The 144179-nt window shown below is 41.6% G+C and overlaps 1 long non-coding RNA gene across 2 annotated transcripts; it reads left to right on the forward strand.

Moving 5' to 3' along the window:
• The first annotated feature begins 15205 nt into the window (after positions 1 to 15205).
• Positions 15206 to 79828, forward strand: LOC118925449 (uncharacterized). 2 transcript variants are annotated; one of them, XR_008998414.1, is made up of 4 exons: positions 15206 to 15259; positions 19160 to 19261; positions 19920 to 20009; positions 79385 to 79828. It is a non-coding gene; the product is annotated as an uncharacterized LOC118925449 (long non-coding RNA). The 2 variants fall into 2 exon arrangements; XR_005030059.2 differs by lacking the exon at positions 15206 to 15259 and having other exon boundaries at positions 18999 to 19261.
• Positions 79829 to 144179: the final 64351 nt, after the last annotated feature.

Here is a 144179-nt window from a genome sequence, read left to right on the forward strand (position 1 = left end):
CAGGGAACCACCTTTTTCCCCAAGAGTTTCAGCAAAATCCTAGGTTGCATCTCATTGATTTGGCTTGGATCTTGTGGCCATCTCAGAGAAGTAAACATTCTGTCCAAGGGAATGGAACTTTGGCCTGGTCCAAGTCATGTTCCTACCTCTACAACTGAGGTGTAGCTTTAGCCACAGAGGAACTACTTGAATGAAGAATGGGCAGGAGTGTCCCCAAAGGAAAACCAGAGTGCTATTCCTAAGAGAAGGGAGGTGAATGCTAGCTAGACTCAACGCCGTGGCCTTGTGGTCTGCCTTCTGGAGCGCAAGGCTCCTGGACCTCCTCACTTCACACACTGGCTTCTTAGAGTCTGATGTGGCTCATAGAGGAGGGGACCATGTTTTTTCTCTGAGAGGGTAAATTTGGAGAATGGCTGGCAGTCCAGGTAGCCCTGAATCAACACCAATGACAGTGTAAAAACATTTATTTACTACCTTCTTTGTGTGGCCTGTGGTACTCAGAATGAGTCCTACATAAAGATAGAAAAGGAGATATTGCTGATGGTCATGAACTTACCTAGTGAGAGATATTACATTGTACCTTGTTCTAGAGTCTCATAATACTTTCTTTGTTTCTACATACAAGTGATTATAAGAAGAGATGAATTAATTCCAGATAAGGCTTGCTGGAGGAGATATGTTTGAGCTGGATCTTAACAGACAGGTAGAGTTTATTTATTTATTTATTTATTTTTAAAGATAAGATTACATTTTAATACCCAAGAAGTTAAGACGTTAGAAATTCTTGACTTATTCTTTTTTTTTTTTTTCTGGATAATTATTTTTTATTGAAGGGTAGTTGACACACAGTATTACATTAGTTTCAGGTGTACAACACAGTGATTCAACATTTATATACATGATAATTCTAGGTACCAGCTATCACCATACCAAGTTGTTACAATATTTTGACTATATTCCTCATGCTATACATTACATCCTGGTTACTTATTTATTTTACAATTGAAAGTATGTATATATATATATATTTTTTTGTTTGTTTGTTTGTTTTGTTTTTTTTTTGTTTTTTGTTTTTTTTGTGAGGGCATCTCTCATATTTATTGATCAAATGGTTGTTAACAACAATAAAATTCTGTATAGGGGGGTCAATGGTCAATGCACAATCATTAATCCACCCCAAGCCTAATTTTCATCAGTCTCCAATCTTCTGAAGCATAACAAACAAGTTCTTACATGGAGTACAAATTCTTACATAGTGAATAAGTTACATGGTGAACATTACAGGGGCAGTCATCACAGAAACTTTCGGTTTTGCTCATGCATTATGAACTATAAACAGTCAGTTCAAATATGAATACTCATTTGATTTTTATACTTGATTTATATGTGGATACCACATTTCTCTCTTTATTATTATTATTTTTAATAAAATGCTGAAGTGGTAGGTAGATACGAGATAAAGGTAGAAAACATAGTTTAGTGTTGTAAGAGAGCAAATGTAGATGATCAGGTGTGTGCCTGTAGACTATGTGTTAATCCAAGCTAGACAAGGGCAATAAAACATCCATGTATGCAGAAGATTTCTCTCAGAACAGGGGGGGTGAGGTTCTAAGTCTCACCTCTGTTGATCCCCAATTTCTCACCTGATGGCCCCCCTGCGACTGTGCCTGTCTTAGGTTGTTCCTCCCTTGAGGAATCTTACCCGTCTCTGGCTAACCAGTCATCTTCCGGGGCCATACAGGGAAAGGTGAAGTTGGTAAGTGAGAGGGAAGCCTTATTGTTTGAAAAGGTTAGCTTTTTACTTCTTTGCATATTTATGCCCTGTGGCTTCTATGCCCAGCATTTGTCTTGAGGTATCTTTAACACTTGGAAGAATTATGATACTCGGTAAATTCGATATGTGGCATGAATTCTATTTAAGGGTTGTAATTAGGTAGGAAGAAGAAAAGCTATAGAAGTAGCAGGTGGAAAGAAAACATAGGAAGATTGATTATTTCTTTGGCATATCTTCTTGTAGAGTAACTTCAGCATGTATAGGTTTTAAACTACTAATTAAATTGTGCACACACATTAACATAATAGGAGTATAGTTACATAACCAAAGCATACCTGTAATTACCAGCCATCTCCAGTGAAACCAAGAAAACCAGTTATGCACCTTAGGCATTTGTGAAACTTATCAAAGATATGGTGGATATTGTCCAACTGAGCTTGAACAGTCTGAGAGAATTCAGATAAATTAAAACAACCCATTCCTGGGGACTGTTCACATCCCATATGTTCTTTTAACAGTAAATAGTCTGTAGTTGTAAGATTTTGGAGTGCTACAATTTGCACTTCTCCTAATTCTTGGTTGAGTTCCAACAGTATAGATCCAGTCAAATTTGTTGTTTTACTGTATGCACAGGCCAGCTTAGATATCTCCTTCTTCATTCCCATGGCAAGTCCAGGAATTGGTGGGATGAGTGCATCTACACCTGTAGCAGTGCGTGGATCTTTGTTGGGGTTTTTTTGATGATCATCTTCTGGCATGAGTCTTCCCGAGAGTGCTGATGTTGGAAGTTCTTTTTCATATCATATCTTAGTTCATTTTTGGGGTAGCCAAATTAGGCTTTGATCCTCTGTATAAACACAAACAGACCCTTTGCCTACACTTTTATATGCCCTTTATATCATTGTGTAGAACTCATTGGAGGTCACCACACAGGAACTGCTTTTTTTTTTTTATCATTAATCTACACTTACATGACAAATACTTTGTTTACTAGGCTCACCCTTTACAGTCCCTTTACAGTCTCTGTCCATCAGCATAGCAAAATGTTGTAGAAGCACTACTTGTCTTCTCTATGTTGTACAGCCCTCCCCTTTCTCCCACCCACCCCATGCATGCTAATCTTAATACCCCCCCTTTTCTCCCCCCCCTTATCCCTCCCTACCCACCCATCCTCCCCAGTCTCTTTCCATTTGGTACCTGTTAGTCCATTCTTGAGTTCTGTGATTCTGCTGCTGTTTTGTTCCTTCAGTTTTTCCTTTGTTCTTATACTCCACAGATGAGTGAGATCATTTGGTATTTCTCTTTCTCTGCTTGGCTTGTTTCACTGAGCATAATACCCTCCAGCTCCATCCATGTTGCTGCAAATGGTAGGATTTGCCCTTTTCTTATGGCTGAGTAGTATTCCATTGTGTATATGTACCACATCTTCTTTATCCATTCATCTATCGATGGACATTTAGGTTGCTTCCAATTCTTGGCTATTGTAAATAGTGCTGTGATAAACATAGGGGTGCATTGGTCTTTCTCATACTTGATTGCTGCATTCTTAGGGTAAATTCCTAGGAGTGCAATTCCTGGGTCAAATGGTATGTCTGTTTTGAGCATTTTGATGTACCTCCATACTGCTTTCCACAATGGTTGAACTAATTTACATTCCCACCAGCAGTGTAGGAGGGTTCCCCTTTCTCCACAGCCTTGCCAACATTTGTTGTTGTTTGTCTTTTGGATGGCAGCCATCCTTACTGGTGTGAGGTGATACCTCATTGTAGTTTTAATTTGCATTTCTCTGATAATTAGCGATGTGGAGCATCTTTTCATGTGTCTGTTGGCCATCTGTATTTCTTTTTTGGAGAACCGTCTGTTCAGTTCCTCTGCCCATTTTTTAATTGGTTATTTGTTTTTTGTTTGTTGAGGCGTGTGAGCTCTTTATATATTCTGGACATCAAGCCTTTATCGGATGTGTCATTTTCAAATATATTCTCCCATACTGTAGGGTTCCTTTTTGTTCTATTGATGGTGTCTTTTGCTGTACAGAAGCTTTTCAGCTTAATATAGTCCCACTTGTTCATTTTTGCTGTTGTTTTCCTTGCCCGGGGAGATATGTTCAAGAAGAGGTCACTCATGTTTATGTCTAAGAGGTTTTTGCCTAGGTTTTTTTCCAAGAGTTTAATGGTTTTGTGACTTACATTCAGGTCTTTGATCCATTTTGAGTTTACTTTTGTATATGGGGTTAGACAATGGTCCAGTTTCACTCTCCTACATGTAGCTGTCCAGTTTTGCCAGCACCATCTGTTGAAGAGACTGTCATTTCGCCATTGTGTGTCCATGGCTCCTTTATCAAATATTAATTGGCCATATATGTCTGGGTTAATGTCTGGATTGTCTAGTCTGTTCCATTGGTCTGTGGCACAGGTTGAGTTTAGACAGGCAGATATGGAGGAAAAGAAAAATTCTAAATAGGGGAACTAGAAGGAGCAAACCTTTTGATTTTAGGTTGCTGCCAGTCTGCACTGGACGGCATCACCTTTCAAGTTGCATCTTAATATGGGCCTTTGACTTCATTCAGGGCCAAACAGACATTAAGGAATCTAAGGAAAATGAATAAGATTTGATATTCTCTGAGCTGGTAACTTGGCATTCCTTCAAATGCTGTTTACAGTTACAGAGTAGAATCAGTGATAGGGGATGGGGGAGTTGGAGAAAAGGGACCCCAGGTGGAGACTTTTAGCCCCTATTTTATTTTCCTTGGCAATTCTACTCTGGCCCCAAACTTGCATCCTTTGCCCCTAGGTGCCTTAGTATAACTTCTGAGCACTTTCAGTACTCTTTTTGAGGTGAGTTCTGATAAATTCTATTTTCTCACATGGCCAGGATATTTTATTTCCCTGGTGACATTCAGTGGGATGGCTTGCATCTTCCTACCAAATCTGTCACTATTCCAAAGTGCAGAAGATTGGGAAATGTTTGCCCCTTCAGTCCATTACTGCCGAAGTGTGCTATTCAGAAAGATCTGAGCATGTGTCACTGGCTCATTGAAGCAAAGACCACACAGAGTGTGAGGTTTTCTCCTGGAGTGACCATCAAAGGCTGCACTAGGGGTTGGGAGCATGAGCTGTGCTACCAGTCGGAGGAGACTCCTGGATCCTCCATTTAATCTACACTGGGTGGCCCTGGAAATTCAGAACAATAACTGAGAGGCCATTGCTTACCTGGTGGCCCTTGTCTGATGGCCATCTTCAAGGGTGGACAGCCCTTTGGTAGTAGGACAGGTATTTAGAATGTGAACCCACAGCTCTTTTTATTACAGACTGTACCAATACCCAGCCCAAAGATCTTCCTCACCCATGCCTCCTGTCAACATTCACCTCAGCAGGATTTTCTGACATGAGAAATTTTGTCAGACCCTGAATTAAATTTTGCTTATAAAAGTGTGATTGCTTTGGGTTTCTGTCTTTGAGGTGTTTTTATTTATTTTTTAAAGACAGCTCTCCCTGTACTCCAGGGAGGATCCCCTAATGAAAGAAGCTGGGATATATGGCTTTAGAAAATGATGGTAATAGACAAAATATGATCTAGAAAAATAAATAATCAGTCTGACCCATTGTAGGGTCAAGTTACCCATTGGAATACCCAATTAAACTAGGCAAGTAAAAAAAAAAACCAATATAATGGAATAATAGGTCGAATGTTATTGTATTACATTCCTGTCTCCAGGATAAATTGGAAAGTGGGTTATATTCTCTATTAAGGAGGAGATGGGCCAAACTTCACTTCATTTTAGGGTTCAACCATCTTTAAGTTAGTCTTTGTGGACAAACTTGAGGTCCCCTCACCCCCAGTTCTTTCCTCCCATGTGTTGGTGCCTCTGCCCTTACCTCCTGCCATCATTACTCCTCTTATGCTGGGTTATCTTCCCCCAGAATGAGTTTGTCCTTCATGTCTATCAGCCACTGGGAGCCAAAACAATAGCTCAGCCTAAAAATTATCTTTTATATGTTCTCATTCTCCACATCTCTCTTGAAAGGCACTCTCTTCTTGATGTATTAAAAAAGATTCCTCTTAGAGGAAACATAAATGCTGAAAAGTGGAAGAAGTCAGTCTGAAATGGCTACAAATTATATGATTCCAACTACATGACATTCTGGAAAAGGTAAAAAACTATACAGATAGTAAAAAGATCAGTGGATTGGGGGTTGGGGAGGAAAGAGATGTCTAAGTGGAACAAAGGGAATTTTTAGGACAGTGAAACTATTCTGTATACCATCATAATTATGAATATATAATGTTATGCATTTGTCAAAACCTATAGAACTGTAATGCAAAGAGCATGTAAAATGTAAACTGTGATCTTTAGCTAATCGTAATATATTAATATTGGCAAATGTACCACATTCATGCAGAGATGTTAAAAATAAGGGACACTTGTTGGAGGGGGGAGTATGTAAGAAAACTATACTTCCTGCTCAATATTCCAATAAATTTAAAACTTCTCTAAAAAATTCATTAATTAAAAAAAGAAGGGTCCTTTTATGTTAAGTATTTTTTTTTCCTATTTCTCCTAACTCTGAGTTTCTCTTCTGGAATGTTGGAGTTGACAGTGACTTAGATTTGCTGCAAGTCAAATTTAGATCTCCAAATACTACTGCATCCTCAGCATTTCAAATTACTTCATAACAAAACACAAATTTATGTTTCTGTGCTAATCATAAATTGGTTTATGTTCATTCAAACTATGAAGCTGAGTCTTGGTCAAACTTGAAGTTAACAAGATGTTCTTGCTCCTTTCCGTTCTGTCCTGCTGGATCATAATGTCTTGGTTCTTCTTGTCCCTGTGCCTTCTCATTAACTTAAACACTGTCCATAAGGAATTTATGCAAGGTGATGGCAAACAGGGACCTTGCACGGAACTTTACAAGGGTCCTTTTCTCTTGGCCTCGTTGGGAAGCACTTCATCTCCTCCCTCTTGACCATTCTCAGATGATTCATAAGAGCCACCTTGGGAATCTACTGGGTTTGACTTCATTATCTTAAAAACCCTGGTCACACATATCTGGGTGATCCCTGAAGACTCTCCAGATATTTATTTAATGAGAACAGCAAACCCAAACAGAGAGCTTTGTGGTTACAAAAAGAATTTTAAACAAAGTCCTTGAGTAGTGTTCAACCCCTCTCTTCTATAAACAGGCCCTCTCTGTCATCACTTTGGCTATTCCACAGGGGCCAGAATTATCCGTCTTGAGACATTGAAATCACAGGGTGCTGCTCTTCCTCAAGGCAGAGGGAGTGGCTCCAGACCTCGGGGAAGGAGACTCACAGGCACATCATTTTACAGGCCTTTCTAAGGAGCCAGGCTATTGTCAATATTTCCACTTTCATCACTAAACGTAGGCTTCTGAGCTGAGGAATAGAGAAGGAAGACTGTTCCGGGGCACTACAATGTGTCGGGCACCAGGTTATACATTTTATACAAGTCGGTCCATTTAACCCTTCGAGATGGATACTAGGATTCTTCAGTTTATAGATGAGGAAACTGTTGGGAGGGGAGAGAAAGTAACACATCTGTGGTGAGGCGGCTCACCTCTCGGGTGGCACTATCCAATGGTAATATAACCAAGACACAAATGTGAGCCACACGTGATTCTAAATTTTCTGGAAGCCGTATTTTTTTGAAAAATAAAGAAGCAGGTGAAATTAACTTTAATAATACACTTTATTTAACCCAATACATCCAAAATATCACTTCAACATATAATTAATATAAAATATTAATGAGATATTTTCCCCTTTTTTGGTTGTATAAAGGTTTCAGAATCTCTTCCCATTGCTTCTCCAACCCTGGGGATGGCAGTGGACTTCCTGCGCTGCTGATTTCTGACTACTCTTTTGTCCTCTTCCCTCCATCGTGTGTACAATCAACTCCTCGTATTAAATCCCCACTGTTTACAATACCTGGGTAGCTTCTGTTTCCTGTTACACCACACCCTGTTACAGTGGATTATAGCACCCTGCTTTGTTTTTTCTCCATAGCTCCTTTCACAATTTATAATTATTTACTTGTTTACATGCTTATTAACATTTCACTATTTCCCACATCCAACTGTGATTCCCATGAGAAGGGATTCTAGAATGTGGTCACCATCATATCCTCAATGTCTTCAGAATCCCAGGTACTCAATAATAATTTATTAAAAGAATAAATAAATCTAGTGCCTGAGTTTTTAAATCTTGGATCCATGAATCACTTAGGGGACCTATGAATGACCTTCAAGAGATAAATGAATCTTTGAAATTGAATACAAATATTTGTATGAATTTGTGTGTGTTGTGTTTTCCCCATCATTGGCAAGAGTCCATAACTTTTATTAGAGTTTCAGCATACAAAAACAGCTAAGAGACAGTGTATCTAATAGGGGAGAAATTCACATGTAAAATTGTTATTAGAATTTTATAATATTGACAAAAATACATGGAAGCACAGAAGAAGAATGAATCCCTTTTTCCATTTGTACAAGCCAAAAATTTAGGAGTCACTGCTGACATCTCATTTTCTCTTATTCTTCACATCCAATCTATCAGCAATTATATCCATTGGCTCTACCTCAAAACACATCCAGAATTCAACCTCTGCCATCATCACCCTGGTCCAAGCCACCACTGTCTCTTTCCTGGATGAATGAACAAGGACTCACATCTCACTGCTTCAGCTCTTCCCCGTAAATGGTCTATTTTCAACACAGCAGTTCAAAGTCCAACAGGAGTCAGATCATGTCATTAATTTGCTCAAAATGCTCAGTGAGTGAATTAAATCCAAAGGTCTCTGAAAGTCCTCTGTGATCTGACTTCTCTGTCTCTCCTCATTTCCTATCTTTCTTCTCCACAGTCCAACCAACCTGCCTCATTGCTGTTTCTTCTCCTACCACAGGGACTTTGCTCTGGCTGCTTCTTTTGCTGCAATGTTCTTCTCCCATACGACTTCTTTGTTCCTTCATCTCTTTAAAGACCCTGTCCATGCAACAAATAACTCCCTGCTCCCCCTTCTCTTTATGCTGATCATCCTGCTTTATTTTTATCTATAACATGATTGCCATCTATTTATTTACTTACTTATTAATTATCTATCTCTTCCACTAGACATGAGATTCAAGAGGGAAAGGACTTTGTTTAATTCAATCCTGGAACAAGGTAGGTTCTCAGTACATGTTTGTTGAATGACTGTGATGGCAGTGACACTTAGAGAACCTTGAAAGATGAGTGGGACTTGGAGGGGCAAAGAAAGATGAGTGACAGTGAGGGAGAAAGGTAAGTGACAGCATCTCTCAGGGGTTGGTGGGGATAGTCTTTTCCTCTTGAGTGTGTTTTAGTTTTGGGATTTTATATTCATCCATCACCCACTCCCTTCCCCAAAGGTCTGTCCTGGATAAGTCCATAGCTGGACAGAGATTTTGCCTCACACACAGAATTGGCTCCACCATTTTTTTCTCATCCATAGATATAAGTGGAAGAGTTCAACTACTGGTTTAAGGAAGTCAGACTAGAGAATTTAGTTAGCTCTTGTTGTTCAGGGTGAATTCTGGATATATCTGATTGGTTGATGAATAATGTAACAGGTGATTGGGTTGGAGGGCAAGAATTGATGGTGGAAACAGAGCAAGATTTAAAGGATGTATATATGGAGAGAGAGAGTAAAAAAAGCATAGCAAAACCTTACTGAGCAGTTGAGGAGTTCCAGGTCATCCTATAGCTCTTTTCCAGCCTCTCTCATCTGTCATTCTGAAATGCTGGTGAGATTGGCTTCAAGGAACACTGTCAACTTTTGTTTTTGGAGACCGCAGGGTAAATATTACAGATCTGGAACTGCTGGCTCACAATTTCAAAGCCTTGAATAAAGTTGCTGGAGATTTGGAAGCCACCTGGCAGGACATTTAACTTTTGCAATTTGGGGTATTTTTTTCCTTCTCATTCCTTAATTCCTACCTTCCCCCCATCCTCCTTAACACCAAATGAGCTATTTGGATGCCACAGATGCAATTTTGACCTGGGTACCAGCCAAGGTCACAAGGCTCAGCGTATAAGAAGTGAATGCCAGCTGGATTTCAGACAGAATTTCCAAGGCCACAGAGGCAGAGGGAGGAGGCTTGGGCTTCCTGATTCTGGATTTTCTCCTCTCTTCTGCACACAGACAGACATGCACACAAAACGCCCTTTTTATTTTTAATTTCCTGCTTCTAGAAAGAATGGTATGACAACTTTCTATCCCTTTTCTACCTGAATTCAGTCTTCCTCTCTTTGTCCCCCTCCCCACAGATGCACTGACTCTATGCATGAAAGGATAAAAGCTGAGACTAGTCAGTAGGGAGTCAAAGAAACAAAAATAATAGACCAGAAGGTCCCCCAAGTTTAACAAGCATTTTTGAAATTGAAATCTATACTCTACAGGGGAGTAAAGAGAATAAAAAACTGTGAGGAGATAATCCAAACAAATATGTGATTATAATTATCAGGAATTATATAAACATGGCTCTGACTCATGAGTTTGCTAATTATTGTCACTGTTTGCAGTGTTAAAACTAAGTTCAAGACTTTCCTCTCCACTACTATTTATAACAATAAATTATATCTATCTACCTACCTCTCTATATCTATATAAATAGATCTAGTCTATTTCTAAATGGCTCAATGGTTGCCTTCTGTGGTCAGTGTACGTTCTTTATGCACGCATCCGAGCGTTACTATGCATACCCATAGTCAGTCTTAATTTCTGCCCTCCAAATGCTTAAAATCAGGCATGTTCTTTATGCTGATCATTGTACCACAGTCCTCTGAAACATCATCCTAGGAAAAATCTTCTAATGTGAAAAACTAAAACAAAAGCAAAAAATAAACTTAAGATATACATCCGAATTAGTGTAATGGAGTCCCTCAAGTTTCACTGAGAACACTGTTTGACCTAGAGTGACTGGTCTGTATACCTTGGCCCCTTTAGAATTCTGAAACAGTCTATATTTGAGCAGTGGATTTATAAATGTGTATCATTCACTCACCAAGCATTTTTTTTTTGAGCATCTGCTATGTATCAGGAATGGGGCCAGACTCCAAAGATACACAATTCATAGTTTCACGAGGATTCTGGCAACAGCAATCTGACACGATGGGAGTGCGATGCAGCTAGTAGGCATTGGCTACAGTGGGGTCTGCCAGGAAGTGTACCTGACTCCAAGATGCTCCCTGGGGAAGGGGGTCTGGAGGAGGTGATGGAGTTTTGAAAGATTAGCAGGAGTCATCCAGGTGGAGGCGGTGGGGTGGGAGGTCCGAGAGAGCATGTTCAGAGTGGTAGTGTAGAGGCACAGTCTCCCTGGAAGGCCTTGGGCCACTGAGATGGTGTGTGCCTGCTGTCGCCAGGGCGAGGGTGTGGGAACATTCAAGGCAAGCAAGTCTGGAGAGATACTGAGTGAGAAACAAGATTTAAAGGATTAAAAGAAAACCAGGTATATTGCAATGTAGAGGTCAAGTTTACATTTCTGAAAGATCTTTTCTTTAATTCCAGCCTGTCATCATCCAAGAACTGGGTTCATGTTTTACCAGCTATGACTACATCTCCTGAGGAAATGACTTTTTAAATTAGCTTCTGGAGAATAATAAGCACCAATTAAAAGCAGAACCCAGATCCAATAGAACTATTGAGTATAACATATCATAATTTTCAAAGATATAGCCAGTGTTGTCACAGTCAGATATCTAAAGGTTCATTAGAGTTGGTAAGCTCAAGAATTGGCAGGTTTTTAAAACCATTGGTGATACAGGCTGAGAGATGGTGGTCTCCAGGCTCTTTGAGACAAACCCTGGAAGGGAAGGTCATCTTTGGTTCTGCCCCTTGCTGGGTACACTGGATGGAAGAAGAAGTAGAAGAAACCCCTTTCAGCATGACCTCAGTGGGAGGCCATGTGTCCTGGCTGGGAATGGAGAACTTGGTTTGGACCCAGGCTGGAGGTTTGGCTGGGGCCTAAATGGAGGCCTCTAAAGTTGAAGGGTGGAATCCCAGCTCCTCTCCTTACTAGCTGGGTTTCCTTCTCTGTGCCCATCTCCCCATCTGCAGAATAAGGGTGCTTACCACAACCTACTGCTTGGGGCTGTGTGAGCATTAAATGTCAGTTAGTGTGTGTCCAACACTTAGACCCATGCCTGTACCGAGAATGCTTCCTGTACGTGTCAGCTATCAGCTATTGTTGTGCTCTGTTTCTCCCATCAGAAATTAAGTGAAGCCCCTGGCCCATGGTTAAATGCAGCAAACATTCGTTTCCTTTCTCATTCAATGTTAAGAAAATAGATATAGGGTGAGAGGTATGATGGAAAGGATATGGTCCAGGAGGCAGAGGTTGGCCCAGATGACCAACTGGTAACCCACTCAGTTCTGAAATGTGGCTCTCTAAGCAGAGCCCGGGGCTTGTCCATGGTGTGCAAGAGCAGTATTACTGCTCTTGTTAAGAAAATAGATATAGGGTGAGAGGTATGATGGAAAGGATATGGTCCAGGAGGCAGAGGTTGGCCCAGATGACCAACTGGTAACCCACTCAGTTCTGAAATGTGGCTCTCTAAGCAGAGCCCGGGGCTTGTCCATGGTGTGCAAGAGCAGTATTACTGCTCTGCTGAGCCCCCTGCCCTACTGAGAGGGGACATACAGGCAAAACTCTGCCTCCAGGAACACTGCATCTTTCCCAAGCCCAGAGAAGTGCTCAACACCCCTGTTTTCCCTCGGCCTTGGATTTTCACCTTCAGTCCAAATGTATTTGTACGGTTCTCTGGGCCTGAATGAGGCTAGAGGGATTCCACGTAATCCCAGTGCTGGTTTCCTTTGAGTTGAAGCGCAGAGGCACATGCACACAGGCACACACACGCTCGTACTGCGTTCTCACCAGGGTCCCAGGAGGGGAAAAGTCCACTTTGGTACGTGCCAGGTTTGGGCTTTGAGGAGCCCAGAGATTTCTCTATTAGTACAATGGCCTGACTTAGCAGGTGTGTCTCAGGCCAGTGGCAGGTCGGCAGGCCAACTGAAAGCTCGTCTTAAACAACCACCCCAAAGCTTAAGCCCAAACACCATGGCTACACTCCTGGAACAAAGTCTGTTTTCTTAGAATATCTGGTTACAGCATTTTAAAAATGAGCAAGCTCATTATCAATAGTGTTTCTGAGAACCCAGAATTCTTTTAGAAACTGTTAGCTCTCCAGGGCTGGCAGGAGCTGCAAAGCAGACACATTCTCCGGCCTGCCAACCCCTCCCTTGGGCAACACCCAGCCAAACCCAACAGCCCAGCTTAGCGCAAATGAACACCAGGACTCAATTCCTACCAAGGAGCTGGGGTCCTGGGTGACCGAAGTGGGGAGTGGACTCTCCTCCCCCAGAAGTCTTAACGGGTGGGAGAGACTTTTGTACTAGCATTGAGTGGGCATCACATTACTAGCGAGAACATTGGATTAGAACATGGGTTTTGTTTCTCAACTTGAGCACATACTAGTTGTGTAGTCTTCAACAAAGTATTGACCTTTTCCAAGATTCAGTTTCTTCATCTGTGAAACAGTGACAATTATTGTGAGGATCAAATGATATAACACATAATTGGTAAACTAGAAAGCCTTCAACATTTGAAAGGAATTACCTTATTCCTTTTAATATGATCTTTCCTTGTTTCATATATACATGTGTATGTATGTGCACACATGGAGCTTTCTTATCCATCTTCAGCTTGATTATAAACTCTTCAGAGTTTTGGAGACAGAAATTAATTTTAATAGTTTGAAATTAAAATATTGCTCTTGCTTCAATGTTGGGCACAGAGTGGGCATAAAATAAATGCGTGAGGGAAAGATTAAGTTGTGTTGCTTATCATCTCCGATTTAAGAAGGTAAGAAATTGTGTACTGAGTTTTTAAAAAATTCCAAACATCTTTATCTATCTGTCTGTGTCTATGTGAGTTTTTTCATCTGCAAAGTACAAGGATCTCCTTCCAGAAGGCTGTTCCCAAGGGTTCCTTGTGTTTGAGGCAGCTCAGTGGTTTGCACAGAGGCTGGACTCTTCACTGAGAGATTCCATTCAAAAGTCCTGCTCCTTACTAATGGTGACTTTAGGCATATTACCTAATCTCTCTGAGGTTCAGATATGACATTGGTAAATTGGGTCAATGTCTCCTTCTCACTGGGTTGCAGTGAGGATATGATGAGAAAACAGATGCAAAGCATCTATCATCATCATGCCTGGCCCTTACTACCCATTCAGTCCAGGTTGGACATTCTACCAACATGACAAATGGGGGGGAGGAGTAAACAGAGTGATGGACAGATGCCAGGGATGACACATACAGCAGGAGTCCCAGGGTTAAGAGGGAATGCCCTTTGAAGGCCCTTCTAAGAATACAGCCCAGACTTATGCTGAGAGAAGCCTAAGGGTACAAAGAGAATGGAATTGAGAGTTTTGAGACTACGCATATATTCCCATTCCAGTGAGAAACCTATGCTCACTCAAGATGGATCTCTAAGGAAATCAATGGGCTTCTCCAAGGAAACAACTGAGGCAGGTTAGGAATGAGATAAGAAACAGGAAATAGAGCCTGAACCTCTGCTTTTTCTCTATTCTTCCCCTGGGTGATATCACCAAGCCTAAGGGCGTTAAACACCATCTATGTGCTAACAATTGCCAAATTTGTATCTCCACCTTGGACGTGTCTCCCAAACTTAAAGCTTTTAAATTCTGTTGTCTACTCTATATTTTTCCTCATATATCTATTTTATATTTGTATACATATATATATATATATATGTATCAACTCTAAAAATGCAAAACACAGTTTTTGGACTTCCCTCTTCCCTTCCTGTATAACTTTCTCTGAACATCCCTTGGATGTCATAATGGATTCCATGTATAATTATGAAATATTTTTAAAGAAAACATTAATACTGTAACATTAAGTTCCAGGGACTGTGCTAAATCTGGGGAAAATAGAATAAAATACAGGATAGTCCCTGCCCTCAAAGGCTCACTAAGTAGTAGGGGGTACATTGCCCTGAAAGTATTTGTTCATAAATCTCGATGTTGTAATATGTGCTGCAGAACAGAAAAGGCAGAGAGATGTGCTAACAGAGTGACACTGAGGAGATGACACTTTTAGCTGCTCCTTGAAGAATAAAGAAGATGTTCCTCTTTTGGTGGGTCTTGTAGTGTTACAGCTCTCAGTTCAGTCCTCTTGACCTATTTGAGAGCATTATTACACATACCTACTCCATAGATCAGCTTTGGTCATAGACTTGCATTTGCCAAATGGAATGTGAGCAGAAATGTTGTGGCTATGTTGGAGCAAAAGCCTTAAAAGGAATCACCAGGTTCAGATGCTTTTTTCCTTCTTTGCAAGAATAGTATGTTCCAGGGAGGGATTTCTCCTTCAGCTTGGATCTTAGAATGAAGAAGATCCATGGAAAAGAGCTGCAGCCAGGGTGAAGGTCAGTGAGAAATGAAACTTTGTTGTTGTAAGCCAACAAGATGTTCAGGCAGTTTATTGCTGCAGCATAAATGACTAAAGTTGAGTCATAAAAACATTGGTACCAGAACTGGAGTGCAACAGAAAACCAACCATGTGTGCCACTGGCTTTCAGGTTAAGTGTTATATAGCTAGGAAGCTTCTTGGTGACTCATGTTATTCAGTGGAGAAACATTTGGTGAAACTGTTGCTTACGATATCTTTATTTATGTATCTACGTATCTATATCTATATCTATCTATTCTGTGTGATAAACCACTCCAAGTCTCAGGGGTATACAAAAGTAAGCATTTATTTCGTGTTCCTGTGCCTGCAAGTTGCAAGCTGTCTGGGGTTCAGCTGATCTAAAGTGGGCTTGGCTGGGCTTGGCTGGGCTTGGTGCAAGCTGTGTGTTGATTTCGTCTACCCCATGTGTTTCTCCAGCTCCTTGGAGTAATCAGGCATGTTCTTCTTGGGATGAAAGGTAGAAACAAAGAGATATCGTCCTCCCATGTTGTGGGTAGGAGAGGTAATAGATAATTTGCTTAACCATGATGTAATTGACCATAATATCTAATGAATTTGTGGTTTTAGGTGAATAAGTGGGAAAGAGCACAGAAATTATAGTCATGTGTGCTGTTTTATTTATGGCCAAACAGTGGATGCCTGCCTTGGGCAAGTCAAAATTTCTCTAAATCTCAGTTTCCCTATTTGAAAATAGTGGAAAACAAACCAGTATTTTTTACAAGAAATGGAATTTCTAGCTAGCTCAAATAAAAGTAGTGATGAGTGTTTCTCATCAGAAACATTTTGTGGATTCCAAAGGAAACTCAACTCAACCAGGACTTAGGACAGCCTGAGAGACCTTCTGCACCCTGTAGACATTCAGTGGTTTGTTCTGCCATTGGTGTGTCTCAGATGAACTCCATGTATCTGTTTCTCTTCCACTGCATTTCAGTTATGTGTGTATTTGTGTACAGACATATGTGTATTGCAATTCTATGCACTCTCAAGTTTTTGCATGATAAAGGAACAGAATTCATTTTGTTCCTTGGAGGGAGAAGAAAACAGAGATAAAAAGAGAGCTGTTCACACTCAAGTTTTTAGTAGAGTTGACTAAAAATAAGATGTTTGGCATGAGAATATTTTTCCCTAAAAATTTGTCAAGCAGTGGCATTTCAAGTTTAGGGTGGTACGAGGCAAAACAGCAGTAGTACGTAACTGGAATTGGGCCAGAGCAGGGGATTGTGAATGCACAAATCCTGAGAAAATAACATGTTATGTGGGAGCTTTGGTTTGGGGGGAGTTTGAATCAAGGCTCCCTAAATCTGACTAGCGCCACCGAGACCATGGCAACCAGAGCCCCTCTTCTGGGCCCTGCACCTCAGCAGCCCCTTTTTAGCTCTTCTTCAGCTGTGTTGCTTGCTTTGGAGTAAGGAGTTTGTGGAGTCTGGGATACGCAAGTCAGGAACCCGTGCCCTTCTGGATCCATGGGGCCCTGCAATCCCCTGTCAGGTGGTCCCCAGGTGGCTTCCTAGGACCACAAAGGCCCATTGCCTATGTGCCTCTGGAGAGTGGGTCACCCCAACACTGTGTGTACTTCTGGGTTGAGGGACTGTCTGTGGAACTTTGTTTGCAAGGATGTGGATGGAAGCTGGGTTTTGGACTCTAGGATGTCTACATTCATACATGTGAGCCCCTCCTGGTACCGAGTGGAGTCTAGGATGGGAAGAGAAAGGGCTTGCGCCAGGAATCTCCACTGGTAGTCTTACCCCAGGCCCTGCAAATCTGAGAGACAGGCTTATCTCTGCAGGATAGGGAGGCCCCAGCTGACATCGCATGCAGTATAATTTGAGGGCATTGCAAAGCCCTGCCTTTAAGACATGGTATTCTTTGGGAAAGCCTGCCCTAAGAATGAACCACAAACCTCCTCCCTAACTGGTATAATAATAATGAGGCAGCAAGAAAAATCCAGCTACAACTTCCATTTTCAAAAGCTCATTATGCATTATGATCTTGTAAGAAAAATATTCTGTATGTGGCCATCTGCAAAATGAAATAGGCAAGACTTGGTTCTCACACAAGGCACTAATTTCTCCATTTGGAATGCTAGCAATGTTCTCTACTTGGAAAGTTTATAGAGCTTATATCCTGCCTGTTTGCCTTTAATAAAGAAATGTTGAATATTTTAAAATAAACTTGCTTTAATGGGCCAGAAATATATTCCTCCAAGTCTTTTGCATCTTTAAATATCCTGAGGGCTATAGAATCCCCGGAGTTGGACTGAATGCCACGTCAGGGTATGCTCACCTTGCTGGGGTTTGGGTTTCTCTCTGGTTTATGGGGCCACAGCTGGTGTGGGATAAGATCCCAGGTGTCTCTGCTCATTTATTTGTGTGCATTGTGTACATTCTTCCTGCTGCTGGACCGAGTAAACTGAGTGCTTTCTGGCTTCTGTGCTTGCTTTTCTTTGCCTGAAGAAACTTAAACTTCCTGCCATGTGTCCACCGTTCACACAGCACTCTTAAATGCAAAATGGTGTTTAAAACTTCAATCGCCACCATTCCTCCTCTTTCTCCAGGAGTCCTCTCCTGGCCTGCAGAGAGGAAAGGATACTGCACTTGGAGCCAGGTGGCTGGGAGGCAAGTCCAAGGCCCTTCATTTAGTAATTAATAATGTTGGGCAAGACAATTAGAAACTCTCTGATTAGAAAGAAGCCAGGCATTCATTTATTCCTTCAAAAAAATACTTACCCAGGGTTCCCATGTGTTAACATTAGAGGCTCCAATGAAACAAAGATAAAGCACCCAGGGAAACAGAGTGAGCAATTACCTTGTGACTTCAGGAACTAAAGCATAAGTGCTACCTGCCTTGTCTCCCTCCCCGACGAGCTGTGAGGGTCACCTGTGGACATCTTCTAACCTTACTCTATAGACAGAAGTGATCAATTGTGGAATAGGAGAGTGCAGCCAAAAGGCTTTATTTCAGTTTTACACATGAGGGTGTGTGATAACTGTCTGAGTAGAGCCTGTTTACTTTATTTTTTGTAATATTGCCCATAGCTTCCTTTAAAAATATATGCAGGACTGCACTGAGGTTACAGTGAATTTCAATAAAGTTTGTTGTAATGATTTGAAAATGGGATCCCCCTGGGGTATTGCACAACTGGTCTTGGGACCTCAGTCTTGGCATCAGTAGATGGTTTTTCACATTCAGAGAAGAGGAAAACAACAGGAGGTCTCCAGTCTAATAACAAAGATCACTGTGCACTGGTGGGGCGATCAGGTCAAGAGTTAAAGTCAGAATAATCTGAATACAAATCATAACATAGAAAAAGGAAATTTTCCAACTCCTTGAGCCACTGTTTGGCGTTACAGATTTCTGCTTTCTCTCAGCAGAAAGGTATTAAGACTATATGTAAAGATAAGTAGTCTGGTTGGAGCAAGATAGGAAAACAAAAGGCAAAGAGCAAGTCAGTGGGGCCCCTGGTGGACTGCTGTGTTTCCACCCACACTAAAGAATACTTGGAACCGTAGGAGGTTCAGATCCTGCTCACCCCTTTGTTTGCTCATTTATTCAACAAATATTTATTAAGTGCCTGCTGTGGGCTGGGACTTCAGAAGGAAGCAAAGTCTGGCAGAGTCCCTACCTTCATGCGTGCTTGGAAAGGACACTGACATTAGTCAAATAATCACACCAACCCATTGGCACTTGTGGTGGTGCTGGTTGCTGAAAGGTGAAGGACGCAGTGCAGAGGGAGGCAATACTAAGCGGCCTGACCTTGTAATGGAGACGCAGGAGACGCTCCTGAGACGTGACGCTGCTCTCTGTTTCTACCACCACACCACCTCTGTCTTTTCTGCCCTTCTCTCCCATCTTGCAGGGACCTTGTGACTGCACTGGGCCCACCTGGATAACCCAGGATAATCTTTCCATCTCAAAGTCCTTAATGGAATCACATTAGCAAAACTCCTTTGGAAAGAAGGTAAGGCAACATAGTCACAGTTTTTTGGGATCAGGATGTGGGAGCTAGATCTTTGGGGAGTCATTAGTCTGCCCACAGCACCAGAGCATCTGGACTTAAACCTGAGGGGACACTGGAGAGTAAGTGATATATGGAAAGACATTTGCAGCTTTAAGTAACTAGAGATCAGAGCTTAACCGCATCAGGCGCAGCCAAAGAAAGTGGCTGGAAGGGAGGCTCTCAGCAGGGGTGGTGCTAAGTATGTGAGATGCAGAGCCCAGAACTTAAGGCCTGAATGAAATGTTTATGGTATACAAGGCTGGTCCACTCTAAAGGCAAATAAAATTCTTGATAATCCAAGGGATTTGCGAATTGTACGTGGGTCCTGGCACTATGCCTTGCCGTGTTGTACAAAGCAGGGCTGTCTGTGACAATCCCGGTGTTACTTCTCTAAATGCATTACCCTTGCTCTTAGAAGGAGTCTGGTTTCCTGCTCTTTTGGATATTCTAAGTATGCTCTATTTATTAGCATCGCCATCCATTCCCCCTCCACACCTCTTCTCAGAAGAATCTATAGTTTAATCACATTGAATGTGTCCCTAGTCAAATTTTTCCATTTCTACTTTTTCCAGTATGTTTTTTATGGTAATATTTTTTCTTCCCTCCTCACCTTCCTTAGGCATAAACCATAACACCTCCCCTCCGCCCAACTCTGGTGTGGGACACTTACTAGGAAAACTCAAGAGGCTTTTAGCAACAGAAATCAAAGGTGAGTGAAGAGAAGTGATTGCACACCACACTTTCTGTGCCTGTTAGGCTTTAAGGACAGCTGCTGTTGGTAGTGCTCTGCAGATGCCGACCGAAGGCCACCTTTCTTCCCACTCTGTTACCCACTGAGAGCTCAAGTCCTCCTAGTTCCTTGCAGAATACCTTCCTAAGGGGTCAGGGTTAGGAGAAGTAGGGGATTCCATTAACGGACTAGGGCTTCTCCCAGAAGTCTTCCCAAATCAAACAGAACCATTGCAATTCAAAGGATGAAGTATTCAAGCCATCATTGTTAGGATCTTCCTGAATTCACTGCGGAACCAGAGGACGAATTATTTTTTTCTAAAAGCTCCTTTCCTCTTCTCTCTTCCTTTGGAGCTTCCGTAACACTAGCATTAAACTGATGTATTCTTTGGGAGGAAGGCAAGATGGGGAAGTCTGAATATGGGCTAAGATCCTCTGAGTGTCTGCCTTCTCACCTGTAAAGACTGAGCTTAGATCTTGGCAGAAGTTGAGGTTTCTTCTCTTTGCCACTCCTTTGCAGGATATGGGGGAGAGACACCTTCCATTCTCTTGACCTAGAAGAGGCAGATAATCACATCCTATCTCAGGAGCGATGGTGTGTGATAATGCAGGCAAAGTGTTTATAAGATGCCTGGCATCCACTAAGCTTTTAATAAATGTACACCAAAAGGCAGGATGATGATGAAGATCATTCCTCAGTTGTTCTAACCTTCCCTTATGGTTGGGTTCTCAAGCTTTAAAAAGGCAGGGACACTTGAACTCTCAGTCCTTTTTCCCAGCTTTGGTCTATTGATAAATAAAGTTTGAGACACTTTCCTTGCCCCCTACTTAATACTCATATGCAGAACATTTTTCTCGAGTTTAGCTTCAGATCTTTGTTCCTCATGCCTTGGCTGGTCTGTCCATTATCATCTCTAAGTGACTAGCTGCTGTGGGGTTGTAGCTTGTAAATCATGATACTCTGAGGAGTACCAGAGAGCCAGAGCTTCCGATTCTTCAGATCCTACTACATTCCTCCCAGAGCACTGCTCTCAAAATGTGAGCTATTAAACACAGCGAGCAGTTCTGGCTTAAATCATCGGGTCACACATTTCCCTTCTCCTCAAAGGATGGACCTTTCAGGTTGGGTTGTAAAGATGATCTGCTACATGTTCTCTTGCCCCGCCCCCACCCAAATAACTAAGGTGAGACAGACCAGTGTCTCAGAATTTCCTGAAGGCCTCTTCACAACCCTTCTATTCTTTCATGACTTGCCCTCAAAGAGCCCTTTCCCATCTCCCTCAGAGGGTCTAAATGCTCATTTACAAGACTCAAAGAGGGAAGGAAGAAAAAGAAAACCAAGAGGATGGTTCATTGCTCAATGCAGCCCCTGACAACGGATCCCCCAGCTTCCCTCTTTTTGGCCTATAAACTGCTCTGTAAAAATTAAAAAGAGTGAATTTACAGGGCCTGAGAGGTGCCAGGAGGTGAAGACCCATCTCCAACCAATGGGTAAGGCATATTGATGAAGCAGGAATATGAGGCCTTGCCAAATTCTGGCCAATAAAATACCTTCCCTGCCTTTCCAGATCCTTGATCTTCTCTCTCCCGTGCAAAAGTAAGTGGGGACAGGAATGAAGGAGAAAGGTCAACAGAAAAGCAACACAACCAAACAAAATGCCAAGCAAGCCCTGGACCCTGGCATTTGGGTCCCAGTGGCCTCCCTCTTGGGCCCTTCATTCCTCTGTGGATTCCTTGGCCGTCCTGTCTGCTTGAATGCTTCCTGGTTTCCCAAGAATTCACACCCAAACTCATTCACTCATTTGCCCATAGACAGTGAATGCACCAGGGTCTAGCTGGATGCTGTGTGCTCCAGTCTCCTGACCCCCTGCCCAATTCTCTTCCCAATGGATCATGACAACTTGATTCCCACTGAATGCATGAAATTGGCAAAACCATGCATTTCCTCCCTTGCCTAACCTTTCTTCCTTTTGTTAAGATAATGGGATGGAGAAAAAAGCACAGATAATAGATGTCTTCAGTTTGGAATAAGCGTAGTGATCATGGGTCTTGGATGAGGTCTCTACAAGTATTCTACAAATACTCCCCAAATACCCTGAGCTGCTCCCCCAGACCCATTTAACCTACAATGCAGTGTAAGGGGCTTAGCCAGGGTGCCATACTCAGAGGGGATGTGAATGTCTGAGCCTTAGAGAAGTGACACAAAAGGAATAAACCTTTTCACTAATGCCCAGTAAGTCAAAGTTGCTCTACAAATAATATTTATTTCCTGTGTGATGCAGGCTGGAGTTTAGGGGCTATGTATTTTCCTTTTCTTAATTTCTTTCTGGGGCCGCATATGACTTCTTCACCCAAAGTAGTCTTTGGAGGTTCCAGTATATATACCTGGAGTGTATGTGTGTATGAGCCTGTCTTGGGGAGGCTGTCCCGCCTTATTATTGAGGGCAGATGGAGCTTGATGAGGTCAGCTGGGTTTTTGAGAGTTCAGTCAAGGCTCCAACTGGCAGAGAAGAGTCCCATCCTCGAGGCTGCCCAGCCAAGGCCATGCTCTTCTGAAAGCCACTGAGCTGAAGATAAACATGGAGCCTGTAGTAGCTTTTTCACCTGATGTCCTTTATTACATGTTCCACACTTTAAATTCCTTTACTTCACTCCTTTTTTCTTCTGGATCTTTTAGAACAAACAATGAAGTAGGAAAAAAAAAAAAAGGAAACTGTCCTCTTCCTTCCACCCTTCCCATACTTTCTGAGTGACTTACTTCAACTGAAACAATTAATCTTGATCAGGATGGTATGACAGCAGGAAGAAGGCATCCACAGCAAAGCCCTTTGGTGCCAAAGACTTGGGGAGGCGATCAGCTCCTCCCCCTGCGCTGCAGTCGGGGCAATATGGAACTATTTGGTGGTTTTAAAAATAGCATTTTACACATTCAGAGCTCCCTGTATCTGCAGGATGGGCAGCAGGTCAGGGGTTGTGAAATGCTGTGCTAACCACCAAGTGTGAGCAGGCACTTTTAATAGTGTTGGCTGGAATGCAATACAGGCCACGGAGCCCAAAAGATCAACTCCACCTCCTCCGGGGAGATTGAAGCCAAATAATTCCTACTGTTTTCACTGGTGCTTTCCTCCACAAAACTCATAGGTTCCGGGTGTTATGCTTAACCATATCCTCATTTTCTGACAGGTGCAATTACTCATCTCCTTTCCTCTGTCCATCTCCTGTTTTGTTTTTCTCTGCATGGGTCACACTTTCCAATAATCCACAGCTACACCTGGTACCCTAGAAAGGCTGTGGTCCACAGAATGTCCTCCTTGCAGATGGCTGAGCAAGCCCTGGAATGACCGAGGAACCACTTCATCATCTTAAGAAAGTGGTCACATCTTTTAATTGACAATTAACTGATTGAGCCCTCATTAGAAGGAAGACCACCATTACTGTCTTGAGGTCCAAGAACTCCAGGGACATAGTCCAAAGAGCACGGCCCTGCTTCCAGATACAGAGCTGAGAGAGAGTGAGAGGCTGCAGTCGGCCCAGTTACGGATGCATCCCGTGACAGCTCCTTCCCCAGGTGCCCTTGTTAAGATCTGCCCTGGTACAGACTGATGGGGCCCTCTCCACTGCTGTGCCCATTTCCTGTGGACCCAGATATGAGCACAGGCCACAGCAGCTTCAGGGCCACACATGGCAGCAAGGTTCCAGCCACAGTGATCCCTGATGGGAAAAAGTCTGTGTTAGAGGTGGTGAGTTGGTTGTGGTGGTGGTTTGGGGAAAGGGTCAGTAGAGGGGTTTCTAGTTCATTCAGGTAAATCCTGTTCTTAGAGGCCGTGGTCTCCTGCCCCCTTTGTAGACCTCAGCTGGGACATCCTAGTCCTCCTGATGTCCTGGCTTATCCTGTTCAAGCCACTGGAACGGAATAACATCGACTGGGTGGCTTAAACAGCAGACATTTATTTCTTGAAGTCGTGGAGGCTAAGAAGTCTGAGCCCAAGATGTCCAGTGAGGAAGATGTCTCTTCCTGGTTTGTAGATAGTTGTCTTCTCACTGTATCCTCACATGGTGGAGAGTAGGGAGAGAGGAAGCTCCTTGTGTCTCTTTTTATAAAGGCACCAATCCCATTTGTGAGGGCCCCATCCTCATAACATAATGGCCTCCCGAAGGCCCCACCTCCTGATGCCATCACACTGGGGGTTAGGATTTCAGCATAGGAATTTTTCGGAGATATAAATATTCAGTCCATAATATGTTCTAATCAGGTCAGTGTCTTTCCCAGGGGGCTCTCCTTTATGAATTTGCCTTTCTCCTCTGCACCTACTGTGAAAGGTGTGAGGCCATCACCTTTCCCCAAAATAATGGGGAAATAAATATGTCTCACACTCACAAAACTAAGGAAAGTCCAGTTATATTTTCCCTATTATCTGCTCCCCAGTGTCTCTGTCTTCTCTTCCAGATAGAGTCTAACCTCATTATTTCCTACGTTCTGTCTCATTGTATACACTACAGTACTGGGATAAGACAGAAACCATCCTTCGGTTGAATTATGCTCCAGTGTATCCGACAGCCCTTGGTCATATTAACAACTCACTGGCCTGTGAACAGAAGTCATATGTAAGATCATACTCCCTTCCCATCCCTCCATATTAGGTGTGTCAGTTCAGAGTCTTCAGACCCCTACTGACTTGACATTTTCCAGTCTTTGACCATTCATAACACAGACATTTCTTAAGCACCAACACTATGCTAAGCACTCATCTGGGATATTGTAGTAGAGAGGTGGAAAAGTGCCTGTAATAATTAGGTAGTCTAGTAAGCGGGGAAAAGTACACGTGTAAGCAGCTGTGCTATAAAGTAAAAAGTGGTAAGTTTGAGCCCCCTAGAAAACAGAGCCAGATGCAAAAACTGTTGTCCTACTTTTTCAACAGGGAGTGCAAACCTGGGAAAGGAGGGAGGAGGAGAAAAAGGTGTGAGAGAAAAAAACAGTTACAAGGGGCGGGTGGTTACTGCGCTGGGTACCACTTGATAGTAAGTGTAACTGATCAGGTCTTGCAGGTCTGTCTTCCCAGAAGCCTGTGGTCTGCTGGGTCTCAAGAGCGTACATGATAGACTGGGGAAGGAGGTGGGGAAGTTCTTCACTGGCTCTTGTCTCCTGTTAGTTAAAGCTTCACCCGTGGAGGCATGAACTCCCTGTACTTACAGGGTGTGTGTGTGTGTGTGTGTGTGTGTGTGTGTGTGTGTGTGTGTGTGTGCGCGTCATGTGTATCCCTTTGGGTTAAATGCCTCAGTAGAACGGAATATACCAAAATGGAAGGCAAGGGGTTCAGAACAAGGAAATAGAGGCAGTCAGCGGCGTCAGGTTGTGCGCTGAGGATTCAGAGAAGGAATTGTTTCTTAGAAGCAGGATTGGGGACAGGGAGTGGAGGAAAGCGTTCTGGGAAAGGTGGATCTTGGTGGTCGCAGCTGGGTGGGGTTGGCAAGGACAGCATACGGGGTGGGTTTGGGTTGGGTGGGAGACACTGACTGCAGGGACACAGAAGGACGCCACGGAGGCTGAGTGAGGAACAGTACAGGGATGGAACAAGGGAAGGGAAGGGGGGGAGAAGGCTGAGCATTTACATGGGGCCTTAATAGAGCCAGGGTGAGGAGTTTTAACGGGAAGTTTTTGACAATGGGGGCGATTGGTACTGTTGCAATAAATGTTTTAGGAATTTGAGTCACTCTTCTTTATTAATTCTGTTCTGTAGAGTCAGCCACTTGTGTATATGATGATATTTTGAACAAGAATGATATGGACAAGACTTTTGGAATTTCAGAGTTCTATGGAAAATACTTAGTACACTGTCCTATCCATTTGTCAGATGAATACATTGAGACATGAAACATGTGGTAGTTGAGATTTTTACTTTTGCTGGCTCTTGTATGTAGAGCTCAGGGGGGTAGATCTGGCTCAGGCATGGGCTGAAGCTGGATCCCAGATGACGCACTCAGGACCCTGCGCATTCCAGCTCTTGACCATCTACCCTTCTGTCCTGGCTTCAGTCTCATACAAGTGCTTCTCTGGTGGTGACGAGGGTCATTGGTGGCTGTGGGCTTTCATCCTACAAGCTTGGCATATTCCAAAATGGACAGTGAGTCAGGGAATAGAATGTTCCATTAAAAAAAAAAAAAGAGGGATTCTAGCTAGGAAATGTGGAAATGGCAAAACACCAGTTGTCCTCTCCCAGGATCAGAAATGTATTGGCTCATTTGCAATTTGAGTTTGGTTCTAAACTGAGGTATCTCTTGGAGTTGGTGGCAGACAGCACAGAGGTGGAAAACAGCTGTTATTGTGTGTGTGTGTGTGTGTGTGTGTGTGTGTTTTAAAGCTCCCTGGACAAGGTAACTTAGGTTAAGTTCTGACTCACTGAAAGAGGTCCTGTTTGATCCTTTTCAAAAAAAGGGATCATAGCCCATCCTACATACAGCGTTTGGCTTCATCCTGTCTCAGCCTTTCTTCTCCTCGGGAACGGAAGTGGGCCACTTTCCCTCTGCATGTTCCATGATGGGTACCTGGGACTGGAATGTGGTCTTCACCGCCTAGGATTCTGGAAGGGAGCTTAGGCCCTTGTATCAACAGAGTCAACTTAAAAAAAATAATTCTCTTAGAGAATGAAGGAAGGCATCTCGGCATTTTGGGTTTTTGTTTTTTTTCTTTCTCTCCCCTACTTGAATTAATGTGAAGTCAAAACCAGATCTTAGAGAGGAATTGGCTACCGCATAATTTAGACATGTTTGCTTAACATTCCGAAAATAAGTCAGTAAGAATAGGGGTTTTTTTTGGAATTTATCACTGCCTGGCAAATTAGAGCCCAAACACAGCAACTTTGTGCTAAAAAGGCATGAGACCCAGCAAATGGAAATGGCAGTGGCAGGGAGAAAGGAAACCCAAGCAGCCATTCGACTTTCATTAACCAGGATGGTGTGAAGCAGAAATAGAAAACACATAGCAGAAGCAGGGACAAACACAGCGTGCATTCAGACCCCTGCTCTCTCCGGGACTTGGCAACAGCTGACAGGCCAACGTGGCAGGGGAAGGGCATCCCAGCTCTCAGAAACAGTTCTGAGAGATTCTCTCATGCTGCTTTTCTGCATCCTCAGCTGAAGGGTTTTTATCTTTTGGGCTTAATGGAGAGGATCCACCTGGTCAGAAAATAATAAGCTAATGTGAACATATAGGGTCAATAAATGGTGATTTATGAGGACACGGACAGAGCGGTAAGCCTAAGTCCGGAAACCTGGGATGATTTCAGCCTTTGCCATCCTCAATGGGACAAGCCAAGGAGCTTCCCTGAATATAACTTTTCTCCCCTTTTCAAATGGGGAAGGATAATAGTTAGCTCCAATCACAGAATTGTTGTTAGGTAGTATTTCACAGCTGTGGGCATTTAAAAATCCATACGTTATATACAGGCGGCCTCAGGTATAACTCAGGCCCCTTCATAGACATTGGTTCCTTAGAACCAACAACCATTGTCATTAGGCTAGATGCTCCAGTTCTTGGAGGGCAGGGTTATGTGCTTGGATCACCTGCCTATGGCTCAGTATGTAACCTTTGGATTCTTCCTCATTCCAGACCTTAGTAACTGTAAATGCTACTGGCAAAGCTAAGTCCCTGCTTCTTTAAATGTTGGTATCCTAAGCCCCTTCTCTTCACACTCTTCCCTGTATCCCTCATCACCTCAAACATGCATGGTTGAATATTCCTTCCTTCCATAGGTTTATGGCCCAGAATCCATATCTTTTAGCCTAGACTTCTCTTCTGACCCCTGTTATCTACTCAACCCCTTGGATTTCTGGCAGCTCCCTGTCCACACCTGCTCCTTTCTGAGATTGCAGTTGTCTACCTGCTCTTTCCTGCCACAGTGTCTGAGACAGTTTGGGCTGTATAACAGAATACCATAGACTGAGTGGCTTCAGCAACAGACATTCATTTCTCAAAGTTCTAGAAGCTGGAAGTCCATAAGGTGCCAGCAGATTCTGTGTGTGTGGTAGGGACCTCTTTCTGGCTTGCAGACAATCACCTTGTTACTGTAATGGCAAATGGTGGCAAGAGGAAGCTTTGGTGTCTCCTCCCCGTCTGATAAGGGCACTAATCCTATCATGGGGGCCCCACCATTGTTACGGGCTGAGTTCATTCTCCTTGGTTCCTGTCCCTGCGGCAACAAAGAATTGAAAGGCAGAGACACAGTGGAGAAGCAGAGTGAAAGTTTTATTTGAAAGCAGTCCAAGGGAGGAGCGGGCCAGAGCCAAGGCAGACAAAGGCAGGCTGCTTACTGTGAGGCTTCTTTTTATGGGGTTTTTGGCAGGGCAGAGAAGTCCTTGATCAACAGTCTTTGGCCTTTCAGGTCTCGTCTAACTGGTGAAATGGAGACATGGGCTGCACTCTGATGGTTACTGTGCTTGTCTTCTGAGATTTTCTTTATCTGGGAAGTGTTTGGACATCCAAGTAACTCCTGGTCCTTGAAACTTCAATTGATTAACCCTGTGAGACTTCTCTGGCTCTCTGGTTTTTATCTTGTTAACTCTTTGAGTCCCATTTAGGAGGCTTTACTGGCTTTATTCTCCCTCCAACCACTTATGTTTACCTTTCTTCCCAACATTATCATGATTAGCTCCCCAAATCCCCACCTCCTTTGGGATTTTCAGGGGGCACAAACATTCAGCATATAACATGTAGTGAGTGGGTGATTCCATGATCACTCAGGCATCCTTGCCTTCTCTCTCTCCTTAACAATGTACTTTAAATCTACCAAGATCATTCTGGTTTCCACCATCTCTTGAATGTGTCTACTTTTCAGTATTAATCATTGTAAGTCCAGGGAAAGGAAATCCCAGGGCAAAATACCTCTAAAAACCGAAATCAGTCAAAGGGAGAAATAAAGTTTAAAACCCATTTATTGCTTACAAACTGCAGTCTGGCCCATCTCTCTCTCCTGCTCCAGCAGCAGCAAAACCGGCCCTCCCCTCACCTCTCCAGTACAGATAAGCCCTCCTTTGCCCAGGTAATTACCCATTGATATGGAGATGAACTTCTCTCCACCCCTGAGGAATGATGCAAATCCACTAAAGCCATACTTCTCTCTGCCCTTGAGCTCCTGTTGATATGCATATGTACTAAAGCCAGGTGAGATATTCTGGATAAATTACAATTTTGCCCACAATCATCACCACCACCTTTGTTCAGCTTCCTGGGCTATGGCAACGGCCATCAGATTGACCTCCCTACCTCCAGTTTGTCCCCTTCTAATTCCTTCTCTGTGATTTTTAAAGTGCAAATCCTAATGTGTCTCTCTTCTTTTGCACACTCTCCACTGCTTTCCCTTGACCTCAAGATAAACTCTAGATTCCTTAACATTATTTACAAGCCTCCCCTCTCAGCTTAGCCCATCCCTGCCCTCACCACTATTTAGTACCTTACATGCCTTGTGTCTGTGCCTCAGAGATTGGAATCTTCAGACAAGATGAACAATCCCTTCTGTTTCTTGCACCAGGCACTTTAATGTCCTGTAGGAAGTCTGCCTGGATTCTCACTCCTGTTTTAACACCAGAGAAAGAGGAATTTTGTAGTTCCAGAAATTAATATAATATCAGATTCTTTACTTGAGTGTCTTTTCTGCAGAGGGGACACTCTCATCAGTTCTGAACAAAATAAAAGCAAGCTTTAGTGTCATCTCTCACCTCTGGTGGACTCAGTGAAGAGAGAGTGGAAGGTCCCTAGCCCATGGGAAAAGATTTAGAGTTCTAGGCAGAATGCAACCACTCAGAGGGAAGGACCTATGACATTGCAGCACCTGGAGGTCCCCATAGGGTCTTGGTCTTGCCCAGTTGAGGGAAATTCATCAGGTTCACCAGTAGGTCCTATCAGTTGTAACAGCAATGACATAAGCAGCAAATGCATGTCTTCCCCAACAGAAGCAGAAGCCCCACTCAGATGCCAAACTCTTCCAGAGCAGCCAGGATTCATGAGCTAAGTCACCATTTACCAATAACCATGAACATTTTCAAATATTGTATTGCTAAAGCCAATCACATTCTAAGAAGTTCAAAGTTAGTATTTTGGTCACTACCCTTTATGAGTGATACATCATCCTGTTTATAATGGGAGGCTATAGCTTCAATTGATTTCAAGAACCTTCTGGTTATTAAGAGAAAGGGTTATTACAAAGTGGCATTTTCTTGGGATAAAGATCCTGAAAGAAGGATTTTCCTAGGGTTTCCTATGAAGTCATCCTCCTGGGTGGAGTTAAATGCACCTTCCTGGTCTGGGGTCCCATATATCTCCATACTTTTCTCATCATATCTCTTAACTATGTCAAGGTGGCTTATTTAATGATTCTCACTTTCATCAGACCATAAACTCTGTAAAGGTAAGGACTGCAAGCAACTTTTTCAATGCTGTATCTATTGTTCCTGAGACAAAATTTGTGTTTAGTAAATGCTGGATGAAGAAACACCTTCTCTTTGGCTGCTGCTCGGTACACCAGTTGGAATGAGGAAGGAGACCTCTGTGAATGCACTGGCTTCCTTTTGATGGATAGGTCTCCCACCTTTATTTCAAGACAGTGTTCTGTCAGGGAAGCTACCATCTCCCTGGGTTAAGAGCAGCACATAGAAAGAATCTTGTTATTTCACCAGCTGTAAAGAGGTGAGCAGGAAACAGAGAGAGGTGACATTAGAAGCCTGTAAAGGAAGGAGAGCCTCGTGTGTACGGTCTGAGGGGCTGCAAGCAGGGAAGCAGACATGAGATCAGTTTCTCCCATGTCACCTCAGGTTTTGCCAGCAATTAGGCTGATGAAATATGTGCCAAATCCAAACACTTCATGTCCCCGAGGCCTTGGTGGGCTTGATGAATAACCCTCATTGTGAGGCAGGCTAAAGACACTGTCCTGACAGTATAAAAAATGCCTTCTCTCCCTTCATCCATTCTACCCCATCTGAAACCTCCCCCTTCCTTTTGCACAAACTATCAGGAAGACATTAAATAAATCATCCCAGGAAGAGTAGAACTGCAGGAGAGACACCTCATCCATAACCACCTCACCACTCTCTTTGTCAAAAGGAGGGTGAAATGGAACTCTTGTGTCCTTTGGAAATTTCGGTATCTGGGACTCATGTGCTAGGGAAGACTATGTTCCTTCAATTCCCATCTTGGGCAAGATGGATGACCATGCCATGAATGGTAGAGTGTAGGGTTGAAGAAACCATACACTGGCGTTCTCACATGGAACTCCTGAGTACCCCCAAGATGGATCATGGTGTTCAGTGGGTGGGGGCAGGAAAAGGAACCACAGTGAACTAAGGCCCCCCTTAAGATCCCACATGTGGCTCTTGATCCTGACTGCCCGAGTGTGAATCCCACTTGCCCTGCAGCCTAGCTCTGTGACTCTGGGCAAGTTTCTCAATCCCTATAAGCTTTAGATTTTCCTGAAAAATGGAGATAATAATTACACCTAAGTCCAGGGTAATTGAGGATGTTGAATAAGCTGATGCAAGAAAAGGACTAAAATAAGTAATGGCACCTAAAAATTTCTCAATAAAAACAGCTGTTAATAGTGATTCTTGGTAGATTATTTAAAGTGGCATGGGTAAATGAAATAAATATGAAGATGTATTCAGAAATATTGACTTCAAGGAAATTTCCTGATTGTGGCAAGACAACTGAGGGTAAATTCATGGAACACAATTCATTTATCCATGCTATTAGGGAGCTTAGTTGGAAAGCTTTTGAAACCTTGAATCAAATCTACTCCCCACTCCATCCATCTATCATCTATCTATCTATCTATCTATCTATCTATCTATCTATCTATCTATCTATCTATCTATCTATCTATCTATCATCTAATCTATCATCTGTCTATCATCTATATCTATCTATCTATCTATCTATCTATCTATCTATCTATCTATCTATCTATCTATCATCTAATCTATCATCTGTCTATCATCTGTATCTATCTATCTATCTATCTATCTATATCTATCATCTATCTGATTTTTATCTATCTACCTGTCATCTATATCTTTGTATTTATTTAGGTAATAAAACTGAAGTCTAAGAGAACACTGTAAGTAAAACAAGAATCAAAACCTAGAAACTAAGATTTCTGCTCTCTTATGCTGTTTATGCTGATACAGTTTACAGAGAACTTTTGAGTCACATAAGGAGGGTTTTCTACATGTCATTTGCACTCCTTACCCTGAAAAGTGGGCATGATTATTTCCATCCTGAAACTGAGGAACTGGAAGCTTGGATAAGTAAACTGAATTGATCTGAGGGTCATCATAGTGTGAGTCTTTCACCAGCTGAAGAGTTTGGATATATAAGATACCCAAGAAGTCCAAGTAACCTTGTATTCCAGCAAAGGAAGGGAAGGCGAAAGCAGCAAGAGGGAGGGACCTTTGATGGTCTGTCCACTCATGCGCCAAACATATAAGAACATTGCCTAGCACTTAATAGGTGATCCACAGACATTTATTGAAAAATACTAAATGAATAAACAAATGAATATTAATAATAGTAACAAGCTAATTGAATTTTTTTTTTTTACATTTTAAGACTCATAAATAGCATTTACGTTACCAGCTTGCCTCTATTAGCATGTTGTCCTGGTCACATTCTTATTTTAAACATAACATTCATTATTTTAATATTTATAGAAGTAACAAAAATTGATAAGACCCAAAAGGTATAAGAAAAATCACACTCACTCTATATTTCAGCAATAATAATCATTTCAATCTAGAAAATCTCTCCCTCCCGGGACTTCTGTGATCAATACTCACATGATTCTGAAATAAAATTATCCCCAAATTTCTGAGGTCCACTGTCAACCCTGTATTTTTCCTCTCAGAAGATTCATTCATTGTCATGATTTCTACTGTTTCCTGTGTGTGAAGGACCCTTAAATCTCCAGTTTTAGTCCCAAAGCTGTCTCCTCAGTTCTGGTTCATCATTTTGTGTTGACATTTCAGCTTTGATGTCTTTCTTGCAGATCAGAAATGTAAAAAAGTTATCTTCTCTTCTGATATGCTTATTTCAGTTAAAGACCTCACCATCTTCCCAGGCATCCCATCCAGAAACTTCTATCATTGGTAACTTTCTCTCTCCTTGGCTCAGCACACCCAAATTGTTATTAGATCCTGGAAATTATACTTCCTCATTTTAGTCCCTCTGTCCGTTTCTGAGACTAGTACAATCACCTCTATTTTATACACTGTCTTAGATCAACTGTCTTGAACATCAGCTTAATTCACCTCTCTCCATTGCCTAGGGTTTCACATCACCTGAAAAGTATTCGTAGTGCCTTAAGTCTAGCATTCAAAACTCTCAGTATCTGACCTGAACTAGCAAAGTGTTAATCACCTTCAACTTGCCTTCACACTATGGTACCAGCATTTCTGGGTACATCAAGCTTTCAAGACATGCCTACTTCTCTGCCTCTGTGTTTTGCTCATGATTTGCCAGGATGCTTTCCTTTTGCTCTTCTTCTTCCAGCTTTTTCTGAGCTGGGATAGAAAAGGTGGGTACAATTTGCAAATAATGCCTCTATGATGTCTATCAACATAGCCAGGAATGATTTTCTATCCTCTGAGACCCATAAAACACTGTATTTCACAAGGTTCTTGTCATATCCAAAGAAGTATCACCATTATAGAGAAATGTATTATCCATCTACTATTTTGAGTCCTTCAAGATCTATACCTGGTAATGTTGTGGAGGAGCCAAAGGCCAGATATACTTTACATTTGGGGCAGAATATTACTCTTTACCCCATCTTCTCTCCCCCTCATCCCACTTTCCTCTTTCCTAGAGGTGGTCTTTGGCATGCTATAACAGATGTTAACATAGTATTTACCAAGGTTATCCCATGACAGCCAGGGTTGATCAGTCTAAGGAATAGTTGTAATAGCTTGGCACTGTGAGGGCAGGGGGTGCAGGGTGGGGTGGGGGTGGGTGCAGGAACAGGGAGCGCAAAAGGAAATGGAAATTAAGAGATTCTATGGGAAACAAGAACACTTCAAGTGAGGTCGGCTGGCTGCGGTGTCCTCAGTTAACTTCTAACAGTATGTACTGATGGATGTGTTACCCATAGATGGGGGAAATCATCTACTGATAAGATATTTCTGCTAACTAATGAGCTGTAGACTTTGGGCAACCTTCGCAGACTGACTTCCATGCTTGTAGAGATAAAACTGAGAATTTCTTTTCTTTCTTTTTTAGAAAATAATTTGTAATTGTGTTTACCTACAAAGTCACACAAATATTATAGCTCTAAGACATAAAGAATTACTTTTGTCATATATTAAGAAATCCAGAAGTAAGTATACTAGAAATAGGTATAGCAAGACATCCAGAAGCCGGCATACCACGGAGCTGAGATCCATCAGGAATCCAAGCTCTTCCTCTGTTTCAGCTCCTCTATTTTTAGCTTTTGCCCTTCTAGTCGTAGGGTGGGTGTTACATTTCCCAACCCCACATCTGTGTTTTAGACTTGAAAAAGGCTGAGAGCCAAAAAGTTTTACTGGAGGCTTTAACTATTTATTCAGACATACGTTTATACCATATTGGTCAGATTTGTGTCACATGGATTCTTCAGGCTGTAGGTCAACTAAGTAAATCAAGTATGTAGTTATTTAGCATCTTTTACAGAGGAAGGCAAGTGAGAAACTGGTTACTACAGCCTCTGATACTCCTCTACCACTATTATGTTCTTTAGTAACATGCATCTAGATTGTAGTAAAAATTGGGTTCTGGGAAGTGTATGTATGTTTACACACATGCATGCATGCATGTATGTATATATGTATTTGCATACCTGCTGTAGGGCTAAGGGTTTTGCTTGTGAATCTATTGGTTTATGCTATGACAGTCCCATTTCTGTTAACTCTTCTTACATGTTAAAAATAGGGAATTTAAGAACTTGGCTTTAATTAGTCCAACCCTGGATGTCCTAAAAGAGCCACCCCATTCCAGTGAGAGGTTCTAATTGCTGAAGGAACTCACTATTAAGGAATCTGAGCGCCCTGTTGCATGAAACTGAGCACCATTTTTTTTGTATTTTAACAAATATTATTTAGACTTTAATTTCTGTAGTCTTTAAGAATGTTGGTCTTTACTTTCTTTGGATTGTAATGTAAAGGGGGATTTGAAATTTTGAATGCTAATTGCTCCCTGAGAGTTTAATACTGGGAAGCAGTTCAAATTCAAGTTTGAGTCATTCTTATTCTATTGACATCATATTTTGGATTGTACTGCTGTTAACTTCCGATGAATTATATGGGCATCGAGGCCAGTGACAGCTTGAGACGACCTGGGATATAGGCAATGGATTGGAAGCTTAGGGCATTTACTTAATTCATCTCACTCATTTTTAGAGCCCTCCAGAGAAAAGGTTAAACTGCCCTCCATGATCCAAGAAGCCTGTGCAAAGGAGGGGAGGCTGACAGGGGAGAGTGGCCTCAGAAAGGTGGGAGTAGGATGGCTCTGAGCAAACCGAGGGAAGAGTCTGAGGGCTTGCACATGAGTTGCATTACAACCTAATGGTTTAAGGAAACCAAATCTTGAAAGTGTAAGGAACATTCTCCACTCCTCATGTTTTTAAAAAGGAGAAAATATTTCTACTATAGCACTCAGAAAGGAAACACATGGTGCTCTCGCTCCGCTTCTCCACCCTTGGCTTAAGTAATTGTGTGATCGATTTACAGACTTAGAAGCATGCGTCTCCGTCCCCTCGGAGTTTTCTTTTTCATGGTTGGCCTTTGCCCTTTCTTCCCTACTGAGCTCATGAGGGCCAGGGGCCAGGTGTGGCTAGTGACAAGTGGCTTCCTGAGGTTGAACTTTCTCTTTCCTGAGGCTGTGAAAGAGTGAATCTGGGTAAGGGACTTTTCTCTGCAGATGGTCACCTGAGGTCTAGGTCTGAGGATTGAGAAGAATTGAGCAAGTCAGTTGTGATGGAGGATCCAGGCCATAGTTTCCGAAGTAGTTTTATTTGCCATCAGGCTGATATTTTTCTCTCCGCATCACCTGATTCCTGTTGTCTAAGTTTCGGTTGGTTCCAAAGTAAGGTAGGAAAGATGAGACTAATTATCACCTCTAAATCCCCAAGAAATGTTAGCAAGAGAAATGTTTGTTGTGTCAGTAGAAGTTTCCCCTGAAGGATCTGAGCAGCCACACTTCCAGGGTGAAGTCAGTCCTGTCCGGGAAGGGCGGGGTCTCAGAAAAGACCCAGGGGGTCCTTGGGGAAGGATAGAAGGAAGAGTGCTCAGGAGAGATGGAATTTCAGGACGTGCCCTGGGTTGGGGTGTGTACTCTATGGACTGATAAGAAACTCAGTGAAAAAAGCAGAGAAATGTACCACAGACTGGAGATGTTATCTGTGGATGTCTCATAATAACATTTTCTTTCTATAATGTATTGGACCTTTACAACTTCCCAGATGTCGTGGGAATCAGTTAAGGATGCACATATATATCTATATATATGAGATACTAAAGAGACATATATTGAATACATTAAATGAAGGTAAGGATTTCTATTTCATAGAGCTAATGAAAAATCCAGTACACTGGAGGGCTATATTAAGAAAAAAACAAGGCAAAACAAAATTCTATCTCCCCATTCTAAAGACTGTAGGTGGGACTCACATAGCAGGAATATGCAAAGGTGGGAGGGGTACTACTATTAAGAGATGATTAGAAAAGTGAGCCAAAGAAAGAGGGAGAGAGGAAGGGAGGGAAGGAGGGAAGAAGAAAGAAAGGAAGGAAGGAAAGGATACATATGCTCTTTCACAACCTGAGAACTTGGCTTGGGAATTTGTGTATTTCTTCCTCCCAACCGGGCAAAGGAATTACATAGCAGGAATATGCAAAGGTGGGAGGGGTACTACTGTATCAAGCTGTCTTGACACTATCATATTAAATGATACTTTGATAATTAAAGTCTTTGTTGCAACCTGTTTCTTCATCATTTTAAACATCATTTTAAGCCTGAGGACAATACCCTAGAATGACCTTAGGTGAGACTGTGAATACAGAAAAATTCAAAGTATTTCCTTTGTTTTAAATGGAAAATTGTGAGGGTCACAGTTGCCAGGATGAAAGACCGAAAAGAAAAAAAAAAAAATCTAACCAGGAAATGTGAAAGTGAAGATTTTAGCAAATTAACTCACCCTGATGACTCATCCCAGATGTATTAAGTTTTCACATTTTATCGCCTCTTCATTGAAAATACTAAATACCATCTGTCTCCAGCAGATGAGTTAATGTTAGTCTTAAAGCCTTAAAGTTCACATTTCCTAATTCTTTTGTTTGGAAATAAATAACCTTTATGTTGCAGTGGCGTGCTCTTGGGAATGTAATTCCTTTGCCCGGTCGGGAGGAAGAAATACACAAATTCCCAAGCCGAGTTCTCAGGTTGTGAAATATTCTGTGGGAAAAAAAAGATTGGTTCTGTACACAGGCTGCCTCAACTGGATCTGGCCCCAGATTCTTTTTAAGATTATGTTTCTTGCCCTTTTAGCCAAATCTCAACTCTCCACTGAAGTTGAGGCCACATGCAACGCCGGAAAAGGGAAATACCTGTCCGGCTCAGTCATGATCCTTGAAAAGCGCCTTCAAAGGGCAAACAAGGGCCCTTCCATTTATTCCTACCCCCTTTCTTCAGCAACAACATTGTTCTTTTAAGCAGAAAAATGCGTTTGGTTTTTACAAGAAAATTTGGCTTTGCACATTTTGGGTACTTCAGGTAGGAAAAGGGAAAGTAATAAAGAAAAGTCACCAGCAATCTAATGAAAGGGAGAAAAGGCTGGTTCTGCTTTTGGATTCCAGGGGCCCAACAGTAGACATAAAGTTAGATTGTGAATTTTATGGAGTTAAGAACTGGGTCTCATTCTAAGACGACATTCTGCTCCCAGGTTAGTCACTAACTTGCCAGTGAATGTGGGCAGGTGACCTGATGCCTTTGGCCCCAGATTTCCATTTTTTAAGCTATAGGATAGGACCAAGATGGTCCAAGGCAATATATCTAGATCACCGTGATAAAGAATGGTTAAAATAAAAAGGGAATTAATTTATGCTCTGACCCGTGTTTCTTGGTAAGCTGGGTAGGCAGCTGCAGGTCAGTACTCTGAGATCACTTAGTGTTTTACTCTGTTCAGACTCTTCGCACTTAAATTCTTAGCATTACAGGCCTCCCAAATTGGGCCCCAATATACCTTTGCAGTTTCTATTGCACTTCTTTGCTGTGCATGGACTTTGACTTTCCTGCAAATACCTGCTATAGTCCTTCTCTTGCTGTGTTTATGCTGCTCTTTCCACTATACTCTGCCTTCCCCATCTGCTTTCCAAAATCCCACCTCATTCCCTAATCACTGGTGCATTTTTCAGTATATTCTTTATGACATTCCCCTGCTTAACCCTCCCTAACAACTTGGTAAGATTTATCTTCCTGTAATTCAAAGTTTCTTAACCTTAGAACTATTGACATTTTGGACCAATCTTTTTTTGTAGTAGGAGACTGTCCTGCTCAGTGTAGGATGTCAGTAGCATTCCTGGCCTCTACCCACTAGATGCCAGTAACACCCTCCCATCAGACCCCTAAACTGAGACAATTGAAAATGTCTTCAGAGATTGCCGAATACCTCTTGCGGGTGCAAAATCACCCTTCATTGAGAATCACTGTTGTAACCCTTCCTCCTCCTCATGGTACAAATGGGTTCAAAACCAGGCAGAACTGAGTTAGAAAGTTGCTCTAGCATTTCCTACTCTGTGTCTTTTGGGAAGTTACTTAACCTCTCTGTGCCTTAGTTTCTTATTTGAGTTTTGGAATAATTCAGACATGTTTGGGATTATCTGACGATCTTTAGGAGCCTCTAGAAGCTGGTTTGCAGTGGGCCTCAGTAGCCTTTTGAAAGAGAACTGCTTCTCAAGGAAGGAGGTAGAACAAGAAAATACTTACAAACAACAAGAAAATACTTATGTAGGGAACACTGTGCCTCCATCAGTGGTCTTAGCACATTGTAACAATATAGGAATTAATCTGTAACAAAGCAATGGGTAGAAAGTGAGGAGTGATTCTGAGAACATCTTGGTGATTCATATTCAACTGGTATCTCTGTGGCCCCCTGTCATCCATGCCTGGCTGGGTGACATCAAGAAGACTGTAACTAAATGCTAACACAGAATTATTTGTCACACAGTGACACTGTTTAATGAAACACCGTATATTTGTCACACAGTGTCACTAATGTGGCACCCCTCTCCCAGCCCCATGTAAAGAGGACGGAGTTATTCTGCACCTCACCACGTTTCTCAGTATAGTTTAGCACTGGAGGGGTGTGCTCAAGTTGGGGGTGGGTGTCTCAGGAGCAGTAGCACCAGGTGATGCCGGGGTTCTTGTTCACGGAGCCGAAGAATGAACTTCACAAACATTCAAGGTAGGAGAGCAAGGCAGAGGCTTTTATTCAGAGAGAAAGCGAGAGGACAGAGCTCCTGGCTCATGGCCAGGAGGGGACAAGAGAGCCCCCATGGAGGGGCGCTTGTCATGGAGTTTCATAGGCAGTTGAGAGACAAAGGGCTAGGGATGTACACCTGCTAAGTGGTCCCAAAATGTTTACCTTTGAAGAAACACTAAGTTTCTTATTAGTCTTCCTGGTTATTTACAAGAATTTTACTGCTCTGATTTCCTCCCAGGATAACAGCTTCTTGGTCTGGGAGCATGTCACTCAAGACTGCCTGCTTTGCTCCCAAGGTGGGCTGAGTTATTGTCTATTTGTTAAGAAACTTGTTTTTTTAACTAATTGGGTTTTAAGGTGGTACTATCCTGTTTTTTACTATGTTGTTTTGGGCTTGCTTGCTACATTGCCCAAATTGCAACAACTCATTTGTTTAGGGCTGGAGGAAGAAAAGCAGCAGGCCAAAGCAAATCTCACAATGGATTATCTTGCCTTGTTTTTTCCAGAGGCCCCCACCCTACTCTGTCTAAGCCCATGGTCCCTGTCTCACAGGTAGAGCTCTGTCGAGGTTGAGCTCTTCAGTGGCCTCTCATGCTCCTTGGAGCTGTGCAGATGGGGGACAGCAGTGGTGGAGTTCCGGGCCCAGGAGGAAGGGCAACCCTCATGCTTCAGATGGAGCGGTGCCTTCAGATGGAGGGCCTGCACTATGGCCTCCTGAGGGCAGCTGCTCACCTCCTGGAGCAGTGTAACCTGTATCCAAGTCCTTGTGAACACTTCCCTGGGACTCTCCGAACTTTCAGGTGGCTTGGTCAGCAGCAGGGGGTCCTGCATCAGCAGAAGGGACAGCCACTCTGTGAGATAGGAGTTATTACAATTCCTATATCCACAGGTAGTAGGCACTTACCTAGCCCTCTCTGGACTCTAGAAAATTTATAAAACACCTCGTATTGTTAATCTTTTGCCCTTTGTATTGAGACTGGTGGAGTTACTCTGAAGAAGTTTAAACCACCTACCACCTTCACCTGCCATAGGGCCAAGCTTGCCTGGGAGAATTTTTTTCATCGTTTCCATTGGACTGATGTAACTCTAGCAATCATTTTGCCTATCAAGCAAATGGCAAAAGCTATATTTAAAGAAATTTTCATTAAGCATTTCATCCTAAGCAGTGAGGCAAGTGATGTACTCTGATGGCCACAAGTCCTATGGCCTCTGTTTTTCACAGTGTTGGTGACTGGCTTCGGGAAACGTTAATGCAGACTCGGCCATGGGCATTGGCAGAAGCGTTTATTCAAGTAAACCAGCTCAGTGTTCTTCAGTGGCAATGATGTGCCATGTGATTATCATTTGTACAATTCACCAGATGTTTCAGACTTACTGCTTTGGGGTGAAAGGCAGGATTGCACTTCCCAGTGCCCCTCTGATTGGGTAATGCCATGTGACTAATGTTAGCCAATGAGCTGTGAATGTAAGTGATGAGAGTCACATCCATGCTGAAGAATTTCATTGCTGATATGAAACCACTTAGAGCTCTTTTCCCCCCTGTCACAATGACCAGTAATTCTCCAGATGGTGGTTGCTTCATTGAGCTGGATCCTGTAGTAAGGAAGGATGAGACAGAAGCTATGCTGTTTTAGGCCACAGATGCTTGGGGACTCGGGGGCAGAATTGTTACCACAAGCCAGCCTTGCCTTATTGAATGATACTTCCCATGTAGACCTAGATCTAATATTACCTGAGCACCTTCTACGTACCATGTGCTATGTTAAATTTTCAGAGGAGGGAATGAAATGATCAATCCCAGCATTTGCAACATAGCCATCTCTCCCATTCCAATGAAAGCTCTGAAACAGTTTCAAAACACAGAATTCAAAATCCTTTATTTTTACCCTCCCATTTACTTCTAATTTCCACTGACCTCACTGTAGTTGCCCAGGTGTTAGAGAGCCTGGAATATCTTCTGTTCTCACCATGCATCAAGTCTAATTTATGCACAAGCAAGAGAGCTTAAAAGATGACAAAACAAAATGAACAAAATAGCGGTAGACTCATAAACACTGAGGAGACACTGGTGGTTATCATAGGGGAGGGGGAGGGGTTGGGGTGGGTGGGTGGGATAAAGGGGCACAAAAATTCTCAATCATAATATAAGTTGGTCACATACTTATATTGGTAGTGCAGCATGGAGAATATAGCCAATGATTCTGTAACATCTTCCTATGTTGACAGACAGAAACTGCACTAGTGGGGGTGAGGATTTAATGACATGGGTACTGTTGAACCACTGTGTTGTAAACACTTGAAACCAATGATGTAAGATGGCATATCAACTGTACTTCAATAAAAAAATTATTACTAAATCTATCAAAAATAAATAAATAAAGATAGATCTCAGAGTCTATGCAGACCACTGGTCTCAGGAACCTTGTATTCTACCGCTATTTGCATAATGACACCTTGTTGGGACATAGTGATTTTTATTTACTTCAAGTCACTGTCCCATAAATTATCTCATTCAGTGGGCTGGTAGTTTGAGTCTGACTGATTTGGTCTTTGTTACAAAGGGAAAAGACACCTAGCTTGTGGGTGATGTGGAGCTGGAATCCTTCTGGATCTTCTTCCACTTGACCTAGTTCCAAGCCCATGCCACAGTGCAGGATGGTGGGCACTGATTCTAGCTAATACAACCCAGGCCCTGGCAAAGGTCACTATGTCTCAGTATTAGAGGTCACTGGTGATGTACACTCACCCTAAAGACCCTTAACCCTCCTTCTAACCAGGTTGGTAGTCCAAACTCATAAAATTCACGACCCAAAACACAATGTCCATGCTTTCTTCACAAAACTGAAGAGTTCACTTAGGATATTCATAATACTAGAATATTTCCCCCAATTCTGGCCCATGTGTTACAAAAACAATTTCTTTTTCCTTCTTGTGTTCTTCCTTGCTTCCTCACTGTTTCCCCAGTGACCTCTCATCTCTTTCCTTCCCCGCCTCTCTCCTTTGTTCCTGCCCATCCATGTTGTGGGATATAAAGAGTTTTCTGGGCCACAGCATGACTTGGGTTCACAAACACAAGATGAGCCAATCTACCACTTGACACAGATTCCCTTTCACAGAATTTTCGACAGAATTATGTGGCCTTTGTTTACAGTGTTCAGTGCTCCTTAGTTCCCAAAGGAGTCCATTCTAATGACTGAGAGTTTGGGTAATTACCTAGTTTTCCAGTTTTTAATATTAGCAAGACAGGAAAAAATAGACAAGCTGTTCTGTGTGACACTCTCATCTATCCAGTAACTTTGGTATGCCACTTTCCAGGAGTGGATGGGCAGAGTGAATAGCTCATGCATCTCCCCTTCCCAAGCAATGATATTCTCTGATTTTGAGAAACCACCAGGGCTCGGTGTCTGAGACCACTCTTAAGGGCTTTAGTCAGCATTATGAGTTTCAATAAATGAAAGTAAAGTGGGCCCAAATTGAGTGTGGTATGCAAGAGAGGGCAAGTTTCAAAACCCTAAGAGATGAACAGTTGGCAGTTGTGTTCTGAGACTCTCTGCTTCACTCAAGAGACCCCTTTCAGCGACCATGACCTCTGTACACTTCTCCTAGACAGAACCACTCGCTAGCTGGCAAATACCCCTGGCCTCTCATGCATCAGTGCTTTTGCTCATACTATTTCCTTTGCCTACAAGTTTCTAAAACATCTAACTTATCTGCCTGGGCTTCTGCCTCATATTAGAATAATTGATATTCTTGCCTCCACTTTCTACCAATCCCATAGTGATACTAAGTGCTTGTAAACATGAGGGCAAGAACTATTGCCTGACTTTTTTTTGAAACCTTTATCCAGCACCTTGTGCAGTGCCTCAGAATGGGTCCGTAGCACCATAAAAAAGAATCATGCAATGCATGATCTAATTTATTCAAAGGTGAGGTCACTCAGATAGGAATTTCACACAAAGGAAGTAAGTCCAGCCCACCACTCACTGTGACTGAAAACCACAGCCCATAAATCAGCCCTGGCAGGCTGTCCTGCCAAAGAAGAAATGTTTAGACAGAGAGGACAAGCTGTTTGACGGAGGAGGGGGAGGAGAGTGCTAAGGAGGAGGGGCAGGGAGGAAACGACCGTATGAACTTCCTTGAATCTCTTATGCCATTGACCTGCCAATAAATTGGCTTAAAAAACAAAACAAAATTTAACATGCCCAGGCCTAAATCCGATCCTTCCCCCAGACAGGCAGGCACACCAGGCTGCAAGCCCGACCCACACTGTGCCCTCTGGTATGACCTCAGAGGGCAGGGCCGGCAACAGAGTCCTGGTCAGGGGAAACAAAGACCTTTGTGTAAACAGCTCACCTCCATTCTCCAGTGACACTGTTTGACATAGTTTAAAGGTGACATTTACCTGCTTCTGCTGGCTCTGGAGATTGGGAGAAAAGTATGAAGGAAGGGCAAGAATGAGTGAGCACGGTGCTGGTCTGCGGGGTGTTCCCAGGCTGGGCGTGGGGTTGGTGCCATCGAGGACAGCAAGGTGGCTCTGCCAATCCCTGAGAAAGCGCCCCGGAGCCACAGGCAGAGGGGAAGTGGGCAAGAAGCTGTTAACATCCCCGCAGGAGGTTATTTTGCCATTGAAGGAGTTTTGTTTTGTTTCCTTCATGATTGTCTGGTTAACTATTTCCTTGGAAGGGAAGGATGTGTAGAGATGCAGAGTCCAGCCAACTGCACGTGGTAGTGGAAGGAGTGTAAGTACATGTGTGCACGGCCACCACTCCCAACACATGGGCCTTTTGTGTCCAGCTTTGGCGCGACTCATTCTCCTTTGCAGGAAGTTCTAAACCCACACGCAACACATTATGATATTTTATTTCATTGCGTACTGTCTGTAATTACATAATTCACACAATAGCTTAATCTTTTGGGAGTTCAGGATAAACCTTTTTCTCCCTAGATGTTGGGGTCTAGAAGGCTTAAGGTGTGTTCTGGTTCTTTTGTGCCCTATCATGGTTGGCATAGTTCTAGGCACATGGGCACTGCCCAGTGGCTGTCATTGGGCTCAATAAATAGCAATATCAACTCTACTTCAATTTAAAAAAATAAAAGGGAAAATACAGCTTTATTGCCTGACATTAATAAAATTCTATAACTTTCACTACACCATGACATTAAAATTTCTCCTAAGGGCTTATAGCCAAACTGAGAGAGAACATGGGCATCAGCCACTCTCCATGTGACTCTATCCATGTGTGCAAGGGGCAGACAAGGTCGGGCTGTAGGGCAGATGCACCTGAAAGGCTTGGTGGACTGCATTTGTCCAACCCCTAAGTTGGAGGGCCTACATTTAATGGAAGCACAATATTAATACGACCTAACATTTCTGGAGCACTTACGACATGCCAGACGTGTCCTAAACCCTTTACATGTTTTAACTCATTTAATCCACACAACAAACTCTGTAATTGTCCCTGTGTTAGAGATAATAAAGGCTGAGGGAAGTTGAGCAGCTGGCTTTTGAGTGGAGGGCCTGGCTTTGAATCCAGGGAGTCTGAACTCCAACCCATGCTTTTACTCACTGAGCTGTACAAGAGAAATACTTTTTCGAAAGACATGAAAAAAATGGCTTTTGTGTCATCGCAATAGGGGGGTTTCATATGTTTTGCTTTCTAAACTATAAATTTAGGCCAAACATAGTATGAATGTTGGCATCAGCTTGGCATATAAGGCTATTGATCAGCAGTTTGGGTCCATGCACACAGAGAGTACCTTGAAAGGAATATACCGATTAAAGATGAAATGAAGCTAATGTACTACTCTTGGGAAAAGATCAAATGTGTTCACAGTGAGAGAGCAGACTTGACCATAATTAATGAAGTAATAATCACTTTGAGCTTAAGACCTGATTCTTTGATTACAAGTGTTTCCATTTGAAGAGGGCTGGAGGGACCCTTTGACCTGTGGAAAATAATCAGTAAAACTTTCATCTTAGGGTTTCTGTTATGTTTGATCAATGTATCTGTCATTTCCAAAAAGCTTCTGAGGTTTTCATCTTCCTGTCTTTGTGCTTTTTCAATTGATTTTAATCAGAGGCAAGATGCTGATTCAGCTTCTAGTCTGAATTTATTCAGCTGGTGCAAAGATTCAGCGGCAAGGTTGCATTTACATTTTTATCACTGTCTCTTAAACTTGAATAATTTATCGTGTTTTTTCCAGCTCTCTCACCATGTTATAGAACCAGAGTGAAGTTCTTGCTTTTGTAATCAAACTCATCTCGGATGTGTCTGCCATTTCTCATGGGATTCTGACACCCTCTCTGTTCTGTCATGGCATGTTTGGGGGGAAAGTTTTTTTTTTTCCTCTTCACTGATTCTTCTTAGAGATTTCTAACTAAGATGTCAGAGATTTCTTTGTACGCATTCCCTTTCAAAGTGTGCAGATTCTGCAACAAATTAACAGGCTACTAAATTAAAGATTTTGGGGTAGGAATCTAACATGTTGCTTATCAATGCATTTTTTTTTTAAATGAAGAGATAAAAAAATGACAGTAAACTCCAAGGAGAAAATCTTATATAGACTTCTTCATGGGGTTTTCTTTCTTGGGCAACTATACTGTTTAAACATGGAAATATAGTCCTGATACAATCAACAAAACATGTTCATGGAAAAAAATGCTCTCCACCATACCAATAGCTGAGACATACACTTTCATGTTCAGGCATACTAAAGGTGTATTAGACTTGAATGAAATTATTTTACCTTTTTGTCAATTAAGAAATAGGAATGAATAAATACACATCCATGAACACACACAGCCCAAGCCAAGAGATTTTAGTGTATGGCATTAGAAACACATGCATGTTTCAAAAACTGAAAAAATTCACTACTTAATTTATTATTTTATGAAAAAACTCACCTTGGGGTTCATTGAAAGCAAGCTCTTTTGAATACATAGAATGGATGTTGAATTATCAAAACCTAAAGAATTCTTTAATCTCTTTCAAGGACCTGTTTTAGGGCTGAAGCTCATTAGGATTTATGACTCTAAGAATGTGTTAAAATATTCAGTGAAATTTAGCTCATGTGTTTCCTTCCCCATCCTCAGGCCACAGGTTCCCAAGAGGATCTGAGGCCTGTAGCTCATTTGGCTGTAGAGATTACTTCCCAGCTCCAATTACTTTCAAGGTAGGAAATTATCATTCTTTCTGGGAGAGATTAATGAATGACCAACAATGGTAAAATGGTTAATTTAATGTGTCAGGTGGGCTAGGCTATGGTGCCTAGTTTTTAAGTTAAACACCAGTTTAGAAGGGGATGGATGTGATTAATATTTTTTAAAAATTTGTTTTGGTATGAACAACATTGTGGTTACTACATTTCCCCCATTATCAAGTCCTCACCACATACGCCATTACAGTCACTGTCCATCAGTGTAGTAAGATGCTATAGAATCACTACTTGTCTTCTCTGTGCTATACTGCCTTCCCTGTGCACCCCCCCTACATTATGTGTGCTAATCATAATGCCCCTTTTTCCCCTTATCCTTCCCTTCCCACATACCCTCCCCAGTCCCTTTCCCTTTGGTAACTATTAGTCCATTCTTGGGTTCTGTGAGTCTGCTGCTGTTTTGTTCCTTCAGTTTTTCTTTGTTCTTATACTCCACAGATGAGTGAAATCATCTGATACTTGTCTTTCTCTGCCTGGCTTATTTCACTGAGCATAATACCCTCTAGCTCCATCCATGTTGTTGCAAATGGTAGGATTTGTTTTCTTCTTTTGGCTGAATAATATTCCATTGTGTAAACCACATCTTCTTTATCCATTCATCTACTGATGGACACTTAGGTTGCTTCCATTTCTTGTCTATTGTAAATAGGTCTGTGATAAACATAAGGGTGCATATGTCTTTTTCAAACTAGGCTCCTTAGGATAAATTCCTAGGAGTGGAATTCCTGGGTCAAATGGTATTTCTATTTTGAGTTTTTTGAGGAACCTCCATACCACTTTCCACAAAGGTTGAACTAATTTACATTCCCACCAACAGTGTAGGAGGGTTCCCCTTTCTCCACATCCTTGCCAACATTTGTTGTTTGTCTTTGGATGGTGGCCATCCTAACTGGTGTGAGGTGGTATCTCATTGTGGTTTTAATTTGCATTTCTCTGATGATTAGTGATGTGGAGCATCTTTTCATATGCCTGTTGGCCATCTGAATTTCTGATGTGATTAATATTTATATCAGTAGACTTTGAGTAAAGCAGATTACTCTCCACGATGTGGGTGGGCCTCACACAATCAGTTGAAGGCTTTAAGAGCAAAGAGTGAGGTTTCCCAAAGAGGAAGCAATTCTGCCTCAAGACTGCAGAGTAGAAACTCTGCCCAAGTTTCCCTGCCTGCTGACCTGTCTTGTGAAAATTTCACTCAAGATGGCAATATCAACTTCTACCTGAACTTCCAGCCTGCCAGCTCCCCTACAGATTTTATATTTGCCAACTACCATAATTAAGAGAGCAATTCCCTAAAATCTCCCTCCCCTGTCTTCCTCTCTATCTCTCTTCTATTGGTTCTGTTTCTTTGGAGAACCCTTGATTAAATGGCAACAGTCCTCCCTGGGAAAGTGACATTCCTGCCAGGCACTTTCTGTCATTCCTTTTAATGAAAATGGTTAATGCATTTTTTTTTTTATTGAAGGGTAGTTGACACACAGTATTACATTAGTTTCAGGTGTACAACACAGTGATTCAACATTTATATACATGATAATTCTAGGTACCAGCTATCACCATACCAAGTTGTTACAATATTTTGACTATATTCCTTAGGTTAATGCATTTTTTTATTGTCAGATCCAAACTGCAAATTATAGCAGTTGATTCATAGTGGTAAATTGTGAGATTTCTATTGTTTCCTAGGACAAATCTAAATTCCTGACATCCTTATATTCAGCTCACATACCACCTCTTCCATGAAGCCTTCCTGAGAATTCTTCCCCTCACACTTCCAAGGCTGCATTGGCTTCGTTTCTTCTATGTTCCCATAGAACCCTCTGCATATACCTCTTCCTTACTTTATTTGGCATCTTGCATTATAAATTTTTTACATATCTTTTCTCCCACTAATCTGAGCTTTGAGAGGCTGGGACTAGATTTTATGTATCTTTGTATCCTTAGTGGGTAGCATACTATCTGCACAGAGTAGGCACACACAACTTTGCTAAATTCATGAATGGATGCAAGGACAGTTTCATATTAATAATTCCACGTCATCTATAGAAGATTCTCCCTATATCCATAGAGTACATGGAAAGAATATAGGCAGTTGAGGCAGACAGTTCTGTCCTCTGTTCCAGCCCCCTCACCCTCTCACTGTGGGCAGGTCTTTCAAAGTGTTTGGCATTCCTTTCCTAAACTGTAAAACAGAGATGATAGACTATGCCTTTATTGTATTACCATGAGGATTAAATGGTATAAGTCTGCTTTTCCAATAAATAAGAGGTGCCATTTCCCCCCATATCACCAAGCATTCGTTACAACACACTCCAAGTTATGTAAAGTGGAGCCTTCAGAATATACCAGTGGTCTCTGGCTGGTCCTTCAGTTTCCTCAACACCTGCTTCTTGCTAAGAGGAAGGCATGGACATGCTGGGCCCTGACTTAGCTCTGATTATGATAATGTCGCACTCCAACTAAAGATGCCTCCCTGGGGTCTCTTGCTCAATCTAACCTACACAATGTCTGATTTCAGAGCCAGAGGGATTATTTTATGTTTGCTCTCTGAGATCCCCTAAATTGGTGGTTCTCTCAAAGAGGTGATATTGTTCTCAGAGGACATTTGGCAATGTCTGGAGATGTTTTTGATTGCCACAGCTGGGGTAGGTGGAAGGCTATTGTGACCTGTTGGGTATATGCCAGAGATGCTGCTTTACATCCTACAATGCCGAGGACATGCTAGACAACAGAGAACTATCTGGTTCAAAATACCAATAGTGCTGGAGTTGAGAAACCCTATTCTAAGTAATAAAGAATAGACACCTCCCTCTTCATATACATATAAAGGAAGACAAAACAAGACCCAGCTGTATGTCAGAAGAAATCAGAAGAAGGTTCTCCTATGTGTCAATGCTAATAAGTTTCTCCATCTATTTCCCACTTTATTCCCAGACTAGACTACTATTTATTTATTTTCACTGTACACTGTCATTATTCTTTTAAAGTATATATTCATATAAATTATACTGATGGAGGCTGGGCAGCTGCACAAATTTATTAGCATTGGATGGTCATAGAGGATTTAAAAAATGAAATGAGATGCATCAACACACCACATCATCTAGTTTTTTGATGAATGGAGACATTCACCAGAACAGCACATGGATAAGAGCACTGTCTCTTCACTCAGGCTGCCCTTTTGTCATTTGCTTTTCCATGTATAAGCTGTGTGATGTTGCATGAGTAACCTAACCTCTCTGTGGTTTGCTTTTCTCACTATTCAATGAGAATAGCACCTGCCTCATAGATTTGGGATGATAAGTGACATAAAACAAAGAAGTAGTTGTCTTTACCCTGCTCTACAACTTTCTAGGTATGTGATCTAGTAATTTAATCTTTTTAGGCCTGAAGTGCCCCACCTGTAAGAAGCAAATACTTATAAATAGTACTTATTTCATATTATAAGTATTAAATGAGATAACATACAGAAAATGCCTTTTTTACCTCGTGAACTCTTGGTAAACTGCAATAGTTTTTACTGCTTGAACAGTTGCTGTGTGGCACCAAAAAGAAAGATAAAGTATGGTGATTGTTCACTGGGTGAAAGGTATGGATTGTCAAGGATGATTCAGTGACCCTCCATGGATGTCACTGTCTGAACTTACTCTCATTCCTTCCGGGTTCGACACAGCGGGAATAGTCATGTGTAGAAAATGGGGATGCCGTCAGGTGGAAGTAACTTCAATGTGGGCTGTTGAGAAAAGGACCCCTTTTCCTGTTCTATCACATTCTCTTTCCTTTATTCTGATGATACTCTGCAAGTCCAGCTTGGGAGACTGGCTTAGCACCGAGTCAACATGGTGGTCAATTCAGGGAAAAATTTTTTTCAATTAGCAACAGTCACTTCTAAGCTAAACCCCCGGGGCCATGGGCCTGTCACTGAGTGCGGCGGAGGGATATTTCCTTTGGGTTGCTGGGTAAGATCGGAGCTGCATCGCAGGGCAGTCACGGGAACTATTTCTTGCTGGCTGGGGTGAAGAGCAGTAGCCCGTCGATCTGTGTCTGGGCATAGACTTGCCCAAGGACAGTTATAGGCAAATTAAAGAGTAATTCTGTAGATAAATGACATCAGGAGAATATTCCACTTGCTTGGTAACTACTGGCTAATAGGTCCTATTCTGTATCAAGGAAGAAGATGGATAGGATGAGCTATGGAATTTTATTTTTATTAAGGGATTATTACTAATGCTAATAATTATTCACAGAGTCATGCCTTACATTATGTTTGGAATATGTGAAAACTGTGAGATGATGAAAATTATCGGAAAGCATCTAAAGTACTTGTGAGGAAAGGAGATGTTAATAATCGGTTTCATTTCAGAGCCGAATTACTCCCTCCACACCTCATGCAAAAATCTAGAACTCTCAGACAAAATAAATAAACCAAAAGAGACAATAAAGATGACCAGGCAGATTTGGAAAAGTTAATAATAGAACATAGAAATAAAAAACACAGCTGCCACAATCAGATGCTCAATGTATTGGGAAACAACCTAAGAGGTTATTAGACACAAACTAAGAGATCATTATTAAACTGGGAAATTTGTATCTGCAAATTACCCAGAATGCAACACAAAGACAAGAAAAGTAGGACAACCTGTTGAGAGGTAGGAAGACAGAATGAGGGTGTGGTGAGAGAGTGAAGGAGAAAAATAAAAGTATAGAAAAATGAACAAATAAGCAGTAAAAAAATATAAAAAGTTGGTAGAAAAGAATGCAAACATACCAATAATATCAATAATCTGACTGGACTAAACATGTAAAAGACAAAAACTCTAATAACTGAAGTTAAAAGATATGTAATGATACTCTTCAGGAAATTCATCTGAAATGTAAGGAGATGGAATGCCTAAAAGTGAAAGAATGAAAAAAGGAAGAGTAGAAAAAGCCAGCAGAAAAAATACCAAACAAAAGAAAACTTTGGTAACCGCCTGTAACAAAAACTATGGTTACCTTTTGAGAAATAATTATTCAAAAATTTTATGTTATTGAATTTATCAGTATTTCTTTTTTTGTGTGTCTTTTTCTAAACAACTTTATTGAGATATCTCTAATATATAAAAATTGTATATATTTAACATATATATTTAAAAGATTAATACAGTCAAACTAAATAATTTATCCTTCATCTCTACATAGTTACCTTTGTGTGTGTGTGTGTTGAGAAGATTTAAGAACTATCCTCTCAGTAGATTTCAAGTATACAATACAATATTGTTAATTATCATCTCTATGTCATACATTTGTTCTCTAAAAGGTGCCGTGAAAAAAAGTTAAGACTAGCCAAAGACTCGGAGGAGATGATTTGAGAAACATAATAGAATGAATAGAAATTTTCAGCTTGGGGGACACAGTCACAATTGGGAAAAGAAGAAAATCTATTATAATATCCTCTCCAATAATATCCATAAAAATAGCATGTTTTCAATACTTGATATCCTGGTTAACATTCTGCAAATTATTAGAGGTATTATTAGCAATAGAGTTACTACATAATAAAAGGGTTAATTCCATTAGAATTGTCAAATAGCAATTATAAACTTATAAATACCTAATTAACTGCTTAAAATAAAATAAGTCTACAAGGAGAAAAGTACAGATTACTGTTTTCACAAGAAATTTCAACACATATTTCTCAATTATTAATAGGTCAGGAAGTAAAATAATAATAATAATGATTATCACATTAATAAACATAGAATGTTAAAACAATAAGCTTGATTTAAGAACATATAGAGAAGATGTATCCAAAAAAGTAATAATATACATTCACTTGAAGTACAGGTGGAACATTTAAGAAACCTGGCCATATTCCAGGCTGTATATGACAAGAACAGATGTCTAACACATAGATATTGATAGGGTATGTTCTCTAATCAAAGTGAAATTAAGATAGGTATCTATAAGAAAATGATGAATTAAATTACATCCATATATTTGTTAATTTAGAAAGTTCAACATATTTTTGGATCAAAAAAGGTAATGACAATATTTTAAAAATCCTTTAACTACATGAGAATAAAAACACTACACATACAAAAATCTTGAAAAATAAAATGAAACCAATATTAAGAAAGTTAAAGCCTAGAAAATTACATCAGAAAAGATGAAAAGTTACTTTTTAGTTAAGTTTAATAACTGAAAAGTAATGAGCTAAGAATCCACATTAAAACATTAAAAAAGTAAACAGAATGAACCCCAGAAAGTAGAAGAAAGGAAATAATAAATATAAGATTAGAAATTAATGAACTGGAAAACAAATAAAATAAATAAATGAAATAGACCAACAAAGGGAAACTTCTCTTTTTTTGTTTTCAGAGAAACAACTGCCAAGATTGATTGAGAAAGAGATGGCACAAATAAAAATACTGGAACTGAAAAAGGAACATAACTGTTGACATAGCAGAAGTATAAAAAATAAGAAAAGAGCATGAAAAATATTGTGGCAATAAATTTAGCAACTTAGATGAAATGAATAAACTCCTTTTAAAAAAAATCCCAAAACATCAAAATTGTCTCATTAAGAAATAGAAAGCCTGAAGGGGCTCTATAAAAATTAATAAAATTCAATCTGAAGCTTACAGTAGTCCTGCAAAGGAAACAATAAACCCCAATTATTTTATAGGCTAGTTTCCCAAGGTGTAATTTAAAATCATTAACATGAGTGTGGTACTACACACCATGTTCAATGCCAGCCATCAACAGCAGACACAGGCATACTGACATGTACTTATTGAATGTCAGTCCTAGTTTTACAAAACTTTCAAGAAAATGATCCTTCCAATGATATGAAAACTCTTTTAGAGATTAAAAAAATGAGACAATTATCCTCAGCTCACTCTAGAGGTCAATATAATCTTGATTTCAAAATCAGACAAGGACAGAAAGAAAAAGGAAAACTATGGGTCAGATCTCACTCACATCAGTGCAAAATTGTTTAAACAAAAGAGTAACAGAATAAATGGAAAAGTATATAATACTATGATACATCGTAATGAAATTTAGTTTACTTCACAAAATAATAGTGGTTTCACACTAGAAATCTATGAATGTAATTTACCACAGGAACTGAAAATAGAAAAAAATACATACTACCACCTCAATAGATGCCGAAAAGGTATTTGATGAAATCCAATACATATTTCAGAGATTTAAATATATGTTCACACATGTATTTATCTTATATATACTTATGTATATGTATATATATATAATTATGTTATATAAATCTTCATATAATTTTATAAGCATATTCTTAAAAGTATATATAATTTATTTATGTAGTGTATACTTATATAAATGCATAGAGTTGGATATAATTATGTATTTATGCATAGAGCATAAATATATTTTAGATACATATGTATTTATATATGTATATGGTTATAGATACATATAATTATATCAACATGTAAGTATGCCTATAGATATATGGTAAGTTCAGTTACTGTATGCTTTTATTTGGGGAGTGTCTTGGCTATTCATAGCTCCTTGTTCTTCCACATAAATTTTAGAATAAACTTGCCAACCTTCTGAAGAATCATTTAGGACTTTTTTATGGTAATTACACTGATTGCATATGTAAATTACTAAAGATGAAAATAATTGCTTCTTTATGATATGTAGGGTCTCCGTTCATTTAGATCTTTTTCTTTCAGTTAAAAAACTGAAAATATAAGGAAAATATATTTATTTTCTCTATCCTTGAGATAGGGAAGGGTTGCTTAAATAGGGTGCAAAGACTAACCACACAAAAATGATTGATATATTTGACAGTAATAAAAATTACAATTTCTCTGTATTAAGATATATTTTAAAGAAAATGAAAAATAAGCCATATATTATGAGAAGTTATTTGATTGACAGAAGAATTAACAAAGGGTTAGCCCCTGAATGTATGAAGAACTTCTATAGATCAGCAAGAAGAATGTAAACAATGGAAAAACAGTCAAATGATTTGAAATAGCATTTCACAGAAGAAAATATAAATGGCAAATAAATATACAAAATACTTACTCTTAATAATTGCCAAAAAAACACGAACTAAGATCAAAATGAAATACCCTTTAAAGCTTCTCAATTGGCAATATCAAGAAGTTTTGATAGAAGAAAATTCTCACAAGGTCATGTAACACCAAGAGTTGGTGAGGAAGTAGATTAAAGGGAATTCACAAGTTTAGTCTACATTAAGACCACTATTGGAAAGCAGTTTATCATTTCTTGTAAAATTGAACATTTGCATTCCTTATATCTAGTCATTTTTCTTTCAGGTGTATGTTCCAGAAAGATCCATAGGAGACACATAAGAATGTTCACTGCAGCATTATTCATAGTAGTGAAAGCTGGAAAGAACTTAAGTGTGCATTGATTAAAAAAATGAAGATTTATTTGTGCCATCTTTGCACAACAGAATAGTTTGAGTGGAAATGATTGACCTATAGCTCCATGAAGCAGCAAAGATCAATCTCAAAACCATAATGTTGTGTGGAAAAAACCAGTTGCAGAAACCTTTGTGTCATGTCTTGCCATTTTTATAATGTTCAGAATTTTAAAAGGTGCACAGCTTTTTGTTGTTAAATACAGGTGTGATAGTATTACCAAAAAAGACAAGGAAATTATAACACTGAATTTAAGAGAATCATTATCTCTGGGAGGTAGGGGAATGCACAGGCAGTAAGAAATACATAGGTAGACAGAATGGAGTTGCTAATAGTCTGCCTCTTAAATTGTAATGTAGGTACATGAGTTCATTTTATTATTGTGCATCAACACTTAAATATACTTTTGAAAGCATCAGACATATGTAGATATACCTAAGTATCTACAAATACATAGTAGAAGCTATATTCCTGTCAGCTGGAAATGCAAGGAGTCCTAACTCCTATTAAGTGGGAGCATTGCTCATCTTTGATTAAATTAAACAGATTAAATTTTAATGTGATAGTTAGACAAAAGAATATTCCAAATATTTAAATAAGCACTGATCTAAAACAAATTATTAAAATGAAAGCAAGCTCCTTTAAGTTTCAAAGTGGATGATGGGGAACATACCAGGAGGTGACCCCCAATGATCCACACCCTGTGGATAACCCTTGAGTGTGGGCAGGACTGGCGCCTTACTTCTTTCTAATAAATAGAATATAGCAGAGGTGATGGGAGCTCACTGCCATGGTTGTTGTGTTAAAACGTAAAGATGATGGAATGTCACTCCCGCGATTATGTTTCATTATAGAAGACTGGCTTAGAAAACCATAGAGGGAAGTTCTCCTTCTGTCCTTGAGGAAGTGAATGACCATGTTGTGAACTGTCTATGGAGAGTGCCACGTGATAGGGAGCCATGCGCAGCCCCTGGGACCTGAGGGGTAGAGCCAGTAAGGAGCTAGGGCCCCCACTCATGCAAAGGAAATGAATCCTTCTAACAGCCTGACTGGGCTTGAAGTGGATTCTTCCCTAGTCAGGCGTTTGGCCGAGAAAGCAGCCCCGCCAATACCTTGCACGAAGCCTGGGGATAGCCTGAGCCAAGGACCCTGAGAAGCTCTGCTGGGCTTCTGACCCACAGAAGCTGTTAGATGCTAAATGTGTGTTGTTTTAAGCTGCTAGATTCATGGGAATTTGATATTGTCTTTGTGTTCCTACAATACATAGAGAGGGCAGTGTCTATTTCTTTTCTTTTGAGCAGATGAATGAATGAGAGAAGCCTTCCCCTCTCCAAACCCACCCACCAGGAGGCTGAGCAAATGCTTCTGGCAACAGAGGAAAGCTCCCGTCTTAAGAGGTGTGTAAGGATGAAGCCAGACCCACATAATGCCATAAATTGGTAGGCAGGAGAGAAGGGAGCGCTTGGACCCAGGCTATTTTTCTCAGGCCCCTAATACCTGGAGAAACATTCTGAACAGCAGGGATAGGTTTAGCAAGAAGCTGATGAACTTAAGCTCCATATCCCATCACTAACACCTGCTTCTTCCAAGGTCTTGGGAGAGTACCTAGCAATATGGTTTTTGTAATTTTGTGTTCATTTTGTTTAAGGAGCCTCATAGACTCCATAAGCGGAGGGCTCCACTCCTGGTAAACTATAGAGAATAGGTAGCCTAAGGGTTTGCCTTTGTACCTGCAGAATAGCCAGTATAATATTTGCAAATAGAGATGTTAAACAAGAACTTAAATTGAATTGCTAAGATCCCAGAAGAAGAATTTCATTCATTCATTCATTCATTCATTCATTCTTAAAACCAGAGTTATTGGTTGGGATTGTGGATAGTTGTTTATAAATTCTTAGAGTATTGGATTTTTACTCTTTGACTTACATACTTTTGCCTGAGTTGTTAAGCCCTCTACATCAGATGAGCTGTGTGAACTACTCGTGGTGGTTCCCTGTCTGACTTCTGTCTCTTAGTTTTCTTGAGTTTGGTAATCCTTTTAGTGATACAGTCAGGAGGTAGGGACTTAGACTGTACCACTTAGTGAGGTCCTGTCCAGGCTTAGGATCTTACTATGATCATCTTATCCAATATTTCTCAGTGAATAAATTGTCTGGTGGAAGAACAGTATCTCTTTTAGGTCATATTGGTATCATCTGATGACCTAACACATGTTCAAGTAAAGCCACAGTAGATACTTGAGCTGTGACAACTAGATGGACGTATGAATCATATTATACCTGGTCTGTGTTACTGTCAAGTGGATTTCTTCTTTTCCTTTTGTGATTTACTAATTATTGGATGTCAGCTATTTTGCCAGGGTTTGGGTCTCTCTCCCTCCTCTCAGAAGGGTCCTGACTGGGGAAAAGCCAGATGTGTAGAATCTCTGGAATGTTCTAACCCCCTTTTCTCAGCTCACTCGCCTGCCCTCTCATGTCTGCAAGTGTCACTAAATCTTAGTGTTTGGGAAATGAGTCCATCTATATGCCCCATTTTCTTCATTTTCCTCACTATTTCCTGGGGCCTCTGACCCCCTCTGCTCCCCCATTACCCCACCTCGCCACTCCTTTGAGCTTCCTGATTGTTGCACACACAGTTGAAGGTATTGCCGGCTTAACTTTTACCTGCCAGACTCAAGGCCAAACCCAACTCCATCTTTGGTGAAACCACTCAGGGCCATAGATTTTTCTGCATATGTCTTGCAGACACCTGGGTATTAGTTTCCAGGGCTTCAGGCCATATGCTTAGCTCCTATGAACTCCTTTGCTCCTACTCACATTTCTGCAATGCAAATGAATCATGCTATTGGCATATGAGGGGATGACATCAGTGTAACATGCAATAGTGAGAGGAAAGAAGAAGAGCCCTGAGTGCGACAGCTGCACAGCCTCGAGGAAAATTTTGGCTGTACTTTAAGAAAATTAAAAATTTTCATTGTACTCAGGTCTTTCTCCCCAGGACCTCACCCCAGAGGCCTATGGTAAGTTGCAAGAGCTCTCTGGCCACCTTCAGAACAGCACCAACAACTTAGATGTGTCCGTTGTGGTCAACACTGTCCAGCACTCATCAGACCTGCTCTAAATAAAGCAGTCTGCCCACAAATCCACCTGACAGTCATTGTGCATTTTTAATGCCCAGTGACACTGAGGTTCTGGTTATTTTAGTTTATGCTCTGGTCACTAAGGTAGGTTTTGGGGAGTGGGTCCTGTCATTTTCCATCAGCTGTATTATTTGTAGTGCACAAGGGTTTCAAATGACTGTCTCATATCATTGCAAGAGTGTCCTTCCTGGGTACAGCCCTGGGCCTCCAGCAGTGCACTGATGCTCCTAGGACCTTGAAACTTCACCTTGGTGTCCCCCATCAGCCTTTACTTGGCCTAATCAGAAATATAGTGTCTCACATTCTACATCTGTAGCTTCATGCTGGCCATACATGATCCCATCTTTTGATGAGCAGAGAACTTCATTCTCCTAATTTCATCAGCTCACCTGTTACAGGCTTTCTCCCAGCCTCTTGGCCACTGGGGTCATTGGCATCTTTCTAGAAATCCCACTGTGCCTCAGTGTCTGGGGATTGATGCTGCACTTGCTTTGCAGGGGCTGAAAAGTGCAACTCTGTAAGGTGACACTGCCAACTTAGCCCCAAATCCGTTAATGCACCTTGGAGCTGAAAGTCATAGGCCACAACTGCTCCCCATTGAGTGGATACACAAATCATAAATAACTCATAGGGCACGTCATAAACGTGGTGCCGACCTGTTTTTTCCAGCCCATCTGTCTCTAAAGGCTAAGGGAGTAATGTGAGCTACGGGGCCCTCCTTCCCAGAGGCTTGAAGCAACAGGAAGGGATCAAAACATAAAGCAGAGGTTCCTCTTGTGGGAGGAGTTGGGGCAGCTGGGCTTTCCCTCTGCTAAAGCCAGAACAAGAGGAAAGGCGCTGGTGCACCCGAAGGAGGGAGAAAGTAGAGACCAGGGGCAGAAGTGAAGAAAAGGGCATTTGATTCTAAGAAGGTTGAAGGGTCTTCCTTTGGAAAACACTTAAAAATACAGTTGATCTTTACATAATGCAGGGTTAGGGGCACCAACCCCCCCATACAGTTGAAAATCCACATATCACTTTTGAATTTCCGAAAATGTAATTACTAAAAGCCTACTGTTGACTGGAAGCCTTACTGAGGACATAAACAGTCAGTTAACACATATTTGGTATGTTACATGTTCTTACAATAAAGTAAGCTGGAGAAAAGAAAATGTTTTTTTTAATTGTCACAACTCCAAAAAATTGTCCAATATATTTAATGAAAAAAATCAGTGTACAAATGGACCTGTGCAGTTCAAACCTGTGTTGTTCAAGGGTCAGCGGTAAATCTCTTTGCTGGTGCATATATATAGACACATGTGTTCACAAATACACACATATTTCTGCATGTCTAAGAAACACTTTTATCCTCATTTGTAAAGAGAAAATTGTAACCAGGGCTGCAATTCGGTCACAAGCAGGTTGAAATTGGCCTGTGTATTTGTTCTCTTTAGTCCAAATAGGTTTATAAATACTTTTATATGAAATGTCTGTAGAAAGGATATGTACTCTGCAACTTGCTCTAGTCTTCACCGCTCCCTGATGTCACACTTGAGATTCTTCACAGGGTCTGTTATCTCTCTGGCCTCTAGAACAAGATTTTTGAGGGTCAGTACTAATAATTCTTTGCAATGGGGGCTACCTGTACATTATAGTGAGTTTAGCAGCGTTGCTGACCTCTACGGATGCCCACTACATGCCAGTAGCACCCTCCCTCCTGCACCAATCTGTCATGACAACCAAAAATTTCTGGTTGTCTTGTGGGGAACAAAATTGTCCCCAGCTAAAAACAGCTGCTCTAGAGATATATGAATTTACCGTCCATGGGCTAGAGGTTTCCTGAAGATGAGACAGGTAAAGTGATTTATTCACATCTCATAGTTAGTTAGTACGCATACCAGGAGTAGTTCTGTGATTTTGTACTTCCACCACAGGTTCTTTCTCCCAGAATGTAGATAGTAAATCTCTAAATTACCTACCAATTTTCCCATTATAAAGAATTCCCTGAGTCTTATAAACAGCATTCATCAGAGGTAGATTACTTGCCAGCTTCAATATACATTTTGAAGCAAAATGGCCAGTTGTCTGATTTTGAGATGGTTACCCTATCTCTGAGTTCAGTGTCCTCACCTACTGAAGGGAGCCATAATGGTACCTGATATCAAGCCAGTCTGTACTGGTATGGCCAAAATGGTTGAGGCTGACATTATCCAGTTGATTGGTGGTTATGATATAACTATTGTTAAATATTTCAAATATCATCCTACCTACCTAATTGGGCTGTTGTGAGGATTAAATAAGATGGTCTAAACAATGATGACATATTCTAGACTCATGACACTGTCAGCAATTATTTTTATTGCCCCAAATCACCATCAGTTAAAAGAAGGAGGTCCATAAGTACCACTCTGATGTTATGTCTTAGCCACTCCTCTCCTTAGCCTGCCCCAGCCCCAGTGGAGCAGTCTTGTTTCTCTACTTTGGGCTCATTCCTGCCTCAGAGCCTTTGCACAGTCTGTACCTTTTGCCTAGGGTGCTCTCACCCCAGAACTTTGTTCTGCTCCTTCTCATTATGCATATTTCTGCTCAGTCTTTAGGGATCCTTTCCTGATCTTCCTTTATAAAAGAGTACAATTCCACATAGCTTTGTGCTATCTGGATGATGATGATGATGATGATGATGATGATGTGTTTTCCCTCCTCTTCACAAAGAAGGAACATTGTTTCAACTGAAGTATAGTTGATATACAATATTATATTGATTTCAAGTATACAACACAGTGATCCAACAGTTCCACACATTACTTCCTTTTGTTTGCACTCTAGCTCCAGCATTCTACCACATCATAAGAGAAGCGGAGTCCAGGATACCACTGAGGTGCTCAATAAATGCTTGTGGCAGAAATAAATTAATCAGAAATGCTAGTTCTGATCCCAAATCCAGTGTTCTTTCTACTCCATTAGATACAAGACTGTCCAGGAAAAGATGAACAATATTCATTCCTTCCTTCATTTATTCATTCTTTGATTTGTTCATTCATTTGTTTATTCATTCCTTCAGTCAAGACGTGCTGGATACTTTATTGGGAATCTATCTGTTCCATGCAGAGAAACTCAGTGAGTAAATTCTGGTTTCTGTTGCTCCTCATTCTCAGATACGGGTAAGAAAAGTAGAGTTCTCCACCTGCAAAGAGTACAGACATATTTTTTTGTTAGCATTGCCCCCAAATCTTGAGAGCCCATTGACGCTGAAAGTTCACAGGGCCTCTACTATTTGCCAGGTGGCACACTAGGCACCATAGAGTCCAAGATGGATGAGGTCTTGTCCCTAGACTCAGGCTGGTTTTGCATCTCTCGTCTTTTCTGTTTTCTTCCTATTGCCTTCATCCTTTGTGTATTGCCTCTGACCTGGACTATTGCATAGTTTTGTACAGGAAAGTGCACAAACTTGCCACTTGTTGGTCAAGACAGTTCAACTGCTGGCAGGCCTCAGGGATGTCACCCACTTTATTCTTTTTATTTCAGTGCCAACATCTCTCTTTCTTTTAGGACCTTTTTAGGATCTTTAAACTAGCACACAGCCTGCAACTCTTCTATATTTTGCTACTTCTTAAAAAAAAAAATATATATATATATATATACGTGTATGTATGTGTATCTACACTCTATTCATTGTAAGGAGTTTAAATCTAAACATTATGTGCAAATAGACAGGAATAATGTAAGTAATAAACATAGGGAATCTTGTGGATGTCTGTGGATCCTGGCTCACTTTCTTAGGGGGTACATTTAAGGTCCTTTATCTTTGAAATCAGTCTGGTTGGCTCTCTCTATGGGGTGCTGAGCAGAGGAGTTTTAATTTCAGGTTGGCAGGTGACTGTTTCTGTGGGATTCTTAGCCCTTCCCAGAGCTCACACTCCAGTCAGGTCTCCATGTACATGGTCGTGGAGCTGTGCTCTGACTTTGCTTAAGGAGGAAGGGACTACCCCCCACTTCTACTCCGAGGAATTCTTCCCCTGCACTGTGGGCAGCTGTTCAGCAACCTTACAGACACTTCAGTCACCTTCAATTCCCAGCCCTGAAAATATCCTCATCTTTCCCGACTATCTCCACTGGCCCCACTGCCTGCTCAGGTGATTCAAATTCTGGAGGATGATTTTGAAAGGATCCAAATGAATATGTGTGGAAAGAGGGCTCAGTGAGACATCCAGGCTTTGCACATGAAGGAAATGTTACCCATCTAGAGCTCTAAACACCAGGATGGCTGGATGCCTGAATGGAAATTCAACATCAGAGCAAATCATAGGAATTCAATCTGTTACCTACAAAGAAGGACAAATTTCCCTTGACAGGAAATTTTAGAGCCAATTCTTGTTGCTTCACCTCTGCAGTCCAAAGTATTCTGACTTTAGCAAGCACATCACAAGATTCATGGCTTTCAAAGTACTGGAAATATAAATGTTAATGGGGCATGCTGGCACTTAGTGGTCAACCAAGTAGCATTATATTACTTTAACAGTCATGAACCTTGATATTGCTCCACTCTAGTCTCTTTTATTCTATTTTATTTTATTTATTATTGAAGTATAGTTGATGTACAATCTTATGTGGGTTTCCATTATATAACACAGTAGTTCAACAGTTACCCATATTATTAAATCCTCACCCCCTCAAGTGTAGTTACTATCTGTCAACATAGAAAGATGTTACAGAATCATTGACTATATTCTCCATGCTGTAGTACCATCCCTGTGACCAACTTATATTATGATTGAGAATTTTTGTGCCCTTTTAATCCTCCTCACCGTCCCAGCCACCCACCCCATAGTAACCACCAGTCACTTCTCAGTGTCTCTGAGTCTACACTCAAGGTCTCTTTTAAAGAGAGAAAAGGTTGGCACCCAAAGAAAATATTAAAAGTCTTCATTTTTTCTGAGACTATAAAAGAGACACATGATCAGTAATAACACAGATCTGCCTTTGCTTCTCCCTGCTCATACACAGGTTCTAGCTACACAGGTATTTCTTGGGGTACTCACTGGAATTGACTCATGTGTTCAGCAATCGTTTTGTCAATTGCAAGTCATTATTTAGCTTCTGTCATATTTTCTCTCTCCTTTTCTGGTCCCTTGATCATTGTCTTCAGTTTCCAAGGCTACTTGGAGGAATCATATTGCTGCCATCATTAAGGCTGACCTCCACGTTAATGCCAATGTTTATGCCAAGGGAATCAACACCCTAAATTGTCAGTCAAGGGTTGTGTGTGGCCAATGTAAGGCAATGACACATTCCCTAGTTCTCTGTCACACGTTTCCATATAAATTGCACTCACCCACCAAGCCCTTTATGTGGGCAGATTCCTTGTACGTGCCTCTAACCCCATAGCCATAGTCCATGAGGCCAGGTAGAGTACTAGACACCATCTCTTCTCCATCACCATCTGATGCTTGCATGTATCTCCCTCTTCTCCTTTCAATAAGAAACAAGAGCCCCCATGCAAATCAATTACAACCACACCCACACGTGCCCAAATTTCATTAAAGCACAGGACCATCTGGGCTATGCTATAAACACATGCCTTTTCCTTTATGGGATGGCAAAACAGAACTGTGGAAAAAGGGTCATCACCATCTGTCCAGGTGGATTTACTTTGCCTAGAACTCTTTCCCCCCCATAGCTATGCTCTTTTGTTTTTCAGTCCTTGGCCTAAAATCCTGATTTCTTAGCATTTGCATTGATTCTTGGCCCAGGCCCATGAAGAATTAAATGCAGGTCTTGTGTGACTTGGACCTCACCACAGAGCCTGGGCATGCAGGCATCTATACAACCCTCTCTCCTTGGGATTGGTCCTGCTTCTGTTATTAGCCTACCCCTTAACTGAATGAGGCCAAACTGATGGGCTGCCTAAGAAGGGATAGTCAGAGAAGGGAAAACTGAGCAGGGCTCTTTGAAGACTCTCCTACATGAGAAAGTACACGTAATCCCATATGTACATCCTGTTTCCTATTTAAATTTTACCACCCTTTCAGAGCCCAATTAGATGTTATCTTTCCTATGTGGCCCCTTTCCCTTCCCTTAACATTCATCTGAACATTGGGGATTTGCAGTCCTTCTCCAAATGCTCCATGGCTCTTCAGGATCAAATCAAGGCTGTTGAAGCACCTTGTACCATTTACATGTGTTGTCTCTAATAAGATGCACATTTCTTGAGATTAAGCACAGAGCCCTTCAACCATGGACACCATGCCTAATTCTGTGCCTTTCTTTTAGTAGATGCCTCAAAAATACTACTGTTCAGTTCCATTTATTAATTTTGTTAGAAAAAGATATTCTTTGAAGTGAGTGTGGAGCCTTTCACATCATTTGTATTAAACTTTGCTACACTCAGATTTATAAATAAGAAAAGCAAAAAGGAACTGTTCATCATTTTTTAAGTAAAATGTAGTTCTTTTCACTAGAACTCTGAATAAATTACCAACTTTTTCCTTTGTATCACAAAAAACTATTTCAAATGAATGGTCCCTATGCCTTTCTGCAAAAATCAAGATTTTAATTATAGCCAGGATTCTGAAATTATCTTGATTTGGTCCTTTCCCTAGGTCCCCTATTGTGGCTAGAATTAAGATTTTCAGAAATATGAAGGCTTCAGGGTTCTTTGTGATAAACGACTGTCAGTGACACTGTGGAGATTTGCGAAATATGACATCTTAATATGAACAGTTCGAGCACATAAATTGTCCTCATTGAGGTATACAGCATGGGATGTGCCTGATTCAAACTGGGGCTGAAAACACTGAGTGCCTTCTATTTTTATTCATCTCTGTGTTAATTTACTTATTGCTTATCTTGTTCTAAAGAGATTTTATGGCAAGAGATCTAATTTGGATTTGGTTCATGAGATTAAGACCTATGAGTTTATTTAACCCACAAATACAGTGTGATTCAAAATTGCTAACCTCTTGGTGAGTGAACTGGGAAGACCCTGTCTTGAGGGAAGGATTCATCTGTAGATATAGCATCTTAGGAGGGAGAAGAGAGGGAATATAGAGCAGGGTGAATAGGACAGTGTAAGACTTAGAACCTTTAACATATGATTGCTTGAAGGGCTCAAGGATGTATTAGTCTTGAGAAATGAAGAATGGTGATGTCTGAGGAACACCTTCAACTATCAAGCATTCTCAAAAGGAGGGGGCTGCACTGCTTTTTAGGCTAAATCAGGATCAATGCACAAAAGCTGCAGTGACACAGATTCTCATGCAATGAAAGGAATAATTTCTTAATAAAGATTTCCAGCAGAGCACAGAGCCTCTGAACATGTTAGCAGCAGCATGTTCCCTTTCACCAGCCATTTTGGTGGCCACCTGCAGGGGTACTGTATGGACAGTTTGTCCTCTCTGTTCTCAAGGACCTGGTCAGAGAGAGAGTGCTGCCTGGGAGCTCAGCCAGCCTGAGTGCTGCCTGGTGCTGGGACAGCAGCCCTAAGAGATCCTGTGCCAAGAAAAGGGATACAGACAAGTAAACCCAGGAGTGACATAGAAGACCTTAAAGCCAGGCGTGTCATGAGTGGGTCACCAAACAGGAAGGGCAGGACAACCAGGAAGCAGGAAGGCTGTGGGTAAAGACAAGTGGGATCTGATTTCATGAACTACAGTTAGACTCCGTAGTGACATTCTACTAGCACAGAAGTTGACTCGTTTCACTGACCCAGTTGGGTATTTTTTAAATTAGACATCCACACCTGCCAGATTCTTGCTTTGTAGAAGATCAGATTTCCAACCACATATTCTATAAGCCAATGAGTCACCATCCTGTTTTGCTTGACTGTTATTTCTGTCACCCTTACTGTCGTTAACAGAGACTCTACAAATAAGACTATGGCTTCATCCATACCCTTCAGCTTCTTGTATCTTCTCAAAAAATGAGCACTAATTTAGGGAGCTGAATACTTGAGATCTTCATTTAGCTGCCCTGGTCTTCAGGTTACTTATCTGAAAGAAGGGTCCGCAAGAAGAGAGAAGCTCTAATTCCAATTCTAAATTACCAGGGAGGGGCTGCAATGTGCTCATTCTCATTTGTCGTTTGCATATTTTTTCCCTCACTCCAGGCATCATATTCCATGACATGTACTAGCTGATTTTTTTTTCTTGGCCTCCAAGTGCGTTCTCCTGTTTCCTAATTGACATTACAATCTGATGAACCATGTAAAATATGACTGAGACACTTCTCTAACAGCACAGGCTCTAGTTGTCATGGAACTCTGGATGGCGGAGGCCAGACAGGGCCCAAAGGAGATGGTAGGAAAAGGGGAAGAACACCAAAAGTGTCTATATATGGGAATATGTCTTCAAGGGCCACTTTAAAAACCTTTTGTAGGATGAGAACACTGCTGAACTCTAAATGGCAAATTCTTAACTTGGGCTCCCCCAAAAGCAGAGTCTGAGATGAGGCAGATGTGTCAGTGGTTTATTCAGGAATGTGATCCCAGGGTTTAGGTGCGAGACGAGGAACGTCACCTGGGCGGGAGGAAGAGTCCATCCAAAGTGCATCATTGGGCTGGTAACTGCTAGGGGTGACGAGTTACTTGACCTGTGGGACAATCTGAGAAGCCTTATAAAATGCATTTTTTAGAACCGGTTCTCTGGGAGGCACAAAGGGACATCTATCCATTGGTTCCCATTTCCCATTTTCAAGGGTTACTCCACAAGTGTTAACCTCCAGCTCTTTGGGGTTGTACAGGAGAATTGCTGAAGGACTGTCACAGGCATCCCAGCCTGTGACATCAGTGGAGCTTCAGAGCGTGAAGCACAGAAGTGAGGGGCTAGCAGGTGATTCACAGCTGAGGCTTGACAAAGTCTTCAGGGAGCTGGTCACCATAGCTATAAGGGAATAAGTGCCATTGACAGGATTTGTAGTAATATGCAGGAGTTGTCCGATATATAAGTGTGACCTGTCTCTCTAGACTGTGTCCCTCTGAGTAAGCAATATGGTGACCCCAAATTGCCTGCCTATTACTGCTGCTCTGAAACCATATTCCCTGCTCTGAAATCACAGCTGATAATTTCACATGTACTCTTGAGCAAGGCTGACACAGAGGATCCTCTGAGCACTCCTCCAGCTTCTCCTGGAGATTGCTGGTCCCTTTGGGCGCTGCCCCTTCGGCTGGGCACCACTTCTGCTTCTGCTAAGAATCCTCAGCTCTTCCCTTGGATGCCGTGCTGCACTTAAAATCCTTCTTTCCTGAAACTTCAGTTCTTGGTTATTTGTCCCAACTTCTTATTCCCAACTCATTCATTTTGACAAGTCCTTTCTCAGGAAGCCTCCCAGTCCCTCAAGAAAATGGATTCTAGGAAGTGGAGTCTCTAGGTAGCCCATTGATTAGTTCAGCTTAAAGTTGAGAGTAAACTTTCACCAATACTAGCTGAAACTCCTATGTAAAAAACATAAAACAAATGTCATTTATGAGATATTTCACAGGAGGGGTTTAAAACAGTTGGGGCTAGGAATGGAGCATAAAGAGAGAATGAGAGAGAGAGAGAATCTTGATGCTCTGCTAGAAAGCAAAAGAAATGAGCACTCTAAGTCTATATTTTCCCTGTATTAATAACTATGACTACTTCATGTCACTAGATGCATGACAAGGGATTAATGGTCCTAGAAACAATGGTATTCTTATATTGGACTAGATTCTGAAAGTCACTCCTTCTATGCCTCTAAGTCATTGTACTTGCATGTCTAACATTCTCCAGAGAAGGTATTTCAGTAATCTGCATTACTTTCCTGGTTCTATTAAACTGTGTTCACTATCTAGAATACCTTGCAAAGATTAGCCCATATTGTATCCTGAGCCTACCTTCTAGTCAAAACCCAATGGAGTTAGAGAACAGCTGCTATGTTCCATATATTCTAAGCACCCTGTGGACTTCTTAAATATGCTTTGACCAGTTAACTGGGCGGTTACTCCTCCCTGCATTTCAATTTCTTATATTTTTTGAGAGCAAGGATCAGTCACCACTAAGTAATTTGAGTGCTGCTAATCCCAGTTCCAATATAAAATACAGGAAGAAAACATCTACAGGTCTTTGCACCTGCAAATGCTTCTCGTTGGGGGTGCCCTCCAGGTCTCACTCGGAGTGTGCTAAGGGCAGTGAGGCTGACTCGCTTTTCAAAATCTGAACCCTTCTGAGGGTTGAATCAGCTCATCTTCCATGCTCCTTGCTGGAGGATGTAAGTGAACTAGAGAGAAGGAAAGAGGCAGAGAGCCAAGAAGAGGCATATTTAGGGTCAGGAAGAAACTGTCATGGAAAGGGCGACAGGATGCAGAATAGTGGAGGATGAGAGGAGGTTCCTGTATAAGCTCTTTTCCTGTTTCTTTGTAAAAGCACTGACTCCAGCTCAGCCACTTTTTGTCTGTCAACCATGGCTGCTGTAGATAGTGACAGACAGAAAGGGACCTTCTGTGGTCACTTTATAAGGTTTTATATCTCCAGACAGAACTTAATATACTTTACATAAACAGGAGAGATGAAAATGGAAGGGTTAGCAGTGGAAATTCATGTAAATAATAATAATAACAGTAGCTGACATTTATCAAGCACTGACTACATGACAGAATCTTGATGATTTGACCCTCAGGTAACCCTATCAGATTAGTCTGGAGCGTTTCGATCGCAAGTGGTAGAACCTTTATCAGCTAGTTCAGACATGACTTACTGGCTTTGGACCCAGCTATGTTTTGATTTCCAGGTCCACGTGATTTAAATGATATAAATAGAGTCCCTCGCATTCTCCTTCCTAGGCCTGGGTTTCCCTGGGTCAGCTCTATTCTCAGACTATCTCCCTCTTGGTGGTAAGTTGGCCACCAGTAGTTCCAGGCCGAGGTCCTATCCCCAGGGGAAAGAGGGGTTGTTTCCTGTAGGGCTCTGATGAAGTCCCAGAACAGGATCTCATTAACTATGATTGGGTCTCAAGCCCATCTCCGAGCCAATCAGTGGCCGTAGGCGTGTGATGTTTAGTTGGCCAAGCCTGAGTCCCCTGCCAATCCCTGGGGGCAGGGGGGTGTGGAGGAGCCCCACTCAAACCATGAGGCCTGAGGGTGAGAGGGCTGGTTCCCAAAGGAAATGTGTGGTTACAGAAGGAAATAAATTAAAATAAATTATTTTAATATGAAGGAAAGAGAGTACAGAAGTACAGATTCAGATAAGCCACTGTTAAAATAGAACAAATGAACAGCCATGTAAAGCCACTGTGAGCATTATGGAAATAAAGGATTTAATTAAGAATTAGTCCACTGCTTGACATTTGCCAGAATGAGTCTTGGCTGATTGTGAATCCCTCTGGGGTTGTGAATCCCTCCTTGGCAGTTCTGCCCATCTTGGGGTCCATAGCCTGAGTTGTGCATGTCTAGCTGTGGATGGCCACCCAGCCAGACGACCACTCACTTTCCCTTCTGGATATCTACAGCACTTCTTACATGTTTCATTCATATTTTCTTCTCACACAGCTAATTCAACACAAACCCCCTGTCAGTTTGGGCATAAAAACTGGGAAAATACAGTCATCTGCTGCTCCTTGCATACAAAAGAGGCCTGGGATCATTGCAGAGCTTTCCCCGAAGCACTCAAAATCTTTACGGGAATGAACACTGTTGGGAGATTTGAGTGGGATGGGAGGGAAGTTAGAGGGTGCAGATTTAAAATTAGAAGTGAAAAATTGAAAGCAGATAGTTTAAAAAAAATACATAAAGTGAGTGGATGAATGAATGAATGGAATTGGGAGATGTGGAAGAAACCCTCCAACATATGGGCCACATGAGAATGTAGCTCTACTACCTAAAGGGATCTTGTCCCCTGCTGTCCCAGCAGCCCATGTGCCTGGTCCATAGAGATGCACAATAGCAGTGTTTGCTCAAGTCAGGAGTCACTTGAGTGAGGCTTGCATCTTATGAACTAAACAACATTAAGAGTGAGCAGAGAGAGCAGACGTGACATGAGTCGGTAGGAGTCAGAGTGCTCTTGGCAAACCTTCAGCCTCGTCAAAAGAATGCAGGAAAATACTTGCACAGTGAAGGGCTTGAACTGTCTACCCTGTTCCCCAAGTCCTGGCTAATTCACTCTGACCACAGGAGGTTCACTTCTCTTCTCTGAGTCTCTGTTTCCCCCTTTCAATAAAATAACGTTGGATTAGGTTCCCTGAGAACGCTTTGAGCCTGTGAGCCGTGAGGGTAGCTAGAGTTGGGGAAACACAACAGAGGCCGGCATGAATGTCGGGGTGAGTGTGGGAGCGGGAGGCTGGGTGTGGACCCCCCTTGGAGGGGGTCCCACCTGTCATCTCCATGCTGTCCTGTCTTCCTCTTCTTTCTGCTCTCTGGGGCATAGGCTCTTTCCCTGGCCTCTGCTTTGCCTGTCTCAGTATCAATAATGGCAAATATAAGCCCTCTGCCTGCTGCTTGTGTTTCCTGGCATCACTGTTGGCAGGCACGCGTTGGAGCAGCACAGAAATGGCATCTCTGAGTGGAGCAGATGAGGACAGAGGGCATGGACCTCAACATGGTGCAGCGCTGTGCCAGGCCAGAGTCAGAGGGCAATCTGTGTCCCAGCCAGAGCCAGGAAGTGGCAGTGGCAAGCCAAATGAACGTCCGAGGTCCCTCTGGACTCCAGCCAGCCCTGGAAATTTTCACGAATGCTAAATCCACTGCTATTTTACAGGAAAACTGACCCTTGAGCCATCTTTCCTACAGCAGTTCTAGTTTGCTTTTCCAGTGACCTTCTGCTTTAACTATCATGGCAGTCTGCCCTTGGGTACATGGGGCTAAATTGATGATCTTGTTGAATACCCAGACACTCACACTCACACACACACACACACGCAGGAGTGAAATCACATGACCACAAACACCCACACTCTCCCATGAGCCAAAACACATTTGCAAACTTCCTGGACTCACCCGCACAATAAATTCCTAGTTACTAAAATTTAAAAAGAACCAAGAAATTCCAAAGCAGAATTCCTTTCCACATGAGTGTCTAAATTCAAGCCCCATCCTCATTTTATTTCATTGCTATCATTATTAGTTTGTAGAATAAACTCACTACAGTGATGTTAAACTTATTTCGGCATTTCTGATTTTATTTTCTAAGAATTTGCATTGAATCCATTCATGGAATGAAATCATCTGGTAGAGACTGGAAAGATGTGTAGAAGCACCACTTTCTGGATTATTGTTACTGTTACTATGTTATTTATGATTATCAATAAGGGCAAATATAAGGATTGTGGACAAACAAGAGGAGTGGTAGAAAGAACAGTAGGCTTGGATTCGGAAACTTTGGTTCAAGTCCTAATTACTAGCTGCATAGTTTTAAACAGACAGTGTAACCCCCCATAACTTCAGTTACCTCCCCAGTAACACTGGAATAACAAAATCTACCCAAAAGGTTTACATGAGGTTTAAAAGACACAATGTAGGTAAAAACTCCCTGGCACGTACAGCTCTTCAATTCAATAACAGTTGAATAAACTGTGATTAACCCACACTCAGAGTGAATTACTCTGAAGCATTTAACAACCTAACTAACCATATTTTCACACTTGATCTTGTTGATAACTGTTGTTGCAGATGACATCTGTGAGGCATTGCAGTATTTTGGTAACCAAATCAAGATGAAACCATGTGGCTTTGATATTACAGGGATTACTGATTTTTCAAAAAATTAGCATATAAGAAAATAACTTATGTATGAGGCAATGCTCACATTTCAGATAACGAATGCTCCCAATTAACCAGCATAATCCAGTCTTATTGACACAACCATTGCCTTGTAAGGAGCCACACCTGCCAAACTCAGAAAAACAGATCCTTTGTGTTTTTTTCCTGGAGCTTGAGCACTGAGAGCTGCCACAGGGAAAGGAAATGCCCTATTCGGTTTTCTTTAACTCCTTTGACACTCATTCATTCATCAAGATACTGAACATTTTCGGAATGGGTGGATTTCTCCTATTTATTCTCTACCCCTACCCACTTGCTACCTAGAGGCCATTGAATAGACAGGACAAAGTTCGCTGTCCTCTGAGACACCAACTGCGCTTTCCTTTGAATTTAATGCCCCAGGATGTTTGTGACCTTAATTCTTCAGTCTCCCATTTAAAGTCATAATGAAAAGGATACCTTGAGAGGATTTCATCCTGGCTTCCAACTACGAAGCCAGAGAGGCACTTATCATGGCTTCATCCTTACTCTGCCTGCAGGGGGGCTGCTCTGGGGACTGGGCTGTGGCCTGGACACATACCAGGTTGGATGGAGCCATGTGTGTGTGACTTCTTCATCACTATAGGGGCAGCTCATGGCTGGCAAATTGGCTACTGAATCAACAAGAGGTGTTAAGCCCTGTTCTCAACTACCCTTCTTCCTCTAGGCTGCTTTTGGAAGACAGTTCTGTTCTCATCCCCTGACAGAGCTAGGTCTGATCAGGAAATGATCAAACACGTGACCGATGTGCTATAAGGGATAGAGCCATCTCCTTTAAGGAAAAGCTTGAATTTTCCTGGATACAAAGGGAGACAGGAATCCCCAGTGGAGTTTTTCCATTTTTTTTCAGTTGTCATGGACTTACCTTCCCTTAATGAAGATGCATGTAGCTTAATTTCCCTAAAAATAGCACCGTTTACCTAAATTTTGTAAATTCTTGACCGATTTCTCTATGTACAAAACATAATAACACACTGACTTCAGTCTTAAAGAAATAGAAACAACTAGATATAGGCAGGCTCTCAGGACTTTTAAACATTTACTGAGCCTGGCTCAGACTGATATCATTTTCCTGGGCTTGAGCAGATAGAGTTCACCTCCCATCTTTGTAATCAACTATGTCAAATGTGATAGAACCTAGACTCTCTCAGGCTGGGATCCAGTAACACCTTTCCTGTAGTTCTTGTAGCTAAACACAAAAACAACTTGAGAATCCACATTGTGTTACCCAGCCTGACAATCTTAGTCCTCTACTTGGAGAATATGGCCCATATTTAATGTAATATCGATAGACATATATTGATATACATACAGATGTAATTGAGTTTATATCTGCCTTTCTGTCATTTGTTTGCTATTTGGTGCACTTATTTTCTGTCCCCTCTCCATTTTTATCCTTTCTTGCCTTATCTTGTACTAACAAGGTATTTTTATTATGCCATTTTTTTTTCTTCTGTGAACATATCCTTTTACTATTTTTTTAGTGATTATCCGAGAGATTACAACATGCAGCCTTGATATTTTTTTTATGGTCCAAACAAACTATTGCTTTTACCACTTCCTCAACACTGCTAGAACCTTTTAATTTTATTACTTCCTATGGCAAAGGATTATTTCTGTCATTAATTTTAGTTTTATGTATATTTTGAAAATCTACAGAACATTGCAAAAATTATTGTTTTAAAGATTCCATGTTAATTTATTTGCCTGCATTTTATCTTTTCCAGTGTTGCTTACTTTCTCCTGTGTTTCCATGTTTTCATTCAGGACTATGTTTCCTTTGCCTAAATAACTCTTTTTTGGTGTTGCCTGTAGTGCACACCTTGTAATGACAAATCCTGCTGTGTGTGTGTGTGTGTGTGTGTGTGTGTGTGTGTGTGTGTGTGTGTGTGTCTGTGTTTAATTTCTGAAAAATATTTTGCTTTCTGTTTGCAGTACATTTTCACTGGGTGTAGAATGGTTTGATATTTACATTCCTTCAGTGCTTTCACTGTATCTCCTCTCTCCTCCATACATGGCCTCCTGGCTTGCATCATTTCTATTGAGAAACCAGGTACAAGAGAAAATTAGAAGAAAGAACTTTGTTGCTCTTTTGAAGGTCCATGTCTTTTCTCCTCTGGATAATATGAAGATTTTCTCTCTGCTTTTGTTTTTCAGCAGTTTGGCCAGTAAGTGCCTGGATATACTGTATTTATCTTGCTTGGGCTTCACTGAGCTTTTTAAATCCATGTGTCCAACAGTTTTTAAAGATGCTCAGCTATTATTTCTTCCAATATTACTTCTGGGCTATTTTCTCTTTTTATTCCTTCTGGGATGCCAGTCAGAATATGCTAAATCTTTTGACATGTTCCACGTGCCTCCTATAAGCTTTTAGATTTTTCTTTTTCCTTCCTGTACTTCAACTGAAACACAGCAAAACACTTGGATCAAGAACATCTTAACCTGGTATCGAGCCCACTTCTCAATTTCAGACATTTGTAATTTTCAATTTCTAGAACGTCTATTTGATGCTTTTTTAAAAATGTAGATTCAAATTACCTGTGAAATTTATGCATATGCATTTGTTTCTGTCCATCTGTTTCTCTATTTTCTTGAAATATTTTTTTGAGAATATTAATTGTATTTACTTTAAAGCCCTTAACTGCTGATTCCAATATCTGAATTATCTCTGGGCCTGTTTCTATTGTAGAATGCATATTTTGCATAAAAGAACCACAGAAGCTCTGGATGAAATTAACTTCTACCCAAAAGAGGTCCCCCTTTCCTCTGTTAGGTAGAAAAGGCAAGTCACCGATCTCAATACAATGAGGAGTTGAGATTGATTTGGACTGGGTAGCAGTTGAAAAGCTCAGTTCACTTCTGATTGTCTTTTATCAGCTGTGGGTCCCAAGTTTTTAATTGAGAACCTTAGTCCTAAAAATCTGTGGGAGATTCAGGTCTGACCTGCACAGATTTTCAGCATCCCTCCTTAGCCTCCCTGCCCATACAACTTCAAAATTTGGCATCTGTCTTGAGGCAGGCTTCCCCCTCTTATAGGTCTTTGTTTCTTCAGCACCGGGTATAAAATTTCACTGCTCCTTTTCAAAGTTTTCTGCCCAGTTCTCTAGGCTTCCTTATAACTCAGAGCTTAGTAAGCATTCCATGGGGTTGAATCTTTGGAGCCTTCTATGTTTTCTAGCAGTTAGCTTCAGGTCCATTCATGGCCAAAAGCTTTACTTTTTTTCCTCTTTCTCCAGATGCTCTCTGTCTTGGAAAGGGCGATTCTTACCCCACAACTAAATTTGTCAAATACTCACAGTGGAAAAAAAAAATGATGTTCAACTGCTTATATGGAAATGGTTTCCTCTCTCTGAAATTTCAGTTTTTGATCCAGTCCTCAGTGCTTCAACAGATCTCTGATCCTTGAAATTGTGAATTTTTTTATTTTGGTAATTTGTGTAGCTTTTTCTTGACTGTGGCAATGGGAATGATGACCTCCTTTGACCTACTATATCCCAACCAGAAGATAAAACCGTAATTTTCTGAACATGTTCTGATCGGTTGACTCTAGTCATCATCAGTCTTTATGATAATTAAACTTGTTTCAATAATGTATGAATAAACTCAAAACAGAATTTTCCCATTTTTTAAAACCAGTCTTCCATGCTCTCAAAATTATAGATCTCTCATTCTGGTAGGCATTCAATCAAAATGCAATGCTCGTTTTCTTTCTAACAAACTGAACTTCTATTTAACAGCTAACACAAACTGCAAGATAAATTTGGATTGTTAACACTTCACCACTGATTATTTTACTTTTAACTCCTTGCAGGAAAATATGTCTAGGATAATATGACTGTTAGCAATTCTTTGCGACTTTTTATCTATATTTGACCTATAACAGATACTATTAATAGGGAACACTACATAAGTTAGACCTTGCATGGTGTTTTCCATATTTAACCTACATCTCTACATCTTAACACTACTCTAAAGTGTTGGGTAAAATTATTTGAACAATGATAGAACACTTTTGAGGGCTCTAAATCAGATTGTGTTCTGCCTTTTCTTATTTTTAGACTAGACTTTACTAAATGAAATTGTCTTTAGATGAACAAGATGTATGTGCTAATGCCATAAAGAATAGAAGAAGGTGAATTGTGATTTTATACACTGATAATATGGGTTCATTGTCACAAACAAGAGATCATCCTGACAGCTTAGTCCTGGATCTAGTGCTTAGTACAGAAAGTCAACTTCAAAACCAAAATGATCATCCTTGGCCAAACTTTTCCAAAATTCAATTAATTTCTATCAATTTACTCCAAATTGAAGATTAAATTATTTAATTTTGGGGGAAGGTCATATTTTGCAGTTATTTCAACCCCATAGATTCCCTAGGTGTCAGGACACCCCAAATCAGTCACTCCAGAGGAACATTACAAAAGATTTTATTTATTTATTTTAGTGGACAGATTGAGCAAGTAGTTGGAATATTCTTCAGTACTAAATAATCTTGGCAAAAGGTTCATAAAACAACATAAGAGGCCTTTTGTGAGCTAGAATATACCCCCAAATTTCCTATTGAGATAGAAGATGGCAGGCAAAAGAAGCTGGGAAAACTCCTCAACCCTCCCATGAGGATCTGGAGCATAAGAATCTGCTCTTAAACACTTGTGCAAATACCAACTATTCAGTCCTCGTAACAAGTGCAACCTTGAAATGTCTGCTATTCAACATCTCACAAAAGCTTGGCTGACAAAGGACGCTCTAAATTCTATATTCAGTTCAATTTGCTTATCTGGAATAATGAATGTTCTGAGGCTTTAAAAAAAATTGTTTAGTAAGTAAGAATTATGTCACTTATGCTTCCTGATGCCAAGAAACTCAGGATCAAATTCGAACTCTTTTGTTATAGCGCGCTAGCCTTTATGGCCTATATATTTGTTTTCTTCCTTGTCATGGTGTAGATTTTCTACTTCTCCATTTGTCTTTCTTTGTTCTTATTTAGCCTTTATTTCATGGAGTCTATTTGTGCAGCAAGCTACCTCAAATCTTCTCGAGCAGGCGGGGGCATATAAATACAAATGCAACTGAGTGTGAATGTCCTTGAGTCTGTGTGTGGTGTTTCCACATCCCTGTGACCCTAGTCAGTTTTGACTGATGTTCAAACTGTACATGTATCTGTTTACCCTAATCCTAACTCTAGTAGGATTATATGTGGATAAATCTAGTTAGGATTATATATGGATAAATTCCCACTTTGAATGATCAAGAAGAGGTTCCACAGTTTTTCTGAACTTCTTTATTTCTCTCAGGATTTGTCATTACGGGCATTATGGTTTTGGGGTTACCTAAACCTATTTAACATAGCCACCAAATCCACATATATCTAATCTGGAGCCAGGAGAGACCTAATGAACCAGGAAGTAGAGAACTGGGGCTACTCAGGCCTTTAGGACTTTATTTGCATGAAGGCCTTTTTAAATGACATTAGAAGGGGAATGAAAAATAAAGGAAAAACTCTAGAGCCCAGGCTCTCATCCCGAGGCTATGTGAAGTGAGCATGACCAGCTCACAGAAGCTGAATGTGCCATGTTGGTTGAGCCCTCTCCCGTGATGAACTCTGGGCCCTGAGAAGTGATCCTGGGCAACCAGATGTCAAAATTCTCCCCAGATGAAACGCAAGGCCAAACCTTCCATTCCGTGCAGGGCCCAAAAGCAGGGTGAAGGAGGGAGCAGGAGCAGTATCCTCACAGGGCACCACCCGTGGCTGCAGAAGTGGGAAAGTACTTCTTTTGAAAGACCTGTGGGTGTCACTTTGCCGTGATCAGACTGGGAGAGAAAAGGGCTTGTTTCTGAGCAGAAGTAAAAGGACAAGTGAAAGTGACAGGAAAGGACTTGATTCTGAGTGCTCATGAGACCCCACCCATGCCTCCCAGAAACTACTAGGCAGGCTTTGAGACAGGCACCCACAGCGCATGGGAGAAGGGAGTGCAATGCTGCTAATGTCATGGCCAAGATCAGAGTGAAGGTACCTGGTGTCTTCCTTCCCTCCAGGGCTCTGGACACACAGGAACAAAGTTTTGAGTCAAACAGGATCAAACCATCAGCTTCGTTATCCAGATGACAAGGCTGCCTGGAAAAACTATTTTCGGGATGCAGATTAAGCAGGAGGCCAAAATCACAGGATTGCCATTCTCACCTTTTGAATGAAATGAATTGGCCCTCACTGTGACATGCCTCCCCCACTTTCCTACCCAGGCACCAGTGGAGAAGAAAAGATCTCATCACCTGTCTACTCAACCTGCAGACTAGTGCAAGGTGAGGACAGCATGCAAAAGAGAGATGGTTTCTTGCTTTTGAAGCAAAGACTCTTTACCTAGTAACACAGGCAGTGTGGTGTACTGACAATCCGGTCCTCACCAATAAGATAAATCATTCCTTTCTTTAAGAAGACATCTAGTAAGAGGGAGAAAGAAGGCCTTAAGAGGTGCAAAAGTTCCTTTCCCTATGGGCTGATCATATGGTTGTCATTTCAATAGTGTGAGTAAAATTACAGTATTTCCAGAATCTCTTGCCTGGCCTTCATGCATCTCCATATCAGTAGGTGTTTCCAAAGGGTAGAGAGAATTAGTCCATCTTCATATCAATAGGTGATTACTTGAGGGAGTGAGGGCCTATCTGGACCAGAGAGGTTGGGTGGGCCCCTTTTTGCAGCCCAGACAGGAGAGACATGGGAGAGCAGAAGGGGGCGACTGCTTTTAAGCAATAAATGGGTTTTTCCCACTTTATTTCTCCCTTTGACTGATTTTTGCCCTGGGCTGGGAACAGATTCCACCACCCCCACTCCACCTCAGAGTTACAGTTAGAAAAAGAGAAGACTTCTTTCTTATATGAAGGCTACCTCATTGAGCCTATTGACTGATGGTATCTGGCAACATCAGGTTATCTGTGGGCAAAGGTAAGCCTTTTATCCAAAGCATCTATAGGCATGTCTCTGGGGACAGTGGTTGTAAGATATCTAGAAGGTCAAGAGGGCAGCGGCCAGCCTAATTGGCAGTGCTGTGGATCTGTCTGCTATAACCAAGGTCACAGTGGTCAGAGTTGATGGAAAGTTTGACCTGCACTTCTTCCCTTCTCCTCCTGGAGCTGTGTAATCTTTGCAGGCTCTGAGTCAGTCCTTGCAGTAGAAAAATCCCCTAATCCACATCAATGCAGTTAAATCTAGTTGTGTCCCTATAGCTTTTGTAGCAAAGACCTCCTGAGGAGCTTGCACTACGGAGTGCATTTGAATTGCATAAACTGACACTGTGATTCTGGGTATGGGGCAGGGCTGGAAAATGTTTCAAATTTCTGCCCAAGAAATACCACAAATTTCCCTGTGTCTTTCAGGGTCTCTGGCAAATGGACACAACAAGGACTGTAAATCTACAAATGACAAGAGTAGTCTTTTGAATCTCCTTACTACTGGAGAAACAGGGTGGGAAAGCAGGGACCACAAGAGAGGATCAGCACAAAGATGCGCATGGAGGACAGACATCATCAATTCATCCCACTTCTCAGGGGAAAACTTCATCCTCAAGACAACCTGGTGTCAGGAGAGAGCTTGACAGGTCCCGGTAGACCATCCTGATGGCTGTGTGAGGGCTCCTCTGAGCCTGGCAAAGGGGAGAAGGTAGTACTATCAACGTGAAAATACTTAGGTATCTTAAGGACTGTGGGTAAAATTGTAACATTTCCAGAATATCTCTCCTGGCTTTGGCGCATTTGCACATCCTCAGGGGTGGAGAGAAGTTCATCTCCATGTCAACAGGTAATCGTGTCTGAACCTGAGAGGTTAAGGGGAGGGGCTGGCTTGCTTGCTGGCTTCTTCCAGAGCTGAGGAGAGAGACGGCCCTGGACTGCAGTTTGTAAGCAATAAATCGATTTTAAACTTTATTTTTCCCATTGACTGATTTTGGTTTTTAGAGGTATTTTGTCCCAGGATTTCCTCTCCCCGGACTTACAAGGACCAAAAGTATCTATTCCGTAATACTTTTTTCTCTTACTATGATTGCATAGACGGTTTACACCACACCTATTACTTAATAAAATGAAAAGAGCAATTATCAGTTAAGTGTTATTTTGCCTACTTGAAACCCTAAAGAAGAATCTGGCCAATGTTGCCCAGGAATGACCCAGGTATTTACTTGGTTGTTATCATCAGTTGGTTTTGTTTTCTGTTTATATTTGTTTTTCAATTGGTTTGGTTTGGTTTCATTTTGATTTGGTTTGACGCTGGTGTTCAAGTTTACGAGGCCTGATTTCCTGCCCACAACTTTCTCTCCATGTGGAATCCATCCTGCTGAGGCCTCTCTGAACTGCCGGTGCAGGCCCCTGAGTCCTGTCTTCCAGATTTCACAGTTTCTGTCTTCTCTTCAGGAGAGTTAAGTGTTAACATTGTCCTGAACACATTTGCCTTTCAGGAAGATTAATGGAGTTGGTGTGTAGCAGATAAGCCCCTCTGGGAGAAGCAGGCAGGAGCTAAGCTGTGTCAACACTGCCTAAGGGCAAGAGAGAACCAAATTGATTACTCAGGCTATCTCCACCTTCCTTGTCCTTCCCCCTCCCGTTTTCAATTTTAATACAATTTGATGTCTATGTGAATGTGGAGACAGATGAAGCAAGCTTATGAAGGACTGCTTAAAGTGCTAGCCCTTACAAGGTGCTAAAATGTACCTAGAAAGGGAGCAAAACGGATAAAATGGGATTTTCCAGGGAGTTGTCAAGGGTTGGGGGAGGGAATGCAGGTGTAAACAGATGATGTGAGATCTCAAGGGGCCTGCTTGACTACTGCTGATTGCTAAAATTCCTTTTCAAGGAGGGTGAATTTGTCAAGGACATAATTCATCCTCCTAAGAGAGGGTTGTGTAAATTGTTTTGCAAAGGGAGAGGCAGAGGGCATCTGCCAAAGATTACCCTCCTCCATCTTTTCCTCATATAGCAATGACTATCACCTTAGACAAATAAGAAAATAAATATTTAAAGGCGGGCACCCAAAGTATTATGCTGCCAGACATCTGAATGGCATTGCATCTCTAGTGGTGTCTTTTCTGCCTGGGGGCCTTCTTGAGGCTTCTGAAGTGGGTGGGGGCAACTTTCAGAGAGTTCTGCTTCTACCTTCCTTAAAATAAGGCCTCTGCGGGGGTATCACAGCTTCAAAACTCCTCTTTCCCTGAGATGCTCCCAGGTGCTAATATTTGGAAAGTTTCTCCTTAACTTTTACTCCTGGAACTTTCTCCTTTCTCTGAAGGATTTCTCTAATTAAATGAGTTGGGAAGGTTGGCGACATCAGAGAGATTTCTGTCTTTCTCTGTAATAAAAACAGGCAGAGCCATTTGCCAGCTATGAGACTTGAAATGCACCACCTCTTGGGTCTCCATGTTCTCTTAATAAATGCATTACTATCTCAAGTTAGCAAATGTCATTTACTCAATTACCCACTTCTGCAGGACTGGATACTTCCAAGCAATTAAATAGATGTTAGTTATTGTTAATACTACTCCACCACTAATACAGATAACAATGAGAATAATAGTGGTCAGTTTATCAGCATTGTAGGAATTCCCAAATTCCACAGGACAATGACTTAGTAGTCCAAATATATAAATATATGTATATTTATATCAGAAAATGCTTTCAGATTGTTTGATTTCAACTGACAAATCAAAAACTCTGGAGACCAGGCGATTTATGAAATAAAAGGGATTATTGAGTCTTTGCAGATGCTAGCCAGATAAGGACTGAGCCCTGGGGCAGGAAATTTCTGCTTCACCAGCAGCAAGGCCAGTTAACAGAAACCACTTGTCTGCCAGACTCAAGACACAGGAAACATTTATGAAGGGTCTCAAGGAAAGAAAGTTCATTAAATTCACATTGGCTACAGATAAGGAAGGTGGGCTAATGTGAGGTGTGGAAAGTCCTGGGATAGGTAGGTAGTCCACAGAGAAGGCTCGTGGGTTGTTTGTTGATGACTGTCAGACACTGGTCACATGCAAGGGGGATGCAGTGGTCCTGGGACCTTCTAGGTTGTTGCTGAAATGACTTCATCCAGAGCATGAAGCGTCTGGTTAGCTGTGGCCTGCGACTGTTGACTGATGACCTTCCCTTGTCTCTCTCCCTCATTCACTGGCTCTTGTGTCATTTATCTCAGGACATTTCAAAAATTTTACCTTGTCACAGCCAATTCAGACTGTGGTACTTGTGCAGGAAATAAAGAAACCGGATGAGAGAACCGGGTATTACAGAGGAGAAATGTTGTACAAGATGAACTTTCAGTTGAACAAAGAGTGCTATCCCCCACATTTCTATTCCCTTCACACCACCTTTCAATATAGCCCTTTATGAATGTTTGTATGGACTAAAAGTTTGTGTCTGCTCCCCACCAAATTCATGTGTTGAGACCCTAATTCCGCATGTGGAGGTATTTGGAAATGTGGCCTTCTGCAGTTAATTAGGTCATAGGAGCAGCACTCTCATGATGGGATTAGTCCCTTTATGAGAAGAAACTCTCTAAGTGAGCTTGCTTTTCTGTGCTTGCAGCCATGGGAGGATGTAAGGAGAAGGCCATCTGCAAACCAGGAAGAGGGCCTTCACCAGACTCACATCTGCTGGTGATCTGGGCTTCCCAGCCTCCAGAACTGTGAGAAATAAATGCATGCTGTTTAAGCTGCCCCATCTATGATAGAGCCCAGACTGACGAATATGATGGTTTTGTGCTATAAAATGTCATGCAACAAGATATTTTGGCTAGTCATAGGATCTGCAGCACAAATGTTCCTCTTCCTAACTCCTCCTCCTCTAACCTCTGGGAGAGGAGACTTGTCTTCTGGGGTTCAGGTACTCCTGATCGGTGGATATGGTGATCTTCCTTTTCCTCGTGTCCATGCAGTTATGGATATATGAAGGGTGGACGGTATGTTTGTTGCCCCACCCCATGTCTAAAGGACTAGAAGGTCCCCAACTTAGGACAAATAGAGGACAGGACAATGAGGCTTCTGAGAAGGAACTTGCTCTGAGGGATGGGGCAGTCTGGACTTAAAAACTGGATACTGCACCAAGGTCTAAATCATGAGAAGGAAGTAGGGAAAACAGGCACAATGTGCTGCCTGAGTTGGAACTTGCAGATGGACTCGTGTGTCCTGTGAACACAGGCCAAGTGAATGAAGTGATATAGTTATTGCAACATAAACACTGCTACATTTTAACAACCAAGTAGAGGAGTGAAACACAGGGCATTGTGCTTTTCATTGCACAAAGGCAGTGAGGGAGATATCTAGCTTTGCCATCTCAGATTTACCAGCAGTTCCAATGGCAGATCTCCTGAGTAACTGTCACCCAGACCTCTATTTCCAGAGCCTGGTTCTTCCCTGCTTGTAAGAGATTGGCCAGGATTGATTTGCAGTTACAACTATTCTCTGGGATAGTAGGTCAATGGAATTCTGGAACAAGACTGGAGTTTGAACTAATAAGGAAGATGTGGTTTCAGGGATGTTGCCTTGGGCATAAGTATATGTGAGACCTAATTAGTACCTGCCCTTGAACAATTTTCTAACAAAGATTGACCAATTTCCCAGTTTGATTCCCTCCACTTGGGATTCCAAATGACCCCAGACTGATCTTGAAGGTGAAGACAAGTGGAAAAGGATTTGAGCTTACACACACACACACACACACACACACACACACACACACATATACAGTCCATGCACATAGGTGTAGAAAAAACAACAAAAAAACCCAGACTTCTATATGAATTTACACAACACTCAGTCATTCTGAGAGGGTTCAACCTATTCTTTTGTTTGTCCTGTCTCAGACTTTACTTATGTTGAGGAAGCACCCACCCAAATTCTCAGGTAGGTTAGCACAGAGGGTTAACCTGTACGAGGAGATGGACTATATATGAGTCAACGTGAAGAAGAGATGGAATCCAAACAGCAAAGAATGGAATTCATTGTATAAAGCCTCCAGCACCTGGACTGGCCTCTCCGTCTCTACTCTACAACTATAGCCAGGATATTGCAGAGTGGATTCTTTCCAAAAAAAAGGAGAAAACAGAGCTCCCAGTAGAAACAGGTCTCCATTCAGGGAAATGAGTGCTTTTAAAAGTTTTTCTACATTACCCCATTCAGAAAGTCTCCAAAAGGTGGGCTGATTCTCACCCTTATGGAAATCATCACTATGAAGGTTTAATGTGGGACCCTGAAAACTCCCATTTCCAAATCGAAGAGTTTATCTTGTAGGAGGCATTTTGTTTTCTTTTCATGCTGGACCTAAATTTGGCATCCTATGGAAGTTTTATTGCATAACATTACCTGAGAGCTCAGCCAAATCTCCCAGTTCAAGAATGGCAGCTGGGAAAAGTTGAATGAATAGACTATTTTTTTTCTTTCTTTCCTTCACTCCATATGTTTCTCAATTTCTGGCTCATAAATTTAATAAATATTTTTAAATATGAAAGATGGAGAATGTGAGAACTTGACAAATCTGAAACATTTCTAAATCTACGATCTACGGACATGGTATTTGTGGGCCTATGCTGTGTGTTTAGGGAGAGTGGTATTGCGAAGCCTCCATAGGGAAAATGAATTAGGGCTTCTCTGGAGGAGAAGGAAGATTTTGGTATGTAAACATGGAGGTAGAGAAGCCTTGGGAATATGGAGAAGCCTAGAAGGTAACACTCTTATTTTAAGCTTTCAAGTGCTTTTGTAGGAATGGAGATATTTCTATGGTATATTTGTTGGATCAATTTTTGGGGGAGAGCAAAGAAACATGCAGTGAATAATTACTTGGTGTTTACCAGAGATGTATTGGCTCTAACAGTAGTTCCAGGGCACCAGGAATGAGATTTGAGCTTATTTTGGAGATGGCTAAGACAGGGCTTCAGGGCAATATCACAAAGGGATACCTAGGAGGAGAAATAAGCCTGGTGCTCTAACGTAATGCTGAAAAAAAACCCAACCCAAGTGTTCTTTGACTTTATGTCCTCAAGCCAAACAATGCAAGAGGTCTAAACAATTATTGTACTAGAATGAGACTTGCTTTTCACAGAGGCATGGATTAGCAGTCATCAAACTACTCTGTGAATTTTAGTAATGAGAAAAATAAGTAAATACATTATAGATAATGGAAGCCAGTGTTCTCATTTCCAGAAAGGAATTAACATAGTAAAGAGAAAAAATAGAATGAAACCAGAGATTGTGTATTGGAATTAGAGCTTTCAGTGGGAACTCCTGGCATTTATTACATTGATAGATTGGTAGGTGTGCATATAGAGATGTATGTGGGTATAGATATATGTGTGTGTATGTATACATACAGATATTCCCTAGCTTTGTCCTCTTACAGGACTTAAACCCAATGAAATCCAGTAGCAGTGAGCACACCTGGCATCCAGATCTTGGTTTCTAAATACCATTCTCTATTAAAAAGAATTAGGGCTCTTTGAAGAGAGGGCTATTTCCATGGCTATAAGGAAGGTAAAAGATGAGTTTGGAATATCTTTTTGTTTCATAAAATAAGAAGGTGCCCGAAGAATGATAAGTAAATGTCAAAAAGGATATTGAAACCAATGGGAAGCTCTGGATTCCAAAAAAACTTATGATAGTAAAGGATTATAGCCTGTTGAATAAAACAAGAGCCTACTGACTTAACTAAATGAGCATCAGGGAAAGCTTTTCCTTACATTAGAAAGTCAACTAATAAATGGAGAAGGGATGATTTTAGAAAATTAACATTTGGCAACTGTGGCAGGCAGAATGGGGAGACAGTAAGCCCTGTCAAACTGGTTTGTAGAACCTCACTGAACTTGCTGACTGACCTTTGAGAAACAAAGTCTCTGAATTTTTTTAAGCACTGATGATATAAACCTAGACAGAGACATGTCTCACTATTTAATAGGACTGTTAAAAACCTTCCATTTAGGATGATGTGTTGGGTGTGGTATAGGGTCCCTCCCCTTCCAGGGACACTAATGATTTCATCCCATATTCAGACTGATCTTGAAGGTGAAGACAAGTGGAAAAGACCCTCTATAACCTGGCTAAGCCCATTGTCTTGGAGGGACACTGCTTCACTCACACAGAGCAAAGCACATCTTTCTATCTTCTACTGGGCTTTGAGCATGTGCTGTACACACAGAGTGACTTAATATGTGCTTGTTGAATGAATGGATGAATGAATGAACAAGTAAGCAATTAACAGCTAAAGTCAGGAATAAGCCTTAAGTTAGTCATTACAGAAATTTAAAAAGGCAAAAGTATCAGTCTCAATCTAAATTTATTCCAATACTAAAATTGGCTCTTTTGGAGCCTGAAGACATTTATAAATCTTTGTATCCCTATTGTTCAATTCCAACTTCCCCTGTGTTTATGAATGACAGAGAGCATGCTCTATGAAATACAACCTTTGTAAATGCTTCCTGAATTTGAACATTATATTGCTTTGTGATTCCCTCCACTTGGGATTCCAAATGACCCCAAGTGGATTTGCTGGGGGGCCTTGGATAGCTAGACAATTGAGGAGACAAGGCGCGCACACACTGTACACAAGCACACGTACGCCAACAACATAAACAGACACCTAACTAGAAACAGCTGTGCAGAGCTATTTAGTAAAAGGTTGAGTAGCTGGAACCAGCAGGATTTGGTGGGAATGAGTTCAAACTCAACCCCTGAGGCCTTCCTAAGTCTTTGCAGGAGGGCAAGAACAAGGTCTGGGAAGTGGGGAAGTGGAATGGCTCATCCTGTCCTCAGCATCTCAGTCCCCACTGACTCCCCACTTCTGCTCACCCTTGCAAGATTTCACACTTTTATTTATGTAACATTCAAGCAGAAAGCATCTTGGAGCACTCTGAGGGTATTTACAGAGAAGAAATACAAATCAGATTTGACCAAAAGAAAAAGAAGCCTCAGACATCTGCCTGGGAATAAGAAGGATATTACAAACCACTTTACCTGGCCTCTTTCTGGCTCAGGAAAATCCATGGATAAATGATAACATTTACAGTGCACGGAGGGTTGAAAGGCAAGACTTGCAGCATTTAACTGAGTTGCTGGCATGAGTATGATGTTTATACTCCTCCTAACCCTTTATTTCCAAAGGAATCTGACCCATCAGTAAATAGCATTTCCTCAGTCTCCTCCATGTTTTGAAGTGGGGAGGTGGCAAAGGCATGTCTTAATTTTGAAGGTGAGAAATGTACATTGTTTTTAGTTAAAATGGCCTCTTCTGAGGAACAATATATAGTAGAATCATAGATACTTAGAACTAGAAGGATCTTAGAAACCATATAGTATAAGCCCCTTATGAAGAGGAGAAAACTAAAACACGGAAAGAGAACTTTCCAAATGTCTCGGAAAGACTGAGCAGAATTGGCACCACACACGAGAGCTAAAAATCCCTAATCCAACCCTGATAAGATGAGGTGGTGTGTGTTATTTTGCCATCTATACAACTGAGTGTTCTTTCTTTCTCATACTCTTCATTTGTCATCCAGACATATGCAGCTTGATCACTCATTTTAGTCACCTGGTACATCTGCGCCAAATCCTTAGCAGCCACAGGAAGCAATGCCTGTTCTGTCCAGTTGTCAAGAATCTGTGGATTTGACAACAGGGATTTCAGTGAAGCTTTGAGCAATGGTGGCATTTTGGGGAGAGGCATGTAATTCCCAAAGTGCATGGGTTGTGATCGTGTGTTATGGTGGTTTAAGTCTGGAGTTTGAATGTTGGCTCTGCCGCTTTAGAGAAGGGGGAATTTGGACAAGATCTTTACTTTACACCTCATAAGGTTAAATGAGATAATATGTGTAAAACACAGTATGGTTTCTAATGCATTGACCTAACTGTGGTTTATTTACAATATGATAATATCACTTATGTTTCTGGAATAAATCTAAGCCAATATTTCAGTAACTTTTAAATTATAATATGCATTGGAGCTGGTCCTCTGCCACGAAACCCATATGAAGAAACATGGGCTAGCCTGCTGGAGAGCAAGATGTGTAGTCCACGGCCCCCACTGCCCTGAACAGCAGCTCAGTAACTGTCTGATTGTGTGACTGGGGCCATCTTAAATAATTTAGCTCCTAGCTCACCCGCCAGCTGATTGCAGATGCATACACAAGCCCAGGAAAAATCATCTGACCAGGCCCAGACCAGAGCTGCTCACCTGGCCCAGAGGATTATGAGTCAAATAAATGGTTGTTGATTTAAGCCATCAATTTTTTAGATGTTTTGTTATGCAGCCCAAACTAACTGATACAGTGCCCATATGTGATCATGCCCCAAGTGAATGAGAGATGATATATGCTAAGAAGATGCCAAAAGCCTTCCGTAGGCAGAATTTTTTTTTTCCAGCAGAGAAGATGGTTTTGCATGGAGCTTTCCCCACCCTCTCCTTTGGCCCTCCTTTTCTGGTGAGGAGCGCAGTCAGTGACCCCAGAATGGAGACTGCTATTTGGGTGTCGGGGGGGCCAGGTTAGGTCTGGCCTCATTAACACCACATTCTAAACAGCTGAGCCAGTTGGCCTGTCTCTGTCCTCCTGGAAATTTTTACCATCCACCGTCTCCCAGACTAGCACACTCCACCCATCAGACTTCTTTGAGAAACAAAGATACATGCAAGCACGTAGTGGAAAGGCCAGGCAATGAAGCTTGGCAGATGCTTGCTTCCCAGCACTCTGTGTTGGCGTTCCATAAGGGCAGAAATGCCACACTGGAGTCACAGATGCCAGGGAGGACTTACTCCTGCCTACAGAGTCTTCTATGGGGTTGTCTCTAGAAAGAGAAACTCCACTTACTCCAGAAAGTCATTCTCACCTTTCAGTCCTCCCCAGGAGAAAGGTTCTTACTCATGTTGTTGTTTTAATCTATTTTTGTAATCTCAATCCCAGGCCATATCAGATGCCAATTTCATTAGCATTTAATCTTTTGAAGAAAAAGGTCTGTTGACTTGAACATGTCAATCAAAGCCTAGGATCCTCCACTTTTTATTGGCATGGGCGGTTAAGAGGAGACCTAAAATTATGTCCTCAGGTCAGTTTTATATGGTTTAATTCATTGTTGCATGTTCTACCTACTTCTATGCTTCCTTTTGGGGATTTTAAAGAAATGGGGGTATGTCAGAGGGTGAGTTTGGCCCCAGAACCCTCCTGCCCTGCCCCAACATGCAAATGTCTTCAACCCTTAGATCCTAGACACTCTGGCTGCCATCTGATGAGCCTGCCTCCATTTTCCTGCCTGATTTTTGTCTGCTCATTCATCTTTCCTATTTAGCATTTCCTCTGAGCATTTCCCTGCTCTTGACCTTAGTCTCATGAAGTATCACCCCAGCCTGGCCAGGAACACCCTCACCCCAATTTGTGACACTCCAGGGTCAGTCTCTACTACCTATTCCTCAAATCAGTCCACCTTCTCCAAAATCAATGTCTCTAAACTATTATAAATGCTTGAGTTTCTACCATTAGAGAATCTTTGGTTTAAATCAGAGGCAAGAAATCCTCTTCCATTAAGAGCAAGATAATAAATATTTTAGGCTTCACATGCCACATATGGTCTCTGTCACATATTCTTCTTTGTTTGCTTTTTTAAACCATTTAAAGATGTAAACACCATTCTTTGCTTGAAGGCTATACATAAACAGATGTGAGCTGGGTTTGGCCAATGGGCCATAGCTTCCCAGCACTTCCTTTAAATTAAAGCAGAATCTATTCTTAAAACACAAATATCCCTGGAAATGCTAAGCAACTAACAACTTAGTGTGAATTAGTTCATTTTCCTTCTTTCTAGTCCCAATGGATGTAACCAGGTTTTGAAGAAGGAAGGAGGGACATAGGGATGCTTCAGACCAATGCAGTTGGACAGTCAACAAGAAGAATGGAAATCCTGGGAGGCTTGGGAAGACAGGGACACTGAGGTAAACTGTTCTACCATGTGTTAATGGCTGTGGCTAAGGCTGATATTCAAAGTATGTAACAAGTGGTAACGCATGGGCACTAACCACAGGGAAAAGACATCAGGCAGCCTTTGTGCTGGATCAGGGCCTGAAGGTTTCTGTTGCACTGGACATTAATGCTTCAGCTGCCGGGTCATGGGGAGGCCCAGACTCATCTTGGGAGTGGAGGTGGGAGGTCAGAGGACATGTGTATTGTAAGGACGAAAGTTCTATTTGCTGCCTTGACATCTCTGAGCCTCACAGAGTTCCAAAGACCTAAATATGAGTTCTCCCCCTCTCGCTAGCTATGTTCTACACTCAGCAGGCTGCCCACCTGGCCAGATCTTCTATCAGCTAGGCCAGCTGCAGTCTGTCTCCTCCTCAGACTAATAGGCTTAGTTTCTGGCCAGTCCACAAAGCTATTCAAGTAAACCAGTGGCATCCTCTTGTGGGAACCAGGGAACACCCTGCCCTTTTGTCCCTGCAAAGCCTGCAAAGTACTTGTTCACTCTTCCCAAGCACAGCCTGCATGTGGCTCAAAAAGCATGGGTGTCCTCCCCTGGGCTGTGAGTGGATGTGACTCATAAACTACTCTCATCTTATCTTCCCAGTGTTGGGTGTTCCACCATCTCACATTATTTGTGTGTAGAGGGAGGTTCCCTCCCTCACCAGTGGGGTGAACAGAAGGTGATCAGGATAGTGTGACACTCTGGATCCTTGGGGGCAGTGACCATTTACCAACGAGTAAAAATGCATTGCAATTTTAGCAACCAGTCGGCTGTATTTGAACAACTAGTGGGGCTGTGATGTGGGGCTTGGTACTCCTCTCCTCTAGATTTCTCTTATTGCATACCACTGTTCTCAGTTAGGGAGCCTGAACTGATCCCAGCACTTGAGAAGTGGGCTGGCTAGCATGGATTAGAGAGGCTACCACATTTTGTTCAAAAGTGCACTGTTCTAGACATCTCTTGTAAGGAGGAAACTGTCAGGCTCCCAACCCATTATAACTACAATTCTTGAATTACTTGGAATTAGAGAAAATAATGTAGAAATGGTAAGGTCATCATGGAATCTCAGGACCACATGGAGCTCTCATCAGAACCAGGAAGGGTCACATCCTCCCAGAAGCTGCAGTGAGTGGCCAGGGTGAGCGAGAGGGCATTTTTCTCTGGGGCCATCCAAACAACAGACTATCTCCCACTTTTAAGACCTGTGAAAAATCATAACATTTAATTGCACCCTACATGGGCAAAGCTGGGGGAAAACAGGCACTTCACATCCATTACTTAGAAAAATGTACATTGCTGCCACTTCTTTGAAGGACAATTGGCAATATCCACCAAAAGGACAAATATACATCTTTCTGACCCAGCAATTCATCATTGTGGAATTTGTCTGACAATATACCAACATGCATATTAAGGGAGGGGTACATAGCTCCCCATTTGAGGTATGGGATGTGCAGAGTGACCTCTTTCCAAAGAGCAAAGTATGGAAAGGGAGGAAGAAGATTGTGGTGGAGAAATCTGACACACACTGCCTTAGCCTGGTGATCAAGGTCAACGTCAGGATTGGTAAGTCTTATTGATAGTTTATAGTATTTGATATGTAAATGGCACTTTATTTCTCTAGTCTTCCAAAACCTATAACCCCAGACTAACCATAATAATCATCAGAGAAATGCCAACTGAGGGACATTCTACAAAATACCTGAGCAGTACCCCCTCAAACTGTCGAGGTCATCAAAACAAGGGAAATCTGAGAAACCGCCACAGCCAAGAGGAGCCGAAGGAGACATACCAACCAAACGGCAGGTGGGATTCTGGATGTGAGCCTGCCACAGAAAAAGGACAATGGGCAAAAACTAAGGACATCTGAATAAAGTACGAACTATTATTAACAATAGGGTTTCAACAGTGGTTCACTGATCATGACAAATGGACCTTAACAATATTAATAATTGTAGGGCAAGTGGGTGTGGAGTTTGTAAGAATTCTCTCTGCTGTCTTTGCAACTTTTCTATAATTCTAAAACTATTCTAAAATAAAAAGGTTGTTTAAGAACACAAAATACAGAACGTTATGTTTTCTACAGTCCCATTTTTGTTTTCGTTGTTAGAGGGAAACTAGGTGGTAGAAGATTAGACAGAAGAAAAAAAAGGAAGGAATGGACCTCTCTGGAAGAAAATGCTCCAAACTTGGAAGGAATCCAGTAGATGAGAACTTTCACAGTATTCCTTTTTCTATGTTGTGAGTATTGTCCTGTGGGAATATCTGATATATACATATTTTTTAAATAGTAAGTATTGTAAAATATAATTATTGTAATTAAATATTGTATATATTTAATTTTATTAAAATAATAGAGATCCCAAGAGGAATCATCTTCCCTAGTAGCAGAAGAAGAGAGATGAGCTCGGGGGATACCACTCAAACTTGGGATTGTGAGCCTAACTGTATAAGCCAGCTGTGTCCGTATGGCGGGCGCTTCATGCAAAAGAAAACGAGCATGTGGAGCAAGATGCCAGAAAGGTGACTGGGCTGCAGGGACCTAATAAGATCAAGACATATAAACCCAAGCATCTGGAGAAAGGAGATGAGAGAGATTACGGGAACAGGAGCAAGGTGAGTTTTAAAGCCACCAGAGAAAGGTCAGTGCAGCTGGTCCATAGGGTCCTCACTTGCTTTCAAGCTTCCCAGTGCTCCTGTTCCCAGGAACAGAAGTGCTAATTGGAAATAAGGACTTAGATGCAAGAAAAGACAATGCCCCAAACCTGTGCCCAGCACTTAACTTAGGGGCCTGGGAGGCACTAAGGAAGTTTCATGAGATTCTTTTGTTTATTGTTTCAGATAAATGTTAATGTTTTTATTCTTTTCGCAGTATTATTCTTTTGGTTGAGCTAGTGTTCTGACATTATTTGTGTTTCAGCCCAGAAGCCTTAGTTTGGAGAATTTTGTGGACAAAGCCATATTTCTTTCATCATCCATACCGTATATTTGGGTTCTGGTTAATTAAGCCCCCAGAGAGACCTACGCATTTTCCTGGCTTGATCTCTAGGGACAGCAAAGCGGAAGTCTTGTGGCCTACGCAGAATCAACAAAATCCTGCAGAGGAATCATGTCGTGCATGTCATGTACATCCTGCAGCTAACTCAGGGTTGGACCAACTATTTCATGGCTCTAGACCTGTCTCTGACTGGTCTATTTCCCAATCGGTGTTAGTGTTGTCCTTAGCTGAGAGGGTCATATCACTTATTGTTCCAAAGCAAGACACTTTTGAGAGTGGTGGCAGTAATAACACTGCGGGGCATTAGTAATAAACTGGGACTATCCTAAGGCAAATGGGGATGTCAGGTTGGGGCCACCTGTAATATTTGCCATGTCAGGGAGAATACAAATGGAAGACTGTATGTCATGTCTAAATTTTTAAAAGCTATGGATGAAGCTAAGAAAGTATTAAATTTATCTACTATTCTCCTACCTTAAAAAATAGACCTTTGTAATGATGATACTCATTTCCCACCCCCTCAGCCTCCTTTTCCAACTAAGTGAGAAATCTACACGATAATACCTTTATTTTCTTGTGTGTGTGTGTGTGTGTGTGTGTGTGTGTGTGTGTGTTTTGGAGGGGGAAGCAGGGGACTCTTTTATTCCCTACCAGAAGTGTCACTGACCACTTCCCTATTGCCCCTTTCCAATTCCCACCAGCCAGATGCCTCCAGGAGGGCCCCAGGGCAGTGGCCTCCAGCTTTCTGCTTACCTGACTCAGTCAAAGTTGGGAAACCTGTCTATAAGGTTTCCTAACCCCCACGCCCTACTGGCACATGCCTTCTAAGCTCTCCAAAGAACACTGAGGTTGGAAGGCCAGGTTCAGGTAGAACTTTCAAACTCATCCACATGGTGGCTGAGGCAAGCTGACCGTTGGTGCCAGTCCAGGATAACCCACTTTCTGTTTCCTGCCCAGGTTCCTTCCCATACCTTGCAGGCACGCATTAGACACCCCGAATCACAGTTACAAGCTCTGTTCCTGTTTGTCAACAAGGGCTGCCTCTTGGCTATTGCCCTGAGTAAGAGCCATGGCCCTTCCTTTGAGGGGAATTCTAGGGTCTCACATACCCAGAACATGGTCTAGCAGATGGAGCACCCACCCTGGGTGGGCATGATCCCATGATCTAGCAGATTCTTCACACTTTGGAGAGGGGCTCAACCAGAGGAGGGCTAGAAGGGAACCCTCTAATGTGTGGGGCCCAGGGCAGAGGTCCCCTTGCCTGAACTGCGCTATGGACTGAATAGTGTCCTCTCAAAATTCATTCAAAATAGGTGGAAGCTCTCATCCCCAATGTGAGTGGATTTAGAGATAGCTCCTCCTTAAGGAGGTAAAGTCAAATGGGGTCCTAAGGGTGGGCCCCAATCCAATAAGACCCCAGATCTGTCTCTCTGTGTGCACACTCCCAGCGAAAAGCCATATGAGGACACAGTGAAAGGTGGCATCCACGAGCTGAGAAGAGAGGTCTCACTGAAACCCAATACTGTGGGTACCTTTCTCTTGGACTTTCAGCCTCCAGAACTAGGAAAAAATTAACTGCTGCTGTTTCAGCCATTCAGTGTGTGGTACTTTGTCATGGCAGCCGGGTGGACTAGCATGGCTGGGAATGAGTTGCAGTCACCCCAGTCTGAGACATGCTCTCTGCTCTCCAAGTGTTTAGGAAGAGGGAGGCTTAGGTTAAGCAAAGCAGGCAGGGTGGGGGGAGGTAGAGGAAAGAAAGCTGATGGGTGTAGAGCGTAGCATATTGCCGGGAAGACTGGGCCCTGTGGGGCATGGTTTCTCCATGCCCACGTTCATTTGACAAGTATGAGTTGAATTCACATTTGTGCCAGGCATTGTGTCAGGCAGTGGAAATGCAGTTGATAGAAGATGTCCCTCGTCTCAATGGACCTCATTTTTAGTGGGATCACTGGGCGGTAGTATTTGGATGGCCCCTTGAATCCTAGAGGATGAGCAGCACCCTTTTGGAGAAGCTTGCTGACCCAGGGATCCATCAACCTCCCTCTGTTCCTTACCTCTGAGGGTGACCCAAGAGGGTGGGGGGTCCCTCTGTTGCTTGGGTGATCATCTCTCCCCTGACACCCCAGGCAGATGAGGATTGGAGGTGATAAACCATTTTAGCATCTGAGCTTCTCTGGGCCCCCCAATGTGGCTTTGGGGAGCCCGGTTGGATGAGGAGGTCATTGAGAGGTGAGCTCAGGGGAGCACTCTAATTCCTGGCTCTCTGTAGGAAAAGGTCTGGTCAACACAGCGACTTCAGTGTTCCAAGCTCCTGCCTCTCAAAAAATTAGTGGACTAGAAATTTCCCAGACTTTCTGGACTTAATCCACCTGGGATTAGCCTAATTTTTACCAGCTCAAAACAGGTGTCTCAATACTTTCTTGACTTTTTTTTTTTTTTTTGGCAGAAGGTAAAGGGGGCTTCCTGGCCACCCTTCCCAAAGCAGAGCATGACTCCAACTGCTCAGGCTCAGCTCAGTGTTCCCCAAATGGTATCACTCTGAGGTGAGGTTTCAGGTAACATGTGATTCTTCAGGCCTTGAAATAAAGTCTGTGTGATTAGCATTGATCACCTAAGTAACTTTTTAAAAAAGAATCTTGTTTATTTCTCAGAGAGGGATTCTCTTTGTTTTCTCTATCTCATCTCTTTATGTCAGCTCTTTTCAAAGCTCTAAAAGCACCAGTTGGCCCCACACCAGAACATGTGTGGGTTTTCACGGTTGTAGAAATGAGGAGGGGAAAGAAACCAAAAAACTCTGAACTGCATCTTCCCAGGAAGGAAATGAAAGAATACAATGTTCATCTCATACCTTGACCATGAGGCTGGCTTTCAGAAGGTCTGGGTATAGCTTTGAACTTCTCTAGTCATTTCTGGAAATGTTAAGCAAGTAGACTTCTAGATTAAAATGATTTGAACAACAACAAATAGAACTAAAATACTACAAGAAGGGTCAAATCTTACATTTTTACAGCCAGCTTTAACTGGAGGGGTGAGCAGTAACCTACGGTTCTGACTGGCGTCATTGGGCACTTGTACCATACCCACTGTTAGTGACTCTAGTCACTGTTGGTCTCCCTCAGCTCTTGGGATCTATCCAGTTACTCACCTTTCAGTACTGAAAGGACCCACAGAAAAGGACTATGCAAACAGCACAATTTCTGCTTCTGAAATGGAGGAAAAGGTGGGAAGAAGTTAATAAATCAATTTCCTAGACTAGAAAGGCCTCTTCTGCTTTTCCCAGGAGACTTTCATACTCCTGGACCTGTCACCACTGCCCCTATTTACGCTTGCTCCATGGGACCTACACAGTCTGCCTGTGGCATGTTCTTGGAAAGCCCCAGCATTCAGCCTGGAATCTTTGGTGGCCTCTGTCCAAGATCACCACCCTCAAATCTCATCCCCACCCAGTCTCTGGATCTAAAATTAGTCCATTTCCCAGAGTGCTCGGCCTGGTCTCCCTGGCTTTTTGCTCATTCATTAGGTGGGTTCCTGGCTCGTGATGCAAGAATGGAGCAGAAGAAGCAATCACACCAGCAGGCTTCTGTGCTTCTCCAGTTCCCCAAGTAGACCAGGGCAGATCACAGGTGTCCGGTGACGTGGAGCTGTTACCAAGGTCTCGCCATATCCTGACAGCTGAGGAATCTTGGCCTGTGCTTTCTTTCCAGCCCTTCAACAACGCCTGAGATTTCTCCTCCTCCACAGAGCCCTCCCAGAAGAACCAAAGGGAAAATGAGAGTATGGGACTTGTTATTTAAAGCACTCATTCTCAAGATGCATGGCGTATATCATTATGGGTTACCTGCTCCCATTGGCAAGACTGAACATGTGCTGCAAGCACCAGCTAAGCAGGAAATAGAAAATAAAAAAGCTCATCTCTAAGGACATTTTGCAGAATTTTGCCATCAAAGTAAGGGGAAAAAAACTATTTTCACCACAGTAAAACTTGTAAGTTGTATCTTTTTAAGTTTGGTGTTTACTTGGAATGTCACATCAGTTTTTTTTTCCATACCTAGGAATCTTTTATTATCTTCTCTGACCCCACATGCCATGGAAACACACGAGGTCAGGAGTCATGGCAGAGGAGGGACCATCACTATGTGTCCTGGCTGGTTGTTTGACTGTTTAAACTGTGTAAGTTCTCTGGACTTTGGTTCCTTTATGTGTCAAGCAAAAATTGGTCTCAGAGTTTAAAATCACTTTCATCTCTCAAAGTCCACGATGCTATAACTTTATAATAACCTGTATGCCTATATAGGAACCAGCTGAGGTTTAAAAGCTGTGATCAACTGATGAGTGCCATCATGGCTGGAAGCCTTGGCAGCCGGAGTTGCCCGTAGGGCAGAGATGAGGCTTTGGCATATGCCTTTGAATGGATGGTCCTTTGGGACATGGCACATGACTTTGTGGCTTGCCGTGGGATGAAGAGTGCACCCTCCAAGGAACAAAGGAGTCTTGAGGGTCTGGATGCTCAATGCAAATTGTGAACCCAGGAGAGACCACTGTGTTCCCATGAAAGAGGCTGATGAAAACCAGATGCTGGGCCCACAGTGGCACAGTTCCTGAGGATCTCCCAGCTCCTGCTCAGCTCACCGTTTGGCTCCGTCAGTAATTGAGAAATTGGAAAGGACCTTTCTTGGCCTCGTTTCCAGACCCAATCTACCTGCCCCACGGGAATCTTGATCAGAGCTTGCCTGGGCAGTGACCTCTTGGGGAATGTAGTAAATCTTACCCAGTAGGTAATCTTTAAGGAGCCTTCAGGCTTTGGTGCCTTGTGACTCAAAACCTGGGGTCTTATGGGTAGACAGTTGATTTCCAGGGAATTAGCCACAGCTAATTCTGCAACCCCAGTGTCTCTCAGTCATCAGTTCCAGCTGGGGTGGGGAAGGCACCCCATGCAAAGTCCATGCAAGAACAGTGAAAGGAGATCAATTCGCAGCACTGACATTTAGTGTGTGGTTTGGGTAGTGGGGGAGGAATACGCAATCTCTGCAGAGTTAATCTGAGAAGACTTCTTAGAGGAGGTGGGGGCCTGGGAGTGTTTTAAAGAGGGGGAGGAAAGTAGCCCAGTAGACTTGAGATTAAAAAGGAGGCTTTCCACAACCAAGCTGATTAGCTGCCTGAATGCTAGAGGTTGTGAACTCTCTGTATGTACTCAGTGGGTGGTCTACTGTTGTGGGCTGTTTTAGACCCCCCAAAAGTTGTGGGCTCTGCTGCTCCCCTTAGCCTGGGGCAGGAGGCATGTAAAGGACTCAGCTTGACAAGGACACAAGGCAGAGGTGAAGAGAAAAACGGGTGATGGACATGGAGGACAGTGGCAGGTCGGCCAGGCAGGAAGGTTGCCCAGAAGCCTTCACTGGCCACCCATAGGTCCTATTCTCACTCCACCCTCACGAGGCCCTCCAGAACAGGCGCTTTTCCCGCCAGATGTTTTGAATCTCCTTTCCCATCCTAATTGAAGACAGCTTTTCTTCCTGCTAGAGAGGGAAGGGGAGGAATATCCCCTGTAGCCCCTTCCTTCCCTCCTCTCCTCCCTCTGGGGTGGGGATGCTCTCCATTTCGAGGGGAAAGGTGGAGTTAGATGGCTCACCCAGCCCCTTCCAAGCAGGAAGGTCACAGAAGGAAGACGTTTTTCCAGGTAGGAGGAATGTGGGCTTCACTGTATGTCTGCCTCCTCTCCCCTACAGGCACTCACCTCAGTTAGAGAGCTGCAAACTTCGGTCCCCCAGAGAAGCTGCGATTTCCAGCTGTCAGTGGCGGGGAACAATGCCTCTTTGCTCCAGATCAGATGTCTTTCCCTGAAGAAAACTGTGGCCAGCTAGAGAAATAGTGCACTTTTCTCACCAAGAAGCACTGGGATCACTAAATTAGGGATCACCATAGTGCAACATCAGTAATTCCTGAGGGCAACACTTTGGCATTAGAAATCCTCTCAAGGCTCACCCGTGGGCCTATACAGTCTTCTGCAGCTCGGGTGCTTCTGTCAATCAAGTTTGATATCCTGTGGTTCTGAGGATCATAAGGCAAAATGAAAGGATCCATATACAGAGCTTCATGGAGGAGCACCCTTTCATTTTTATCGGTAACCATCATTTTTCAGACCACCCAAGCCTGAGGATAAAAATATCCCAAGAGCTAACACAGAACTTCTCCGAACTACATTTGGGTTCTGCAGAAATGTAGGCTCCCCTCAAATTTCTTTCATGTAGTCTGAGGTTCCTGTCTCCCTTCGTGTCTCATCAGTAACCTCAGAGCAGAGAGTGTCCATTATGTGCTCTGCAAGCTGGTCCTCTGGGCTACCGTGTGACATCTGGTGCTTTTATCTTCTCCCACCCTGGCTTATTTGGGGTCATGGCTCTCATTGCTGCTGAAACTCTTGATGTCTGCTAAAGGCATTCAATTCCTGACAGTGTCCAATGTCAAGGTCACTGGGGTCCTCCCCAGTTATAACTGAGGGTGGTGGCACCAATTCTGCAGATTCCCTGCCTGTTACTATCCCAAACCTTTCATTTTTATTTTGCTCTTTTACTGGTCTCACAAAACCACAGTGACTATCATCAAGGAAAAGGAATCTTCTCATTCCTCTAGAACTGGTGGGCACGTGTCCTGAAAGCAAACGCATGTGCCTGACACTAACTTCACTCCGCAGTCCCCTGTACAAATAAACACCTGGCAGACTCACCCCATCGGTTCTCCACATATGCTGCTGCTTCTGAATTCCAGCACACATTTCCAATTCAAGCTGAGACAGATTCAGAATTACAATCACAGCAGTAGTGAAAAGCTTGGGTTTGAGTCCTGGCTCCACCACCTACTAGTTCTGAGCTTTAGTTTAATGTGTAAAATGTGGATGATAATAATTCCTATGTCACAAAGGTTGCATTATAGGCAATGCATGCAAGTTATTTAACCTAGTGCTTAGAATGTGATCAATCAACATTGACTATTATTATTACTCAATTTTTTTTCTTAAAGAAGAAGGAGCTGAGGACAAGATGGGTGAGGTGACTTGTCCAAGATTCCACAGCCAGTGAGTGGCAAAGACAAATCAACAGATCCCCAGGCATCTGACTCAGAGTCCAGTCTACTTGAATAACATCATCTTTCCATGGCTCCACAGGTGAGTTTCTACTAGAACTGTATTTGCTTGGTAGTTTTTTCCTGTTTAATGTCACTGATGAGCCCATGCTGGAAAGACTCAGTAAACAAACAGAGCCAGGAAAAGGCAGGAAAGGAGATGAAATGAGACCAGACTGCATATTCTGGTGAAGCAGAGGGAAGAGTCCATTAGTCATTTGATGGTGGCCAGTGTCTTCAGGTCCCTGTTTTATGGAGGAATTTAGAGGACAAAGAAACCTCAAAGGAAAAACATGAGGCTTTCAGACTAGTCGAGCTGTGTTCAAATCCTGGCATGTTGGCCAACTATTAGTGGGGGGCCTTTTGATAATGCACCGACTTGCGTATGGGAGATAGTGAAGGGACCTTGATAATTGTTTCCTTATTTGAAGAGGCCAAACTTGAGAATTACAAATGGAAAGGGACTTTGCCAAGGTAACATCCTAGATTTGGGCAGAGCTGGAATGAGAACCCAGGTCTCACCCCTGTTTTAATGTGGTCTGAATCTTCAATGTTTCTCCAAAGTTTCCAGAGTCAGGCCTAGAGAAGAGACCATTTCCCCACATGTCAGTCTCATGCAGGGTTCTATGTGCAGCAACCAAGGCTTCTTAAGTTATAGACCCGACCGAGGCATCAGGTGGGAAGCCAGGAAGGCCTCACTCTTCTATTCTTCTTACTGTTGAATCTCAAGTGCCAAGGTCTTGATGGAAAGAATGTTCTCCAACAGGCTAGTTTAACCCTTTAATAAAATAGGTAATTGCTTTCATGATGGTAATTGAAGGGAGGTAGGTTAATGCTCTGTGTTACCTAACTATTGTTGTATAACAGATTACTCCAAACTTACTTTAAAACAATACAATTTTATTGTAATTTATGTGTGTCAGAAAGTTGAGAGGGGCTCAGCTGGGTGGTTCTGGCCCAGGATCCTCTAGGAAGTTGCAGCCAGGATGTCAGCTGCAGCTGCAGTCATCTGAAGGTCTGACTGGGGATGCTGATCCACTTCCAAGATGGCACACTCACATGGCTGCAGGTTGGAGGCCTCAGACATACGATAGATGTTCCTCCAGAGGGAGTGGTCAAGAGAGAGATCAAAGAGGATTGTGTGGTCCCTTTTACGACCCAGTCTCAGAAACTGCACACTGTCATTTCTGCCATATTTTAATCTTTAGGAGTGAGGGACTAAGTCTAGTTCACACTTAAAGGAAGGGGGACTAAGTTCCAACTCTTGAAGGAAGAAATATCAAGATTTTGTGGACATATGTTCAAATCATCATATACTCTCTCAGCCTGAGCATTATCCATTTGTTTGAAATTCCACCATTAGTGAATCCAAGAGAGATAAGACAATAACTCATTTTCATTTTGCAAACAATTTAAATTTATGTTAATTGTGAGTGTATGGGATGGCACTGAACAAGGAGTTGCTGGGCCATCTGCAACCTGCCTCTGGCATCCCAGAAGCCTTGGACATATCACTTCCTCTCCTGGGCCTCAGTTTCTTCCTTTGTAAAATGAGGCACGTGGACTGAAATATTTTTGCTGTCCCTTTTCACTCTGATATTCTCTCCTTCAATATTATTTACTAGATTTTAAAGCCCACTTATGACATTATCTCTTGTCTATGCTATCATTTATCTATCAGGCATATCTGTATGTACGTATACATAGTCTATATTTAACATGTTTTTATATGTGTGTCTATATTTCAAAACCCTATTTAAATAAATCTTTTATGACCCTTTAGTTTTAGAGGGAAGGTGAGGCTGTTTATGTTACAAGAACATATTTTATTTGCCCACAGCAGCCAAAGCACAGCATGCTATTTCTATAAATGGGGCATGATGGTGTTTTGTTATGAAATGCCTTTTGATGTAGGACAGCCACAGTCCAATGACTTCCAAATATATTTCAGCCTACTGTAAAGAATAAAATGATAGATCATCTCATGGCCGTGGGGTCTCTGCACACATTTCCAGGAACCTGAGGGCATTTACTAAATCCAAACAGAGAAACATTGTTTTAATGGTTATAAATGTGTCTACTCAGCTTTGAACAAGCCCTCTCTCCTGTTACTCATAGACCCTTATGTCTGAAGCCCAGCATGAATCAGTCAGCCTGGGTCTCAAAAGAAGGGACATACCTGAGTGTCTTCTCAAGACAAAGCACCAACCCTTCATAGACCACCTCTGGCTATTCCTTGATCCGCTATCCACATCTAAAAACCATTAATCAGGGGATTTGTTTACTTCCCCCAAGGATTACCCACCTTTAGGACAAAAATGCTTAAAAGAATTAAGAACAATTTAGGCATTGCTTCTCTAGTCTCTGGGTCTTACCATTTGCATATACAAAGTCCCATTGTGGATAGACATCCCGGGGAACTATTCATACAGGTCCAGCAGGGGTTCTTGCTCCAGATACTCGTGGCAGTAGTGTTTGTATGAGGGAGAATTAGATTCAATCAGGTGCCCGTTTGCAGGGAATGGACAAATACATGTGGCAGAAGTGTGCTATGGTTAGTTGTAATTATTAGAAGTACATCAGTCATCTATTACTGCATAACAAATACTCCCAATTTAAGATCTTATCCAAGAACCACAAGGATTTATTATCTCACAGTCTTTGTGGGTCCAGAGCCAGCATGGCTGAACTGGGGCCTTTGGCTCAGAATCTCTCACAAGGGGTAAATCAAGTACTGTCTGAGCTATAGTCAGTTGTCTCAAGGCTCAGCCAGACTGGGGGAAGATTTGCTTCCAAAGTCACTCACAAGGCTGTGGGCAGGATTCAGTTTCTTGTGCTATTGGACTGAGCACCCCAATTTCTTGGTTGGCTGTTGGCTGGAGGCCTTTCTCCAGACTTGTCACCAGTCTTCTGTATAAGGCAGCTCCCAACATTTCTGCTGGCTTCCATCAGAGTGAGTAAAAAAAGCAAGAGAGACAGGAGGTTTTCATAATCAAATTTCAAAAGTAGCATCCATCACTTTTGATGCATTCCATTCATTAGAGCAGGTCACTAAGTGAGGCCCACATTTGGGTGAGATGATTGCACAAGGGCGTGAATACCAGGAGGATGGAACCCCTTCAGGAACTGCCTATCACAAGAAGCAACAGATTAAAGGACCTTACAGCATTAAATGCAGTACTTAACAGAAAAAAGTTAAGAGTTAGGATGAAGCCTGCATTTCAAATTGTATAAATTTGTATACAATTTGTATAAATTTAAGAGGAAACAATGCTCCATGTTTTACAAGCATACAAACTTAAGGGTATATAACAGTCACATGGTAATGTTTGCTTGCTGGGCATGGAAATTGGAGACAAAATGAGAATAAATGACTGCATAAATCCAGAGTGGGGCCTTGCAGTCACAGGAGAAAATGGTGGACTTGGCATTCAGGACCAAGTTCAACTCTCTGCACCTGAGGTTCAAAGAAAGGAAAAGCAAAGTAACAAACAAATGCTCTGGGTCTCCCAATATTCAAGCCCTCACAGGAGGATCTCACTAAGAGCTCCCACACCCCAGGGTCATACTGAATTAAAGTCATCTCAAGGGCTCAGCCACTTCTACCAAGTGTAGGTGGCATCTGCGTTAATGTGGCATACCTTGGAGTCCGTAACAAGCTGTAAAAATTCAATATGCATAAGATGCACTCACAGGGTAACCAAATGTCCTGGGGCTGAAGGAATTCCTGAATGTGGGACTTCCCATACTAAAATTAGGACAGGTTCAGCTAAGCTGGGACTGGGATGAATTGGTCACCTTATGACCCACGATGCCTGTTAAAAAAAAGAGTGAGTGAAAAAAGCAAGAGAGACAGGAGGTTTTCATAATCAAATTTCAAAAGTAGCATCCATCACTTTTGATGCATTCCATTCATTAGAGCAGGTCCTTCATGCTCTACAAATTGCAGCACCTTCATGGGAGTACCTCAGGGTACTTGAGCAAAACCAAGGATCTGCATTTTAAGCAGCACCAGAAGCCCTTGTTAGTCCATGGATCGCCATTTAAGAAATATTTCTGCAGAAGAATAGTTTTGAAAGGCATTGCTGATGGCACCAAGGTTGCAGCCATTCTCAAGTTCATGATCACAAGCCTTATGCAGCCCCTTGAGGGCAATTAATTACCTGTTGATAATCCTAGGACTCTAGTGCACAGTTCAGTGATTCTAGAACTTGTCTTTGTAAGACAGACCCCAAGATCTAGAAGGCAAAGTTCAGGAAGGGGTCAGGAGAGCAACTGGGGAGGAAGGTTTTCCTGATTGGCTGTTACAAATAACAACACCCCATGGCTGGATTAGTTTCTTGAAAGTCATCCACCCTGTAGTGTGATCTGAGGAATGAGGAATGTGCTAATAAGATTAAAGTGAGAACCTATAGGTCATCAGGAAGCAGCCTGCCTCAAACATAATCCCTTTAAAATGTTTTCCATTTTGGAAAATATAAAATGTTACACAAATATATCGACTGGAGAAAATGTGCTAAGATAATATGGAATGCCTTACAGGATGTGTTCCTGAAGGAGGTGGGGAGTCCAGACGTCATGGGGAGAGAACATGAGAAGCTGCAGGTGTACTTGGGTAGATCCATTCTTATAGGAAGGGGGTGTCAGACTATGAAAGTTTGTCAGATACTCCTAATGATCAACCAATAGTTCTTGCTCTATTTTTATATTCACTAAGTCACTTTTTATCACCCTTTATTCTTTGTTCTCCAAATGCATACTGAATAAATTCTGTGTGAGGAGCACACAGTGTTTTAGAGTTATTTGTATCCTAGTCCTTGTCTACTGGATTTTAAGTCTAATGAGGGTAGACTCTACCCAAAAGACTAATGCAAACAAAGTATATGGGTGGTTTCAGAAGTCATCTCTAAGGAGAAGAGTGGTCCTGGTTTTAGATTCCTCCTGAGGCTGATTCTGAAAGAATTCAGGTGTCACTAGCTTATTTGGCAGGTGATCCCAGGAAACACATGCAGGAGAGTGGAGAGTGAATCAGGGAGGGGAAAGACGCTGACAAAAGGCACATCTCAAGCCAGTTACCATTAAGGGCAACTGGTGTTAGAGCCTGCTTAGGATATTTGAAAGACAATATAGACACTATGCTGTCTATATATAGAATACACTTCAGAGTTATTCTAAACAAGGGGTTTTCATCTACGAGGTCTCTATATGTCATTGGTTTGAGGGCTGCTTCTTGGGGAATTAAGACTCAAACACTTCTGGTCTGTCCAATATGAGAGCTGAGCATGCTCTCATGACTGTGCAGAGTCACAGATGTTTTCCATAAACAGTTTTGAGACAAGATGAATGCCAAGGGGATATGGGTGAGCTATCTACAGCATCTGCTCTAAAAGCTCAAATTTGCTGCATGCGTACAGGATTCCATGTGCCAGATTAAATGTGTATCATCTCATTTAATATTTGATTAATATTCCCCATTTCCCAGATCAGGAAACAGATGGAGAGTGAAAAATGACTTGTTCATGGTCACACAATCAGCTAATGGTATGGCTGGGATTTGAATCATATAGTTGGTCTTTAAAATCAACTATACTCTTTGGCCACTGTACTCTATTGGATCCTAGAAGAGTTTAAATCTAGTTCAGGGAATAGAAACAGTTTTCAAGATGTGGGTGTAAAAACCACCTGCTTCATGAAGTGTGGAAAGGATTTCAGCTTGGAATTCAACACGGGTATTGAAGTATAAACCTGTGGATGGAGTTCAAGAACCATGAAGATGCCTGTCTGGGTGGGAAATAAATCACAGATCATTGAGGATAAGCACCACCATGCCAAGGTAAAGAGTTTGCACACAGCAGTTGAACAGTAAGGAACTACTGACGCGTTTTGAGCATGGGCAGGACAGGAGGTGGGCTTGAATAACATTAAAGAGTGTTAATAATGTAAAACAATGTTAAGAGAGTAACAGGAAACAATGGATTGGTTGGGCTGACCAAAGGAGAGGGGAAAGATGGAAAGCCAGGGAGGAGCCACAGCAATAATTCAGGAATCTGAGGGTATTTTTTTCAGAGACCCAGAGTCAATGCAAAAGGGTGAGCAGATCAGCTCTGACTACAGGCTTCTAGACCAGGTCATGGACACTGAATGTTTAAGGACTTTAATCCCAGATATCAGGGTCATTAGTGGAATGCAACAGAAAGAGGCACCAGACTGGCTAATGTGGACTTGGGCCTGGCTGGACTGTCCAGTTACACTTCAGCATCCGGTCCTAAGATTTCCTACTTTAGAGACAGTTTAATCTTTTCACCATAGGTTGATCAGATTCTAGGTGAACTGATGTGATTCCTTTCAATAATTAGAAAAGATCCACAAATGATCTTTCCAATGCTTTAATGAATCAATTCACCATGACATTCATAATAGCTGACAAGCCTGAAATACATTGATTGGCTAGTTGATGCATCATTTTTCTAGAAAGGGACTTTTCTTCCTTTCCTTTTGGTAGCTGTTCTTTCTATTCTGAATCCTAAATGTACATGTAGTCCAAGATTCTAAGTTCCCCTTTTCTCTGGACATCCTAATCCAAACTCTCAACTATGCCTTTTTGATGATGATTTTCAAATTCATATCTCCAGAACTCATCTTTCGCTTGAATGTAATTTCCAACTTTCAGTTAGGGGTGCCCACCAGGATATCCCATTAGTACCTCAAACTCAGCATGATCAAAAATCAAACTTGTCACATTCATCCATAAACAAGTTTCTTTTTCTGATTTTCCAATTTATACTAATGACCTTATCATCTCTCAACTTGCCAAGACTCAACCCTTGGAACTGTCTTTGACTCCTTTTTGACTGTCCACTCCATTTCATCTGTATCAAAACCTTGTTGATTCCACTACTAAAATATCTCTTAAAATTAGTGGGCCCCTCTCTCTTCACACTAATATAGTATAATTCAGGTTTTCATTGCCTATTACTTAGTCACCTACCTAGAATATATCCCACTCCTTATACAGTCCTCCAAAATAAATAAGGCCTCATTCTCAAAGTATTTCTCCATATATTGTATCTATTTGAAGCTCTCTTATGGTGATAATAACTAAAAACAATATTAGGGGCTAGACATTGTCCTAAGTACTTTACACATACAACTAATCATTGAGAAGCACAGGTTTGAACTGCAGGGGTCCCCTCATACATAAATTTTTTTCAATAAATATATTGGAAACATTTTTGGAGATTTGCGTCAATTTGTAAAACATTTTCTTTTCTCTAGCTAACACTATATAATACATATACAAAATATGTGTCAATCAACTGTTAATATTATCAGTAAGGCTACTGGCCAACAGTAGGCTGTTAAGTTTTTGAGAAGTTTTTAGGAGTCAAGACTTGTATGTGTGGGGAGTCAGTGCCCCTAACCTCACTGTGTTCTAAGGTCAACTGTATTACCTCCTCTAATCCTCACAAAAACCCTCCGAGAAACAAATAATTATTAGCTACATTTTACAGATGAGAAAACTGAGGTACAGAGAGGTTAAGTGGCTTTTTCAGGATAGCCTAGTGAGTGACAGGACCTGAATTTGAATCCACATCTCTGTCCTTCCTATGAGCAAAGGGCTATATTGAACCTCATGGCTTCTTTTCTAGATTTGAGCTCTTCAAAGTTGGGGGGGTGTTCTGTATAAACACGTGACTTGCACGGTGCCTTACTAATAGTAGCTACTGCTTGATATATCCTTTTTTAATGAATGATGATTCTGCTTGATAACAGAATTCAAGGGAACATGAAGCTGAAAGTTATTTGGTCCTGCTGTGCAATAGAAGAGAGGCTGTACTTAATCTAGTCTGATGACAGAGTTTCACTACACCAGATCATTTAAGTTGTCCCTGGCTAAGGTAGAAATGACCCAAGAGAAATCAGGCTGCAGTGTACATGAAATCAGGCAACAGGCTCAACAGCATTTGCTCAGCTTTTCTACTCCCTTCAGCCCTGTTTTTCACGGACTTTCTTTGTGGCATATCTGGAAACTTACACTCTTCTTAACCTAACAAAAGAAGAGTCAGAATTAGAGAGACTTAAAAACACAAAAGTGCATAGTAAGAGAGTGTTTGCAAATGTAGGTGGGGCAGAGGCTCCCTGGGAGGCCTGATAAAATTACTTTTTGGCTGAATAAACTCGCAGAGCTCTTCTTGAGGCTGAGCAGTGCTATTTCATGCCTCTACCGCAGGCATTTTCTCTCTGAAAAATCCACGGCCCAAGAAAGCAGTTGGTGGTGGGAGGAGGGGGAGTGTCTGAGCTAATCCTTGAGGTTGAGACAGAAACACGGCTGCTTTGGATTCAGCCTGGGGAGATCAAGGGGAAGCCTGACCGCTCTGTTTGGAGAGGCCCATCTTCACTTGGCACCGTTCTCAGCACTCAAGTTCTCTGTCAATAAGCACTTTACAGGGGAGATAAATGGATTTTGAGCTGAGGATGGGAGGAGGGTGTCTGGGGTAGAATAAACACATTATCTGATCTCTTCCACCAAGCCCCTTCACTGAAATGTTCAAGGACTCCGGCCACATGTTTAGCAGAGGCCAGGTAGGAGAGAGAAAGATTCTCTTCAGCCCTGTGGGTGATGCCGGCTGGTCTAAGAATAATAGACAATATTTGAAGATCGGGCCTCTGCAGCTTGCTTCACCCACAGGGCTGCCAGGTACTGTGTTATGGGATTATCCAATGACAGTTTGCCTACCATGGTTTTTTGCAAAGAGAAACCATGAACATTCATTCTAGAGCGGGGTGGGTGGGTGAAAATACTCCACAAACACGAAAGGTGAAATCAAATACTTGGACAAATTCAGGAAAAATTTACCATGTTTTTTTTTCTGTAATGGTGTCCTTTCCATACACTTTTTTAAACACAAGAGGACCTCTTCCCAAGGGAGTATAGGTCTAGGGAAGGATACATACAGGCACACTCAGGTCCTAAGATGTACTACTTCATTCACCAACGGCTTTATTTTATAAAAGATGGCCTCCGCACAGAGTTTAATCATCATTTTGATATGAATCCCCTTCCTCCCAAGGGGTCAAAAGAAGCCTCTGTGTACCTGCTAGTAGAAGTCATCTGCCATTAGTCAGATTAGTGAGAAAAGCAGAAACAGCCTTCGGAAAGGCTCCCTAAGCAAGTTATTCTCCTCTTTTCTGTCTTCCCTTCCCAATGTCTGCATGGACCAGAACCCTGAAGAGCGAGTGGGACAGGCTGGCCTAGGGAAGACCATTCCTCCACCCCAGCTCCTAGATCAGGGAGGAGAAAAAGTAAAAGCAGTAAGAGAAGACACTCCCGCTTCCGTATCCTCTAACCACAAACAGGGGAGACCGAGACCTTATCTGGAACCTGCGATTACAAGCTGAAGTCGGATTCATTTCTAATAACTGAAAAATACCAAAACTGAGCCACTAGAAAGTTGTGTCCACGATGTCATTACAGGGTCAGAAAGGCCTGGCTGAGGGTAGTGACTGGGGAAAACTCCCCCAAACGACTGGATGAGTAGAGAATAGTCAATAAACGAGTCGTCATAATGACGTGAAGTCCCATTGGGCCGCCCTCTAGATGAAGTGCTCCCAAAGGCTCCTTACTCCCTACCCCACAGGATAAAAATGTACTCTGTGCATGACTCACAAGGCTATTTGTGATCAACCCTTTTTGCCTCCGAGGTGTCATTTACCTCTTAATTCCAGGTTTGGCATTTGCAATTATTCCAGTGTATCAGGCTCTCCCATTCCCTGTGTCTGCAAACGGCTTCCCCTGCCAGGATCGTCCCTTTCCCCTCTCATCTGTTAGGAAAATTCCCTCAAGTCTTGTTTTAAGCATGGTCTCTTCTGTTGAGCCTTTCCTAATATTTGTAGGCAGAATTACTTATTTCTTCTACCATTTGCCCTTTGTACATACAACTCAATTATCTTACTGAGATACTTCTCATGGCAGTAGTTAATTGTCTTCTCACAAAACTCTAAATTGCTTGAAGGCATCAACTGTGTTCTCCCCTATAACCCCATACCTGGGTGGGGAGGGGGGTGGCTTAAAGAACAAATCCAGAACCTGGGCCAAGAATATAACCACGCACTCCATGAAGTTTGCTTCAAAGAGACTGCCTTAAGTCTGCGATGATGTGGCCTAATCTGATTTTATCTTCTAGCCTTCTTTCTATCTCACACAGCTTCCTCTCAAAGCCTAATTGATCCTAAAGCCCCAACTTCGGCCAACTCTAAAAGGCCTGGCTAACCCTGGTGTAATGTACACTTTCTTTATATTACCACAGTGGAGTCTCCATTATCTATAGCAAGCTACTGTCTACATCTCTGACCATGGCTGGTATTTGGTATTGTTATAATAAAATAAAGCTCATTCATTACACACTATCTTTAGTTGTCACTCCCTGGGTGGAAATCCAATTTCATTTAGGTCATGAACTTCTAGAAGGCAGGCCTTATTTTGCTTTATATTTCACATGGCAGAGACATGTTTAATTCTGTGAATGTCTTCTTGAAGTCTTACTTGGACCAGACACTATGCAAAGGAGCAGACACCAAATGAAGAAGTTATGGTCTCTCTGCTCTCAAGGGCTTCGCAGAGGCTGGTTCTTCTCTGCCTTGAAAGTTCTCCTTTCTGACCTTGAGGGAAGTTCCTGAGAGGGCCTGTGGAGCAGCAAGGCCAGAGAGGGATGCCAGAGCAGCTGGCCAGGCCGTCAGGGGCTCCCTCCGTACAGTCACTGAGATGACTGCAGTCCCATCGAATTATCCTCAGAACCTTTTTGGGTTCTAGCCCTAGAGATCCTTTTCATCTTTCATACCTGATTTTGACTGCACAGGAGCTGTCTCAGACTGTGAAATCATAGAAAGAGATGGCCTTAGAATCAGCAATGCTTGAATTCAAATTCAATCTAGCCTAAACTGAGCTGGTCAGGTTTTGTCACTTATTTTCCCATTAAATGTTGATAAGGTTGACCAGCCTTTTATAGTCCCAATATAAAGATTTTTTTTAATTTCCATAAATGAGGTATGTCAGGCCTCTGAGGTTTTTCATCTCAATAATTGATGCATGTTTCTGGAATACTAAATGTAAGTAAGTCTAATCTTACACTTCTTTAGTCTTGGAAAGATAGGTATATCTCTAGCCTAATGTATATATGTAGACACATTATACATTTAATGAGTAAAAAGTAGATATAAATTTTCTACTTCTCCTTTACCCCACTTTCTAGTCTTTCCTCTAGGACAAAAGCTTTGCCTCCTTCTTTTTACTCTGGCTTCTAACTCTTTTTCTCCCCCTCTATTCCTCCTGTCCTCCCATTAATTCGTTAAACATAGTTTTATCCAGAGACTGTCAGGAAGTGCAGTGTGATACTCTGAGTACAGAAATCCGCCTCCAGGCTAAACTCTGGTGTGTCTTTTAGTTACCAAGGACATATATCTTCCCCTTAGTTCTTGCTCAGGGATTATATAAATGGGTCAGATTGAGAATCCATCTATTTCTTTAAAGCCCAACCCACCAACGCCTGTTACCACAATGTGAGAGTTTAAGGCATTAGTCGTGTACCTGCAAGTACCATGCAATCTTCACTTCCTTCCCTCTGGGAGTGCGTTCCAGTAGACAGAGGTAGAAGGGAGAGAACAGAGCCTAAAGAAGCTGATTTATCTGGAAAAGCGCTCCTTTCTATCTATCTTTGCCATTTTAATAAAGCTTAATGTGGGGAAAGAGAGATTTGGAGTCCTTCAAGAGCAGGCCCGTTAAAACAATCGTGGAGTGTGTAAAACACAGCTCGGGCCCTGTGTGTCGGTCTTCCAATTGACGTCACCTCATAAACCCACAGGCTCTGTTCCTGGCCCCGTCTGTAAGGCACAGGCTGGACTCATCAGTGACCTGCTTTTTCTGGAGATTAATTATTTGTTCAGGCAGAGGTCAGGGGGAGGGTCTTTAGAAGATTGCTTCAGTGTTTGGCTCCATCCCCTCTCATTTGGGTTAAAAACTGGACTTCTCTGCTTGGCCTATCTGTAGGAAGGAGCATAGTATATGTAAAGGTCAGTCAGCCAGATCAGAAGGGATGAGGGCATCGTTGACCCACGTGGCCCATTCCCAGGAGGGACCAAGAGCCAGGAAGTGAAGGCGCTGTCCCTAAACTCTTAGGTTACCAGTCTATCCCCAGGACAGTCTGTGGTCAGCTTGGAAATGCAATGAATTGAAAAAGGCACAGGGTTAGGGGAAGCCAGCTGACAGAGGGACTTGGGAAGAGTCTGTGTCCAAGGGGCCATGAAGCTGTTGGAGACTCAGACTTTTCTTTCCAAGGACATGCCAGGGTTTACACATCTACTGCCAGGCTGTCTCTCTGGGATGTCTCTCAAAGAGAGAATAGCAATCATTTAACAGAGTGCGGAAAAGAAAAGAAAAGGTTGAGGGGTAGCAGTTGTCAAATGTATGAGGGTTTCCAGAGGGAAGATAGAAAAAGCTGTGCACTCTGAGGACAGGATCCTGGGAACTGGACTTCTTTCAGAGAAAGTGGGCAGGGATTGATTTAACTAGAAGGTGGTCAAAAAAGCTACTCAAATTTTGCTCATAAATTTTATGAGGGTGGCAAGTAGTGGTTTGTTGATAAATGTTTGACAGTTTAAACATTTCTCTCTCTCCAGGGGAAAAAAAAAGTCCTGGCTTACAGGGTTTACTGATCTCTGTGATGTAAATACTCCTATCAACACTGATTTCAAGTAACAATGTGAGGCCACTGAATGTGGGGATGGGAAGTGATACACTCTAAAGGCTATTCTGAGCTGGTTGTCAAGATCACGCCAGAAAGGTTCCTAAGCTGTGTTCCTGATTCTTATAGTATAAGAGGCTTCATGACACAGCTGAAAAGTTGGAGCCCAAAGCTCCTGTCAGTTCTGCCCTGCCATCCTAGCTAGCTCTGCCTTCCTAATCCGTACACTTTTCTCTGTATGTGTTTCATTAAAAAGTTGAAATATTAAATGGTATGAAATAAAGACATATTCCCACCCCTTGCAACTGTAAATATGTATGATTTGGTACCATCATTTCTCTATTAGTTCTCATCTGTGATAAGGCACAGGACTGGGCTGCGTTCGCAGTGGGTGGAAAGTGAGATTTCAGTCTGCAGCTAGTGTGTGGTCCCCTTTTTAAGGAACTGGAAGGAGAACACCTAGCTTCCTTCCAGGTAAAGGGCCTGATTGACATAGCCTGATGGGAATCATAGAGAGTTCTGGAATGCAGCTCCGTTCACAGCCCTTGGCTCCTCTGTGTGCCCCAAATAAACACAGACTGTTGACAGCCGTTTCAGATGAATCCCCCTGCAAGTGCTGGCATGGCACACCACCATAGCCATGGGGCCTGGCCCTCCAGGGAGGGAGCCCCAAGCAGGACTGCCGCACAGGGGTTGGAGTTGGAGGGGGCAGAGGGGAGGGGGGTTCCTGAAAGCCATCCCAGCGTCCTGTGGTTTGGCAGCTGGCCTGGGAGCCCTGGGGCTGCCTGGGGAAAAGCCAGAAGAGAGGACAGAGGGAGGGTGTGAGGGAGTGGGGAGGGGGCCTGCTTTCACAAGGCAGGGCAGGCTGCGTGTGCCTGTCGGGGCCGAACTGTTGGCTCTTTTCTGAAGGGACTTTCTAGAAGGAAGGAAAGTAAAGTGCCATGCATTGAGCAAGGCAGCAACAGCCCCGTGAGGCAGATTTGCATTGCCATGTCACAGACGGGGAAACTGAGGCCTGAGGGAAAAAGGACAGGCCCCGTGCCCCAGATATATTAAATGCCAGTGATGAGATTTGATCCTGCCCTCTGTGCCCTGCTCTCTCCTTGGGCTTATGCTCCTTTTTGGTGCCTCTGGATCGAACCCTTTGCTCAACCAGCCAATCTAGGCCAAAACCTATTTGTCTGATTTTCTTTTGTCTGACCCTCTCACTTGCAAAAAAACCCCAGACTGACCAGTCAGATCGTGGTGGCCTCTGGTGACAATGGGGAAGGGGCTGTTAGCCTACGGCTTCTCTTTCAGGGCAGGTTCACTGTGCCCCTGGCATTTACACCCGAGAATCTTAGCTGTCTTGGCTCTGGCAGGGCACCAGGGCAGCCCTCCAGCCAGAGGGCTGGTATTAACACCAGTGATTTCTTGGACTCCTGACTTCAGAGACCAGCAACTTGTATTGAATCAACTGTGTGTCCTCACCCGAGCGTCGGCCCTGGTCAGCTGCTCAGTCGTGAATCCAGGCACGTCTATCTCTCCATCAGTCCTTGTGGCCTCGTTCTGCCCTTCAAACCCTCCCTGCACAAACATGAAACTCAGCACGGACTCCTCACAAGGACACTCACCCCTTGGCTCTCAGTCAGAATAAACAGGCAAGTCTCTAGACACTAAAACCCTGTCCCAGAGCGAAACGAAGCCAGCATGGCCACCAGATGCCTCTCGTCCCACACCCGCCACGCTGTCTCTGTCCCTGTGTTTCCCACTGCCATTTTGTACTTCTCCACTAGAAAGCCAAACTCTAAAATTCCTAATTGTTTTCTCTGAAGAACTTCTGTTGAATTTTGATGGCTTAGATGTCCCTTTATCCCTGTGGGTTTGGTGGTAGTTTTGCTGGCTGGGAGGGACAGCCAGTGCTTTTGGCCCAGCTTGAGCAAGTCTATTTTATTGCTGTTCAAATGGGAATACATATACACAGGATTCTGTAGATGATAGTCATAATACCTCCCCACAATAATCATAAGAGCAGCTAACCTTTACTGTACACCTACTATGTGCTGGGCAATCTAGGAAGTGCTTTATGAAGATTACATCTTTCCTACTCACAACAGCTCCATGAAGTAGGACCTATTTTTATATTCATTTTCATATGAGGAAAATAAGGCTCAGATGAGTCAAGTAAATTAAAACTTAACCTAAGTTTTCAAAACTAGTAAAAAAGTAAGTCTGATGCATCTCTGTCCTTAACGAATGTCCTATGTAGCTCTGACCACAAAATATGGATGTATGTTCATGAATAATATTAAGCTGAACCATAGGAAATGGCCATTTTGTAGGCTAGAGACAATCTAACACCAGGAATTTAATAAGGTTCCACCTAAAACACCAAACCAGAATCCCCTGTGATCACCAGACTTGATTATTACTGAGCATAAAAGTGGGGATTAAATGAGTGTGTGAATGAGTATATGAAATATTGGAGCAAAGGCAGTTTTCAATTTCAGGAAGAATGAGCCTGTGGGCAGGCAAGGTGTGTGTGTGTTTGCATGTGTTTGCGTGTGTGTGTGTGTGTGTGTGTGTGTGTGTGTGTGTGCCTCAGCCAATGGGTGGGGTCCCTTAAAAAAGCTTCGCTCTGTCTTTACCTTCCCTGTGCAAACTGGCCACTCGTTTCCATCCCATATTTCTTACTGCTGCCATTAGGGTCTTTTTATCAGTGTTGACATCTTACCTCCAAATAAATACTTTTCCTTTTGAACAGCTTTCACTTTTTTTTTTGAACAGTTGCTCTTTTGAGGAAAGTGTTACAGCCTTAATGAACTCCCCAAACTCTTTTTTATCATCAGTAATGGTTTCAACTGAATGGGACTGACTGCAGAGAGAGCCATCCCGTAGTCTGAGTGCCTGGAACCAACCTATTTTCTCATCTTGCTTTTGCTTTTCCTTTTCTCATCTCCTGATAGGATCAGCGTGATGTAAACCCAATTCTTTGTAACCCCCGCAGCCTAAGCAGGACCTGCCAGGGATGTGAAGAGGTTCCAGAGAAGAGCCTGAGTCAGAGCTATGATCTTTAGCATGGGAACCGGACCCTCAGAAAGGAAGGCATGTGGGAAAGGCCAGAGGCATCCTGGCCTCGCTGGAGGGAATGGGCAGGGTATCAGAGGAGCAAGGGCCAAACCTCAAGATCCAAGAAACAGGAAGCTCCAGCTTAGCCCTTCATTTTTCTTCCTTGGGAAGCCTTTGAACATGAATCAGGAGAAAAAAATGGGTGAAGTTAGCACAGAAAAATGGGAGGGACACACACCCAGGAACACGATAAAGAGGAGAAATGTAAGACAGACAAGAACATGGACCACTGCTGGGCCCTCCATGTGTCTGCGTTTTTCATTGCACATACCAATCAGTAAAAATGTTTTTAAAACATTCCCCAGTGAACACATGTGTTTATTACAAATTGTTCGTACTTGTTACCATACTAGCATGTGCATTCTGAGACAGGCACAAAATATAAATTAAAAATGGATAAGATGAAAGTAAGTAAGAGTAGAAATGAGATTTCCTTTCCACGTCCTTGAGGAACCATCTTGTGCAGTCCTTGGGGTGAACTCGTGCCATTTTGGAGGCCTTTGGGTTAGAAGAGCATCGCCAATAGAAATATAATGCAAATTGCAAATGTGTAATTTTCTAGTAGTCTAATTTAAGAACAGTAAAAAGAAATGGATGAAATTAGTTCTAATAATACATTTTACCTAACCCAGCACATCCAAAATATTACATTTCAATGAATAATCTCTCTATATAAACAGTATAATGAGTTATTTTGTAACTTGAGTCTTTGGAATCTAGTGCATATTTTACACTTAAAGTACCTCTTCTTTTAGACAAGCCACATTTCAAGTGATCAGCAGCTCATATAGCTCATGGCTGCTCTATTAGACAGCATGGGATTAGAGGAGTATAATCTCAGGAGGAGGAGAAGGGCTAGAGGACACTGGATATGTGTCTGTAGTTGAGGCTGAAAACAATAGCTTAAGTATGCCAATCTGCCATTGCAGCAGTGTGAGCTGTGAACTCCCTTGACTAGACACCCTTAAAGTAAGCATATCAAGTTCGGAGTAGAGTGATCCTATTACAAAGGAATTGTACATGAGCACATAAATGTGTAAGTGTAGTAAAGACGTGCATAAATAAACAGTGAATATTGGTCACTGTGGGGATATAAGATTGATGAACAGTGAGAAGTAGATAATTAACATTTTCTTTGTATTTGTCTGCAGAGTTTGAATTGTCAAAATGCATAATCATTTGAAGGGTAATTTTAAGTGACCATAATTTTTACAAGGACATGCATTGATTTCTTCATAAAGTATTCATTTTTAATCCTTATTGATAAAATAATATTTCTTCCATCATCAAGACCTGTACTTTCCCAGAGGTCAAAGCATTCCTCTTCATAAATGAGACTTTTATTTTTTTTTATTTTTGGCAGAGGAAGGCTTGGGAGAGTGATGTTGGGTTTAGGGTTGCCAGATAAAATACAGGGTACCCAGTCAAAACTGAATTTCAGATAAACAATGATTAATATTTTAGCATAAGTATGTCCCATGAAATATTTCCTTAAATGATCCAGGGATAACCTCAATATTATACATATTTATACTAAAAATTATTCACTGTTTATCTGAAATGCAAATTTAACTGGACATCCTGTATTTATATTTACCAAACCTAGTGGGAATCTAGTGCGTATTTTATTTGCACTGCCATTTGGGCTGCCATTGTCGCAAAAGAGGTCCTGTTGTCTTGAAGAGCTGCTTTTCTCTGCACCCAGGGGTAAGTATCATCTCCAAGGGATTTGTTCCTAAGTGGGATGTGGTGAGGAGGTCTTTCTAATTCCTCCTGCCATGACCCAATAATTATACAAGCAGATTCATCTCCCAGTCTTGCATCCTCTTACTCTGTTTTTTTTCCAGATAAGGTTTTGAGTCTCTGGAATTTGAATTTCTCCTCTATAGATATTTTAAGCAACTTGACTAGAGAGAGAGACTACAATTCTTGAATTGAATGTCCCAAATAAGCATATTATTAACCATGGCTGGCAAACACACCTATTTTAGACTTGGCCTTCAGAGAATTTTTAGTATTTTACAAAGAATATTCTCCAGTATTTTTAACTACATATCTATATACAACACAGTACTGGTATCATGGCAAGTGCTGTGTGGATGTGTGGATGTGTGTGCTTGTGTGCATATAGTCAGAAATCCTTACCCTATACCCAGGGCATTTCCATTCGCTGCTTGTTGTTAATAGCTGGTGTTCAGATGGACATTGTCTTACATCAGCCTTGCAGAAAACCAAAGACTGAAATATTATGTGGCTCTATTAATCAAATTCAGGTTTTGTGTTTACCAACCAAGCTTGTGTTCTTTTCTCTGAACGATCCAGGGACAGTCTCAGCCTCAAACAGCTAACTTGTCAATCTACCCCAAAGTGCAAATCTTTAAGAAATTAGTCTGGGCTCCTGCCTCAGGAAACCACAGTACTCTTTCCCTGTGGTTTTAATGATGTAAGGATCCTTTGATCCAGAGCTTTCTAATGTCTAATCCATTAGCAGAACAGCTTTCTCCATCATATCCCTCTTCACCAGAACCAATTAGCTCTGTCTATAGAGCTCATACCATAAATAGAAAGACAGATACTAACTCCGGTCCCCCAATATCCCTGTGTGCACCTTGAATGTGAGCCTGGGCTAGTGTAGTGGTCACATTGGCTCTGCCAGTTGCACTTCATGTTTCCTTACCCCTGCCCTTCAAACGCACAATAACAAGTGCCCTAAATCAAGAGGACTTGAATGAATACAATCTCCAAAGAGCTATGTCACGTGGGGAGGAAATCCTAATTGTATGGCTGGAACAATCCTGCCAAGCCATGTTGTTCATCCTCCTGTCCCTGGAAATCAGCAGAAATCATTATTAGGACCAATGGCTGGATAAAAGTAAACATATTAAAAGTGTCTGAGGGAGAGTCTACAAACACTGAGATGGTGATGGGTTAATGCATCAAGAAGGGCAAGAAAAACAACATATGTGCTTCTTGAGAATCCTACAAGAAAAAGGAAGCTGCTATTTTTTTTAAAAATAAAACTGAATAAAGTAGGATTAACTGAGTCTCACTCCGATGATAAGCAAAAGGCCTCGGTCTCCAAGCCATGATGTGCACCCACCCCCATCACCGCTTTGGCCTCTCCTCTCCTTGTCCTGAAACCGTTCTTTTATTTTCTTCTCCCATCTTCTTATCCTAATTTCTTTTCTTTCCTTTCCTTTCTTTCTTTTTCCTTTTTGGATTGACTTATCTGTTGTCCTCCTGGAGACAATGAGCCAAGCTTTTTGAAAACTGTGTTTGTTCTATAGGCCTGGGTTCCAGAACACCACAAAGGCTAAAGCCTTTCCATGAACTCCTCTGGCAGAGAAATTTTCATTTGCACACAGAACATTCTCAGTAAAGACAAATGTATCTTCCTTTGAATGTAAGTAGGTCATTAAATCTGAGTTCTTTAAAATATGGACCATGTTAATGATACATCTGGACTCACACAGCACCCCTTCTCAGGACACTTTATATGTCAAAGAAGGATTTCCTAGGGCTTTTTCCCTCCCTTAATTTCTCTAAGAGGTAGACAACTAAGTCGTCTTCTATCTTCTTCAAATATAAGCAAAACAGGAAGTTAAAGTCAGTTGATGATGTACCTCAATGAAAAGCTATTAAATGAATGAAGGAATGCTAATAGATTTGCTAATACTTTGTGCTCTGCAAAAATCAAAGGAGATTGTTTCCAGAAAGCGACTGGAGTCCAGATCACAGAAGAAGGTGTTGGCATAAGAGATTCAGAATGTTCTAATCCATCACAGGATTTGCATCATACACATCTTAGACTTGGTACAGCGTAACCTCTCTGCAAACTACTTCAAATGTCTGAACCTCGGTTTCCATAGCTATTAAATAGAGGGCTGATAACAATTATTTTGCCCACCTCATATGGTGATTATGATCAATATAGACCTACATAAATATAAGGAACTGATATTCCTAAATGTAGTGGGAAATGTTACAAAACCAACTTTTTTAAAAGGGCATGAATATTAAAAAGTCCAACTTCAACATTGATTCTGCAATCCCTGAGCTTTAGTGTAATTAAAATCATATGAACTCATAGGTTCCCATCAGAAATAGTCAATGGAACAGTATTAATATGAACAATGCATATTAGTATGCAAAACCAGGTAAGCATTTTAAGTATGACCTTCAATGATGATTTCCTTGTGAGCTTTTTATGTTGAAATTCTACTTTATTTGCAGTAGACATGTATAAGATTTATTGAAAGAGCAGAATGTTACAATACTATAATATTTATGACAGCTGTTAATTTCATGAACACAAAATAATTGCTAAGAATTTCCAATTAGCTAAATAAATAGGAAAATATATTTACAGTTAATACTAATCTTAAAAGAATATGTTAGCTAGATAAATATAAAAAGAGCCTTATATACTTTTTGAGGCAAGACACATAAATGTTTCAATAATGAATCAGCATAACAGATACCTTCCCAGATATGTATATAATAGATCATTTTAATTTCTGAATTTTTTTGTTATACTTCCATTTATAAAATAAAATTAATGCAAAATACAAAATAACCTTAAAGTACTATATTTAAATTTTAGGTATTTAATTCCATTCAAGTCATGAATATTTATGATTTATTTATTTTCTACGTGTTATGAGCCTGGAATAAAGCAGAATGTTTACTTTGTCATCTCAAAATTTATTAAGAACAAAGGATGTACATCATTGATACATTCTATACTAACATATTAAAGAATATTAAGTGTGGAGAAAAAATGTTAGAGAAAAATTTAATATTTCCAAAATATCTTAATTTCTCAGCAGTTACAAATGAGATTCTATTTAATATCACATTTAATGTTTAGATAATGCATGTAAGAGCGATATAATAGCTAGATCATTTGAGAAAATATTATTCTTCCATTATAATTCAAAACTTTAGAAATTTAAATATTTCAATCATAAAATGATAACTATAGTTACATTTTTAAACAAACTTTCATAGTAAGTTTTGTATCCACACATTTTATTTTATGATGGTGATAGATAATATTTGGCTTCACCTTTTATTTTAGACATGTAATTTTAACATTCTCTCATTTCTTATTTGGCTGAAATGTTTATTCAGTGTATGCATAAATTTACTCTTTTGAAAGATTGAAATTGAATCCTTATGACTGGAAGGGCGTAGTGAAATAGGTGCTCTCACAGACGGTTGGGAGAATATAGAATAATTTTTCAGAAAGTAATTTGCCAACATGTATGAAAAGAAAAAGAAAAACATCCTCAAAATGTTTAATAGATGGTAGCTTAGGTAATGGGTATCACATAAATCTAATGTCCCCAATATGCCCCAAAAATACCCAGGGGAAAAAAATAAATTACCCAAAACCTGTGCACAGCATAACTAAATTGCTGGTGGGAATGTGACATGGCACATAGAAGCTTATAAGAGGAATTTGGTAATATTGAATGAAACTATGTACATGTTTATCTTTTGGCCTAGCAATATTACTTCTAGGAATTCCTTGAAGATTCGAAATGTTATACATTGCAGCATTATTCATAACTGCAAACTATGAGAAACAATCTACATACCCATATACAGAAGAGCTATGGGATAAACGAGTTAGAACCACACAGTAGAGTACTGTGTGGTTGTATAAAACAATAAGGAAAGATTTGCATGAACTGATGTTGAGTGATTTTCAGGGTATATTGTTAAGTGAAAAAGCAAACTACAAAAGAGTATAAATAACATGCTACCTTTTGTTTAAGAAAGAAGGACAGGGAAAATAAATATGTATGTGCTCTATTGTGCAAATAATAATACAGTAATGATAAACCAGAGCCTTATGAGATTGATCACTTAGTGGCTTCAAACAAAACCCATCTATTTGCTAGTAGTTCTGTAGCTCAGAAGTCCAGGTGGGTTTGACTGCATTCTCTGCTGAGTGTCTCATAAGGCCAAGATTAAGGCGTTAGCCAATCCGGGTTCTTATCTGGAAATTCTGGGGAAGAATCCACTTCCAAGTACTCCGATTGTTGGTAGAATAAAGTTCCTTACAGTTGCAGGACTGGGGGTGGGGTTTCCTTGCTGGCTGTCAGCAGGAGGCTACTCAACTTTCAGGATCTTCCTGTATTCCTTGCTACAGGGCCCTCTCCATATTCAAGCCAGCAATGATGTTTCAAATCTTTTGCATTTCTCTGACTTCTGATACTAGTCAGAGAAAACTCTTTGCTTTTAAATAATTCATGTGATTAGACTCATCTCCCTGTTGCCTTATATTATAACATAATCAAGATAATGATACCTCATCATATCCGCAGGTTCCGTCTATCCTCAGAGGGGTGGGCATTATACAAGGGCCAAAGGCACTGGTGGTCATTCTTAGAATTCTGGCCATCACCTTTACTCATAAGGGGGGAGTGAGAAGGAGGTTCAAAGAATGGATGGATTGGGCAGAATAATACTTTTTTTGCAAGTGTCTGTTGTACAATTCCAACTTTTGGCATCATGTTAAGATTTCACATAGTTAAAAAAAAGTCAGTAAGAAGAGGAGAAAAAAACATAAAATGTAATTCAAACAAAAGCAAGTGAACCAAGTCAACAAGTCAAGTAAATAATATAACCATACTGAAGTGGGAGGAAAACCTAACCTGAGGTAACTTCTGAACACAGTATTTAAACTATACGCCCTACAGCCAAAGGGAAAAAAAACTAACAACTTTTAAACCAACATTGAACTCTAGTTAGTAAGTTTCTTTTATTCACAGAAATATGGGTTACTAATTTTGAAAATACATATTATATTTTGAGCAAATAAGTACATATATTGTGGAAAATGGATGCCCCATTTCTCACTGTTTTTTAAGAAACGTCAGCTATGGAGAAGGGGTAGGATGGAATTAATCCTGAGGGACCCTCTGTCAGACAACTGTGACTTGCATTTTTCACAATAGTCAGTGTCATAAATGTCAAAGAAAGCCCAAGGGACTTCCAAATTAAAGCAGACTAAAGGGACATGGCAACCAAAAGCAAAGCATGATCCAGAATTTTCCTTTGCTATTAAAAATATCAGTGAAATATTTAGCAAAATACAAATAAATCCTGTCGGTTAGATTACATCTACGTGGGACAATATTAGCTTCCTGATTTTGATAATTGTTTGTATTTATGTAAGAGAATGTCATCATTTTCAGGAAGTACACACTGGAGCATCATAAATTTAGGGGAAAAGTAGCCTCATATCTGCAACCGACTTTCAAATAGGTCAGGAAAAAAATTATATACATACTAGCCTTATTTTATCACCTCTATGTTGCTGGTCCCATTCTGGGTGTCTGTTTCTCTGCCTATGATTAACCTCCAAACCCTGGATGGAGTCTTGGCATTAGCACTTTAAGGAAAGGCCAACCTGAAGCAGACTCATAAGTGACAAGAGAAAAACAGTGCTGTGAACAAGAGAAAACACGTTTTTGCCTTAGGGCCTGAACTAGTCTAGGCCATTTGGCCTGCCGTAGATCAGGCTGCCATGTAAAAGAGGAAAAGCAGAGAGAAGTCTGAGCCTCCTTCCTTTTTAGGGGGCAATAACCCCACCCACCTGTAAAGCATGAGCACCCAACACATCAGACTCTGACCAACTCTTTTGGTCCTGGTCTGCTGTGCCCCTCCAGATGCCCAGTGGGTGAGCCCAGGAAGCTAGTGTGAGGAGGCTGCTGGCATGAGGCACAGGATGGCGTGTGATGCAGGAAGGAACCCAGGGTTCTGCATGGGATTTAGGAGGTCAGGACCCCGGCCATAGCATTCTCTGTTCAAAGTCCTGCCTCACTCATATGCTGGGGCAACTCTGAACTGCTCCCTGTGGCACATTACCTACCCCCTCTTGAATCTCATCTGCCTCCAGATTCTCTACTCCTCTCACTTTTCTCTCCAGTCAAACCGATACATTTGAGATCCCAGGCGCACCTTTGGTTTCGTGCCCTCTCCCCTGTGTAGGCTCAAGCTTTCCCTGTATGAATACCGTTTCCACTGTGTTGGGAGGGAGAGCCCTCCCCTCTTTTCTGTTTATTCATCCTGTAAAACTCAGACATCCATCAAAACGTCATCCTCACTTCCTTCCCTGAGCCTTCCCTGGACCACATGCTCCCCTCACCTCCCTCAGATCTCACCGCTGACTAGTAATGGAAGTGCTGACTCTTGGCTTGCTGCACTGAGTGGAAGGCACTCTTGGCCATGGAAGGGTGTGACGAAGACTTGAGGTCTGAGAGGAATGGGACACAACTCGTGACTGGGGGCGAAATATGAGGAGAAATAGGCAGAAGGGAGTGGGAGTGAGGCATGTTTTGTCTATGGGACTGGGGATGGCAGGAGGGAGTGGAAACAAAAGATAAGATGAGACAAATAAGCCAGCAAACACTGCCTCAGTCTGGACAGGATGGGGGCCCCTCTGATAGCAAGGTCGATGGTAGGGTTTTAATTCCCTTGAGAGATGGAACTTACCTTCTCTGTCTTAGAATGTTAGTTTTACTCTGTAGTTTACTGCATCTCAGATAAGTTGTCCCTGGGATTCGTCTTTGGAGATATCTCAGCTTTGATCTCCTTGAGTTGGAACTCATCCACTGACCTCTAAGTCATCAGCTGGAACAGAGATGCGACCTCATGGCTAAATCCTTGGGATCTCACTGCTTACCTCCAGTTTCACAGCCTTCTACCCATGATCACCCTTGTCTTACCTCGGAAAGCCGCTCTCATTCCTTCCAGGGCCACCTTGCCTATTCCTTGACCCCAAAGAACTCCTCCCAGATTAAGCAAAGGAAAAATGCACAATCAAACAATTAACAAAAGGTCTCATTACAATCTATTCTGCTGTAATGTGCTAGTTGCCCTCTTTAAAAATCCAACATTATTAAAAATCACATTATCAAAAACACTGTTACTCTGGGAAAATGCGACTTATTGACAAAAGAGTTGTAGATTACAAACAGTAATTTTTTTCCCCTAAGAAATGTAGAAAATACAGTTGTTCTTAGTAGTTTTAAGTTATTTTGTTATGGCTAAAGTAAGCAAAACACCACCACTTGATTATCAAGTGACTGAACTAAATCCAAATATCTCTGAGAAAAATTCTCAAGGAGGTAAAACATGTCCCAAATTAGCAAGTATTTAGGTCAATTTTACACCAGTTCCCAGCTATCAATGTTAAACAAAAATCCTGGCTGCCAAATGAATAGACAGCTACTCAGAAAAAGCAGCTATGGCTTCCTGTAAGGTCTTTGAATTTTCTTTCCCCAGCATAGGCCTATCTGCCGTCCTACTCACTGATTGCAAAAGCATTTTAACCAACAGTAGAGAACATAATGCCAGGTATATGTAATGAGGTTCTATAACCTTGAGTAGTAATAGGAATGACTGAAATACAAAAGGATAATAATTTGTAGGGAGGTGAGTGTAACAGATAAAAATTAACATCCTCAAATCATTTTTACAGGAGAAGTCATAAGCATTACTTGTTAAATGGATGTCATAAAGCTTTAGTGATGTATTCACAGGAGCAAAATACGGTTCACGCTGAGGAGGGAAGGTGCTAGTCATCAGCCAGGTCAGGATAGGTAAGATCCAGGGAGAGAGAGATCTCAGTTTCAAGAAGAGCTGAACAGGAAGAGGAAAGTGAGATTTTTTTTTTGCTGCTAGACTGTAAGCAGCTTAGGATCAGGAACCAAATTTCATTTACCTTCCTGTCTCCTACATCTGAGCAATGGTCATCTTTTAACAAATATTTTTATTTTTCAACAAGTGATTACTTTGTCCCTATGGTTCCTTGTCTCCCTAGTCCCTTCTTATTACATACAAGACCACTAAGATCAGAGAAGTAAAGAGAAAAGTCTGTATTCACAGAGTGAAGTAAGAGCTGAACTCAAGTCTACCCTTCTCTTTCTCCCTGCTATTTCTGTTGCTACTTCTTGAAGAGGCCTAGGACAAAGGTAAGAGCTGAAAACAAAAATGGATACAAAATTGAAGCATAATAGGGCAGTTGAATAATCTGAAAGGCAGAGTCCGAACAAGAGATCTATGAACTAGAATGTGAATTCTCGGTAGGAACTTCTTTAGAGTCTAAGGCTGGGACCATTCACAGCCATCCTGGTATTTGCAGCATATACTACAGGGCTTGGCATACAGCCTCACATTGCTACTAGAGGGAGCAGCTCAAATTTTAAAGTAATAAGCAGTATATCTGGTAGTTAAACTGCTCCCCAACATCTATCGAGTGCCAGCTTAGTGCTTCAAACGTGAGTTAAGTTGACAGAAGCCTTCAAAACAATATTGTGTGAGACAAACACAATGGTTGTAGTCCGAGGATTGAAATTCTTTTACTGTGGGAAAGCCAGTTTCAATGATAATTTGAAGGTCAAATGAGGTCAGCATCAGAACAGTGCAGCATGTGCTGGGCTGTGGGCAGTAGGCAAGGAGAAAGAGTTTTTTTGAGAACTAGACACTGGGGAATAGTGATGCTCCTTGATAGCATTATTTGGCCCCAGTAAGTGGAATCCAATAATCAGACTGTGAAAGAACACCACTGGAGCTCTGAATGGAAGAGAGAGGGAGAGCCCTAATCCAGGGTACCTTCAGGGTTTCTCAAATCTTCAAATATACTCAAAGAAGGGACACCCCCACAGAGTCTTCAGGACCATCATTGCACTTTATTTATTATACTGCAATGCTAATTGTACGGTTAATGACATTTCATCAGAACTGACAGCAGTTCCTATGGGTTGGATTTTGTTTTTTAATTACAAGGGAAAAAGAAACTCCAGTTACTTTCTTGACTTAGCAGAGCAGTATTTGCAAGAATGGGGATAAAGCATTCTTGATGAAGAGCAAACAAGATTGTCTCAGTGAAGAAACATCAGATCAGAGTTTTAAGTCCCTTGTTCGTGTTTTTCTTAGAAAGCATTTCCACTCTGCCTAGTTCTGGGAACAGAGCCAAAGCCTGCTTTAGGGAACCAGAGATTTCCAGTAAGTCAGGTAGGTGAGGATAGCTGGGTGGGTGGGAGCCTGAGGAAGGTTTGTGGGGGGACAGTTCAGACACCTATGTAAAAGCCTGGGAAGGGTGAGGTGCTCAGTTTACCTCTTAAGTCTCTGACTGACAAGACCTCTGAGAAATGTTTTAAGGCCAGGGAGGGGTAAAACCGACCAGAAGACAGAGCCTAGATGCCTCCCATTCCCTTGTCTCAAATAATTAACAATCCACAAAACCAGGAAGGGAGGAAGGGGATGAAGCCAAGGTGAAGATAGGCACTCTTTCCCACTGTCTTTGTTGACTGCCAAGGTCATGCTAGACACTGGGTTTCACAATAGCATCTGTCTTGTCCTTTTAAGCTGTCTTAGAACCAACTCCTGGAGATCAAGAACCATGTTCTTCCTCCTTTCCTTCTCTCCAAATCACTCTCTTTTACCCATTTTCCAGCATCATGAATAGAAAAAGAACAGAGGCCCAGGGTTCAGAAAGGAATTGAGGAAAGATTCTCATCCCTTTCTGAGCACAAATATGCACAAGACATTTTGTTAGGTGTATTATCTACCTGCCTTACCCATATGATCTTCATAATTTAGAAAACTTAAGCTTCTTTTTTATATCTGTGATCTCATGTCCTCCAGCCCATCTCCAGCCCCACTTGCTGCGAATGTGTTATATCATTGGACATCTCTGGGTGGGAATAGTCTAGTAGCACAAACTCTTCAGGAATCCAGACAGTACCCACCCACTGACTGCTAGAATTAAAAGTTTGGGTCAGGAAGATAATTGATAGAGAGAAGCGTGGCGAGAGGGAGATGGAGGAGATGGTAATGGTGGAAGCACATCTAGTCTATTAGGAAAAATTGCTAAACAGCAGCTCAGATTCCTTCACAATCAAAGCACAGTTTTAGCTCAGTGACCATCCCTTCCTTCTCTCCCCAACCCTTGTCTCTATTGAGCATCTGCCAGCACTGGGCTCCACCCCTAGACTGTATCATTGTGGGGAGCAGCCGAGATAAGCTTGAGTTCAAATCCCAGCTCCTCACTTACTGGTTGTGTGGTCCTGCTTCACCATTTCACCCCTTGGCTTTGTCAGTTCCTCTTCTAGCACAGCAGATAATGCCTGTTAGGTGTCCAGAAAAATCGAGATGTGTACATAGGGTGTTGAACTCAATGCCTAATTCAATAATTGGAGAATTTTTATTACTTCATTATTATCCATCCAGCTGTCACCTTCTAGTTATCACTATTTCTCCAGGACAAGCGTCTATTAAACATGTGCTATGTGCCAGGCTACTGTACTAGCCACTGAGACTACGAAGATAAATCAGACAGAGCCCTGACCTCAAAGAGTGAACAATCTAATATAAACAATGAGAGGTTCATACTGGCTGTGGTCCTGAACTAGAAGGTACGTCACAGAAGGAGAAGTAGGCTTGGCTGAGGACTCCAGAGGACCTTGGGCGTGCAAGTCAGGGTGAAGCCCTTTGAGCAGGGCTGAATCACTGCTTGTCAGGGGCCTGCAGAGGAGACTCAGCTATGGCTTGTGCTGGCCCTCAGCAGGGTTCAAGCTTTGTTAGGCTGGCGCTTTGAGGAAGCATCTCAGAGGTCATTCAGTGGAAGGGAACAGGCAGACATGGTGGGGTGTACTATATCCACAGCCCCTTAAGGGGCTTCACCCAGTGCAATTTGGATTGTAACCACTTTATAAATCGGTAATCTGAGTTAGACCTGAAGGCCAAACTGATAAAAAATGTTCAGCCACCCCCAGGATAAATGGTTTCTAAGATCCTCTCCAAAGAGGGGGAGTTTTCATTCCTCCAGCCTGTCTTGGTGCAGATGAGTCCAGAGCAGACACGACTCTGCCTCACGTGCAGGGCGCGAAGCCTTGATGAAAGCAGTGGCGCGCTATCCCAGGTTCTTCCATCGGGCCACACCTCCCGCAGGGTATTTCCTAGTACCTCCTCCTCATCCCACTCCTTCCCCACTCCCCCCGTGAACACAGCTCCTTCCTGCCAATTCAGAAATCAGAAAAGAGGCCAATTGATCCAAAAAGAGGCTTGACCTGTTGATAATTACTAGAGAAGCCAAAGTCAGGCCAACAGAAATATGCAAAAACAAGCCCTCCAGGAAAATGAAATGGGAGGCTGAGTGTCCCACTAAGGAGGTTTTTCCTCCACCCTGAAGTTCCTGAAGGGCTAGGAGACTCTCAGGCTACAAATGGCCTGCTGTGAATTCTCTCATTACATGAGGACTGCTCTTGTTAGACTGAGTTGAGGTCTACATTCCAATACATTTCTGATGTGATCAGTAATTCAAGATCATTGCTGCCTTTTTTTTTTTAGCACTTGATGATAAAGGACAAAGTCCCTTGTCTGCAAGAGAAAGAAGAGAAAAGAAAGAGGAGGAAGAAAGGAAAAGAGGGAGGAAAGAAGGAAGAGAGAAGAGTCTTTGGAAAATAAAAGTTACATTCAGTAAGTCAATTCTAGTATGCTTTTGCAGAATAACAGTCTGTGGTACAATCATGGGTCTAAAGTTTAAAATTCTAAATATTTTTTAATGGTGTTATAAACTTGAAACAGAACATAAAGTTGTCACGACCTATTTGCAACCTAATGGTAGGCAAAGCTGACCAGCCACTGTGTACAAAGCATACTGTCTACACGGTAGGCAACTATACACAAATCTCTTCGTGCTCTTGGGGGTTCCATCCAAAATCAACCTGTTGAGTCACATGCCATGGTCACATGCTAAAGATGGGAAGGGCCCATCTCTCTGTAAAAGTATCCAGAAGTAGCAATGTGGAATAATTATACGGCAAACGTTTCTAATTTCAGTGATCTGTTTCTGGTTAAGCAAATGTCAAAATCTAATTTTATACATTGATTCATCCATCTCTTTTAGTAAAATGGGCTGAAATCATGATCTTATGATGTTCCAAGTCCTTATAGGCAAGGATCCTAATACAAATTTTGAAACCTCATTCTTTTGTAGGGAAATTTGTCTCATATGCAATATGGATATTTTGCCCAAAATTCCAGGAACTCTGACTGGATGGGAAGATGTTTTGCCTAAGGCCACTCATCTGGTCTAAAGGGTGGGAAAAGTTGTATGGCACTGTAATAATCAGCTGGTATGGAGCACTGCTTTATATACACAGAAATAAGTCCCGGAAAGATCTGTGGTGGCATTGCGTTTTACTCTGGAGCTATCAACTGCTATGGTCCTAATCAAGCCTTCAGAGAGCTGCCCCCTCAAAGGTAGCTCTCCTGTGCAGCCATAGAACAGAGTTTTACTTAGTTGGCTTCTCCAACATTTATTAAGTTGTGTTCTTAGCATTTTAAGGGGTCAGGTCAAAAGCTCATGAATTAGTTTCTTACAGCCAAAAGCTCAGGCTAAAGACCCCTGTGGTGTCTTGCATATCAGAAGGTCCTCTGTTGGAGTTTCAGGTTGATGATACTTAAGCCCTTTTCTCTTCAGGGTTCTGAACTAATTGAGACCTAGACCAAAGAACTAACTAGAGATTATGGGCTTAAATGCTTGTGAAATTGAACTGGAGAACACCTTGGATATGAAGTCAAAATAGGCTACGTGATGTTTACCCTCACATTGAAACCTTGGGACCCGTGACCTAATCCATTTTGCACAGCCGATGCTTACTCAGACAGCCCCAAGGACAACTGAGCTTGCCCTTGGGAGAGGGAGTCCTGGGGTGGGGGAGAGTGTGTGGAGGGTAAGTTCTGACCTTTAACTTGCTAACTGCAATCAGGCAGGAACATGGATCCATGGACTGTGGCCTTCCTCTGTCTCATGCATTAAATGAATCTCTGACTCCCGTGGGGAGATGCCAACCGGACTTGAATCCAACCAGCAGAAGTGGAAAGAGGGAAACATGGTTGTCTCCATGCCCTTGACATTGCATATATGGCAGGACAGTAGAGCAAGAATGAGGGTGTGTGGGCTCTGGACCCTGACTGCTTTTGTTTAAGTCCTCTACCACTTACTGGGTGCTCTGGAGAGGTTCTTTTAGTCCCTCTAAGTCTCAGTTTCTTCAAAAGAAAAGTGAGGGTAATTGGAGTACTTTCTTCATAGTGTTGTTGTGAAGGCTTAAAGAAGCAATGAATTGAAGCCCTCAGAAGAATGCCTGGGTAGTCAGAAATACTAGCTATATATTCACTATTGTTTGGGTCCGTTGAATGGACACATGCTTCCATGCTTAAGTTTCCTTCCCCACACCCATGCTTCTGTGCTTCAGGCATGGCATGAGAATAAAATAAACCAAATCTGTTGAAATGGGATGATGTGGGCAAACACTGAGTGCCCGTTTTGTGTAGACAGAATTGGGAGAGTCCCATAACCATACGCACCTAGCGAATGCCCCCTCACCGTGATTGGCCCACGTTTGCCCAGACACCTGAGGGAGACACTGGATCCAAAGGAAAGGCTTATTGATGTATATCTCTTTCTGGGACCACCAAGAAGTCAGAGCTAGACCACAAAGAAGTTAGTGAAAGTCATTTCCTTTGCACGTCACTTCTTCCATCAGCTCTCTGGTAGTCAAACAATGGGACCAGTTTGAAAGGCTCTGGTGAACTGACCTGCAGGAGGAAGACCCAAGTTCCTTGAATTAATCTGAAGGAGAGATCATGAGAGCTTTAACGAGTTGTGACTATGAGAATAACAAGGGTAGCAACATTTTAATAGATTTCCAATTGTATATGCTTGTTTGGTTTTGTTTAAAGAATGAGCTCTTGGATTTCGTCATCAATTTTATTTGATTTGTGTGTTGGTTTCCCAGTTCATTGATTTCTGTACTTGCTATATCATTCCTCCCTGTTTACTTTTTCAAATAATTAAGGTGAATATTTGGTTTAGTCATTTTTATTTTTTCTTGCTAAGAAAGAAAAAGTTTAAGATTATGAATTTGTCCTCTCAGTAAGGCTTTGGCTATATCCCATACACAGTAATGTAATGTTTGATCATAGTTTATAGGTTAGTAATGCAGGATTTTACAAGGAATACTAATTGCAATTTTGATCTCCTCTTAGGAATACTCACATAGGAGAACATTTCTTTTTTATCATAGTAGTTGTTTGTTTTATACATTTTTTATTTTAGTCTCACTATTAATTGATGGATCAACTATGTGTTAGTGAGAAAATGTTACCTGGATAACATTAGCTTTTATGAGTTTATTAAGATTTTCTTTTCTGGTATAGTATATTAACAGTGTAGGGGGGCATAGTGTAGACAGATGAAAGGAGGTATGGGACCTTTTTGTCAGATTTAAGAAAAGAAATATATATATAAAAGAAACATACATATGTATCACATATATATCTGTATATCCACATATATATCAGATACATATATATGTACACATGTATTCATGTACATGTGTATTAATATATTATTAATTTTGTTGATTATTTTTTATCTATGTCATCTGTCAAAAATGGGTATGTGTGTTAGAGCCTCTCACAATAGCTTCATTTCTCCTCACAGTTTTCTCATACTGTATTTCTAGACATTTCGGGTTTTATTTTGTTTTTATAGTTTGCTGTGAAGTTTTCAGTATATAAAGATGGTTTGTATCATTGATCAACATGGTATTTTTCAAATCATGTTAATGCTTCTTGCCTTTAATCCTACCTTTCATTTGAAATTTATACTGGCATTGCTGCTTTTGGTTTTTGTTCTCCTTATGTTTGCCTGATGAATACATTGTGTGCACATGTATGTATGTGTGTGTGTGTGTGTGTGTGTGTGTGTATTTCTCATGCCATTTTAAAGGCATTTCTCATAAAAACAGAGTATCAGATTTTGTATTAAAACCCAGTTGAAGGCCTTGACTCTAAATCTGGGGGATTCCCAGTCAATACATCTGGTTTCCCTCATCTCATCCTGTTGTGTGGAGGTGGGGCCGTGCAGGGCTTGTGGTCAAATAAGCCAGACCTTAGATCTTGAATCTGTGGCCTGAGGGAAGTGCTATTTTCTGTGAGTCCCTGTTGATTCACCTGTACAATTGAAATAGTAATATTACTAAGGTTACTATAAAGTGTCAATAGAAAATAACAGAGCAAAGCACCCAATGATGTCCAACATATTGTAGTCATTTAATAAATGTTGACCAGCATTTTCTTATAAGACAGTAAGTATAAGTAGGGTATTGCTCTATACATATATCCCATTATTTCAAGTTTTATGTTTGCTATTCCATTTTTTACTTCCTTATATTCTATCTTTCGATATATGGACTAGGTTTGTTTGCTTCTCTCTTCATAAAGATTTGTAAGGCAAACATTTTTTTTAATCAACTAGTGGTCACCTTTATGTTTTCCCAAGATTGTCACAGAAACCACAATCACTTTGCCATATGTAGTGCTTATAATTTCCAGTATCTTTACTTGCTACCCTCCTTTACCTCCCTGATCTTTATTAATATAATCTGGAGTCTCCATTGATCATTCTTTTATAATATATTATTATTTGTATGAAGTCTATTTTCTTCATAAAACATAACATTTGATTTGTTTTATAACAATAATTATTCAGAGGCAATTCTGGTGTTGAACCAATTTAATACCAAACACTGGTCTTAATATGCCATTTTTCCTAATTTTTTAATTTTCCTTTTGCATTTATTTCTCAGTTTCCTGGACTATGTCATCAAGAAAAACTTTCAAGATTAAAATATAAATGATTTATATATTTTTTAAGTCCTGATACATCCAGAAATGCTTTTATACCAAAGACAGATGAGTCCGATATGTTTACACTACAACCCTTTTATCCAAACCTCTGAAGATTTTGGCCTAGTCTGGCTTTGTGGTACTGAAGGTAATTCCACAGCAGACAGAGATTCTGACCCTATGTTTTGCTTTGTTTGTGTGTTAATGTGGATCAGATGCCTCTTTGTCCTCACCCTGTCACCCCAAGGAGGGGAGGGGTGGGAACCATGAAAATGACTAAAGTTGTTTTTCTATCATCCCAAGAAAAAGTGGCTTTGACATAGAAAATCAGTGAAAACTTTACTTTTTACAATTCACTGTGTTTTACTCGAGTTTATATAGTGATATTCAGAGTTACTACAGAGATCAAACAAATACAGCTTCAGAGGAAAATGAGGCATCCTGTCCTGCAGCGGGAGGAAGGATCATAGGAAAGACATAAGAATCAGCCCCATACGGAGGAAAATGAAGAAGTTCAGGTTTTAATCTTTCCATGTGTGGCCCCAAGCCCAGGGTATATTGGTTTTATTTTCTTGAATTAATTTAGTAATTCATTTGTCACTTGGGCAACAAAACTAAAAACACAATCCTTGACCTCTGGGTGCTTAAATTATGCCAATGGGTGAGAGAAGAACTGCATAAAAATTTTGTAATGTATCAACATCAAATGTAGAAAGCATTTTAAGGAGCCCCAGTTGCCTGTTGGCTGGAAGTTGGGGGTGAGGTGGGCCATTCACAATCACATTCGTAGCAAGGTCTCTAAATCTGGAAGCAACCAAAGAGACCCTGGAAAAACCACTAATGTGGACATATCTATAACGGAATAGACAGTGGTCTCTAAAGCTCCAATTCTGAGATTCCATGAGAACCAAGGAAATTGAAATAACAGTGCGTTGGAATGCCCCTAGCTGGAGTGTCTGACTCTGACACTCTTACCCTCTGCTCATGTCTTCTCTATCTCATTCAGTCCTCATGGGCATCCCCCAAATTCTCCAGACTTGTCACAGTTCCACTCCACTCTCTCTCTCTCTCTCAGCCACTATGAAGCTCTTACACATATTATAATTATTCCCCTACAGGCATGCTCTTTCCTCCAAGAAGAACAAGTTCTCACAAAATAGGAATAAGTCTTAAAGTGCTAGATAATAGAAACACATGAAAGGATGCCTGGCCTTCTGTTATCATTGTTTTCCTAAGGAGTACGGAGTGGGGAAATTATAATTATTTTTTCTTTATATTCCTCCGTATAATTCGACTTGTTGCTTCAAGTATATAAGGTCTTACTTTGATTAGTAAGAAAGTCAGTGAAAGACAAGAAAAGATAGGGAAAGGAAAGAATAAGGAAAGGAAAGAAAATTCTGTGTATCCTTCCACGGGGCGCTCCTAGAGAGAAGGCATGACAATTTGTTCAACAAATCAGTTCTCTATGAGCCCAGCTTGACGTCCACTCCTGGGCTCACCTTTGGCCTCTTCATCCCCATTCCCACCCCATCACTGATTTCACTGAAATGGGGCAGAACCAGTAGCATTGTTACAACTTAATTTCATTCTGCTTAGTCTGGCCTCACCATACCAGGGATACTCCCAAACCCACGGAAAATTATTATTATTTTTTTCCCTTTTGGGGGTTAGGACTAAAACCACAGATAACAGAGGAGCAATTCCTTTCAGGCTGAGCCCCCCTAAATGGAAGGGAAAGCAGGGCCTTAAATCCTGCACGCCAGCTCCTGACCTAGTGTGGGATGGACCCACGTGGTGGCTTGAGGCTGAAGGCGGAGCTCTTTCTTCAACTCGAGATCTTAAAAGAGCTTCCCAGCTGCCCGAAGTGCCAGTTTCCTCCACCACACCCAGATGCAGCTGAGCCAGGACTGGCCCAGGCACTGTGATGAAGGGTTGTGTTTGCCTCTGCGTCCAGCACTGCCCCCCTCCAAACCCTCTTGCCTCTCCAGCATCATCCTGGGCCCTTCATCTGCTTGACCCTGCTTCCTCTTCTCCACCCAGCAGAGACCACTCCTCTCCCATTCTTATTTAAATTTGCAGAGAAAAGTGGGACGTGGGAGCTCAGCCCTGCGGGCAGGCAGCCCTAAGCTGGGAGACTTTGCACAGGAGACTTACTGAGCCTAGATGTGCCCTGAAGGCAGAGGGTTGGGGAACAGCAGGGACCGGGAGGGTAAGCTGCCAGAACACACCACCTGCCAGGGCCTCCTATCCATTTGTAAATGAGCATAAGAATTACTGCTCACAGGGGAGAGTGGAAAATTAATGAATCAGCGTTTGGCACACTGTTGGTGCCCTGTATCAGCTCTTCGCAGTATTTCATTTCCACCAGGGCTTGCTCTCTGATAATTCCTTCACATCTCTTTGCTTATGCCTCAAGCTAAACCAGAGGTATGGCTTAACAGGAGAGTCAGGTAACAGCTGCACTCTCTTGCGGTGATAGCCTTCCCAGACATGACTCTCGCTTTTGTTATCAAACCTATTAGAGGCAGTAATGGAGAGAAAGAGGCAAACACTTGTGGGTTTACGGAGACTGCCAGTCACGGGATATTTGATACACAGGAGTCTCCAACTCTGCTTATATAGGGATCTCTCATCACCTCCGCACAATCTGATTTTTTGTCTCCTCTACCAAAAATGAATGATATCTTACAGCCCTTTCACCAAGTCCATTAACAGGCAGATGGATCTTAAAATCTATCCCCCTGAGCATGGCCTTGTTCTCTGGTCACACATCACTTGAGCCAATGTCTGGCAAGTTAGATTCTTATGAAGAAAAGAACTAAGAGGAGAGAACAAGAAACTAGCAACAGGAGAGAAAGCCCCTGGGAAAGCTTGAATCTGGCAAAATACAAGATGGGGAAGTATGCCGGGGTGCTTACTACATGCTGAGTTAAGACAACTGATCTGTTACTTTTTCTTCCGCGTCTCAAGTTCCCAGGCTGAAGGCTCAGCCCGCTCTTTCCCCATGGAAGAGCCTCTCTTGTCTCAACCACCCATAAATGGGACACCAGGAGGATGGAGGGAAATCAGGGGCGGAGGGGAACAGGGTCAGCGGCACCCACCCCACGACTTCCTCCTGGGCCTCACACAAACTGTGCTTGCTGAGTGTGTTATTTGCCAGGCACTTGGTTTCTTAGAGGTACTGACTCTCATCTAACCTGCCAGCAAACACATGAGAGAGGGACTTTGGTTACCAGTGTGGAGGTGAGGACTGTAGGGCCCCACAAGGCTCTGAGACTAAGCCACGGCCCCCTGGTGGGGTGAGGTCAGGGCTGTGTCACCCACAGGACTTAGGCCCTGCTCTAACCACTCCCCACACTGCCTCCTCTGCCGGGCGCTCACACTGGGACCCTGGCCCGCCACTTCTTTTCCTACAGCATGACCAGGGTGAATGAAACAGCCTCGGTTTCCTTCTACCTTCATCTCCTTAGAACTCTTTCAGTTCTTTTCCAAGGCAAAGGAGATTGAAAAAAGCCCACTCTTCAATTCCCAGGAAAGTTAGTGAAATTCCACACACAGTGTTAAATGTATAAACATTCATTGGTATCCCCAGCCACAGAAGCAGAACTTTGCCTGTAAGCTGTCACTCCAGCCACCCTCCACTGCCCACTGTCCTCACTCTTTGGTAGAGACCAAAGCTGCCTAATGTTAAGATGGGAAGTGATCTCAGAAATGCTTTCTCAGGACACTCCTTTCTCATATTTTTCACCCCCATCAGGATGCCCACAGGCAGGCTTGGACAAGACATCACCAAGTCATATTTATAAAAATAGTATCCATTTCCTCCCTTATATCCAAAGTGAAAGAGGAAGGAACTAACTTCATCCAAGCATGGAAAATAAAATTGAACCCAACATATGTAGGTTCCAAAACCCCAAACTAGTCCCTTACATTCTGTTGTGGTTGCATGGAGTTGAAGGAAAAGGGGGTGTGGAATGCTATTTAAAGTTTCTGTAAAGCATTTAGGAAAAGTGAAGAAATACATCCAGACCTCCAGGTTTGTGCAGAAGATATCCAATTCCTTCATTCAGTGAAATAGCAGGCTAATATTAGAATATCTGCCTTAATAACCAGCTATTTAAAAGAGAAAAAAAATGCTACCTTATTATAGGAAGACACTCTCGTGTTGTTGGTGGGAAACTCCCGGGAAAAATATGGGAAGGAATCTGCAGCCAGTATACACAGCCTTAAATGTTACTTTAAATTGAATTTTTAAAGGCGAATTTAGCAGCTATGATTAAAGTTTCTCATCTGTGAATCTGCAAACACAGAAATATGCTGCTGAGGAATTTACACATTTATCATGGGTTGTAGATAGCAGCTAACCTTTCACCTGTCTTTGGATGTTTTAAAGATATACATGTCTGCTTTTCTTTCCCAAAATATACAGCATCAGATTTATCTGGTGGAGAGGGAATACATTCTGATAGCAGAAAGTTCCTCTCATATTGAGAGGGATGGAAGGAATGGAATCAAAAAATAAAATTCTTAGGGCTTCTTGTTTTTACTTTTTGATTCAATTAGGATTATAAGTGAAAAATCTAACTCTAAATAGCTCAATTATGATTTATCACCATTCCTTGTCATTGAACAAGAAGTTCAAATTAGGGTGGTTTCAAAATTGGTTCATTTGGCGGCTCAACGATATTGTCACAGATCCAGTTTGGTTTTTTCCTCCTCTCTGCTTTATCATCCTCAATCTATAAGTTCTGTGCTCAGGTTCATCCCCCTCATGATCACAAGATGGCTGCTAAATTCCAGACATCACCTACAAATATTACAACTTGAAGAAGAGCAGCTTTCTTTCCCTGCATTTCCATTTTTGAAACAAGGAAGCCTTTTCTGGAAGTCTCCACATACTTCTTCTGTGATTTTAAAGCCAGTTTCATCATATTTCTGTCATATCATGGCACTCATGAAACCACCATGACAGCCTAATTAGGACCTTCCTGAAACACATACCTTGCAGTGGAGGGCAGGCATCAAAAAAGGGCCCATTTCCTAGGAAGTTGGAAGTTAGAAAGAAAAGAATGGATGTTTTCAAGATAACCAATAATACCTGCTATACTCCATAAGAACACCTTTCTGATACTCTGCATTATTCCACACATACAGAGAACTCTAGAGGGAAAAGTTTAGAAAATACAGAGGAATTTGCTCTCATATCTGCCATGGTTATTTTTCCAAAACTGCCTGTCAGATTATTATAAATGTCTTCATGGGAGACAATGGGTGGAAAACAATGTAAAAACAGACTTCTGAGTCTAAAAAACTCTAGAATCCCCAGGCACTCTACACTTTATAATTAGAATAGAACAGAGGTTAAGTGCACAGACTCTAAGACACAGTGCTAGGATTCACATAATGCCTTTACCACTTATGAGCTGCTAACTTTATTTAACCTCAGCATGGGAATGATAACAGCATTTATTCTGTTGGAAACAAAAGGAGTTAATACCAGTACAGGGTTTAGCACAGTGCCTGCCGCACAGAAATTGTTATAAAAGTATTAGCTGATAAGTATCTTACCTCTTCAGAGTGTCAAGTCCTTTGCAATGTCTATCCTCAAGTCCAATGTGTGTTCAAGAATACTTGCTGAACAGAGGATTGAACAGAAAATTACCCCCTCGCAATCTTTGCTTGCGCTGTATTTACCTGACCAAAAGATAAGCTAAAATTTCTTCTCCAGTTAGTTTTTTAAAACCACAGTCCAACTAAGTCTTAAGCAGATAAATAGACTCTGAATTTCTATTAGAATGAGGACTCCCATGTACAGAGGGCACATTTATTTCCTGCACTACTCTGTCTCCTGCACTAGATGCAAGTGGCACATGAAGGTGCTCAATATATGTTGTGTTTTGTGAATGAATGAATGAATGAATGAATGGAGATAAAATCTCATGTCCTTCTCTTAAGTCAGTCATGATAGGTATGGTCCACAGCACAGGCCCAAGGGAAAATTGGGTAAGTGGAAACATTTTTCTCTGGAGGATCTCAATCTTTTTTGTTCCTTAAGTTATTCCTTTGGCCTGAACTTTAGCATCCTCCATCCTTCAGCAATCCATTGCCTCTTCTCCACTGAACTTGGAAGTATCTAAAGATGAACAAACTACAGCAAAGAGACACAGGTAAAAAGACTCAAGGATATCTTCTGCTTCTAGCCATGACCAAAAAAAAAATCACAGTAGACTTAACCTTTGTTATGGGTTTAATTAACTCCCCTAAAAAGATGTTGCAATCCTAACCCCCTATTCCTGTGAATATGAGCTTATTTGGAAATAGGGTCCTTGGCTGATGATCAAGTTAAGATGAGGTCATTGGGGTGGACCCCAATCCAATATGATTATATCCTTATAAAAAGGAGAATTTGACACAGAAGAAAACATGGATGGAGGAACGCGTGAAGGCACAGGAAGAATTCCACGTCCAAGCATGGAAGGCTAAGGCTCGCAGAAGCTTGGGGAGATGATGGAATGCAGTCTCCTTCAGAACCTCCAGAAGGAATCAGTCTTACTGATGCCTTAGTTTTGGACTTCTAGTCTCTAGAACTGAGACAATACATTTGTGTTGCTTAAGCCACTTAGTTTATGGTACTTTGTTAGGGCAGCCCCAGCAAGCTAACACCCTGCTACCGAAACAACTGTAAAACTGGACACAGTATATGAGGGAATTGCTTTTAGGCATTTGGCCCACAGGCAGTACAGGGCTGCGATCCTTGAGAGAAGGGAAACACAGGGTAAATAAAAGTTGAAAGAACTCATCCCCACCAGACCTGCAGTATAACGAATATTAAGTGAGGTTCTTCTGACTTAAGAGAAGTGACATCAGATGGAAATTGAATCCACAGGAAGGATGAAGAGTACCAGAAATATTAAACATGTGGGTGAATATAAAGGCTACCTTTATTTCTTCTCTTAACTTCTCTAAAAGATAGTAGACTGTTTAAATACAAATAGTAACATTAAATTATAGGGCTTGTTACATAAGTAGGTATAAAATATATCAGAGTTAACAGAAAAAACTGGGAGTAAAAAGACATAGATAAGTTGAAAGTAAAATGATGGCAAAACTATCATGCAAACAGTAAGTGCAAAGAGATGGTATGGCTGTATTAATAGTAGAGAAAGTGTACTTGAACATAGGAGGGCAAAGATAAAGAAAAGCATTTCAAAAAGACAGAAGAATCAGTTCTCCAGAAACGACATAAATGAATAAATGTGTATGTACCTAAGAGCAGAGCTTTAAAGTACAAAGAGCAAAAAGTAACATGATTAGAGGGAGAAGCAGATAAATCTATAATTGAAGTTGGAGATTTTAACACTCTTCTGTCATTAACTCAGAGATCAACTAGACCTAAAGTCGGCATGAATACTGAAGATATAAATCACACCATCAACTAAGATGACCTTAATTGGAGTTTATAAAACATGTCAACCCAACAACAGTAGAGCATGTATTATTTTGAAGTGCACATGGAACAGTCACAAAGATAAATCAAATATTGGTCAATAAAATAAATGTCAATAAATTTCAAAGGATTCAAATCTTATAGAGCATGTTCTCTGGGCACAGTGTAATTAAATTAGAAATTATATGATGCCGAAATGTCCCCAAACACTATAGAAATTATTTCTAAATAACCCGTGAATGAAAAAGAAATAACAAGGGCAATTAAAATATTTTAAATTGAAGGGTATTAAAAATACAAGATACAAAAGTGTATGAGGTGTAGTTAAAGTAGCACTTAACAGGAAATTTAAACCATTAAAGGATGGTTTAAAATCAATTATCTGACTTTCCACCCTAAGCAGCTAAAAACAGTAAACCTCAATAAAGTAGAAGAGGTGAAATTTCTTTGAAAAGGTAAAGTTTGGTTTAATTTCTAGCTCTGAAAAAGGAGACATTGCCAAAAATCCTACTGACACTAAAAGGATAATAAGGGAATATGGAAAGCAAAGCATTAGGCCATTAAATTCAACAACTTATAGATAAGTTCCATTGAAAACCACAGCTTACTAAAACTAATACACAATTAATTAGAAAAATGTGAACAGCTTTATGTCTATTGAAGGAATTTAATTCATTTTCAAGACACCCAAAAGACAACTCCAAGTCCAGATCATTTTGCTGGTAAATCCTATCAAATACTCTGCAAAATTCTGTCAGACACAACACCAAAGACAATACGGGAATATATAATAAGCTCAGGAAAAGATGTTCAATATAGTGAGTCTTCAGGGAAATGCAAATCAAAATCCTACAAGAGATACTACTTCAGACGTATTAGGACAGTTAAGATTAAAAGGACTTTGTGGCAACATGACATGCTGGCATATGTGGAGCCCCTGATATTTCATATATCACTTGTGCACTACTCCTTTGGATTGCTAAGAGTAGATCTCTTGTGTTCTCACCATATGTGCACAGACATACACATACAGAGAAGAGTTAACTATAAGAATTAGTAACTGAGTCTTGGTACTCATTTCACAAAGTACATGTATGTTAAGTCATCATATTGTAGTCTTTAAATGCAATTTTTTTGTCAATTATTCCTTACTAAAGGTGGAAAAACTGAAAATGAGTAGTCCCAAACTGGGAATAAACCCAATGTCCTCCAACAAGATAATAGATAAAATGCAGTTCACTTTTGCAATGGAACAGTACTCAGCAATAATAAGGGAACAAACTACTGATAAATCACACTGATGAACTGCACAGACATCATGCTGATGGGAAGAAGCAAGATACAAAATGCCATTCCATTCTCAAGAAGTTCACGAACAAGCAAAAGTAAACTTGTGGTGACTTGCCTCTGTGGATGTGGGGGATTGACTGGAAGGGGGCCTGAGCAGCAGTGTGCTGGTACACCAGTTCCCTGAGGGGCAACAGCCTTCTGGTTTGTAGCCTTTGTTGATTTCCCACCAGGCCATCTTTAAGCCAACAACACGGTTTGGGGGTGAGATGCACAGAACTGTCTGGCTACAACCTGGTTCCAGCATACCACTTGCCCCAGGACTTTTCTGGACTTGTGGAAGTGCTGTACCTTGGCAGAGGTGGTAGTTACATTGGTGTCTGCATTTACTAAAACCCATTGCACTGTATAATTAATATAGATAAATATAATTATATAAAAATATAATCTGCATATTTCATTGTATATAAACTTTGTGCCAAGAAAATAAGAGTACAAACTTTCAGCTATAAGATGACTCAGTTCTGAGGATCTAATGTTAAAACATGATGACTATTTTTGATAACACTGTACTTTACATGTATGTATATGTGTGTATATACACACACGCATACATATATAAGATACGAGACGTTATTATCACCAGAATATGAGCATTTAAAAGACTGAAATGCCTTCAAACCAATGGAAGGTCCTTCTCCCTGTAAATGGCAGATATAAAAGTGATGATGCAGGGAGATGTTAAAGCAGAAATGTGTGGGGTACAATCGCCATGCCTCAGCAGAGGTGGCACCTCCACTTGGTGTCTGTCCTGTTCGTAAGAGTCTGTTGCTTTCCCTGTAGTTGGCCTGATTAGGTACAATCCTTCACCCATCCTAAAGATGGTATCAGCCTCCCATCCCCCAGGCTAGATAGAGGCTCAGTCCTCTAGCCAGGCCAGGAATTGGGGCCATTTCCCTAGGACCCATCCCTCTTTCCCGTTTCATTCTTACTGCATGCTCTTCGCGTTCTCTGTGGTTTTCTCTCTAGGCATTTTTGTCTTGCTCTCTGACTTCCAGGAGCAACAAATTAGGTTTTGCTGAATTTGTTCATTCATCCTTAAAATTATTCCAAAATGTCAACTTGTTTTTGGACTGCTGAATGAGGCCATGTGTAGCTGGTTAATACAAACCCTTTGAAGATGGTGTTAATGACTCCAAGAGCCCAGCAGCAAATAATCCTTCAGCAGAGGACTGGGAACAGAAACTAAACCCTGCTTCCCTGCTGTGAGGGTCTGGCTCCTCCCAAACAAATCTCCCATTTAGAATCCACCAGTCCTGGGGTAGACAGCCCTTCCTTATTAAGGGGTTTGTTGCTAAGTATTATTTGGTATTTAATTTTATTTGGGGTCAGAGGCTTCAAAGCTTCACTTTTTTTTTTTGTCTATAAAATCCCCATTATCTCTCCATATAGATCTGTCATTGATAGGGGTCTATAAATACACGTGGCTTTGTTTATAAAGACATCCAATATGTGCACCCAATTGTTATCTGTGTGTGCACAAGGCTTATATTTGGAGGAACCTTTTCAGAGCTAAATTTGATACAGTGCAAAGGCAGCTGGTAAGCTGGGGAGCTTGGGGAGAGCCACTGGTCATCAGTATAGAAAGCCTGGGTGAGGTGTGGGTACTCTGAATGTCAAGAGCCAAGTATTCCCCAGGGACAGGAAAGGAAAGGGGGAGAGAGAGACAGGCAGGCACAGGCAGGCACACACTTGTTCAGCCCCTGTTGCATTTAGTTTTTTCTACCATAGGGACATG

The sequence above is a fragment of the Manis pentadactyla genome, chromosome 6 (genome assembly GCF_030020395.1).
Source record: "Manis pentadactyla isolate mManPen7 chromosome 6, mManPen7.hap1, whole genome shotgun sequence".
NCBI classification, from domain to species: Eukaryota; Metazoa; Chordata; class Mammalia; order Pholidota; family Manidae; genus Manis; species Manis pentadactyla.